Source organism: Myxocyprinus asiaticus, chromosome 31 (genome assembly GCF_019703515.2).
Source record: "Myxocyprinus asiaticus isolate MX2 ecotype Aquarium Trade chromosome 31, UBuf_Myxa_2, whole genome shotgun sequence".
NCBI classification, from domain to species: Eukaryota; Metazoa; Chordata; class Actinopteri; order Cypriniformes; family Catostomidae; genus Myxocyprinus; species Myxocyprinus asiaticus.
In genome coordinates, this window is record NC_059374.1 from 30,495,251 (window position 1) to 30,639,429 (window position 144,179).

At 38.2% G+C, this 144,179-nt stretch overlaps 2 protein-coding genes across 4 annotated transcripts; both read left to right on the plus strand.

The window, feature by feature from the left end:
* Nucleotides 1–22,868: 22,868 nt before the first annotated feature.
* Nucleotides 22,869–83,055, plus strand: nrip1a (nuclear receptor interacting protein 1a). 2 transcript variants are annotated; one of them, XM_051664852.1, is made up of 2 exons: nucleotides 22,869–23,107; nucleotides 77,569–83,055. In XM_051664852.1, the coding sequence occupies exon 2, from the start codon at nucleotides 77,917–77,919 to the stop codon at nucleotides 81,142–81,144; it is 3,228 nt and encodes a 1,075-aa protein (XP_051520812.1). In that variant the 5' UTR covers nucleotides 22,869–23,107; nucleotides 77,569–77,916; the 3' UTR covers nucleotides 81,145–83,055. The 2 variants fall into 2 exon arrangements, with proteins under 2 accessions (XP_051520812.1, XP_051520814.1); XM_051664854.1 differs by lacking the exon at nucleotides 22,869–23,107 and adding an exon at nucleotides 58,026–58,137.
* A 7,065-nt stretch (nucleotides 83,056–90,120) lies between these two features.
* zgc:153372 (uncharacterized protein LOC767695 homolog) lies at nucleotides 90,121–100,205 on the plus strand. 2 transcript variants are annotated; one of them, XM_051664862.1, is made up of 11 exons: nucleotides 90,121–90,225; nucleotides 90,500–90,550; nucleotides 93,883–94,013; nucleotides 94,124–94,274; nucleotides 94,567–94,703; nucleotides 94,836–94,905; nucleotides 95,010–95,091; nucleotides 96,259–96,390; nucleotides 96,645–96,787; nucleotides 96,964–97,086; nucleotides 97,234–100,204. In XM_051664862.1, the coding sequence occupies exons 2-11, from the start codon at nucleotides 90,521–90,523 to the stop codon at nucleotides 97,309–97,311; spliced, it is 1,077 nt and encodes a 358-aa protein (XP_051520822.1). In that variant the 5' UTR covers nucleotides 90,121–90,225; nucleotides 90,500–90,520; the 3' UTR covers nucleotides 97,312–100,204. The 2 variants fall into 2 exon arrangements, with proteins under 2 accessions (XP_051520822.1, XP_051520821.1); XM_051664861.1 differs by lacking the exon at nucleotides 90,121–90,225 and having other exon boundaries at nucleotides 90,233–90,550; nucleotides 97,234–100,205.
* The last annotated feature ends 43,974 nt before the right edge of the window (nucleotides 100,206–144,179 follow it).

Here is a 144,179-nt window from a genome sequence, read left to right on the forward strand (position 1 = left end):
AATTACACTTCAGTGCTCTGCGCATGCGTCAAGCACTAAGCACACAAGTCCACTTCCACACTAATCAGTTTTAGTTTGAGATTTCAATTTTCAGTTTATTAACGTCATCATTTTGTAAAGAATGTGGTACTAGAGAGTGTTTCCGAAGGTGTCCTCCAACAGACTTCAGTGTTGCAGTCTGAACTTACACAGGCTATTATTCTTTTTGAAAGAAATCCCACCACATTTCCATAGAAGTGCTGTTGCAGCAGTACATTGATTCAGTAGAACAATGTGGCATCCGATCCGATGTTGTGTTTTACCTACTTAATATGTCTTGTTTCTGCACAAGTATGTGTGTGTGCCTACAGTGCTACTAGTAGGGGCGGACTGGCCGTCGGGAGCAACGGGCGTATTCCCGGTGGGCCGCTGGGTAATGTGGGCCGGCCCATTGCTGGGCAAGTACCGGCCCATCCTACAGGCGATTTAGGCAACCGCTCTGGGCTCCAACATGCCCACGTGGACCTCATTACAGAGTGAATATTCATAAAACATTGTAAGGTAAGGTCAATACAATGGCATTTAACTTGATAACTGCATTGACTTTTATTTTGACATTACTTACACAAAATGACAAATAACTGCAAATTACAACAAATACAATAACAGCAGCATATATAGAATCTGCAAACAGTAAAGCTATGAGCAGTACATGGTCATTTGCATAATCTATTCATACCGCAAAGCATTAGTGGGAGCTGAAGTGGACTTGCTGAATAATACTCAAGCCTGATAAAAATGCAGAAAATAAGTCATGAAAAATATTACTTTGTAGCTATTTGAGTCTTTGAGGCTTACTTTGTTTAAAGGATAGCAGAAACAGCGCTTGTCAAAGCATAGAGCTTTTCAGTTTTTTCAAGAATAATCTGGGGAAGGAATTAAAACACTGCAGATATAAAAACGCAACAAACTCACATAGTGTGAAAATATGAGCAATTAATCTGCAAAGATCTACACTTTAAGATGTCTGATTATTTTGTTTTATATATATTTATGTTTATTTGTATTTACATATGTACATGTTCTGGCTAACTTTGCTTTCATTGATTTTTTTTAAAACATTTACGCATACATTAAATTTTAAGCATTGCCATCATCCTGCTTTCTTCATCTAACTATTTTAAACAACATTTTATGATCTTGTATAGCTATACACTATATACAGTACATATATATTATTATTATACTTGTTTCCACAACCTCATATTAACTAAGACAATATTATTTGCACTTCTAGAAAAAAGTTGAAAGGTGATTAAGGTCTTTAAAAACTTTGAAGAAATGCTGACTTGTCACAGCACCTAAAATACACATTTTCCCTTGCACTTTCATGTACATTTTAATCTAACATCTGTATCTTGGCAAAGTTTTTGGACATGTTATTTGTCTGAGCTATATTTTTAGTGCTTTCTTTTCTCCACTTTTTCTGCCCAATTCCCAATGCGCTCTAAGGCCTCGTGGTGGCGTAGTGACTCACCTCAATCTGGGTGGTGGAGGACGACTCTCAGTTTCCTCCGCGTCTGAGACCCTCAACCCATGCATCTTATCACGTGGCTTGTTGAGCGCATTACCGAGGAGACAGCGCGTGTGGAGGCTTCATGCTATTTTTTACACACAACTCACCACGCACCCCACCGAGAGCGGACCACATTATAGCGACCATGAGGAGGTTACCCCATGTGACTCTACCCTCCCTAGTAACCAGGCCAGTTTGGTTGCTTAGGAGACCTGGCTGGAGTCACTCAGCACACCCTGGATTCGAATTCGTGACTCCAGGGGTGGTAGTCAGTGTCTTTACTGGCTGAGCTACCCAGGCCCCCATTTTTAGTGCTTTCTTTTAAAAATCCACTCATCACATTTACAGTGGTTTTATATGTTTTAAAGTTATGACAATTGTTGCACTGTGGGGCCCATTATCATGACTAGCAGTCACTGGAAATGTCTCTTTTTTTTTTTAACACAAAAATTTGAAATTGAGCTGGAAAATCTAATCAATGAGCAGGTGTGTTATGGTGTGGTGTGTTGTGGGCCACGTTTGGTGGGATGCTCTAGGCCAGAAAGTCCAGGGCCATTTTTTAGTCCCAGTCTGCCCCTGGCTACTAGTATAAGGAAGTGCAGCCGGTGTTGAAGAGTAAAGGGTGATCATGGCGTTTGAGCTTGAAGCCACTGATGCATGAAATGGAACTCAGACAAGCAGTCTGCTTAAGCCTGTCCCCATGTCCTCCTCCAGATACCTACATCACTCCATTGATTTTGCAGCAAGTGATGGAAGTGGGGGTAGGGGTAAGGTTGCCCTTGAGTTTTCAAGTCCTGTAATTCAGACACAGACAAGGCTACATTGCTGAAATCAGTACAGAATCAAAAATGCTCTAATCAAAACTTTTAAAGGGATAGTTTACTCAGAAATGAAAAATCACGTGGTTCTAAACATGTATGTCTTTCTGAGAAAGACAAAAGGAGAGGCATTACTTTTAAAATAAGATTTAAAAATACCTAATTTTTATACTATTAATTAAACCAGAAGCGGTCACACTTCATATTAGGTGTCTTTAACTACTATATACTTACATTAAAATACATACAATACAATATAATTATTGTGTAACTATATGTTGTTCTGCAAAATGCTCACAAGATTCACATTTGCTGCTACTTAGGTTGAGGAGGTATGGGTAGATTTAGGGTTAGGTGTAGGATTAGGGGTTGGTTAAACAGTGTAATAACTACATATGTAATTAAATGCAGGTTCTTTAAATAGAAGTAAAATGCAACAACACGTATTTACATAATGAGTACATTGTATCAAATGCAGAAGTACATAGTAGTTAAAGACACCTAATAAAAAGTGGGTCCTCATAAGCCGCTTTCATTTTTCACACATGCCTGTTTGCATGAACAAAAAGGACTTGATTCATGGATGTGTTCTGTAATTGCTTGTTACTCAAAATAATGCAAAAACGATTCTGTGCGTATAAAATGACTGTCACAAAATAGGTGCAAGAGGCTAAAGCCCTAGGGATTCTGGGATCTCTCGTCTGACCTGCAGAAGCAAAGTAGCAAGTTAATGAACCCCCATTACAACAAATTACAGATGGACCTGGAATGCTAATCAGGTCTTAATTGCAAACCCACTTCCAATGTAAAATGCACACCTCTGCAAATGGCAGATGTTTGATCCTGATCAATACCAGGCATGCAACTATCAATTGCAAAATCAATACCGTTGTATTTGGTATTCTGTCTTGTTGCAAATAAGGGCCCTAACAGAGCGGCCATGGATAACGAGCTTGACCACTCAGACCTTGATCTTTATCTATCAATGGGTCAATCCCAGAGTCTCCAGTGACCTGAGGCTGGTGTGGTTCTTCGACATTGTCATTTAGATGTCAATTTATGTAATTTATGCAACGCATGGGGGCGCCATATTAAGAGGGGTGCTGGCTGGATACCAAGGAGGTGCAGTTTTTGAGAAATGTAAGCAAATCAGTTCTTTTGGACATTTCACTAATATTTAGCATCGGGAACTCCAATTCATTTTAGTGAGTCAGTTTGTTCGTTTTTTGTAAATGAGCTAGTTCACATAATTGATTCACTAATACTTGAGCCCCGCACAGCCTTTGTCTTCTTTTTTGAAGCAAAATATTCAGTTAACTGCTGCTGTTTGTCACTCTATTTTGACTCAGTTATATAAAATAGGGTGATTTCTAGTTTTATTAGTTAATATTTAATAGAAATGTATATGTTAAATTAAATATTACCTTCTCACCCAAATTAAAGGGATAGTTCACCCAAAAAAGAAAATTCACTCATCATTTACTCACCCTCATGCCATTCCAGATGTGTGTTTTTTTCTTCTTCTGCAGAACACAAAGATTTTTAGAAGAATGTTTCAGCTCTGTAGGTCCTTACAATGCAAGTGAATAGGTACCAAAATGTTGAAGCTCCAAAAAGCACATAAAGGCATTGTAAAAGTAATCCATAAGACTCCAGTAGTTAAATCCATGTCTTCAGAAGCAATAGGTGTGGGTGAGAAACCGATTAATATTCAAGTCCTTTTTTACTATAAATTCTCCTCCCTACCCAGTAGGTGGTGATATGCATGAAAAATGGGAATTGCCAAAAGCAATAGAAGAAGAATGTGATAGTGGGGATTGATTGTAAAAAAGTACTTAAATGTTGATTTGTTTTGATGTGCTTTTTGGACCTTCACAATTTTGATACCCGTTCAGTTGTATTGTGAGGACCTACAGAGTTGAAATATTCTTCTAAAAATCTTTGTGTTCAGTAGAAGAAAGAAAGTCATACACATCTGGGATGGCAAGAGGGTGAGTAAATGATAAGATCATTTTTATTTTTGGGTGAACTATCCATTTAAATAATATCATGTGATTCTGAATGCTGTCAAACATCAGAAGTGAACCTTCTTTTGTCATATCTCACATAAGCCTATCTATTAAATGACTTTCAATGCACCAATTTGTTTTTGGCAGATGAATGTCCTTTTTGGCAAGAGATTGCATCAGTCCATGTTTTAGCCAGTAAATGCCATCTTTGATTGACAGAAAAGTATGAGCCAAGAGCACATGCCTGGACGAATGATGTCCAGTAAATGGTGAAACAACATTGATTGCAGTTTGATTTGCTAAAGGATGCATCTTACAGAGGATTTCACATAAGTGCTCTGACACCACTATGTTTAGAAGGTATGTTTTCTAACCGCTACATGATAGAATGGCCTTTTTGCTGGAATACTTTATGTTTGCAACATCTGACCCCTGAACTTCATCATGGTACATCCGGCTTTAAAACAAGCATCTCAAATCTGGTCACGAATATACACCCATAGTTCAGTATAAAGCAGTGATTTGACATAAGGATGGCTTAAAGTGATAGTAAACCCCAAAATGAAAATTTGGTTATCATTTACTCACCCTCATGTCATTCCAAACACATATGACTTCCTTTCTTCTGTGGAACACCAAAGGAGAAGTTTTGCAAGCTGCTCTCTTCCATATAATGGAAGAGGGTGGGGACCAGACTAATGTTTAACCCTCGTGCGACTTTCGGGACAATTTTGTCTTTTTCATTTTTGTTTTTTCAATCATTTTGGCTGCGTTAATGCCAATGGCATACATTTTACCAAAGGAGTGTATTTTTGGGGGAATTTTTATATTTCAACCTCAGTTCCTGTAATACATCTATAATACACTGTGTACACAAAATAGTTACACTCAGGACCTTAAGGACAAAAATGTCCCCATTGAAACCTATTAAAATTGCAATATTTGATCCCAGTGCCATTAAAGAATAAAATCATGAATTCTATGATATTATGCTTTCATTCCAGAGCCCTGGCTTCAAAATTGTACGTTTTAATATTTTCCACCAAATGGCGCCATTTATCTCATGTTTAGCCTATGGAGCAAATACGTGCTTTTTTCCTGTTTTCTGTTTGCTGTATTATAGAGCACTACAGGCCATTTGAATAAATGATGCTGTTAAAATTGTGTGGGTGTGTTGGTATGGATGTCAGAGTGTGTTTTGGATGTGTGTATTGAGAAGTGTGTGTGTGTGTGTGTGTGTGTGTGTGTGTGTAAAAAACAACAGTAGCATTATGCAAACATACTGGCATTTTTAAAATCCTGAAAATGAATGAATATTTGATAGTTATGATCAGGACTGATGTTGGTTAAAAAATCTAAGTCAGTGAAAGTGGAAAATAATATTAATATATAATATTTTTATGGCAGTTTTTTGACGCAGACATTTTTGTCCTCTAAGGTACTGAGTGTGAGTTTGTTTTTTTATTTTTAATCTGACACTGCACAAAAAATAATAATGCATTAATATCAGTGTTGTTGCTAATCATTGACATCCCAGACTGTGATAATCCCCCTCCAAAAATTTCCCCTTAGCATTTAGTATATGGAAAATAATTATTTTTTTGTGGGGGGGTTTTCATAAAAAAACTACAGTGGCATTATATAAACAAACTGGCATTTAAAGGGTTATAATCCTGAAAATGAATTAATATTTGGTAGTTATGATCAGGACTGATGTTGGTTAAAAAAATTAACTAATTGAAAGTAGAAAATAATATTAATATATAATATTATCATGGCAGTTTTTTTATGCTGACATTTTTGTCCTCTAAGGACCTCTGAGTAACTTTTTTTTTTTTGTATTGATGCACATGGTTTAAATTGTTTGCTTACCAAAAATTCATAAGGGTGAGGAGAAAACTGAATCTTTAATTGTAGGGTGAACTAACCCTTTAAGTTATTCACTGAAAATCTTGCTTAACAGATGTGGTCACCATTCACTTTCATTGTATGGACAAGAGCATCTTAGACATTCTGCTATGAATAACTCTCTTTGTGTTCCATGGAGGAAAGAAAGTCCTATGGCTTTGGAACAACATGAAGGTGAATAAATGATGACAGAATGTTCTTTTTTGGGTGAACTATCCCTTTCCTACTTGCTTACATGTGCAGTATTTCTATGAATGCCTTAATATCTAAAACTCAAAGTTGGAGACTTGTGAAAGGAATTAAAATAGGAAAAAAGTGAACAAGCTTTCACAAGGCTTCTGTCACCTTGAGCGCAAAGTTATTTTCAGAGAATAATAACGAAGGGCGTTGTAGATAAGGAGCTCTGTGGACAAGGACAAGTGAAAATCATGCCGCTCAAATGCGGCACAATTGCAGAGGCCTTTTTGAGGGATCACTGGTGGTTTAAATTGCAAAGATGAGCGTCAAAATGGATGAGGCGTCTTCAGCCCTCTCACGCTCTCGCCTTTGCGATTTGCAGTAATTACTCATTGAATGGGCGACATCAAGAAGCTGCTGACGCCATCTCGTTTTTCAGCAATAACAGACCACTCTGCGTCACAATCACTCAGTCACCTGGAAATACATGTCCCTCACGGCACAACAAGGCATACTAGCAAAAGGAGGTTTTCACGTGATTCTGGTGTATTGATCAATGCAGAGGAAAAATGGAACATAATACGACATGACCTCTGTTGACATTATAATGTTGTATTATTATGTAATAGTAAGGAAAGTGATGACAGCTTAAAAAAGGCGCTGCATGAGTATAATAGCTGACCCATGTACATATTACATAGACAAAGATAAGAGGATAGAAACCCTGTTAGGGGAAGAGAGACAAAGAGAGTGAGAGAGACGTGTGGGAGTAAAGCAGCAAAAAAGAGAGGGAGAGGGAGAGAGCGTGGTCTGATAATGGAGGGCAGGGGAAGGTTGCTGACCTGCAGATCATTCTAGGGGTTGTGTTACAGAGGCAGGACAAGGTCAGCCTCCTTAGTTTACCACTGTGGTTTCATCATCTGTGTTTTATTTAGTATCACAAACAAATTCAAAGAGACCCTTAAATAGACATTACCACGCATCCGTCCCAAATGTCATAATTTCTTTGCTCTGTGATAAAGAGGCAAAGCAGGTGACCCATAAGCTGGTTAGACAGCCTGACCATCTGACAAGTGCCTCAAATTCGTCTAAAACCAGCAATCAGACCAGCCAGATCACACTAGGAGACCAAAAAACCCCAGCATTTTGTATTTATTTTTTAGCACTGACACTTTCGCTTTTTTTTTTCTCCTGAGCAAAAGACCCCAGTAATCTCACATGTTCCTCCTCTAGAGTTTCAGAAGAAATCTCAACAGTGACACAAACTATGTTTAAAGCTGAAGTGTGTACTGTCTGTGGCACTAGTGTAATGAAAAGGAATTACAAAGTGAAAGGAATTACAAAAATATTTACCTTTTTCAAACAGATTCAAGAAAACACCCCCTGTCTTCCACTGGTCACACAAACAGATAGATCTGCCCCAAACTCACACCACTGGTTGAGCTAATATTGCTGTGTTGGGCTTGATGGGCGGCTCAAACAAACAGAGGAATTTTTTTATATGAGGAATGTTTTTGAATGCTTCATTATTATAATGGTTTGTTTTTTTGTTTTTTGGAGAAACATCTGAAGCTACATTACTTAAATGAGTATTCCGGGTTCAATACAAGTTCGACAGCATTTGTGTTATAATGTTGATTACCACAAAAATGTATTTCAACCCATCCCTCATTTTCTTTAAAAAAAATTTTAAAAAAATTATTTTTTTTAAATCTGAGTTACAGAGGCATTTACAATGAAAGTCAATGGGGCCAATCCATAAACATTAAAATACTCACTATTTCAAAAGTATAGCCACAAAATGTGAATAAATATGCATGTAATCATTATTTTAATGTGATAAAATCACTTCCTAACCTTTTCTGTGTAAAGTTATATCCAATTTCACAACTTCATTGCCATGACGACTTAACCCCATAAACACTAAAACCCTAAAACGACTGTAATAACGACGGTTTAAACAACTTTGCAGCTCAAATAATACATGAGTTTTAACAGAAGAATTAATGTAAGTGCTTTTATAGACTTCTTCACACTTCTGCCTTTAAACCCTCCAGAAATTGGCCCCATTCACTTCCATTGTAAGTGCCAAGTAAGTACAAGCAAGTACAACCCCCCCCCCATCCATGACCATTCCATGATCAATGGAAACATGTAAATGCTTCACGCTGCAAGTGTTGCTCTGTGCATGGCAAGTTTTCGTGGTAAATCCAAAGAGACAAACTATAATATTTCACTTGTATAACACAGTGACTTTTTCTCGAGTTGTTACCTAGATACAGTGGTAAACAGCAGTCGCTTGTACTCACGTTGATGATGTAATCCGACTGCGGTTCAGCCCCAAAAAATATGATGTGAACAGAAACCAGTGCGGGCAGCCGTATGGGGAGTAAACGAATTCTGGTTCGGTCCAAGCAATTGAACCAAGTGTGAAAGCACCCTAAGTGCCTCACTGTAACCTTGATGTTTGCTCAAATTATTATTATTATTATTATTTTTATTTATTTATTTTTATTAATCAACATTATGCCACAAATGCTGTTGATTGTGCTCAACTTAACTTTTTAATGTTAACATTAATAAATACACTGTGAACTAACATTAAGTAACAATGAACAATTGTATTTTTAACTAACATTATCAAAGATTAATAAATGCTGTAAAAAAATATATATATTGTTCATTGTTAGTTCATGTTACCTAATGCATTAACCAATGTTAACGAATGGAACATTATTGTAAAGTGTTACCAACATATTAGAAAAAATATCCATTCATAACTTAATTACAGAAGCTGTTTCATTTATGGCATATCACAATAAGAATGTAATATGTTTACATGTATTTATTTATTATCTCTCAGTCATAAATAAACATTATGACCAAACTGCTGACCAAAAGCCTTGTGTAATTACAGCTGGGCACCTTCTAATTTCATCTCTATTGGATTAGAAATCCTGATGACAATCTTATAGTTTTCATAATTGGAATCAGCTGGACTCAAGACATATACTTCCATTATTTCCTGCTCATAAAGCAACTTTATGAAGCTTGTCCATTTCACTCAATACCATTTTCGCTCTCATATGGTCATGCACACATACACAAACTTCCCAGGTGCACACAAGTCACAAACCACCTATTTCCCACAAAACATATTGTTCTTACACTGAGTCATCAGAAGCAGTATTGACCTTAACACTGAGACTCACAGACAGTTGAATATTCAGCCCTGTGTTTCATTGTTCAACGTGTCAGCAGTGCCTTGATAGCAGTGGGCAGAGGGTCACAGGCTGTTAACCTTTAGTCCTGCAATATTGAGTAATGGGATTTTTGTTATGAATGGCGGGCCTGTCACGTATGCCAGTGCACAGGAGTGCTCTGTGCCCCAGACTATCTCCCGCTGTTCTAGTAATGAGTAATCAGGCCAACAGCATGTCAATAGCTTGGCGTGAACTGGACTAACCCTTCCTGCATTCTCTCTCTGGCAATACAGCGGCAGAGCTGGTAAGCGAGTTGACCCCCCCCCCCAAACATGGGCCACTCTGTGTGTACATCTGTCTTTCCCAGCTCATTTAAACAGGAGACCACAATGATGTAAGGTCAAATGTACATTTCAGAAAACATTTTTTAAGTAAGCCATGAGGGGCTGTGCGTTACAGTGATTTTACTACACAAAGTGGTGTTTTAAAAACTCCCTTTCAGTGGTTGAAATACGGTGGCAATAGAGCCCAAAATTCTGGTTCCAGAAGTAAAAATCAATTTAAAAAAAAAATTATGCTGCTAATAAGGCAGAAACACATCATCACAGTCTGTGAAAAATGTCTATTGCGTTTTGTTTTTTTTGTTTTTTTTTAGGAAGTCCTCTTTAGCCAATCACATTGACCTTTTAATCCACCAATCATAATACGCCTTGCTGAACTCAAAAAGCAGTTGTGTAGTTTTTTGCACTTCAGACAAAGCCAAAAAACCCAGAACTGATTTTTTTTATCACCTTTCAAGTATATAGAAGCCTAAAGAAGACAGGCGTGTTATGATTGGTGGATTAAAAGCTGAATGTTATTGGCTAAAGAGGACTTCCTAAAATAAATGCAATTTGTGAATCGAAGCAGGAAAGTCTGCAGGAAAGTCTCAAAAAAGCCACACACAAATCCAAAGCGATCCACACATGTGGCGATTTGCAAATGCAGATTCAACGATCCATAAATAGATGTATCAACATTCACAAATGTTTTGATGCAAATTAATTCAAGAACTCGATATATACGTATTTGTAAAAACTATTATTTATTTATTTATTTAAGTGAGAAGTACTTGTGTGGGAAATTGGGGAAATTTTTGTGCCCTCACTTGTATATGTATGAATTGTATTTTGGATATATGAATCAGATTTTATGAATGTGAATTGTGCTGTGCATTTATGAATTGTATTTTGTAAATATATTCTTTTTTTGATCATTCTGGCTCCATAGTCTCCCTACACTTCCAAACTACTTATATTTTATAAATATCTGAATATTTTGAGAAAAACGTAAAATATATTGAATCTATATATAGACCAATCCCATTGTTTACAAACACTGCAGCGCATGCGCAGTAAGTGGTGGCAGAAAAGTAGGCAAACTGTTGTGTTAGATTTTACAGATTAGACAGCTAGCGCTAGCTATAAATATCATTATAAGATAATATAGAACAAAATTAGACTAGGTTTGGTTACACTATTGCCAGTAACACAGCTAGTTATAATCATCGATTAAAAGTAAGTATGACACAAAACCATAATAAATACAGAAATATTCGTAGCCATACTATTATTATAATGATTTGAGTTAATAACATACCTGTAATAAAATGTTCGCTGAAAATGTTGAGTTGGAAATGATCTCCTCAGTCCAGTCAGCTCTGTTGACGGAATCCCAAAAAAGTGATGCTCTCGGTTTTTGTTGTTGCGATTTTTTTATTTTATTTTTGTGCTAGCTGCGCAACAGCAGAGTGAGTAGAACATCTGGATTCATGAAAGAACATCTCTGCATGCTTTCACTCAATGCCACTGATAATACTGCTGCAACAAGCACTCATTATAAAACAAAAACTAAACTCCAGCACTGGATAGGCACTTATTATTACACACATGAACAAAATGGAAACTCCTGCTCAAGAACTGGAGATGTTTCAGCTGCCTTATGTACCTAACAAAAGCTATTTCAAAAGGTGGTGGGGACACGACCTACCCGTCCCGCCCGGAAATGACGCCGATGGAGGACTGTTAGTCAGCTAACTACAGGTTTGTTTTACTATTCGTGCCGGTGCGATACCGGTCTTTTTGCCACAACTTCCAACTGTGGCGTTGGTGGTGACATTGCTAAAGTATTGGTCTATACTCAACAACTTCAGGTGTATAGTTCTATATTTTCCCATAATTTTGCTTTGTTTTGTTTTGATTACATCATTGGCAATGCACTGAGATTGCAGTTCATTCTCTCATGAAAAACGTTAAGTACATTTTACATTTTGCTTTAAATCAAAGTTTGAAATGTTGTGATTCACATTGGAGATGGTTGGTTTGGTCCATGACTTAAAAGTCTTTTAAGAAGTACTTTATGAAATTCCCATGGAAAAAATACTTCCCGAACCAAGTGGGTGGACACGGTTGTGCTCTATGGTACTATGATTAAAGGCACCAATACTCAATAAAGAGTTAATATATATATATATATATATATATAAATAATTATTGGAATAAAAAAAATCTTCCACCAAGTAATATAGTTCATAATCCTAACTGTAGTCAATGTAGCAACTTGCTGCATTAATAAAGAATGTGCTGCTACAGGAGTCAGAACTATCTATTTTATCCGTTTTATGGCAGACACTTTTATCCAAAGCAACCTACAATGCATTAAGGTACATTTTATAAGTCTATGCATTCCTGGGAACCAAACCCATGATCTTGGTCTTGTCCACCACTATGTTCTACCAGATGAGCTACAGGAACACTACCTGAGAACTAAAATTAAATGATAATGAGGAAAGTCTGATCCCCTGTTTGTTATGAAGGACAGAGGGTATAAAGTCCTATAAAACAGCGTGAGGAAGCAAAAACAGCATTGCTGTGTCGATTCCACCAAGGTGCCCTTCTCGTCCTCTGTGGTAGTCCTCTCCCTCCTCTTCCTCCTTTGATTTTTTGGCTCACTGAAAGAGAAAATGATGTAAGAGAAGACTGCATTGGCCACAGCTGGATAATTCTTCTCTTTGCCCTAATTAAAGATCCTTTCTGTAATTATGCTGGTTGCTTTGGAGTGGGAAGGGCCTGGGCGAGATCCAGTTTATTAACCAGGGACTCAGCAATCTGAGAAAGGGATCAGAAAATCCAGGGCGATGAAACTTCTAAAATACATAATCAAGAACTCCTTCTGTTGTGTTAGGAAGTTTGACAAATAACACATTAGTATTGAGCTTGTATTCTGTCACATCTTGTGACAAAGTAAAAAGATGCTTTGCATCTTAGACATTTGGGACTAATGAACGTTACATTACTTGCGTAGACATTACTCAAACTAGAAAAATATTACATAAGAGTTATATAGAAATACAGTAATGGGTGATTGTCTTGAAACCTGTCAGGAAAACATCCTGGGGTGTGTTTCCCAAAAGCATCGTTAGCCAACCATGGTCACAAATTCCATAGTAACCCATAGTTCAACGATTTGCTGTTTCCCAAAACCTACAGCTCTCCATCTGTGGTTAATCATTTGATTTCAATGAGGCTGCTATATCTTTTATTCAGTATATTCCATTAAGACTTTGACCACGTTTAATGCACTTAAGAGAACTGCTTATTCTGAAGTTTTGCAGAAAGTGGCGTTCTTTTGAAAGAAACATCATGTAAACATGAATGCAGCTTTTTTAGAGATTAAAGGCTGTTAAGAGAATGTGATTACACACATGGCTTTTGTAGGAGAACACGGCTTATGTGTCCTTTTTAATGCATAAGTGAAGTTCTAATATGCTTTTGAAGAGCTTGCATGTGCGCATGTGCTCAAGTGCGCCAGGGGAACTCAAGTGCGCCTGAAGTGTGATGTAAAGGGAAACTCCAATATTGCAGTGCAATTTATCTGTTGTATTTACATAGTGCACGCAGCTTTCGTGTCTTTAGCAGCTTTCGCACATTAAACAGATTTCTGGAGTGCGTGTAAATGAGCTATTATGATTCAATATCCACTGAAGTTATTACTCCACCCCCTGCGTAATTACACTAATGACAGCTCTATATTGTTGAACCAACGTGTTTCGACCGATGGATGCGCGACATAGTTACTACGGTTTCAGGAAACTATCGTCAATAGATAGTTAATTTCTAGAATGATGCATCGTACTATGGTGGGTAAGCAGTGAGTTACGTAGCAGTACGTGAAAAGCACCCCTGGTCCAATTTAATTCTAAAATAAAAATAAATAAGAAATTATATTTTGCATATGGATAACGAAGCCTATTTTCACACACATGCACATTTTACCCCCCAGTTCACATTACCATTATTTAAATTGTAAAGTATTATAGTATCATAGTTGTACTCCATTGGTAATGCCTTTCATTTTTGCTTATTTTCATTTTAAAAAATCATTGTACAACTACTTTTTTCACAGTAGTACAGGTAATGAGAATCATCAATGAAAACAATAGAAATAGTGAAATTAAAATGTCTAGGCGTGATAAGGTAATAATAATTGAGGGGGATAATGTGCTTTAGTGTCCAAATAATGTCACAATGAAAAAATCTTGATAGTCCTAAATGTAGGATTTATTTTCTTCATGTGAAATATAATTTATTATCTTTTTTATTACTATTGATTTGGGGTTAAATATTATCAGGACATTTTCTTGACAGGTTTAGTGAGAATCACTCAGGTGCTTTACCCTCAGCGGGCCGAACGGTTCTAACCATGATCGGTAATGGTTTCAGTAGCATTTCCACTTGAGCAAGGTTCGGCACGGTACGATTACAAACCATCCCCCGCATGGTGGAATGCCTTTAGTGACGTGGCAACTCAAGAATGGTCACTAGCCTGGATCAGGTACAAAACATTATGGTTCAGCAATGGTAACCATTCAGTCTGATGGTGGAAAAGCACCTAATGACTTCAAGATCTACAAAAGAGCTCCAAGCAAGTCCAGCTGAAAAATAGAACCAGTCCTGCTTTAAATAGGGTTATATTTCAGTGAACCCTCCGACACTGGGACCAACTTGAAGTCTTATCTCTAAGAATAGATAGCCTTACTCAAAAGCACAATGCATTGACTCAGAATAGTCCTTGCGATTACAGGCCAAGGCCCCAGTAAATGAGTTCAAGCCCAGGCCCTTGAGACAATGCACGTAACGGCCTTGTGCTCCAATTCCAGACAGTCCTTGATGTTTTTCCTTTTTTTTTTTGAGAGGCCTTCACATGCTATCTGATATTCTAATGAGGGACAGGCATAGCAAAGTGCTCCACCCCAACCACCCGTGGAACGAGCCAGGAGGATTAGTCCAAGAGCGCAAAGTAGGTCAACAAGATGTGAAAACAAAGCATGTGAGGAGAATGAATGGCACGCCACAAAAGAGCGAGCAGGTCTGACACATCACCGCAGCGCTTTGGCGGGGCTCCACACCCCCTCAGCACACATCCACCGCAACACATGTGGATCAGTGCCTGACCTGCTTCTCAGCTCCCCGACTGAGTAAGCGAGTGATAGATGGACAATTCTAACATGTTTTTGAAAGAATATAGGACATACAGAAAAAGAAACACAATAAAAAATAATAACAAAAAGAACGAGCTAACTGTGTTCGTAATCTCAGAAACACAAAGCTTAACTGATTCGCATCTCGTATCGTTGACTAGCCAAATGACTGATTTTCACTTGGCTTAAATCCACTAGTTTTAGGGCATTTCAATTTTTAAATGCTAAGAGAAAAATATTTAACTGAGCTGAAAACATTCAATGCTTTGATTTCCTTTAATATTGTTCAGAGAGCTGACTATAGACTGAGTGAAAGGGTGGGAGTTAATAGCTAGATCTGGGATGTTCACCAGTGACATTTACCCAATGTTAAATCACACAAAATGCTGAGATGACCCTCCACCTGATGACATAGCAGCCCTCACCCTCCAGTCCTATTCAACACAAAGCCTCAATCGGTTGGCTTTCCTCTACCATGTACCCTAAATGGAGGTATTGCACAATGAGAAATGAGATACTTGTCCCATTCAGTGTGATCTGCGGATTATAATGTGAGATCCTTCACGTGGAGGAGACAGTCGCCTAAGGCAAAATAAAATGTGGGACCTCAGCACATTGATAAGAGGTATGCTCATGTAGAGATTAACATAAGCAATTTGTCATGGAAAAGTTCAGCTTTTGATAGGGGTTGCCCCATTCAAATGTTGGATTATTACATGCCTTCCTTGGCATAAAGGAGAAATATTAACCATTTTATGAAGCCAAGATTTAAGGCAGATTTATTCAAATGGCATTTTATTGCTAGGAGGAGTCAAAGTATCTTTTCAAAGCGGAATGTAAATTAATGTATTCAAAATCAACATTTTGAAAAATGCATTTCGGATTTCATTGTTTGACTCCGCAGTTAATGTTCCAATGTGATGTTGTTAGTATTCATAAGTATTCGTACATAAAGTGTGGCTCTAGAACACATACATTTTGGCCTCATAGAATCACATTGCTATAGCTACATTTTTAAAAAAAATTAGTTTTACGGGGCTCAGTCTACATATCACAACAGTATCCTAGTGAAATAAATAGCAGAGGTGCTACAACAACAATGACTTCTATTTTGTTTCACACAAATCACGAAGCGCCGGATTAACACTTCAAAAACTATTATTTTTCACTCTGTTACTCACACAATGCTATCTTATAACATCAAAACAATTTTACTGTAGCGCATGATTTGTAAGGCGATATATTTAACATTTGCATTATTACCAACTACATTTTCAAGCTTATTCCAGCGTGATAACATGCTGTAAAAAGTCATTTGTAATGTATTGCATCAGATTACTCAAGGTCAGTAAATATTTTGTATTACATATTTCTTAAACACATATTTTTTCATTTGTTTTGACTATAAACAAGTTAATAACAAGTGAAAAAAATCTGCAAGTTCAAAAAGACAAAATGCACTTATTTTAAAAATAAATTATCTGAAAAATGCCTAAATGCAGTGTTGCCTCTAAAACAAGATGAAGCATATTTGTACAGGGAAACAATACAAAAATGTCCAAGGTGTTAAAATGAGAAATATTTTAAAAATCTAATTTAAAACACTTGTGTCAAGTTCTCAGAAATGTAATCTTTGTGTCCAATTTGGTTTCATACATTTTTGAAAAAACTTTACAGCATTTTCTACAATGATATTGAAAACTTTTAAATTGTCATGTTGTGTAACCATCAAGTAAAAAGTATTATAATAATACTTTCTTTTCACCTTGAATACATGACAACTTCATCGTTCATTTCCAAAAAGTATATATATATATATATATATATATATATATATATATATATATATAAAAGTAAAGTAAAAGTAAATATATAAATACACAAAAGTGTTTTATGGGAGAAATCCTGAAAATTTTTGAGTTAAAAACATGTATATGTTGTAACTGTGTGCTCGTCATAGCAATATCTTACATTCTGTTCTCTCTTCTTTTTTATTTTAAAGAATGACAAAAGATTTCCTTGAACTGTTCTCTTGGCCATTTTTGAAAGTGCTTGAAACTTTTGAAAACTTGCCTTACCTACCGTAGCGTAACTTTCATGTGAACACTAGGAAGGACAAATCAGCCCATCGCTAAACTCCGACATACCTGCCAGTGTTTTCAGAACCAGCGTCTTTTCGCCATGGAGAAAGAGCTTGCATGCTCAAGGTTGCCAGATAATTTGACTAAAGCATCACCATGACAGAATATTTCCAAACTGTACAAGTGTCAATATTTGATTGGGGGATTTCAACTATAGAAATCTGGCAACCTTACACATGTCAAAATCTAATTCTGACTGGCAAATCACCGTTATTTAAAATCTGTTATTTATCAAATGTAGAAAATTTAATATTTTACTTGCACGATTAGTTCTAAGTAATACATGTCACAATTAATCGAAGGGGATGGAAGGGGGGGGGGGTTTACAAGGAGGATGCTTTTTGATATGTCATGCAACAAGAGGGATGCCATCCCCCCACATCCCCCCTCAACTCAGCCTTGTGTCTAACTAGTCGTACAAAAATTTACGTTTTACATTCAAAATACCTACGAATACGAATGAGATCACCGAGTAGTCAGTGCATTTCATAAACTATAAAGCAGGTTATGCAGAGCACATACATCCCTAAACCTTTAGAGTCCCCAAAGCTAGGTCAGTGATTTCCCATGCTTTAGCTTTCAAATAAAAAGGGAACAAGGCCAATGAGAATTGAAAATTCCCTTGGGAAAATTTGGGAAAATCTACACGGGTAAGATTTGAACTGTGGTTTTGCCACACATGGCTGCACAATGTGCACACAGTGAGGCCTTTCCTTTGCAAAACACCAAGTCTACCACCCCCGCTCTCCTTTCTGCCACACAAACGCAGAGAGCCACAATGAGTCACAACGTAGCACATAATACACTCATGGGGTTATTTCCTTTTTCTCTAAGTTCTTTCTCCTCCACTTCCCTCTCATTAGGTCTCTTGAGATCCCTTATAACTTTGACCTCAATGCCAGCAAAACATCGTCCCAGTAAGCAGAAAACCTCTTCCATATCTAGCAGTTTTCTTATCATGTATCTGTGACGTCTTTTAAAATCGGGTAAACAACTGTTTATGGTCCTCTAATATGAATAATAAATTATTTATATTAACTATTATTTGACAACAAGTTCTCTTTTGCACAAAGAAGACTTTAATAATTCCTTATCCATTTAGACATTTTGATAGTAATTTTGCCTTTTATTTTCAGTGCCTCTTCTTTGTACACTGAAGCTGTGTTATATCTTAAGCGGCCATAATAGCAACCTTACTTTCTCCGAAATGTAGTGCAGTGTATGTGGGCTGCATGCATAAACAGCAGTTATTGATCTACGTTGCTCAGGGAAATAACGAGGTTTACATTATGATACAAGGCCTAAATCCACAGTGTCTCACCTCAAACAAGCATGCGTCCAAAAAGCTCCAGTGCTTCCCTTGGACACTGCATAGGAAGACAGTCAAACAAGCTAAAAGCCACTGATAAACTATTATGTGCCATCAACCAATCAGTCAGGATATTGACATACTCTAAACGAAAACAAATAATTGGCACATTAATGGACAGGAAATGCTAAAGTGTATATGAACAGTAACCGCAGGCCAAACCAAGCAATTATTTCCTTTGGGCAAAATGAATGCTTTGCCAAATGGTTTAAATGGAACACCCTCTCATTTTAAAAAGGAACAAATAAAAAGATAAATGCACCATGTAAAGATTACAGAGCACTTTGGTCTTAAAGGAATATTCCATGTTTAATACAGGTTAAGCTCAATCGACAGCATTTGTGGCATAATGTTGATTACCACAAAAAAATATTTTGTCTCATCCTTTTCTTTATAAAAAACAAAAGTCTGGCTTCCAGTGAGGCACTTACAATGGAAGTGAATGGGGCCAATCTGTAAACATTACATTACTCACTATTTCAAAAGAATAGCCACAAGACATAAACAATATGCGTGTTAACATGACTTTAGTGTGATAAAATCACTTACTAACCTTTTCTGTGTAAAGCCAATTTTACAACTTCATTGCCATGACAATATAATGTCAACAAACCCTAAAATGACTGTAAAAATGATGATTTAAACAACTTTACAGCTCAAATAATACATGAGTTTTAACAGAAGAATTAATGTAAGTGCTTTTATAAAATTATAAGCTACACATTTCTGCCTTTAAACTTGAGGTAGAGCGATATGTCTGTTTTACCGATTAATCAGTGCCGTTAGTTGCTTTTTTGAAACTATTGTTTATTGGCAAAAATCTATGCCGATAGTTTTATTTTTTAATTCCTAATTTTTACAGTTCATCATCAATAAACCCCATCTGGTGAAATATACAAAACTCTTCATCTGGTGAATATATTGGCTATAAAAATATTCATTTGGTGTATACTTACATATAGAGCATTGTAATGGAGCCAAGTCTCTGTTATTTCAAAATATGAGTCCCCATGTGTTTCAGGCTTGTTTATAGTTAAAAGTCCCATGCTATAAACCCAGTTTTTGGGGGGAATTTGGTTTGTACAATAAACTGCTTTTGGGATTTTATTTATTTTGGACTCCTGTAGCCGCAATGTCTGTTCCCTTCATAGTAAGGAAAGACTACGATTTTTTTTTTTATCATTCAATAAATCGATTATAAAAAACTGTCGGCCGATCACCTTAGTTATTGGTATCTGCAAAATCCACTACCAGTTGACCTCTACTTTAAACCATCCAAAATTTGACCCCATTCACTTCCATTGTAAGTGCCTCACTGTAACTTGGATTTTTGCTTTTTTTTAAGAAAAGGATGGACGAGTCGAAATAATTTTTTGCGGTAATCAACATTATGTCACAAATGCTGTCGACTGAGCTTAACTTGTATTGGACACGGAATATTCCTTTAACCTTTAATAGTTCATTTAAAGGCATAGTATAACTTAGTGTAACAGGCAACTAGGCTATAGGCTTCTGAATATGCTAAATTATTTGTTTACAGTTAAAAATGATATGCGCTAAACCTTTGTACATATTGCTAGAGGAGATATACATTGTCATATGAACTGCATCACAAACAAATGTTTTTATAACACTTTGAGATAAAGTGACAAAACATCCTCATCAGCAATTCAACACAATCCTGGTTGCTGGTTGATGTAAGTTATCACATAGCAGTGTTGCCCTATGTTAATGACACATTATTAACGTGACAGATTTATTTTGTCAGTTGCTGTCATATGTTTATTTTTAAGTAGTTTTTGCTGCTCGCTTAGACAGCATTCGCCTTACTCTCATTTCACAGTGCCTGCTTTCAGTGACTGTGTCAATTTTGTGCTAAACCGTAATTTTCCTCTCTACGTTGGCTTTTTGGCAAGACCTGTAGCCTTTGTATTCCAGTCCAAAGGGGAGATGGCAGTTTGCGCTTCTCACATATCCTTGTTTACACCTGCCTGACCAGGGAGCCTTTGCTCTTCCTGGTCATTGAAAGTTCAAGGGAAATCAGTGGAATCAGAGGTCATTGTCTCCTGGCAGACCTAAAGTTTCCCTTTGTGACCATCACATGCTGGGGCCAAAGTCCCTTTGTTTTGGACTCTGCTGTCTGGTCTAGGATCAATGTTTGAACTTCTTTCTAGAGTCACACAGAAGAATGTTTTATATTTAATCCCAAGATTATACTTTAAAGGACGTATACTAATTTTACTTTGATTTCACTATGATAAAAATCTCAGATCTGGTAGATTTATTTATTTAAATATACACTAATTTAAATTTATTTATTTAAATATGCATTGACCATCTCTTAATGGGATAGTTCACCCCAATTGTTTTTACTAATCCTCTTGTTGTTCCAACCCAAATTACTTTCTTTCTTCCGTGGTTGTAACCATTCACTTTCACTGAATGGAAAAAAGATGCAATGAAAATAAATGGTGACTGAAGTTTATTCTGCCTAACATCTCTGTTTATGTTCTGCAGAAGAAAAAAAGTCATACAGGTTTGAAAATGATGACAGAATTGTCATTTTTGGGTGATACCTTTAAACTATTTTTCCCTAAACTAATGTGCATAACCATTACTTCAACAATATCTAGTCAGAGCCTTCAAAATGTGAAGTGTGTTTACATCACACATGAGCAAAAAAAATTTGTGATACATGTGACTGTCTTGGGACGGAGAGAGAGAGTATCTAGTAAGAAGATCTAGTAAGCTGGGATGTTAACATCTCTTTGTGTGCAAGAGAAAGCTGTGAAAAACTTGATGGCTGATACTGTGTCCCATCAGGATATAGCCCATCTGCAACCTCAGTGGGGCTTGTTTTCTTCAGCCAGAATTGTTGGTTGGTCATATGGGGTCCCAAGAGGTGTGAACTTGGTGTAAAAACTGTGACTTCTCAAGGCATAGAAAAGCTGAACTAAGCAGGCTGTGATATTTAACCCTTTTATCATTGAATGCGAGCATTCATGTTCACAACCAAAGCAAGCAAAATCATATCTTTGATTTTTCTAAATACAACAAGAGGAATGAAAAATGAGATAACATTTGATAACATAATAACATTTGTCATTAGAATAGCCATAACAAAACAACAACAACTAAATATCTGCATAAATTAAACCCGACAAAAAAAAGATTAAATTATCACATTTGATGTTTATATATATATATATATATATATATATATATAAATATATATATATATCTATCTATCTATCTATCTATCTATCTATCTATCTATATATATATATATATATATATATATATATATATATATATATATATATATATATATATAATTATATAGACTTTTGTTTCATGCAAATGACAGGAAAGAAAAAGCTCTTTTAAAAAGATCACATGTCTGAGTTACAGTAGGCTATAATACTGAAAGTATAATCCGAGGGTCATGTGTGTACCTCCCCTACGATGGTTACATGTGATCATACAATTCATGATCTAATTTAAAGCGCAGGGTTAGAGAGAGGACAAATAGTTAAACTGTGACTTTAAGGGAGGCGTTCGTTAGCACTGGGAAGTCCGATCTTAGCGAATCGGTTCGTTTGGACGATTCACTTCATTAAACCAGATTAAATGATTCACCAATTCATTTGAGTAATCACACAAAAGTCTCCCTAAAAGTTCCCACAAGGCATTTTACATTTACGTTTTTAATAGTAAAATGCAATTTAAGTATAACACGGTTGTTAACAGTTTATTTCTGATTAAATGTTTCATACAAACCACAGTTTTACCTCTAAACCTTACATAAATTGACCACGGTTACTATAATTTCTTCTAAAATAATTGTAACTACAAAAAAATGTGGTAGCTTGATGTCAGTCACTACTATCAGCAAAATAAATAATATAAACAAAATGACAAAACGATTCTAAAAGTTTGCCGTGTTTGAATGAGATTGCTTATTCATTTGTTTTGGTTTCAGGTGAAGTAATACATTTAGTTACTATGGTTTATAGGTGAAAACTGTCGTTGCCGACAAACATTTTTGTACGGGTACTGTGAGGTGATTCATAAACGCGTTGCGAGTCGGTTCTAGTGAATCATTAAAAGAACAATTCGTTCAGGATTCGGATCTCACTAGCGTCCATGCTGAGGGTAGGAGGAGTGAAAATGGCATTGCAGAGTGCCGGGGATACCTTGAATAAACAATTCAGTAAAACGACTGACTGCAGGACTCAAGAGCAGTAGAAAACCGCACATACGGGGAATAGACGATATTAGCCCCATTTATGTTTACGTTTTTTATATCTGATTTGTACTTAAAGAGAAATATCGCACGCATGTTTCCGACAGTTCCTTAAATGCAGCATCATTTTCAACGGGAATCTCGTCTTTCGCCATCTGAACAGGTAGTGTGAAAATACGTTTTCCGTTATATTTACTGCTTTATCGTATCAATGCTTTCGCAGCGGAGGTTGAATTTGCAATGCACTGTATTGTAGTAAAATGGTTTGTGTGTATATAAAATAAGCAGGGGATATATGTCACACGCTGATGGGGTGGTGGGAGCTGACGTTTCCATTTTGTGTCTTCATTTATTCCCTTGAATGTTTACATGCAGGCATGCACATATGATCCGCGAGGTTGTTTTATCAAATTGCTAAGAGTGTAAACGAAGGCGCGTCACAGCAGTAGAGCAAATGACAAATACTTCTTTCCTAAATAACCATCCTATATGAGATTTGCATTTATAGAAGATGCTTGCAAGCACTACACGTGAAATATTTTATAATAAAAGAGAGCTGTATGTTAAGAATAGCCTTGAACAGTAAAGCTCTACAGATACATTATTAGTGTAATTGTCATTAGAAGATGACTTGGGCACCATGCTTACCTCATAGTTTATGTTTAATCTAAAAAGACACTTCAAGTGCTTGTTTGAGATCCTTAAAGTGACTGAGGAACAAGCCATTATCTCATCTGCTGTAAATATTTCTTCTGAAATTCAATGTTTGTGCTTTTTGAAAAGATGCTGCTGTTTAGTTCTAAAGTGATTGAGTGCCCAAGAAGGATCTCAAGCATTTATGAGATGTCTAAGAACAAGACTGGTCAGATTCATTTAAAAAAAAAATGTATTTTTTTTTCCTTTTTTTTTTTTTTTTTTTTTTTTTTTAGCATTTTTCAAATGTGGATAGACTTCCTGCTGCAGTCATGTTGGATTATTAAATATAATACATTTATGCCTTGGGCTTTTGCTACGTTATTTAATTTCAGCATGGTGTTGTGTCTAACAACAGGATGGTCAAGTGACTCATGGTTATGTTAGAATAAGTATTCCTTATGACACTAGGAGTATTGAATAAGCATGCTGTGTGTCATAAGCCCTTTAGCTACACCAAATATTGTGATATAGTGTATTATTGTCCGTGGGGACACTGTTAGACTTTTTAAGTGTATAATGCACTGAAAGTGGTCTGTTGTATTTGTGTTAAGATTAATGTTAGTGTTAAGCATGTCTGAATCAAATCCACTGAGCAGGTTCTCTCCTTACATCGGTCTTGACTCTTTGTTCTGGGCTTGAAAGTCCTAAATGTTTGCATTTCGGGAAGAACAGCTTACTTAAGATCAAGATGACATGTAACCTACATATCTGCCAACCCACCCCCATTACTTTAATACCTAGCCTACTTTATCATTAGATTTTTTTCCATGTAACATATGCTCTGTTTGCCTTCTCAAAGAGCTGTGAAATACGTTTAAACAATGTTCTCAGTGAAGTCTAGATTAGTCAAATAAGTGGATATCTTGGATGTTGGTAAAAGCCAGTTAATAATAATATTTGTGCAATAAAGTTCAAGCTGTTTATAAATAAATGAGTCCTTGTAACATTTTATATTGTTAACATTCCTGTTTGTGAAGTCATACATAGATCGTTAAAGGAATAGTTCACCGTCAGCCATGCTGTTCCAGACCTGTATGACTTTATTTCTTCTGTGGAACACAAAAGAGGAACTTTGGAAGTATGTACTGGTCCTTTTTTCCATGCAGTTAAAATGAATGGGGACTTGAGGTTACATGCTTCAAAAAGGATGCAAAAGCAACAAAATAAAAGTAGTCCATATTGCTCATGAGCAATATTCCAAATCTCAATATAGGCCTATATGATAGCTTTTGGTGAGAAACAGATGGGAATTTAAGTCGTTATTCACTGAAAATCTTGACATCCGCCCTAGCTCTCCTTTAGTGCATTCATGAGAGTTGTGACAAGTAGCTATGTCCGATTATTAGCCTACTTTAAAGTCATTTTAACAATTCCTTTACAGTCATGAATAGACTACTCAAAGACATGGGTTTCTAGAATAGTAGTAAATGTTCATTTTTGGCTTATTTAAAGAGATAGTTCACCCAAAAATGTTGTGTTGTTTGTATAGCCCTATTCGGATGGCAATTATTTTACATGGAGACGTGAGGTAATTCCAGAATTTACAGGGGGTAATCAGTGATTTTATTGCCGTCTGAATCCGAAATGTTGGTGTTTTTCTCCCACCTCCCACGAGACAATTCCGGCCAAATTACCTACTGTTTTTTGACATATGCCAAGGTCGTGTGGTAATTTAATTACCATCTGAATCCACATCTCTGAGTTTATAATCCAAAAGCCGTTTTGAAAATCCTTTTTGGCCACTGCTACTGTAAGTGCCGTATGTTTGTGCTGCGCATGGTAACAGCTCTGGTAATGGACAGTTGGAGGATTGTGTAACAGAAATTGTTTAAATAATTCACTATAATAAAATTACGTAGCTGCTCCACCACAGTGAGTGGGAACTCTTAAGTAGAAGGGAAAGAAAAACGAGAGCCAGATCACTTAAACTTTTGAAATGGTCCATTATTATGGCAGCAATGTAATAAAATTTGAATACATCACATTTTAATGTAGAAACGTTTACTAAATACATTTATACATAGGGGTTGCATGACTACTCGTTTATACGGGTTGAGTAGTCCCAGAAAAGTTACTGGGTTAATGTCTATCTTATTTAAAAGGTTTAATTTCTACCTCAACTTTTTAAACACTGACAGATAATTCCAGATGATGTCCATCATTTTGAAAGATAAAACTTAAGGAAATTTTTACCATAGCTCCTCAAATTTCATTTTATCTAGCTTGACTGTCCTTAATATGTGGGCTTCTATATCTCCTTGCGTACGCTTGAGAGAGCGTGCAAGCGGCGCAACTGAGCTGATGCAGGTGACGAAACATGCATACCCCCATTGACAGATTTATGTGGCTGCGCTGATAAACAATCCTGTCCCTACAGTTTCTTGATTTGTTTCTTCGCAAGAATTTTGGCATGCTCTGTATGTGAAAATGTACACTGTACACGCGCTTTGCAGCACGGTTCCCTCATGCTTTAAAATTTTTATTTTCACTTTAGCGTAATTCCAAACATATTTAAATGCAAATACAGAGGACACTGTTTGTGGATCGATGAAGTTTCCATATAACAAGCGCAACTGCAATCATGTGATCGACAAAGAGTCTTGCTCGTCCCCCGTGATTTAATTGTCATCTGAACGCATGAGTTTTATCACAGAGGAGCCATGAAAATTTACTTTTACAGACGTCACCCTGAGAAACAATTGCTGTCCGAATAGAGCTTAAGAAATGAGATGTTATGCAGAATGTTACCCTCTGTCACCGTTTACTTTTATCAAAAAAGATGCAGTGAATGGTGACTGAGGCTAACTAAATTTTGTGGTGAACTATTTCTTTAAGTTTTTGTTACTCTGGCTTTGATAAAAGGTGCCTGTGGTCTTTGTATTTGGTCGACCTTCTAAATGAATCTTTCAAAGTCCTACATAGTGGTTTGCCAACTCATGCTTTGCTTTTCTGAACAATATTATGATGGTGGTAATTCCAGATATGGGTGGTGGCTAAAAATTACTATCCAAGTCTAAAGTAACCTCATAACACCGGGATATTGTGGACAGAAGAGTGGATGAGAACATTCCTCTGCATTAAATGGCCATTGTCAACTCTACTACTTCCTTCAAAATAAAAGTTTCACCAAAATAAAAGCCCACATAGCTATGCTGTAATAAGAAGATATTACATAAATATTGTACTGCTTTATAATAATAATAAAAGTTGTTGATGTTAATATTATACATAAATATATTTCCTTAATAATTTCATAACGTAACTTATTATTGGGTTCCAAAAAAGTGGGCTGAGACCCTATAACGAAGTGGACAAAAACAGGTACACAGTGAACATATACAATGTGAAGATGATGTAATCTGTTTTTTTTCTCTCTCTATGTTTCACTGTATTTTTTATTTAGTCTAGTTCTTTTTAAAAAGGCCTCAAGTGTGAACACCCTTTCTTGAACAGTATTTTTATTGACAGTAGAGCATGTTTGCCCATGACTCAATTTTGGTCAAAGCAAAAACGTACACATTTTTTTTTAACAATGTTAATAATAATATTACAGTTCAAATTGCAATTGCAATATTTTTCAAAATAATCACAATTATAATCTAATGGCGGTTCATCATATTAAATTGAATTTAGCATAGGTAACTGGGCTTTGACCGTGTCCAGTTGGCATAGAGGGACACAAATACTCTTGTCATTTTGCACAGGAAGGGACAGTAAATGCCATCTGAACATGTGGAAAGAAATCTAGAATGAGGAAATGGATGGATGGAGCAAAAAGGTGAAATGTTTGTGTGTATGAGCATGTGACATGTTGGGGGGGGGGGGTTCATTGTTCATGCAGTAATAACAGGTTCATCTACTAGACAGGAGGTCACCACGCCCCTCAATCCTAACCCGTAATTGATTGACCATAATGGAGATTGAAGTACATTATTCATAGTTTGCAAGGAAAAAAAATTACAGCCAGCCCACTCTGAGATCGGGGTCAGATAGATCACAAAGAGAGGTGAACACACAAGCTGAAGAGACAACTTGTAAAGATCTTGTAAACATCATGGATCAATGGAAGGATGCCAGCAGAGATCCAGCACTGCACCAGCTTTTAAGAATAAGACATTTACAGTGCCTCTTAAATTGGCTCATGTTTTAGTCCATTGGGGTAAAAAAAGACAAATGCAAGCAAAGTGTAATAGCGTAAGCGAAAGTGAAGGGCAAAAGGAAAAGAAGCATCTTAAATCATGTCTCTGTGTGCCAGCTCATCTGTCAACAGTGCACCACACAAATTATTTTTCCATCTGTAGAATAGAAATGTCAGCGAGTGATGTGTATCAGTGATGTTTTTATAGTGTAGGCCAATATTAGGTATACGATTTATGATGCATATGCAAGTATCCTTAACTTCAAATGCAAGAAGTCTGAAACCAAACTGAAAGGGTTGGCAGTCTACACGGCATGTTGTAAGTTTTCAAATTATTATACATTATTATATTACTTTATATGCATTGATACAATAGCTTGGTCCATAATGTACAGTGTTTTACAGATACGCTGTGGTGGGTCATGTAAAAATTTTGACACGGTCATGTAATTTTGATGAGACCAGGCTAGCTAATGTCATTGTCACCTGTAGAATGGGAACCCACAACTTTCCAAAAAGTGTTTTGGTTACTGTGTAGGGTAAACCAGTATTTCGATTACTGGCTTATTCTGCAAATGGGTAGTTAATGTGAATACTTCTGGGAAGTTGACATGTTATACCACAGCTGAAACTATTTTATACAGCATTTTACTCTTTCTTTTTTAATTATTATGCATGCTGCTTTTATGACTTGATATTAATTTAGACTACATGTAATATTTGCTATTTTGAAAATTAATTTATCCCACTGCATTGCCAGTTAAAATGAACTAATGACTCAAGTGATGACTTAAGACCTAAGAAACACTTTCCCTTATACATTTAAATGAATTTTATCCTACAATTATGTCCATGGACACATCAGCTACCCAAATATTTTCCAGAAATATTCTGCAAGACCACTTTTTTTTAAATTATTAGTTTTAAGGTCACTTTTAAATGTGGACAGCAGGTTGATTAAGTCTAGCTGATCATTTCAAACACATATTGGCCAGCCTCCTGTCTCAATGCCTCTAGACAGCTTTAATGGCTGTAGGGATAAAGGTTCTCACAGGTCACTGTGTGGCAGGATCAGCATAATTAAAGGCTTGAGAGGACACAGTAGGGGCGATAGTTAAATTGGACTTAAGACTGTTATTCAATGGTGTCTTAATTTAACTACCCTCAGTTATATGAAGCAAAGCCCACTGAGAAAAGAGGCTAACTCGAATGTCAGTCATTCCTCACCGATCCCAAGACTTTTGAAGGTTACAGGGCTGTCTGTGGCTGGGCTGATGGATTGATGTATGTCCCGTCGAGCAGAGAATTCAGAGTCCAAGGCCGCCGCAGTGCTGTCCTATTAGGGGGGATTGTCCTTCGCAACTTCTTAGCCGCCTGTGCTTTCTGGAGCCTACAGAGCTCAGGCAAGGGCAGTGTGTCTGCTACAATAAGCCGAGCTGTGGAGTACTTCACCCTCACATAATTATATGGCTCTAATGCAAGCGTCTTTCAGTGTTCATCCACTCATGCTGGCAACCGCAAAAGAGTGGCGTAGTCGGTGGGAGTCAGTGGACATATCCCTACTTCATTACAACTTGCTCTTTGGAGGGCTTTTTTAGAAATTAAATTGCTTCAGCAATTAACTAAAAGGGGATTTTTAAAATTTATGAATGACTGAGAAGATTGATATATGGCAAGGGGGACAGCAGCATCTGCAGTGGATGTGAGGCAGATGTAATGGATTTATTGCCACGTATAGATGAACACCAAAAAAGGTTAGGTACAAGAATCGCCATAACCACGTTTTAGGACCATAGCAGGCAGGTGTTGAGACTCGATGGCATTATCTTTGTTGTTGAGACTTGTGTCTAACTGTTTGTGTCAGGTGCTTTGAAAGTAAAAGGCTTTGAAAAAGCAGTGTGGCACCATTCCGACACGTGTGATTTCACAGGCTGCATTTTCGTGTACTCAGTTCGATAAGATAAAAGGACATGCTAGCTAGATGTCATTAGGAAAATCTGCTGCAACAGTTTCCTGCTGAGACAATGGCACCTCTATGGTGGGCAGATCAGGAAAATAATGCACAACACGAACTTGGACCTTCTATGTTTTTTTAAAGAGTTCATTAAATAGAACTCATTACCTGTTCACAATTTTGAATTAAAATATTGTATATTATGGTCTACTTGTATATACACCGATCGGCCACTACATTAAAACCACCTGCCTAATATTGTGTAGGTCCCCCTCAGGCCACCAAAACAGCACCAACCCTCATCTCAGAGTAGCATTCTGAGATGCTATTCTTCTCACCACAATTGTACAGAGCGGTTATCTGAGTTACCGTAGACTTTGTCAGTTTGAACTAATCTGGCCATTTTCTGTTGACCTCTCTCATCAACAAGGCATTTCCAATCACAGAACTGCCGCTCACTGGATGTTTTTTGTTTTTGGGACCATGCTGAGTAAATTCTAGAGACTGTTGTGCGTGAAAATCCCAGGAGATCAGCAGTTACAGAAATACTCAAACCAGCCCATCTGGCACCAACAATCATGCCACGGTCCAAATCACTGAGATCACATTTTTTACACATTCTGATGGTTGATGTGAACATTAACTGAAGCACCTAACCTGTATCTGCATGATTTTATGCACTGCACTGCTGCCACGCGATTGGCTGATTAGATAAAAGCATGGATGATTGTTGGTGCCAGACCAACAGTCTCTAGAATTTACTCCGAATTGTGCCAAAATAAAAAAACATACAGTGAGGGGCAGTTCGGTGGACGGAAATACCATGTTGACAAGAGAGGACAACAGAGAATGGCCAGAATGGTTCGAACTGACAAAGTCTACGGTAACTCAGATAACCGCTCTGTACAATTGTGGTGACAAGAATTGCATCTCAGAATGCTATTCTGAGATGCGGGTTGGTGCTGTTTTGGTGGCACGAGGGGCACCTGCACAATATTAGGCAGGTGGTTTTAATGTTGTGGCTGATTAGTGTAGAGTATTGGCCTTTTAAGGGTTTGAATCATCAGAGACCTTTTAAAGGAACTAATTTCTGCTTAATGGTTACTGTACTCTTGACCATTACTCTCACTTTTACCGAATGGGCCGCCACAGCTTGCAAATGAACTTCTAATGGCCGAAGGCAACAAGAGTGAGAAAGAACACTATGTTCTGCTTGTCTGAATAGGTTTATCAAAGACATTTGCTTGTATGCTAATTTTAAGTCAAATACCATAGCTGTTATTACTAACATTGGTTGCAAACAGATAGAAAGTACCTTTATCGAAAAACTGACAATATATTTACATGCAGTTCAATTTCAGTCTGACTAAAATAATAATAATTTATCTTTTTAAAATGTCATGAAAACTCTTGTTTTCAATTTAAATCGCACCCATTTTTGCTTAGTCGGACTAACAGAACTAGATAGCCTAATGCGGTTTTAGCTTGACTTCATCCAGCATGTGTACACCTTACGACTTTAAATGCCCATAATAATGCGTTACAGACTTGACAGTTAGGGGCATTATAATGCACATAATCTGTGACATTTTTCAGAATTACTGCATCTATGCCTACATTTGGGAAGCGACCATTTTGACAAACTGCGATTTGTTTTGTAATATTATAAACATTTAACGTCTGACTTTTCCGCTGCTCGGCGTGTGCCGCACACCCGTTAGAGCGGTGCAACCTCACGCTAACTGAAGCGGCAAATGCAAAGTAAAATGCAGCCTTTTGCAGTTTAGTAATTGCGCAAGGAAATACAACCAATCACTTTCAAATCATTTTAAATATTTTTTTAAACTGATTTTTTTTTATTTTTTATAGGATAAACATTTTCTAATGTCTGGACTCTTATCTGCAGGGGTTGATGATTATACATACAAATGGTTTGATATAGGCTACTGGTAATGGGTACATTCAGTGAGAAGTTAAACTTAATATTTAGTCTGCAAATGTCACGTCCGTTATGCTGGAATTGTTCAGAGGTGATGCACGACCTCAAATATTCAATTACGCATTGTGTCCTGTATACTTGGATTGATTACAGTAGACCAGAGATATTTAGAGAAAAAAAAAACCCCACAGATAAAATACACAGACGAGAACTGTCTTTTGCCTTTTCTTACAAATGTTAAAGACAGGTTCTTGTGTTTCTAATGTGGTTTTACGCTCATCAGTAATGTTTTCAACTGGCACTGAAGTTTATTGAGACTGCTCCACAAAAACTATTTTTTAATAATAACTGACTCAAAATCATGTCTTGAAGCATTGGAAGCTACTAAAACTGATCACCCAACAATCGTGAAGAATTTAATCAAACTGTCATCTCTTGAATCAAAAAGTTTTAATATTATTTTCTGTTGGGTACCTGGACACTCAGGAAACTCCAGTAATGAACAAGCAGACAGAGCTGCTGGCGAAGCACTATCTACCGAACCAGTAAAATGCCCTATACCTTCCACAGATCTCTGAACATCAAAAACAATGGCAGTCGGAGTGGGATCAGTGTTTAAACAACAAATTATGTTAAATAAATCTTGTTTTTGGGACAAGATATGTGTTCCCTTTTAATAATCGCTGGGATCAAGTCATTTACACACGATGCCGGATAGGACATACAAGACTCACACACCAATTTCTATCAGGAGAAAATTCACTAAATCTTGTCAAAACCCACTATCCATTAAACATATTTTACTGGACTGTCATACTTCTACACATCTGAGGAACCTGTATTATTCATTTGATACTTTTGAAAAGGTTTTTAACCAAGTGAATCCAAATTTAGTTCTAAAGTTTTTAGGAAAAATGAATCTTAAACACCTTATTTAACTCTATTTTAAATAACTAAACCTGGTTCCCGCCATGAATATAGCCAAAGATGGCATGGTGTAAAAAAAAAAAGAAAGTAATGTTTTCAAGGTTTTAAGAGCCAGTCAGTTCATGGTAAAGGGCTGTTTAATGTGAGCATCTGGAAAGTCCTCTAACAGAGAGGCAGAGAGCAAGTGGTGTTGGCCAGCGAATCCACCGCATTACAGCATAAACTGGGCTAATCTGTTACCGAGCAACAGCAGACACCCCTTCATAACATGCACTGGATGTGTAGTTAATGCCGTTACCCGGGGGATATGGTTTTGTCAAGTTCAGCTCATGGCACGTTTTTTGCCGTACTCCGGTTGCCCTCCATGTTTGGACTATGGAAGGAATTTGTGTTGTTGGAACACCAGGGACAGCTGGGTAAACATTACAGTCCTGTGTTTTCAACTTGGCACTTTGATATGTTAATTCTTGGTGCGTTAGCATTGCTAGTGAGGTGTAGTCTTTTTTTTGTTTTGGTCATTTGTGCTTTTTTTTGCAATCTCTTGTTTTGTTAAAGGGTTTATGGGTGCCTTTGCTCTTTTGAACAACGTGTCACCTCATTCATCACAAAGGGGCAGCTCTTTTTCCATTTGATAGTCATCAGTAAATCAGGACCCCCCCCCCCCCTCATATTCTCTGCATACTGAAAACAGAAGCTCTACAAGACAAGTGGTGGTTATGTCTTGTTCAAAGCGTTGAAGCTAGAAGTATTATCACCCTTACATTTGACCTCAAACCTGACCTAGAGGGTCCGTGTGTTTACCACTAGGCTGAGATAATTATCATCCAGGCTGCTTTGAAAAAGCACTTTACTGTTCATTGGTGTATTTTTAGTGGGCATCTCCAATAATGGGGCCCGAAACATGATCCAGCTTGCTCTGTTGAGTGGATTAAGGGCGTTTGTGCCTTTGTGGTAATGTGTCATCTGTAGTTCAAGGTTGACATCCACTTTAGGAGTCACAGCAAGGTCAAGCAGGGTTTATTAAGCTGTTTTGTCAGGTCAGGACACATGATCTTCTCTCGACCAGTGATTTGGGTTAATTATGAACAATGAACTCATTGGAGCTGTGAAAAGAACAAGGCTTTGGGAAGGAAGTTTATGTGCCAGACTACCTGAACACATAATTTGTTGTGGGTTTTATTTGTAGTAGGTAACAGCCTGAAGTAAGTTGTCAGCCCAGGCTTTTTATTTTTTAAATTTTTTTTTTTTTTTTTTAAGAAGTGCTGGGGTGAAAATCATTATCATTATTTTGTTTGTGCAATAACGGTACATTTTATGTCTAAACATACATGTGGTCTATGGTTGTTATGACACTGTTTCACACTGGACTGCATGATGAGAGGTTAGGCATTTTAATACCCCAAACACATGGCAGAAAATTATGACCCTAAAGAGTTTTGTGACGTATCCCACCACCAAAGTATTGTCCTAAAATGTTGTTATGGAAAAGGGCTTTTCTAAAACCCTGCCATTTGAAAACTTCGAATGCATTCAAAAGAGTTAAATGGATTTAATCCTGTTTTCCCAATGCTAGTTGGGTAGACTGATGTGATTGTTCGTAGTACAGACCTCATGGTAATTTTTTTGCAGAGTGCTTTGTTCAGTTGTGGTATCAGCAGAATTGAACTGGAGTACAGAATCAGAACTGCTGTGCAGTGGCAGAATTATTTGGGCCAAAGTGCATAAAATGGAGGCCACTTGTTTGATTGTTAAATCTTGCTGATAGCAGAATCTTATTGTTTAAATACACCATCAAATCTAGATGTTTTGTTGCATTTAGTCTGTGTATGTTTGCATCTAAATGCTAGTATTCTCCTAAATGCTGACAAATCACTTTTAGCATGTTAAAATGTCAAAAGTTTCTCTTGCACTAAACAAATTTTTGTGCAATCAAATGCTCAAAAGGCCCCAATATACAAAATGCAATCAGAAGGCCCCAGTATACTTCCATAGAAGTTCTCATTCATTCTTCTTTCAGGGGTAAAAAGAAGTTCTAAACAGCTGAGCAAAGGTATACTGTTTCAGAACATTTCTGACACCACTGTGGAAGGCGTTTAGAGGAGCACTTAAATACATTTTAACAAAGGCATTTCATGATGGCGCCGCGGATGGCCGCCTCGGTGTGGAGCGCTTCTATTGTTTTGTTGTTTTTGTTTGTTTGTCCTGTGTTTAGTAATCTTTTTCCAGTCAGTTTTACCAGAGACGAACTGCTGAATATTCGACAGCATATACCAGTCAATCTTTTCCCGGATTTTGAATATTCAGACGTTTTGTTTGACATTTTAGTCAGAGGCACGGCTGTGTTGTTTAAACGTGCTATGAGATGCAGGCGAGGGAGACGAGCAGGCGCACTGGTCAAACTCCGTCGGCAGGGCTTTCGAACAACGCTGCCGAGCATTCATCTAGCGAATCTCCGCTCTCTCCCTAACAAAACGGACGAACTACATCTCACCCACACAAACAAGGACTTTTCAACCGCTGCTGCCTTGTGCTTCACAGAAACCTGGCTGAGTGAAGCCATTCCGGACAGCGCGTTACATCTGCCGGGCTTTCAACTGTACAGAGCGGATCGCATCGCGGAGTTAACGGGGAAAACGAGAGGCGGTGGAACATGCTTTTACATCAGTGAAAGTTGGTGTACAGATGTAACAACTTTAAAGAAGATGTGCTGTCCTAATTTGGAAGCGCTCTTTATTAACTGTAAGCCTTTCTACTCGCCACGGGAGTTTTCCTCATTTATCCTGGTGAGTGTGTATATCGCGCCAAACGTGTGTTTGAATGCCACACTGCAACAGCTTGCTGATCAAATCACAGACACAGAACAACAATATCCGGACTCAGTTATTATTATTCTTGGGGATTTTAACAAAGCAAACCTCACACGTGAACTGCCCAAATACAAACAGCACATTACATGCCCCACCAGAGACAGAAATATACTGGATCACTGCTGCTACACAATAAAGGATGAATATCGTTATGTCCCTAGAGCAGCGTTGGGACTATCTGATCACTGTCTGGTTCATCATCTTCCAACCTACAGACAGAAATTAAAATCTGCTAAGCCTGTATTAAGGACTGTAAAGAGATGGACCAACGAAGCAGAGCTGGAACTACAAGCCTGCTTCGATTGCACGGATTGGAGTGTTTTTGAGGCTGCAGCCACATACCTGGACGAGCTCACAGATACTGTGACAGCATATATCAGTTTCTGTGAGGATATGTGCATTCCTACTAGGACTTATTTAACATTTAAAAATGACAAACCATGGTTTACAGCTGAACTCGGGCAGCTTCGTCAGGCCAAAGAGGATGCTTACAGAGTTGGGGATAAAGCCTTGTACAATCAGGCCAGGAACACACTGAATAAGGGAATCAGAGTGGCTAAAAGTAGATACTCTGAGAAGCTGAAAAACAAGTTTTCAGCTAACGGCCCTGCATCAGTGTGGAGTGGCATGAAACAACTTAAGAATTACAGGACTCCTACCCCCAACCCTGTGGTGGACCAACAATTGGCTGATGACCTGAAGGTGTTCTACTGTAGATTTGAAAGGCCCAGTCTCACACCCCATACCCACTCTGACCTTCACTTCCCACAACCCCCCTCCTCCCCCCTCCTGCTACTCAACCTGCACTTAAGATCTGTGAAGATGATGTGAGCCGTGTCTTTCGAAAACAAAGGATAAGGAAAGCACAGGGCCCAGATGGCGTTTCACCTGCATGTCTTAGATCCTGTGCTAACCAGCTGGCCCCCATCTTCACACAGATCTTCAATCAATCACTGGAGCAGTGAAGTACCATGCTGCTTCAAATGTTCCACTATCATCCCCATCCCAAAGAAACCAAAAATCACAGGACTTAATGACTACAGACCTGTCGCCCTGAAGTCTGAGAGACTGGTGTTGGCCCACCTGAAGGGCATCACTGGACCCTTTCTAGATCCCCTTCAATTTGCTTATTGAGCAAACAGGTCTGTGGATGATGCAGTCAACATGGGATTGCATCATATCCTGCAACATCTGGACAGACCAGGGACATATGCAAGGATCCTTTTTGTGGACTTCAGTTCGGCTTTCAACACCATCATCCCAGCTATTCTCCAGACTAAATTACACCAACTGTCTGTTCCAACGTCTATATGTCAGTGGAATACCAGCTTTCTGACAGACAGGCAGCAGCTTGTGAGACGGGAAATTCACATCCAGCACCTGTACAATCAACACTGGTGCCCCCCAGGAATGTGTGCTCTCCCCACTACTCTTCTCCCTCTACACCAATGACTGCATCGCCAAGGACCCCTCTGTCAAGCTCCTGAAGTTTGCAGACGACACCACTGTCATCGGCCTCATACAAGATGACGATGAGTCTGCATACAGAAGGGAGGTTAAACAGCTGGCTGTCTGGTGCAGTCAAAACAACCTTGAGCTGAACACGCTCAAAACGGTGGAAATGATTATGGACTTTAGGAGGAACCCCCCAACACTGTCCCCCCTCACCATTCTAAACAGCACTGTGGCAGCAGTGGAGTCATTCAGGTTCCTGGGCACTACCATCTCACAGGACCTGAAGTGGGAGACCAACATTGACTCCATTGCGAAAAAGGCCCAGCAGAGGTTGTACTTCCTTCGCCAGTTGAGGAAGTTCAACCTGCCACAGGCGCTGCTGATACAGTTCTACTCAGCGGTCATTGAGTCTGTCTTCTGCACTTCAATAACTATCTAGTTTGGTCAGTTACGAAATCAGACATCAGAAGAATACAAAGGACAGTTCGGACTGCTTAGAGGATTATTGGTTGCCCCCTGCCCCCCCTTCAAGAACTATGCACTTCCAGAGTGAGGAAAAAGGCTGGTAAAATCACTCTGGACCCCACTCACCCTGCCCACTACCTTTTTGAACTGTTGCCTTCTGTTCAGAGCTCTGAGCACTAGAACCGTCAGGCACAGGAACAGTTAAAACTGCCCCTTTGAGCAATAATTAATGTGCAATACACAGCTTAGTATTCTTATATTATCCAACACATCCTACCTCTTCTGCCATTACATTCCCTTGCACTGTACATAACTGATTTGTATTTAGATTTCCACTACGTGTGTGTGTGTGTGTGTGTGTGTGTGTGTGTTCATGAATAGTGTGTGTATGTGTGTATGTATTGTCTATTCTATATATACTTTTTTCTTTTCAATATTTATCTATTTTTTATTCAATTTTAATTATTTTTTAAAAGTCTTGTTGCTGTTTTTGTATTGTTGTGTACTGGAAGCTCCTGTCACCAAAACAAATTCCTTGTATGTGTAAGCATACTTGGCAATAAAGCTGATTCTAATTCTGAAAATATGAGGACGCTCAGTAAAATGCAACTAATGTGACTTTAAAATGTGTTATCAATGACTTTATGCCTCATTCTATGAGTTGAATTCACATGAGATCAGTAAAAGAATTTGCTTTAACCACTCTGATAATTTAAATTAATATAAATGCAGTAGAACATGTTTAATTTGTCTTCTTTACATTATTAATTAATGACGCTAATGTGCTAACATGCTATATGTGGCCATAGTATGCGCCGATTATCCTCTGTTATTGTAATTTACGATGACACTGATACTATTGCAAAGATGAGCGTATAAAAGTGTTAATGTGCAGAAAAAAGACAAAAGAATGATGATAGGCTTACTTTGGGCAGATGTATAAATGGCTTTCCCTGCAGATGAGACATGAGTGAATGGGCATCTGAGAGTATTTGAGTAGATTTGATTCGTTTTGTAGGCTAATTAAACAAAAATCGCAGGACATGGTCTTGGAACATTTCTCAGTGGTTCCCAACCCTGTTCCTGGAAGCCCCCCAATTTTATACATATAATATACATTTTATATATCTCGAATATATAAAATATATATATCAGGTTCCCAACCCTGTTCCTGGAGACACCCCAATTTTATACATATATATATAATATACATTTTATATATCTCGAATATATAAAATATATATATCAGGTTCCCAACCCTGTTCCTGGAGGCCCCCCAATTTTATACATGTACATTTTGTATATCTCCCTTATCTGACACACCCAATTAACGTCTTGGAGTCTCCACTAAGGTGCTGATGAGTTGAATCAGGTGTGTTTGATTAGGGAGATATCCAAACCGTGTAGGGTTGGGAACCACTGCATGGATGATCGTACAGATGTAGGTAAATTTGCACCAGCTCGCTAATAACTCTACATGCTGGTTTTTAACTGACTAACAACACAAAAAGAATGAACAGTTGGCATCAAGGTAGGTGAAGCTCCAGGTCACACCTACCGATGATGTGGACCAATGGCAGTAAGAAGATGTTAAGCAGTCGGTTAGAAGTTTTTCTTAAAGTTCGCCCAGGCGAGATGTTACGAACCACCAAAACGAAAGCAAAATCACCGTCTTTTTGGCCAGATTATGTTCTAAATGATGTCACACCTGTTCATTCTTTGATTTCGTATGAAGTATATTTGGGCCTTTAGAATGTTTCTTCCCCATAATACCTACCAACCAACCAGCAAGTAACAAATCATGGTTTATGGCTGTGATGTAACTAAATCCTATTTGCTACTTAAAAATGCCCCACCCAAACTTCCTGTTTCATTAGAAAATAGGTAAACACCACAGAAATCAGCACTCGTCAAGTATTTTCTTTAATCTGTACATAGCAGTTCTTTGTAGGTATAAACATATACATTTTTACATTTTTAGACCGTTATCTGTGAAGGTTCTGTGTGTATTCTGTGTGATCTCACTAGCACAGTATGGCTATGTTCATACCGCTGGTGAATGTGGACCAAATCTGTTTTTTGTTTTTTTTTCACACATATGTGGCACAGATCTGTTAATTGGATGACCATGTGAACAGCCACAAGCCCACTGAATCTGACATTTTCAAATCCGATCTGGGCCACTTTCATATGTGGAAATAATACCCATTTTTTCCAATGTGCCTTAAGTGTGAACAGCCGGGTCAGATTTATTGTGATTTTTATTTCTATTTTTTTTTTTTTATCAGTCTAACTCAGCATTTGTCATTTGCGCATTTGATTTCGGGCATACATGGACCTGCTATTGTTAAAATCTTTTAATTGTGAGTCATATCTTTTCTAGTTAATGCATTTAGTTATTTTTCAAGGAAATAAAATACAATTATAGGCTCAGCAGTTGGGTTCAGTGATTCGTTAGGACTACACGTAGTATATGTGCATGAAAAGATACAGAGATAGAGATGTATGTAATAGTGCTCTTTGCTCGTGTCACTTGCACAGAAAACACAGTTTCTATATTTCTCAAATGGTCAAAATGCAAATGCATGCAAGTCAATGGAAATCTGAAATATTTATTGATTACTGTCCTTACCTTACCTTATAATGCCACTTTTTCTGCTATCCTTTTATTTTATTGTGTTTTTTTATTGTGCTATAAGTAATATTACACTCTTGAGCTTTGATGATAATTAAATTGCACCATACGAAGGCAAATTAATTTATTTAAAAATACTTTATCCATCGAGACAGTCTTTCTCCATAACTTGCTGACATATTATTACATATAGGCATTACGTGTCCTATCTGCTTAAAAAAACCCAGCTAATTATATTTTTAAATGGAATTTTATTTATTATTCATATTATAATGATGAACATGCCAGAGTTTGTTATATGCGTGCTCGAGGAGTGTTGTACGCATGCGGGTCAGTTTAGGAGCGTCGGCTGTTCAGACCAGTGTCTGATATGGGCTACATTTAAAATGTGATGTGAACATCATTACAAAAACGTCAGATTTGGGTCTCATTCAGCTGCGGTGTGAATGTAGCCTATGTGTTGCATAAGATAGGATAGCTTGTGTTTTAAGACTCCACTTGGCAAATCAATCTGTTTTCAAAGTGAATGTAAGGGGATATTCTATAATCTAAAATGACAGTTACGACCATAATACTCTTTTTAAAAATGTCGATGTGACCCTATACAAACCAGACTTCAACTTCGGTCAACTGTAGAGACACAGTTTCAGATATGGTTCAGTTGACCTCAATTTTATGCACAGCAGTCTGACAATTGTAAACTTTTATGTGCCATTTTGTAACTTATGAAACTGGTTAGCTGTTAGCGACTGACATTTGTAGCTAGATGACTCCGATTTACCCTGCCTGATTTTTCGGAGACAATATGCACTTTTTTGTGGTTTGACCTCGCTGATTAGAAGGAGATTAGAGCTGATCTGAAAACATTTGAATGGCATTAATAAATAAGGGCAATGATATAATTGGCGCTTGAGTCTGCTCATCCACCATCCACCCACTTGGTTTGTGTGGGTGGCGAGGCTTGCAAGGAGAGCTGAAGGTGATAAAACATCCAAGTTGCCTGTAAATGAGATGAAGACTAGAGCAGCACTGGGTTCAGCCATTAAAGATGTTTTATAGCAGCACTGCATACCTATCTATCAAAGGGAATTGACCTGCATTTGAGTGATCACTTCACAGGACCTGCTGTTGTCATGAAAACGTCCACATGTCCTCCGTGTAGACACCCACACCCCCACATTTCAGTTAAGGTTGAACAAGACATTTGACATTTACTTTAAAAATGTAGTTCCTTAAAAGGTGATTTTGATTGCAGCAGAATGCTTTTTGATACACAAATTTCAAGTCTTTGAGAAAATATGGTTCTTGAAAGTTGGGGTTGGCACTGAAAAGGGATGCTATCATAGTTATAAAGTCATCATTTACTCATGTTGTTACAAACCTGTATAACTTCAAAGGAGAAGTTTAGCAGAATGTCTAAGCTGCTCTCTTTCATACAATGAAAGTGGATGAGGACCAGAGGCTGTCAAGTTCCAAAAAGAACAAAAGAGCACCATAATACATTATTAAAAGAAGTAATTATGTCTTAAGTCTTCTGAAGACATACGTTAGCTTTGTGTAAGGAACAGTCCTTATTTAAGTCATTATTCTCTGAAAATCTTGCTTGACAGCTATGGTCACCATTCACTTTCGTTGTATGTAAAAGAGCTGCTTCGACATTCTGCTATTAATAAATCTTTCTGTTTTTCATCGAAGACAGAAAGCCATAGGGGTTTTTGAAAGACATGAGGGTGAGTAAATGATGTCAGAATTTTAATTTTCGGGTGAACCATTCCTTTAAAAACTGAAAGATGTTAATTTCACAAACTTTCACTTACACTTTTTCAATGGACTTGCACTTAAAGGGGCACTTCACCAAAACAAATGTTGTCATAATTTACTCACCCATGTGTTGTTCCAAACCTGTAGGACTTTCTGTTTTATGTGGAACACAGAAAGCTGAATGTTAGGGACAGCCTCAGTCACCATTCACTTTCATTTAATCCTTTTTTTTTTTTTTTTTTTCATACAATGAAAGTGAATGGTTACTGAGGTCCCTAACATTCTACCTATCTCCTTTTGTGTTCTATGGAAGAAAGTCATACAACATGATGGTAAGTAAATTATGAGATTATAATAATTTTGGGTGAACTAACGTTTCAAGAAGCAAATCACAAACAAAGTTGTCATATTTCATAATAGAGTGACATTTCTTTTTAAAGAAATCTTCCACAATGGTCACAACCGGTATTGGGCGAATGCCCTTGTTTGCCCTCTGTAACAGCGGATAGAGAAGCTTCCCTCGTGGAACAAAGCTGAAAATAAAGTTGCTGCCTCCAAAGTGCTGCAGTGGGTGGCTTTAAAATTCCCATCCACTTTCAGCTCAAGCTAACCTTGCTGAGCTCTGACATCATCCTGGAACAATGTGAGATCCATGTAGATGAATATAATTAAACAAGCGCTTATCATCCAGACGGGAAAGTTTATTGGCAGGTCAACCATGTTTGCCTCTCTCAGCTGAAGGTCGGGCCAGGGTTAGATGGGCAGTTTGCAGGCTGGAAGGTATGTGAAAGACAGAAAGCACACAATGCAGGCCAACACAAGAACATTTTCCAGTGCACAAAAAGGCTATTTTTACACAGGCTTGTTATTTACACTGAGCTCTGGTAGGCCAGGCTATAATAGTAAAATTTAGCATAGTAACCATAGTTTCCACAACAATACCACAGTTAGCCTAACTATAAACCCATAATAAATTAAATGCAAATGGCTGATAAAAATTTGAAAATATATATATATATATATATATATATATATATATATATATATATATATATATATATATATATATATATATATAATATTTACTATTATAGCCATATATATATATATAAATAATAGTCTACAATTTAATGATAAGATGTACACAAAATTGCTGAATTGAAATGCTCATTTTACACAATATTTACTCAAAATCGCAAAAGCAAATGGTTTGAAAACCGTTTTATTATCCCTTGAAAAGGCTGCCGGGTTCAAAACTGACACTAGGTGGAAGTACCATTTCTAATAATCAGCCAAGTGGGCATAGTTCTCAAAATAACCATATATCAGGCAATTAATCATGCTAATCTGTCACTAATTTTAATTTTTGATGACCATGGTAATAAGTCTTATATGCAGTAAGGTTGTATGCATAAACATTTAATGCATTAGGTGTTCGGTTAATGCATTAGGGTAATGCATCAATCATAGGGTTTCCATCCAACTATTTTTATGCGCATTTTGAAATTGCGTATAAGAAATCCTGAATGGAAACGCTTGATATGCGAATAAACGCTCTAAATTCGCTTAAAATATAATGTGCTAGGAGGAGGTGTATTTTCTAGAGTTTCGCATTAGTTAAAATGCGCATTAAGGTGATGGAAACGGTTTATTCGCAAAACGATGATGTGTTTTGACCATTCGTGCATGTGTTAAGAGTGAGCGATAGCTTGATGTGACTAGCCCCGAAAGGTCCGACCTTGGCACACAATTCTTTGAACATAGCGCTTGCCATTTGGAAGTGTTTAACCCACAGCTGGTCAATAAGGTGGGTCCTCACAATCCGCCAGAACAGTTTTGAGAGAGGTCGCTCCCAGGTATGCAGAGACTGGCGGTGTATGGGCATCGCAGCTATTTCAGCCCACATTATATCAGATATTACACTTATTCTGTGGTGTCTCGTGGATGCATTTAATCAAATGAGATACTTGCTCCAATCTTGCAAATAAAACTGTCCCCAAAGCAGGGAGAGGTCATTCAGCTGCTTCATCATGACGAGGCGACTCCCTCATGATAATGCGCATTACGTAATTGATGGAAACGCGCAACTATTCGTTTTTCCTTTAGTAGAATTTTTAGAAATGCTTATAATGCTAAACATTTTGGATGGAAACCCAGCAAATGATCAATTTAACAGCATTCATTAATCTTGGTTATTGTTCTTTTATCAATGTGCTATTGGTCATTGTTAATTCATTGATGTTAACGTATGCAACTTTTGTAGTTGTATAAATAGTAATTAATATTAGCCAAGATTAAAAAATGCTGTAAAAGCAGGGTTCCCGCGGATCCTTATGAACTGTCTTAAGTTCAGTTTTCCCAAATTTAAGGTCAGAAAAAGTCTTGCATATCTTAAATGATACATCAAAAGTCTTAATTATCATTTAAAGGGGTCTTAAATTTGGAGGCGGAAAGACAGGAATCGTGATATGACCTAATGTATCAAACTTCAAATGAATAGGATTTATTATATAACTGCATGCGCTGCCTCCTTCGAAGTGAAAATGCGGCACTGTTGTAATTTATCCAAGCAGGCAGGGGCTTGTGAGTGTTTTCAGCTGTTGCAGAGCAGTTCACAATCATTAAGCCTTATCGGAAATTAATGACAAGCTATCACTAAAGATCAAATGTTGATGATGAGGTAGTGTTGATGAATTATCACAATGTTTACTTTTAATTGTTTATAATGTAATACGCTGTAGATCATTGTAGGATTGCAATGTTTATTTCCCTAATCTATTTGAATGAGCAGCTGGAAGCAGTGAAGCACAAACATTTCAAAATAAGAGTCTCCGGTGTATTTCAGCCTTTAAAGTTAAAAGTTCCACGTTATGAATCAAATCTCCTTTCTTTCTTTTTTTTCCCTAGTTATTGGTATTTAGGTTGCACCTTAAACTGCATCTGGAATTTAATTCAATTTGGACTCTTGTAGCCTCTGTCAGGCCCTCCCCATCACAGGAAGAAAATACTAAGAACATTTAATATAGGCTACCAATTTTAAAAACTATTGGCAGTGTAATTGCTTTTCTTTCAACACATTATAGTATCAACAAAATTCAATATTTGTCGATCTCTAATTTGTCTATTTATATTATTGTACATTTTTAATGTGATATAAATGTGGAAAACATGTCTTGAGTATTTTAAACTTGTATATAGCCTACCTTGTTTTACTGATAAGTAAAGTTAAGGCCAAGTTGAATGTGTGCCCTGCCTGTTTAAGTAAGAGTCTGTGATACATGATTTATTTTGAGATTGTGCGAGTTTGTTTTGGAATGGGGATACAGTATTAATTTTATTTGTTCAGGTATTGAAAAAGGTCTTAAAAAGCCTAAAATTGGATTTTAAAACCCTGAAAATATTATTTGTTGTTAAATCATGTTAACTATTGCATGAACTAATGTTAACATATACAACCTGTAAAGTGTTACCTAATTAAAACAGGTGATGGGTAATATTGATGACTTCAGATTGAGAATTACATCAACAAGCATAATGCATAATTACATCAACCATAAACATATAGAACCCAAACGAGGTAACCTGTCACTGCTAATGCCATCGTGTTAGGTCTCAGACTTGAATTCTAGCGAGTTCCAGTGAAACCATTTGCTTAAGATAGCATGTGGCACAATATGTTACTTAATAAGGCAAGGGATTTTTAGAGTCCTTTGCCATTAGCTGCTGAAATAATCTCCTCCCTGAATGGGGAAAGGAGGCTGTGAAGTGAGTAAAAATTGAATGTCAGGCAGATTGCTGCATAGCCTTTGGATAGGAGCAGTATTTAATTAAGATCAGCCTGTCTCACATACATGCCAGCTGATAAGGGCTCGAAAGCACATCTGGCAATATGAGAGCTTGATCTCTCTTCGCTGGGGTTAATGAAGGTGGTCTCGGCTGATTATGTGATAAAACTTTGAACTTTTCTTTTGTCCAGTCAAAAAAGTGGAAGACTATATGTGACCTAGCACCATAAACTTAAGTCCTGTGAACTAAGGCCACATCCACACTATTCGTTTTCATTTGAAAATTCAGTTTTTGGTTTCCTATTGTCTTGGTTTTCCAAAATATGTGGTAATGTCGAGCGTTTATGAAATGCTTAATTGCCGGTTGAGAAAAGTGCCATTCTAGTGTGGATGAGAGGTGGAAATGTAGCAAAATGAATGCTTGGAATGGTATTTGTTCTTGTGAAAATGAAATTCATTAGAAAGAAAGTGCAAAACTTCATATTTTCCAAAATTGACTAGTCGTTGAGTTGATTGATCATTTCGGCCTGGATGAAGGAACACCACCTGCAACTTAACCCAGCCAAGACCGAACTCCTTGTCTTTCCAGCCAACCCTGCTGTTGTACACATCACCGTGCAGCTGGGTTCAACTACAGTAACGCCTTCCAAAACGGTCAGAAATCTAGGGGTAACCATCGATAACAAACTAAATTTCACAGACCACATCTCAAAGATCGCAAGATCATGTAGATTTACACTCCACAATATCAGGAAGATAAGACCCTTCCTCTCTGAACATGCCACACAACTTCTTGTTCAGTCACTTGTCGTAACTAGACTGGACTACTGTAATGCTCTCATTGCAGGCCTCCCTGCATGTGCAATTAGACCCCTGCAAATGATCCAGATTGCAGCAGCATGTCTGGTCTTTAATGAACCAAAGAGAGCGCATGTTACACCACTCCTTGTCTGTCTTCACTGGCTGCTGGTTGATGCACGTATCAAATTCAAGGCTCTGATGCTGGCATACAGAACAGTCACTGTGTCTGCTCCAGTATACCTAAAATCATTTCTGCAGAGCTACGCGCCCACTAGAAGCCTGCGGTCGGATAAGGAACGTCGCCTTGTTGTACCAACACAAAGAGGCACCAAAACATTTTCCCGGACATTCTGCTTCATCGTACCACATTGGTGGAATGACCTTCCCAACTCCATCCGTGAAGCTGACTTACTTTCTGTCTTCAAACAACGGCTAAAAACACATCTTTTCCATGAGCACTTAACCAGTCACTAAAAAAAAAAAAAAAAAATTGTTGCACTTTACTCTGTTCTGAATACTACTATTCTGATGCTAGTGAAACTTTTTAATATGGCACTTTTCGTACCACTGTCTCCTTAAGATGATTCGCTTATGTTTTCCTCTTTTGTAAGTTGTTTTGGATAAAAGCGTCTGCCAAATGAATAAATGTAAATGATTAAAGATTACAAGTTCAACATTTTTTAATTGAAAATAGCAAATATGCATGTATGAATAGTTTACAATAAGACCAGTAACATGGATTAAGAAAATAAATTGGGTAAATTTTGATTTCATGCCGACTTTAACATGACACTCTTATGGTGGAACACAAAAAAAAAAAAAAAAAAAGAAGTGATGGCCAAAGGTGTCTGTCTGAATGTGTATCACTTTAGCAGTGGTGCTTTAAAGTGAATTAATTTAAAAGCACAACTTTTCCAAGTCGGTTTTACCATGCAAACTGTCTAACAGCTAAAGAACATCACAATAATCGAAGCACCGCTAAAAATATCAAAACAAAATAAAAAATCTAAATAAACTAGTTGACCCTTGTTAATGGTCGACTGGTCAACTATCATGACCCATCCCTAAGTTCAATTATCTTTTCTATGAAACTTTTCCACAGTGTAAATTTATCACCTCTTATGGCCCATAGACTTGCCCAGGGTGTTTTATAACCCTTTTCCACCGACATGGTTCAGGTGCGGGTTCCTGGGCCGGTGCGAATTCTCGAACCATTCCATGCATTTCCACTGCAGAAAAGGCTGCCGAAAACCTGGTTCCGCACCGGCCCCAAAAGCTTGCTGGTCTCTATGCAAAAACCGATATCGTCAGGGGACGGAGGATGGGATAATGTTTCGTCATTATGGTAAAGTTTTCCCAAACAACAACAGTAGCTACCGTCTGCCGCAAGAGTACTTCTTCGCTCTATTACAACAATAAAAAAATAAAATTAAAAAAATTATCAGACATCAAAAGCGTTCAGGTAACTTGACAAAACAAGTGCTCTACTTGGGATATTTATGAAGATCCGAGATAAACTAGAGATATCACAAAGGAAAAAATACTCCACTAGAATGAAGATACAGCACGAAATAATGCACGCCTCCTTCAATCAGACAATTGACCAAATCATAAACAAATTGAAAAACGCTTAAGGGAGTACAGGGACCATAAGAAGGACATAAGCAAAAGCAAAAGTGGATTGAGCAACGATGGTTTGCACTCGGACACCGATCAGCCTGCTAACTAACCCCGGGGCATTGAATTCAGCCAGTAACGCTTGTGATAAACATTGAATTGCTGGTATCCTCTGCAGCTGATCTCAGTAAGTTGTTATTTTTGCCAACTTTGTTAGCTTTTCTTTCTCTTTTGTCATCTTATTTTGTGCATTGTTTGTTCTGTAAGGTGATTTTTGACCAGCTACTCACTAAGTTTGGAAGATCGCGGCTATCTGTGAAGTAAAATGGTGGGATTCTCAATCAGTAACATTATATGCTATAGCAAAAATCCAAATACAATCATCTGCTACACCAATGTTAATACTGATTCCACTGTAACAGTTTACAGAACTTAGCAAGTTAAGTCATAGTTCATACAAAATAATTTAATTACATTATCTGTCGTCTTTAGCGTAGATGTCATCTCTGAATATCTTGTTGAGCAATGTAATAACGATGGATTGCATTAATCGGTATATTTAAATATGTCCTCAGAAACCAGAGTAAAAGCTGTATACAAACACACTGTGAAACTACCACGTAGACAGTAACCCGTTACATCACTGTTCAACTCTCTGGTCAGTGGAAAATCGTGGCCAGTTTACGATAGGCTCCAGTTTGCCCCAGCTGTGAACCAGTGGAGCACAGGCTTGGCACGAGAACCATCGCGATTTTGGTGGAAAAGGGCTATTAGAGGAAAAGAGACTGATTAATCGGTCTTGACTTTTACCATGACCACTAATCACAGGGTCACTTTGTTTCAGTCCTTATCAGGACTCTATCATTTGTTCAGCCCATTGCCACATGAGAAATTAAGTCAAATAGCCATAGAGAGGATTCACATCTCAAGGCATATATGTTGGCCAACCTGCATATTTTACTTCTTTTCATTATCTGTTCCTGTTCTGCTGCATGTCTGTGAAAGGCAAACGTGTCCAAGCAAAACATGCTCCGTAAGCCAATCTGCATGTGTAGTATTTTCAGAGAAGATATCTGGCAACATATTTTCAGCCATACCAGGCCGGGATGATGAACAACACTGAATTTCGCCCCCTCCTGATCACCCTCCTGAGGTTAAACTCAAAACCGCTCTATGCAGAGCAAAGCACGCCCAAGTACAGGACAAGAACAGCTGGGTACCCGTGTAGCCGCGGTTTGCAGGGTGTAGTGTTTCATCTGCCGATGGGGTCAACTCCACTTCCTCGGAAGGGGGCCCGGGCCTCTAAGAAGCTGTCATCGTTGACGTTGTAAAAGTGCTGCTTGTGTCCAGTCTGTTTTTGAGGTCCCAGGAAAGCTTCCTATCTTGGGTGCACATTTACGAAGTGCTAATGCAATAGAGCTTGGATTTGTTCATGCCATGCTTTGAGGTGATGGTGTGTAATTACGTAAAATGGTGTACATTTTATGTAATTGTGTAGTGTGGCATGGCATGGTTATGGAAGGCATTCCATTTGGTATTTATCAGTGTGCTTAAAGGGATTGTTCACCCAAAATCAAATATTATTTTCCATTCAATGAAAGATTTTCAGGTTTCTAACACAAACCTATCAGAAGACTTGGAATATAGGTCAAAAGTCATATAGACTACTTTCAAAGTGCTGTTATGGTGCTTTTTGGTCCTTTTGGATCTTGACAACCTCTGGTCCCCATCCACTTATATTGTGATTCTTCACCTATGTAATCTCTTAGATGAAGAACTGCCTTCATATTACAAATCATATCTCCAGTTAGACAAACAAATAGCTGTGTGATTCAGCTGTAGCGTGCGGTTAGAGGTACACTGCTTCTATAAAATGTTTAATCACAGGAGCTGATAGTGCTGGCAGCTGTTGGAGAAAGGCAGGATATTTGAGATATCTGTCAGGGTAGCGTGGAGGGGTTTTTGTCTTGAGATGCAGTTCAAGGACGCCTGCAGGCAGCACGACCCTTGCTGTGCTTCTGATGCGACTCAAGGTCAAGCGCGCACACTCTGACATTCACTCACTACAGAAAGCGAGAGAGTCATGGAGTGTGTGTTACAGAGAGAAAGAGAGATATAGTGGGGGAAGGGAGAAGAGATGGGGTTGCAGCAAATGTCATCTTCCCCTGTGTGCTCTGAGTAAACAGTTCACTTTGCTCTGTGTGAACGCAGCCAGGGCCTCATTTGCTCAGCCGTTTTACTCATATGTCCCATTTGCCGACAACTTGAGACATGCTGTACTTTGGCTGTCTCTCGGTGGGACCGTTTGTCATGTCAGGGGGTTTTATTTGACTTTAAGTATGAGTTGTCTCAAACCCGGCTCCAAAATGAATGCACCTTTACATTCCATGCTGATTTGAGCCTTTATAGTTCTTTTATGTGATCTTTACTGAGCACTCAGAATATTAAGATGGCATACTATGTCATTCCCCGCTAAACGGATGCTATTTTAGTATACAAGAAGAGTCTTTCTTGTCAAAAGCTTGATATTGATTAACCATGTGGAAATTTGTTGATATATTAATATTTGCCCCAAACTAACACAAATCTGAATCAGAATAGGGATGGTTTACGATGGTCATCCAATATCTGATTTTTAGAATTTTTTCCCCCTTCATTTTGTTTTGTTTTGATATTTTTAAGTAGTGCTGCTATAATTAGTGTGCTGTGCTTTAGCTGTTAGTCGGTTTGCACAATAAAATGCTATATGAGAAGTTGCATCTTTAAATTAATCCTCTTTAAACAATCATATTTTTGTTGAATTGTGAATTGCATAGTTTTTGGAGGAACTACCACCATGATTGTAGCGTTTTAAAATGCAGTGTCAGGTTAAAACATGTTTTTGAGTTCCTTGCATTTTGTTCAATTTCATTGTGCATCATCTTGCTTTTTTTGAACACAGGAACGTGTCTTATGTACACACCTCGTTTTTTTTTTTTTTTTTTTGCGATTCGTGCCGTGTGAACTATTGTGTTAAGCACCTTCTATCTGTTTTTGAACACAAGAACATATCTTATGTAGATATCTCGCACTAAAATGTGAATCGTGCCATGATCATAGCACTTTGAATATGTAGTGTTAGTTTAAAAAATAGTCTAGCCCTATAATACTGGGCTTCCTTAAAGATGAAGTATGTAACTTTTTTTTATGTCAAAATATGTTCTACTATCACAGCTTATTGTACATTGACAACTATAAGCAAGCTATTCATGGGTTTACCTCCCCCAAAAGTATAAAAACTGATCCTCCCTGGCACTATTATATTTTGAGCGGCCCACTGAGCCCCACCCACCCCACACCTTTCTAGCTCAGCCTATATCTTGAGTTTGGGGCATGGCTACTTGTTCATCTGGGAGAATATGAACATCCACGGAGACATGAACACAGGAAAATAAATGTAGCTTCGCCAAAATTCGAAGACTTGCTAAAAGAGACAGAGAATGGAGTAAATCAAGACAAGAGCACCAATAACGAGATTATCACGCAAGGAGCTAATACTCCGCCGCCTCCCCCCGTCAGCAAACAGCGATCTCGCCAAGGGTAGCAAAACTGTCAGAAAAGGCGCTGTCGTTACGCTTACTAGTTATCAGAAGAACCGTCCTACCTCATGCTGTATCCCCCACAAACCCAGGCTGCCGTTCAATCCGGCGATGTTAACAAATGACCCAATTCTTCTGCCACGCTTTCTGTTCGGTACATAGTGTTCTTGTTTATTACAATGTTAAACATCACTTTTTATTTAGTGTGGCCAATTTCTTCAGAGGGAATCAGAGAGTGCGAAAGGGTGTGATGAGTTTAAGGGGTGTGGGCTAAGGTTGTTTGAAAACATTCTTTTTGTAATACCGTTTGGTGCCACAATAGCGCAGAAATGACACACTTCACCTTTAAGATTGTCTACTTGTCTTTCATGCAAACCAATGACTAGTCGGTTTTGAAAATGTCTCATTAATAAATACCATAACAGAAAAGAGGATGAGACATTAGAAGAAGAGAGCAACTGTGTAAATGTGGCTTTTAATGAGACAGGCCTGTCAAAAGTTTGCTGACTCGTTTAGCGTTGTGACTTGCACTGTTATTACCCCCCCCCCCAAATTAAGTTTTTAATCCAGCTTCATTTCTGCTAATTAAGTGAAGGTAGGACTGACAGGCCTGGCCATGTCCATCCGTCTGTGTCAGGATGACTATTACTGCTCCTGAGTTGTATTCATTACTTTTGTCTTTTTCAAGTCCTTCAAAAGTGCTTAGTATTATTTAAGTTGAACCAATCGAAAGTGTACTGTCAGCTCTTTTGGGTGGCGACCATAGTATAGAGAGCAGGCCAGGAACACAGAAGGGACAGTTGGGGGTACATAAAAAGCCCATGTGCTGCGGAGGCCTACCACTAGCTAGCTGCTCAGGGGGTAGCTGCTGCACATTTTAGATACCTGGTTACCATGATGATCTGAAAAGTATTGTTGCTTTATACCAATAACATAGAACCTTTATTTATACCTTACTATTTATGATTACCATATTTTTATATGAATGGTATTTAAAAAGCATTAAAAAAAAATGCCATGGCATTACCATGCTGTGAACATGTACAATGATTGGCAAAAAGTCTTCTTAATGGCTTAACAAACGATCTGTCCATGGCCCGCAGACATCTTTTCCCCACTGTTTACCCAGCCTAAGGCTGCAACAGAGACAGGTGTGATATGTCATGGCACCTATTTCAGTTAAATCTGACTGATAATTATGTAGGAAACACCGAATTAAGCCTTATAGCCTTGTAATTGTATTGTAGTCATTTTACGGTCTTTGGACCTTTCAACGGTCTAAAAAATATATTTTCCACATACAATTTCCACAAGCATGTACTTCAGGATTAGAATTGTCCAACTAGTTGTTGGGAGAATTCTAAATTCTTTTGTCTTTTCAATAGACATAAGTTGTATATTAGTGCATGCAGTCAATCTTTGTGATTTCACAGGAAAGCAAGTTTTTAACTTTAGCAGATGGTTGGTAGTGCATTATTCATGTCACCTCCATGACACAAAAAAGGAGAGAACGCTGCTAAAGTAACTTGTCAACACATCTGTTTTTAGTTCAACTAACCAGGTCTCAACCTGCAATCCTTGTCGAATTCCAAAACAGGACACAAAATTTTTGGTAAATCCCTGGATCTATGGAAATATGACAGATTTATTTAAATAGCAGACAGGGATTTGTGTTTTTATGTTGATGCAAATGCCAATGGATTAACTTCCCTGCTAAGAGTAACTTTACGTGATGACATGCTTTCAAATGAAACATATAGTCAATATGTTTTAAATGATGTTTTAAATGAACTGTGTGAATGGGAAATACTTAAACATTAGTATTACCTTGATTCACATAAAATTACTGTTTACAAGCAATGGGTTAAGCAGGTCGACTTGTTGTCTAACAATGAACTAATAGTGAGGTCTAGTTTTATCTAGATTTTTTCCATATTTAAAAGATATCTATTGATATATAACAAGATATTTTTAGTGGCTGTTTTTGAATTAGCATACTGTGCTTTAGCTGTTAAACAATTTGCATGGTAAAACCCTCTCGGTAAAGTTGCAACTTCAAATTAATCCCTTTAATTTGCTATAGCCAGACATATGCAGAGAAATGTCTTTGACACCTGTGTCGTATCTCGCGTTTTTTTTTTTTAAGCGTCCATTTTTTAAAAAATAGTCCAAATTTTAAAAAAAATGCATGCTGCATTCTGTTCCATTTAATTGTGCTCCCTCTAGTTGGTTTTTGTAAGCAAGAACGCATCTTGTATAACTGTCCCCCAGAAAACGACTGGTCAACTAGTCAGATTTTGCACATCTTGTTACCCATTGATAAGACAAAAGTTTCAAGTTTAGGTGTTGCACTGTTTAAAGCAGTTAACAATAGACTCTTGTCTTGGAGACCGGTCACATCCTTAAAAAACTCTCGCCCCTTTCTCTGGACTCATGCATTTGGCTCTGATGACTGCAGAGACTTTACTGTGTTAATAACTTCTCTCTCATCTAGGGAAAAGGCAAGGGACCCAGGCACTGTCTTCTTTTTAATGTGCTGGCTTTTCTTCAATCATTTAATTAAGAAAAGGAGCGATTATTCTGCCTCGAGTCAGCTACTTCTCCCTTCCAGCGCCTCATTCATCTCTGATTAAACTTGTAGCATTCAGTAACTGTACTTGCCTGCTCTTTCTGGGGCATGAGAAACAAGAGATTGTGACAGTAGAGAAAAGAGGAACTCGAGGTCTTTGAGCAAGTTGAGGAAAAATACAAGATATGAATGTCTCCTGGTCTCCTTAGCTTAGCTGTGCTTGCAGCTGAGTTATGACTTTTTGGGTTTAACTTTTGTGTCAGATGATGTGGCCGGCAGCATAACCTCTATCTGATGGTTTTGTCACATTCTATAGATATTGTAGGCAAAGTAGACATCATATTTAATTTGACATGACGTTTGTGAGGAACGGAAAAACTGTGTTGTACTATTGGGTACCCAGGTTTTAATTGTTAACTTTGAAAATACGCCTTTCCAAAAATTTCTAGTGGGCAAGAAATTGCAGAAAACATTGGTTATGAAATTTAGATCTAACCATAAAGCTGAAGTTTTGTGCCACTAGCATCAACAGGAAATGGAAAGACAATGACCCCCATCTTCCATAGGTCAATTAGACAGCTTTACAGAAAATCATGTTGTAATGTCTTAAATGCCTTAAAGTCCCCATTGAATTGTAAGGAATTTAACGATTCCGGTTCTAATTCAAATTCCTCTTAAAGGAATGTTCCGGGTTCAATACAAGTTAAGCTCAATTGTAAGCATTTGTGGCATAATGTTGATTACCACAATAATTAATTTAGACTTGTTCCTCCTTTTCTTTAAAAAAAAGCTAAAATCGAGGTTACAGTGAGGCACTTACAATGGAAGTGAATGGGGGGTGAGTTTCAAATTTATAACCACATGACATAAAGGATATGTGTGAAAACATGATATTCGTGTTATAAAATCATTTACAAACCTTTTCTTTGTTATAGCCAATTTTACAACTTTGTTACCATGACAATGTAATGTCAACAAACCCTAAAACGACTGTAAAAATGACAATTTAAACAACTTTGCAGCTCAAATAATATGCAAGTTTTAAGAGAAGAATGAATGTAAGTGCTTTTATAAAATTATAAGCTTCACATTTCTTTTTAAACACACTAAAAATTTGCACCATTTACTTCCATTGTAAGTGCCTCACTGTAACCTAAATGTTTGCTTTTTTTAAAGAAAAAGGAACGAGTCTAAAATAATTTTGTGGTAATCAACATTATGCCACAAATGCTGTTGATTTAGCTTAACTTGTATTGAACCCGGAACATTCCTTTTAACGATTCAGGTTCCTTAACAGTTCCTTTGGAGGCGAGGGCATGGTCGAACGTTCTTCTGGGGAGAGAGGAAGCGGTAAGGGTTTTCACCTGAGATGAATTGCTGGTAATTGCTGTTTCTATGTTTGCGGTGAGAGACGGGGGAAATAAAAAGGGGGCCAGACCTCAGAGTGTGAGAGAGAGAACCCAGCTGACAAGTCATGTGTGCTGGCCACTGCCATTCCCAGAGCGTTTGAGTGTTTATATGTAATTATTTATTGAGTGTCTTTACACTGTTAAGCGAACGTGTTTTGTGTTATTAATAAATGTACCTTTAAGTTGGATTCAATGTCTCCAGCTTCCTCATTCCTCGAACGTGTTATACTAGTGCCGAAACCCGAGAGTAGAGGAAGAAGGATACGCTGTCATGGAGTCGTCGCCGCTGGAGGAAGTCTTCCGGTCCCTTGCCAGCATCTACCAGGGCCAACACCAGGCCCTCATGGAGCTTTGGAGAGAGCAGCAACAGTGCTTTGTGGTGCTCCTTCGGGCCCAGGAGGAGGACCGGCAGGTGCTGCAAAGGAGGGGGCGGCCTCCCCGTTCCCGGCAGCAGCGCATCCCCACATGTTTCTCATCAAGGTGGGGCCTCAAGATGATCCGGAGGCCTACCGGGAGCTATTTGAGCACACAGCCGAAGCTCTGAAGTGGCCGCAGGATCAGTGGGCGGTCCATCTTCTGCCATTGCTGACTGGGGAAGCCCAGATCGCGGCACAAAAACTTCCGGTCGCCAACCTCCTGGACTACTTGGTGCTGAAGAAGTCCATCTTGCAACGGGTCGGCCACAGCCCAGAAGAACACTGCCAGCATTTCCGCTTCTTAAAGCTGAGCGAAGTTGGCTGCCCGTTTGCTGGCGGTGGGTGTTGGCCAAGAAGGAATGCGGCTGCTCCACGTCAGGCTGGGGAAGGGGAGGTGTCATCCTCCCCCGCCCTTAGGGAATTCCTGGTAGGGGATTTCCCGCTAGAGCAGTCGTGAGACGAAACCCTGGAGCACGCATTTGACCAATTGAAAGTGATTGATGGTCAATGTCTCCAGCCGAGCATCGCACTCACATATCCATATTTTTCAGTTATAAAAGATTGGTTGTATAGAGTGACACAGGACACTCAGACAAATTAAAATACAACCCAGTTGTTGATACCAAAGAGCTATTGGGAAATGTTATTCCAGGCGGCTCATCATAATCCAATGGCAGGCAGAAAACACTAAGCCATCTCATGGCCCATTTATATTGGCCGGGCATTCACAGGGATGTTTGCCGGTGGTGTGCGGCATGCCGTGAATGTCAGCTGGTGAATCCGCCGGCTGCTCCAAAAGCACCATTGCGCCACCTTCCATTGATCGAGGTTCCTTTCGAACGAATTGGCATGGACCTCGTTGAGCCATTAGAATGGACAGCACATGGGCTTCGTTTTGTGTTAGTCCTGGTAGATTACGCAACATGATATCCAGAAGCAGTGCCACTGCGCAGCATTTTAGCATGTAGTGTTGCAGAGGCACTCTTCAAAATTATCTCCCGAGTGGGGATTCCGAAATAAATCCTCACTGATCAGGGCATGGCTTTTATGTCACATAAAATATGACAGATATAATCTGTGTGGATTATAGAAAAATTCATGCGGTGTCAAAATTTGATGCATATCCAATGCCTCATGTTGATGAACTGCTCTATCGGTTGGGCACAGCTCGCTTTTATTCGATATTGGATTTAAAAAAGAGATATTGGCAGATCCCCTTAACGGCGATGTCCCGTGCAAAAAACGGCCTTCTCCACACCGTTTGGCTTACACCAATTTGTGACCCTTCCATTCGATTTGTTTGGGGCCCCGGCTATGTTTCAGTGTCTTATGGACATGGTCCTCAGAACGCACGCTGCGTATGCCGCTCTGGAGGCCGTTCTGAGGTGGCTGCGACGAGCGGGGCTCACAGCAAACTCTAAGACGTGCGCAATTGGGCGGGTGGAGGTATGGTATCAGGGGTTCCACTTGGGTCATGGTCAGGTGCGGCCTCAAATTGATAAAACCGCAGCGATTGCGACCTGACGAGACCTAAGACCAAAAAGGAAGTGAGACAGTTCCTGGGGCTGGCTGGCCATTATCGAAGGTTTGTGCCTAATTATTTGGACGTCACCAGCCCCCGCTGACTGATCTCACTAAAAAGGGAGCTCCAGACCCGGTCCAGTTAACTGAGCCATGCCAACAAGCATTCACGCAGGTAAAAGCTGCACTTTTTGGTGGGCCACTTCTACATTCCCCTGACTTCTCTCTCCCTTTTGTTTTGCAGATGGACGCATCGGACAGGGGGCTGGGTGCTGTACTGTCCCAAGTGGTGGAGGTTGAGGAGCGCCTTGTGTTGTACATTAGTCGGAAGCTCTCTATGAGAGAGACTAAATACAGCACCATAGAGAAGGAGTGCTTGGCTATCAAGTGGGTGGTCCTCACTCTCCGCTACTATTTGTTTGGACAAGCATTCACCCTCTGTTCGGACCATGCCCCCCTCCAATGGCTCCAGTGGATTCGCTGTCTCCCACTTCCTCATTCCTTGAATGTGTTACAGTTCCATTAACGTTTATTTTATTACTTTTGAGGAAGAATTATTTGGAAATAAGAAATTCAATTCCTCTTATATTTACTGCCCCCAGCAGCCTGTTGCACGTTCGGAAACCGTTCATGGAACGGAAAGCCATGAAAACTCATACGGTACGGAGTTATATATTTGGCTTCTTTTTAAATCATAATGGTAACAGAAATCACCCAAATGGCCCTGATCAAAAGTTTACATACCCTTGAATGTTTGGCCTTGTTACAGACACACAAGGTGACACACACAGGTTTAAATGGCAATTAAATGTTAATTTCCCTTTGGCTTTTTAAATTGCAATTAGTGTTCGTGTATAAATAGTCAATGAGTTTGTTAGCTCTCACGTGGATGCACTAAGCAGGCTAGATACTGAGCCATGGGGAGCAGAAAAGAACTGTCGGAACTTTATAAAGATGGAAAAGGATATAAAAAGATATCCAAAACCTTGAAAATGCCAGTCAGTACTGTTCAATCACTTACTAAGAACTGGAAAATTCGGGGATCTCTTGATACCAAGCCAAGGTCAGGTAGACCAAGAAAGATTTCAGCCTCAACCAGAAGAATTGTTCGGGATACAAAGAAAAACCCACAGGTAACCTCAGGAGAAATACAGGCTGCTCTGGAAAAAGACGGTGTGGATGATTCAAGGAGCACAATACGACGATACTTGAACAAAAATTAGCTGCATGGTTGAATTGCCAGAAAGAAGCCTTTACTGCGCCAGTGCCACAAAAAAGCCCGGTTACAATATGCCCGACAACACCTTGACATGCCTCACAGCTTCTGGCACACTGTAATTTGGAGTGACGAGACCAAAATAGAGCTTTATGGTCACAACCATAAGCGCTATGTTTGGAGAGGGGTCAACAAGACCTATAGTGAAAAGAATACCATCCCCACTGTGAAGCATGGTGGTGGCTCACTGATGTTTTGGGGGTGTGTGAGCTCTAAAGGCACGGGGAATCTTGTGATAATTGATGGCAAGATGAATGCAGCATGTTATCAGAAAATACTGGCAGAAAATTTGCATTCTTCTGCACGAAAGCTGTGCATGGGACGCTCTTGGACATTCCAGCACGACAATGACCCTAAGCACAAAGCCAAGTTGACCCTCCAATGGTTACAGCAGAAAAAGGTGAAGGTTCTGGATTGGCCATCACAGTCTCCTGACCTTAATATTATCGAGCCACTCTGGGGAGATCTCAAACGTGCGGTTCATGCAAGACGACCAAAGACTTTGCATGACCTGGAGGCATTTTACCAAGACGAATGGGCAGCTATACCACCTGCAAGAATTTGGGGCCTCATAGACAAGTATTAGAAAAGACTGCATGCTGTCATCGATGCTAAAGGGGGCAATACACAGTATTAAGAACTAAGGATATGCAGACTTGTGAACAGGGGTCATTTAATTTTTTTCTTTGTTGCCATGTTTTGTTTTATGATTGTGCCATTCTGTTATAACCTACAGTTGAATATGAATCCCATAAGAAATAAAATAAATGTGTTTTGCTTGCTCACTCATATTTTTTTTAAAAAATGGTACATATATTACCAATTCTCCAAGGGTATGCAAACTTTTGAGCACAACTGTGTGTGTGTGTGTGTGTGTGTGTGTATATATATATATATATATATATATATATATATATATATATATATATATATATATACAGGTGCATCTCAATAAATTAGAATGTCGTGGAAAAGTTCATTTATTTCAGTAATTCAACTCAAATTGTGAAACTCGTGTATTAAATAAATTCAATGCACACAGACTGAAGTAGTTTAAGTCTTTGGTTCTTTTAATTGTGATGATTTTGGCTCACATTTAACAAAAACCCACCAATTCACTATCTCAAAAAATTAGAATACATCATAAGACCAATAAAAAAACATTTTTAGTGAATTGTTGGCCTTCTGGAAAGTATGTTCATTTACTGTATATGTACTCAATACTTGCTAGGGGCTCTTTTTGCTTTAATTACTGCCTCAATTCGGCGTGGCATGGAGGTGATCAGTTTGTGGCACTGCTGAGGTGGTATGGAAGCCCAGGTTTCTTTGACAGTGGCCTTCAGCTCATCTGCATTTTTTGGTCTCTTGTTTCTCATTTTCCTCTTGACAATACCCCATAGATTCTCTATGGGGTTCAGGTCTGGTGAGTTTGCTGGCCAGTCAAGCACACCAACACCATGGTCATTTAACCAACTTTTGGTGCTTTTGGCAGTGTGGGCAGGTGCCAAATCCTGCTGGAAAATGAAATCAGCATCTTTAAAAAGCTGGTCAGCAGAAGGAAGCATGAAGTGCTCCAAAATTTCTTGGTAAACGGGTGCAGTGACTTTGGTTTTCAAAAAACACAATGGACCAACACCAGCAGATGACATTGCACCCCAAATCATCACAGACTGTGGAAACTTAACACTGGACTTCAAGCAACTTGGGCTATGAGCTTCTCCACCCTTCCTCCAGACTCTAGGACCTTGGTTTCCAAATGAAATTCAAAACTTGCTCTCATCTGAAAAGAGGACTTTGGAACACTGGGCAACAGTCCAGTTCTTCTTCTCCTTAGCCCAGGTAAGATGCCTCTGACGTTGTCTGTGGTTCAGGAGTGGCTTAACAAGAGGAATACGACAACTGTAGTGTCTGTGTGTGGTGACTCTTGATGCCTTGACCCCAGCCTCAGTCCATTCCTTGTGAAGTTCACCCAAATTCTTGAATCGATTTTGCTTGACAATCATAAGGCTGCGGTTCTCTTGGTTGGTTGTGCATCTTTTTCTTCCACATTTTTTCCTTCCACTCAACTTTCTGTTAACATGCTTGGATACAGCACTCTGTGAACAGCCAGCTTCTTTGGCAATGAATGTTTGTGGCTTACCCTCCTTGTGAAGGGTGTCAGTGATTGCCTTCTGGACAATTGTCAGATCAGCAGTCTTCCCCATGATTGTGTAGCCTAGTGAACCAAACTGAGAGACCATTTTGAAGGCTCAGGAAACCTTTGCAGGTGTTTTGAGTTGATTAGCTGATTGGCATGTCACCATATTCTAATTTTTTGAGATAGTGAATTGGTGGGTTTTTGTTAAATGTGAGCCAAAATCATCACAATTAAAAGAACCAAAGACTTACTACTTCAGTCTGTGTGCATTGAATTTATTTAATACACGAGTTTCACAATTTGAGTTGAATTACTGAAATAAATGAACTTTTCCACGACATTCTAATTTATTGAGATGCACCTGTATATATACATACATACATACACTACCAGTCAAAAGTTTTGAAACACTTACTCATTCTTTATAATTTTTTTCAAATTTTAGAATAATAGTAAAGTCATCAAAACTGTGGAATAACATAAATGGAACTATGAGAATTATGTTGTGACTAAACAAAATCCAAAATAAATCAAAACTGTGTTATATTTTAGCATCTTCAAAGTAGTCACCCTTTGCCTAGAATTTGCAGACATGTACTGTTGACATTCTCAACCAACTTCTTGAGGTATCACCCTGGGATGCTTTTTAAACAGTACTGAAGGAGTTGCCATCTATGTTGGGTACTTATTGGCTGATTTTCTTTATTATTTGGTCCAAGTCATCAATTTCAAAAACTTTTATTTTTTTTAATTACATTTTCATTTTATAATGAAATAGATTAATATGGTGGCACAATTATATTTTTGTCTACAAAACTAATTTCAAACATTTAAGCATATGCCTTCAGATCAAAAGATTTTTAAGATCATGAGAAACATTTCAGTCAAGTGTTTCAAAACTTTTGACGGGTTGTGTGTGTGTGTGTGTGTGTGTGTGTGTGTGTGTGTGTATATATATATATATATATATATACCGATCAGCCACATCATTAAAACCACCTGCCTAATATTGTGTTGGTCCCCTACCTGCCGCCAATACAGCGCCAACCCACATCTCAGAATAGCATTCTGAGATGCTGTTCTTCTCACCACAGTTGTACAGAGCGGTTATCTGAGTTACCGTAGACTTTGTCATTCTCTGTTGACCTCTCTCATCAAGGCGTTTCCATCCGCAGAACTGCCACTCACTGGATGTTTTTTTTGTTTTGTTTTTGGCACCATTCTGAGTAAATTCTAGAAACTGTTGTGTGTGAAAATCCCAGCAGTTACAAAAATACTCAAACCAGCCCGTCTGGCACCAACAATCATCCATGCCATTATCTAATCTGCCAATCGTGTGGCAGCAGTGCAGTGCATAAAATCAATCAGATTCGGGTCAGGAGCTTCAGTTAATGTTCACATCAACCATCAGAATGGGAATAAAATGTGATCTCAATGATTTGGACCATGGCATGGTTTGAGTTTCTGTAACTGCTGATCTCCTGGGATTTTCACACACAACAGTCTCTAGATTTACTCAGAATGGTGCCAAAACATCGAGTGAGTGGCAGTTCGGTAGACGGAAATGCCTTGTTGATGAGAGAGGTCAACAGAGAATGCCCAGACTGGTTTGAACTGACAGAGTCTATGGTAACTCAGATCACCGCTCTGTACAATTGTGGTGAGAAGAATAGAATTTCAGAATGCTATTCTGAGATGCAGGTTGCCGCTGTTTTGGCAGCACGAGGGGGACCTACACAATATTAGGCAGGTGGTTTTATTGTTGTGGTTTTAATACATATATCCCGTTTCTCGGTTCCCAACCCTACAAATAGCTTACTTTTAGTTGTATCTATTATGCTATGATAGGAGAAAGTGTATCTCTGGACTGTTGCGAACTGTGTCTATGTAGCATTAACTACGGAAATGTAAGCAGCTGAAAGATATATGGGGATGCATTTCCAACTCAACACTATTACCAGTTGAGGTGCTATAATTTGAGTAAAGTTCCTCAGCCCAATGTGACAGCGGTTGTAAACATATAGACCCCACGAGAGGAATTCCACTGGGAGACAAAGTAAGGGTTAGAGTGCCTCGCTCCCCTCTCCCTCTGCTCTAGGGTGGAAATGGTTAACATATCATATAACATATTAACATTGGCACCCACAGCTGCTAGTCCTCTCCACAAACAGGAGGAGATGATTTTTTCCCCAGCCTTCCCCCCTCTCTCTTTCTCCGCTTTCTCACTCTCTTTCTGCAGCCTCTGCTTTGTGTGACAGCTGCCTAATTGGGCATTCTCCCCTCGTAGTGAGGCTGCCTCCTCCGGCCTCAATTGCTGACGAATGGCAGCGGATTACATATGAGGACAGGGTGACCTGTTCGACCTTCCCGCAGCAGGGAGAGCAGAGGGAGGAGCCTGACAGTCTCAGGCCCAGATCCTCAGGTCACAGAAGAGTGAGGTCGTGAGAAGGTGGAGATATGCCAGGTGGCCAATGACAGAGTGTCACATGACAGTATTTTAATGTCAGTGTGTCAAGGGTAGACTAGTGGCATTGTATCCTCCAAAAAAAAAAAAAAGGGATACACACATGCAGTTGATGGTGTGTTAATCCCCAGCTCTTTTATTTGTCTCCAACCAGTCAAAAACATAAAAATGAGAGGCAGATGAGTCAGAAGACTCAAATGAGAGGTTCTGATTTCTAGTCTTCAGTGTGTTTCAGTGTGTCGCTCTATTTACATGTGAACTCTGATGCTCATGCACATAATGGTGTCCTGGGTGGGGTATTTAATTATATACTCTAGGCCAGGGATGGGCAACTATGAAGGGGGCGAGGGCCAAAAATGTTTCTCCATTCTACCATGGGGCCAGATTACAAATCCGCACTCTTAACAATGTTCACCCCTTTACTCAATTTTCTCATTATTGTGGGTAATCTATGCACAACTAATGCAATCTCTTTTAAAGATTTTGTTACCTATATTACAATTTTTATTTAACAATATTTATAAAAACGAATATAATTATTTTGTAACTTGCATTTTTATTAAAACATGCCGTTCACATGTACAAAGTCATGTTCAATTGACAAGCAATATACTTCAGACTTAAGATTTTCAAGAAAATGTATCTAATTTGCATTGTCTACATTTGCAACAGACAAACACAAATGAACAGACAACATTTTCAACCCTACCTCATAAAACAGCTTACAGGTATTAGTTAAAATCTAAATATTATCATCAATAACAATACTGGATACAAGAACATAAAATTTCAGCACCACAACATGCATGGACCGAACAGTCTCGTGCGTCAGAGAACATTCTCTCTATTCGCAAGACTTTTCAACAATCAGTCAGGCATCTCAATCGCAAATTTCTTCAAAGTTTCTTCCTTTTTATAACAACTTTTTCATTTTTCACAAGCACGAGCAAAACAGCATTAGATGTCTTTGGTGATTCCTGCACTATCACGGATTTCGTAAAAACCTTTGATGCCTTTTACCCTTGTATTTGATTTACCCTTTACATCTGTGAGGAGAGCAGCTCTGGTGTATGTATCTCTCATACTGTACGCCTCTTTGATCACTTGTTCAATGATTCGCAAATACACCATTTGATCAATGGTGTTTGCGAATCAAATTGAAATCTTTAATGACAGATTTCGTATCCAGGCAAACAAAAGACATGGGTTCCACCTGCGTACATTAACAATTGAGCGCACAATGTTGCTGACAAGCTGAGGTAAAATTTTGCTCAATTTACCTTATAAATGATGAGCAAGTGTAAGATGTTGCATGCTAGAATCCTAGAGTGATCAGCACGTCTGCTAAGAACAAGCAACCTCTTCTGGTCAATAGTTGTAATAACATCATAAACTGAATGCAATCTTTACATAATCCCTTTTTCAAAGAAATAAAATCAATCCTCCGTCTTGTCCGACGGGCCGTATTCAACGATACAGAGGGCCGTATACGGCCCGCTGGCCGCCAGTTGCCCATCCCTGCTCTAGGCATTGCATTTGCCATATTTATGGCTAATGCTTTTTTTTTATTGGATTTATGTGTATTAGCCAATTATAGTGTTTTTGTGTATCAGTCTGATTTAGTCAATATTGGAAGCAGATAATATCTAGGCTTATTTTTTCCAAATTCAAACAGTATAGTCTTTTTTTCTATGTCACGTTTCAAAAGTATTAAGCAGTTATTATAATATTTTCTATGCTAGGTTCCAAAAGAACTAAATATTTATTATAATGTTTTGATGGCTGATTTGACTAGTTTTTTATTATTCTACATATACAAATTAGGTCTGTAAATTGATTAAAATCTTTTTACTAATTAACCACGATTAACCATGGTAAATGGTACATTAAAACAAACATTAAAATATAATCAAATATATTTACTAATACATTGCCTCAAAGAACTTAGGAAACTTAAGAAATAGGTTATTCATTATTTATTTTAATTATTTAAATATGTACATCTTAAAATGTTCCATTTTTAGCGGATAGAGTTAATTAGGCAAATTTTTATAGGTATAAATCTTTGATACAATTGTATGTTTACCTGCCTTAAAATCAGTGAACATGCTGTGATAAAAAGTTTGGCAAAATCTTTTGCTTTTTTTCAGTTTACTTTTTTAATAATAGGATCAAATGGGCAGATTCAATTTATATCAAGCTTTATTGGCAAGATAAATGTGTAAATTGCCAATGCATTATAAGACACTATGCATACAGACATTTAAATGAATTGAATGCTGAAGTTTCATTTGCTAAAGTTTAAAATTTCAAAACCATCTTTTTTTTTTTTTTTTTTTTTTTGGCTGCTGTTCAGTCTTGCGCACACACTGGGTATCTCTTGTGCGGTTTCGCTTTTGACACTGGTTCAGTGAGTAAGCATTTTCGTGCGATGTGAAGAGATACAGCATCTTCCATGTATATCTCCTACACCTGGCTTACCACTTATAGCTGAAATCTCCATTCTCCATACATTTAATCTGCTCCCGTGTTTATTCACTTCACACAAACACCAACACCTCCTGCAACCCCCCTCCTCCCCCCTCCTGCTACTCAACCTGCACTTAAGATCTGTGAAGATGATGTGAGCCGGGTCTTTCGGAAACAAAAGACAAGGAAAGCTTCAGGCCCAGATGGCGTCTCACCAGTGTGTCTTTGATCCTGTGCTAACCAGCTGGCCCCCATCTTCACACAGATCTTCAATTGATCACTGGAGCAGTGTGTGAAGTCCCATGCTGCTTCAAATGCTCAGTCATTATTCCTGTCCCAAAGAAACCAAAAATCACAGGACTTAATGACTACAGACCTGTCGCCCTGACGTCTGTGGTCATGAAATCATTTGAGAGACTGGTGTTGGCCCACCTGAAGAACATCTCTGGACCCTTTCTAGATCCCCTTCAATTTGCTTATCGAGCAAACAGGTCTGTGGAGGATGCAGTCAACATGGGATTGCATCATATCCTGCAACATCTGGACAGACCAGGGACATATGCATGGATCCTTTTTGTGGACTTAATTTCGGCTTTCAACACCATCATCCCAGCTATACTCCAGAATAAATTACACCAACTCTCTGTTCCCATGTCTATCTGTCAGTGGATTACCAGCTTTCTGACAGACAGGCAGCAGCTTGTGAGACAAGGGAAACTCACTTTCAGCACCTGTACAATCAGCACTGGTGCCCCCCAGGGATGTGTGCTCTCCCCACTACACTTCTCCCTCTACACCAATGACTGCATCGCCAAGGACCCCTCTGTCAAGCTCCTGAAGTTTGCAGATGACACCACTGTCATCGGCCTCATCCGAGATGACGATGAGTCTGCATACACAAGGGAGGTTGAACGGCTGGCTGTCTGGTGCAGTCAAAACAACCTTGAGCTGAACTCGCTCAAAACGGTGGAGATGATTGTGGACTTTAGGAGGAACACCCCAACACTGACCCCCCCCTCACCATTCTAAACAGCACTGTGGCAGCAGTGGAGTCATTCAGGTTCCTGGGCACTACCGTCTCACAGGACCTGAAGTAGGAGACACACATTGACTCCATTGTGAAAAAGGCCCAGCAGAGGTTGTACTTCCTTCGCCAGCTGAGGAAGTTCAACCTGCCACAGGTGCTGCTGATACAGTTCTACTCAGCAGTCATTGAGTCTGTCCTCTGCACTTCAATAACTGTCTGGTTTGGTTCAGCTACGAAATCAGATATCAGAAGACTACAAAGGACAGTTCGGACTGCTGAGAGGATTATTGGTTGCCCCCTTCAAGAACTATACACTTCCAGAGTGAGGAAAAAGGCTGGTAAAATCACTCTGGACCCCACTCACCCTGCCCATTACGTTTTTGAACTGTTGCCTTCTGGCCAACGCTTCAGAGCTCTGAGCGCCAGAACCATCAGGCACAGGAACAGTTTTTCCCTCAGGCTATCCATCTCATGAACAGTTAAATTGCCCCATTGAGCAATAACTATGTGCAGTACACAGTTTAGTCTTTTTTTATATTTATCCAACACATCCAACCTCTTCTGCCATTTCATTCCTCTGGGGGAAAAAAAAAAAAAAAAAAAAAATTTGCACTATACATAACAGATTTGTATTTTGCACTGTACATAACAGATTTGTATTAGATTTGCACTAGGTATGTATGTGTGTGTCTATGTGTGTATGTACGTATGTGTATAATTATTGTATGATTTTTATTATTATCTATGTCTTGCTGCTGTTTTTGTATTGTTGTACACTGGAAGCTCCTGTCACCAAGACAAATTCCTTGTATGTGTAAGCATACTTGGCAATAAAGCTGATTTTGATTATGCCCGGGACATGCGTAATGAATAAGCACACACTGCTCCACACAATCAGTTTCTGTGCTAGGATGTGAGTTTAGTCGAGCGTGTACCTCCTGGAAATGTATATATGGCAAAATTAGCCACAGAAAGTGGGGAAAAACATTAGTGAACTTGCAGGAAGTGAAAAAAAAAAACAAAAAAAAAAACGGATACTGCATTAATTGCGTAATTTTTTTTAAATGCGTTAAACAGTCAACTGTTAATCGCAGAAATTAGCACGTTAAATTTCCCAAAAAACAACTTTGGCTATAAAAAACAACCTGGTCTCATAAAAGCACGTTGCTATATCTATGGTTACTATACATTGATACTATACCTAAAAAATACGTTTTAGTAGCTCGTTGTATGTATTGCGGCAGTTTGCTTGTGACATGAACACTAGAGGCGCTACAACAACAATGACTTTTGATTCACTTTCACACAAATCATTAGTAAAATGGCAGATTATCCATTCATCATAAACACTTTACACCCTGTTCCTCACACAGTGCTGTCTTATTACATCTAAACACTACTATAGCGCACAACTTGTAAGGTGCTACATTTTAACTTCCGCATTACAGTACATAACCAACTACATTTACAAGCTTGTTCAAGTGCAATAAACCCCTTTTACCTTGGAACTGCCGCAATATGTGTGATGACCACATAATATAATTTTGCAAAAAATTTGCCACAGTCAAGCAATTGTCATGAGATCAGGCTGAAGAAAACAGTTTATATTTATAATACGGGCCATCGTATTGGTTATTGACCAAAACATTAAAACTATTATTGGCTCTTGATATTTGCCAAAATATCTATATCAGTGCATCCCTTTAGTATTATGTTACACGGTGAATTGTAATTTGCATGATTTTTTTATATATATATTTCTTAATGCCAGCACCTTAGAATATCACAGCATATGTGCAGCAAACTAATGGCCCAAATGAGTCCTTATCTCTCCACATCATTTGCTGCACAAACCGGCTAGCTGTTGGACTTCCTTCTCTGCTAATAAGGAAGGGAATAAAAAAATAAATTCTATCACTAAACCATGCAAGACAAGTACAAGCATTAAAGGTCTTGCCTGCTAAAGCATCTCTGCTTGGTTTAGCTTTATTAGCCGTAGTCATGGAGCCGCAACCAGTCTCTGCTCCAGTTCACACGCAAACACAAAATAGGGCTGGAAGATATATTGAAAATTCATGATATATTCACAGTAATATTGCTGGCGACATAAAATTAAGCAATATCATGAATATTGCAATGATTTTATTGTGCTGTGTAGTTTGGCCATCAAGTTTCTAAGTGTAATTTAAACTAGTTTTGCAACCTATCCCCATCTTTTGAATATGACTTTAGGATATGAGAGCATTAAGTTTTAATAGCGTCTCTGATTTCAACTTCTAAAGCAAAAATGGCATTAGAGTTGGTAAGTTCAATTCATGCCATAAAATCAGTTCAAACTATCCATTTTAATGAATTTATGCAAATCTCTGATTCCTTAATTCTTTGTGTCATCACTAAAAAATTATTACAGAAGTCTCAAAATGGCATTTTCTATGCAGAACATTATTATACAGTATATAATAAAATGTTTTAGTGAAAATACTATACTGTGCAAAAGTCTTAGGCACATAAGATGTTTCACAAAAACATTTGCTTAAGATGGTTATTTATATCTTCAGCTTTAGTGTGTAAATAGGAAATATACATTTTAAACTCCCAAACATTCCATTTGCAGATAGAATAGAACAGAAGAACAGGGAGCCCTGCAACACATGGCCCCCACACAGCCCCCCACTGAACATCGATTCAGTCTGGGATTACATGAAGTGATTGAGACAGCCTAAATAGATAGATGAACTGTGGTGAATTCTCCAAGGAGCTTGGAACATCCTGTCAACAATCAAGAACATCCTCAACATAAAATGTTTTTACTAGTGCCTACTTTTGCACAGTACTATATATTTTGGTAAATATTGCCGTTTATTACCATGTATTATTATATTGGTGCAAATGAATGAATATGATTAAATATCATTCGTCCTTGTGTTCATTAAATGAGCAAACTGAGTGGAGAACTGAATGCCTAGATAATTTTAACTACATTTTTACTTCGATTTATTTCTTACATTAAACATTTAAAATCTACTTTGCAGCAATTGCTGTTTGGTTGAAATGATGGTTCCTCTGATTAAAAAAAAATAATAATTTTAAAGCCATTTCAGATTTACATAAACATTGAGATTTATATCAAATATCGTCAAAAGTTTGAAAGTATTGAGAGATTCTCTACACACTAACACCCACGCACCCACGTTAAAACTAAAAGCAACTGTGTTGCAACAGAGTGGAACATCTTCTAAAGAAGAAAACGCAGACTGTCGGAGGGACTGTGAGATCGCCTGCGCCGTGTTCTTGTCACACTGCCAGGATGCAATATCACTCAGCTGAGGTAGAAAGCCATCATTTGTAAAATATGATGAATTATCCCTATTCGGCAGAGAGTGGGCCATCTGTGGGCGTGAGGCTTTCTGTGTGTATGCTAAAGTACATGAGGGTGTATAAAGAGGCTACACTTGTGTGTGCGTGTCTGTTTTGTGTGACTGAGTGCTAAGGGCATGGATGTGGCACACATAAGAGTGTGAGAGAGTGGGAGAGTGTGTGGGTGGGAAAAAAAGACCGTGAGAGAGACAAGCCACGGGGTAACTACATGTTTAATGGCGACCTTGTTGTGCACACACTCTGCCTAGTGGACAAGCTGCCCCTCCTTCACTGGTCAGTGCTAGGGCACTGAATGGTCAACCCTGAAGAACATGAAAATAGAGACATAGACACAGTTTGTGGTGATGTGGCCAAGCGACGTCTTTGGAGAGCGAGGCCGGGAGAGGAAGAACGTTAAGGATTGACACCTGTGGAAATTTACACTCCACAGTCGTCGCTCGGCCACACCCACATCACCACACAATATTATATTTATTTTATTTTTTTCAGAAAAAACTAAAACCTGTTCATTAACCGAAATAAAAATGACATCAAAGTAAATTTAGTTTTTGATAAACAGTAACTTATGAAATGTTCTGTCCCATGGACCACAAAAGGAGAAGTTAAGCAGAATGTCAGGGACTGAAAGACTCAGTCACCATTAACTGATATTGTGTTTATTTCCATTCAGTTAATGTGAAACACTGAGAATAACTTCAGCCTAATATCTCCTTTTGTGTTTCACGAAAGTAAGTTATGTGGGTTTTGGAAAGATATGAGGATTAGTAAATGATGACAGAATCTATCCTTTTAAACATGCAAATCCACCATAGCATAGTGGCAACACTAGACGGCCCAGAGAAATGTAATGGCATTAAACATATTTAAATTATATCAGTTAACACATTAACTTTGGTTGCTCTTAAATACTTTTATTTAAATAATAAAATAAATAAATTTAAAAAAACATACAAATATATACTGTAAATTAAAAATAAAATCCATATATTTAAACATACTTATATACTTATATAAACAATTGTACTGTAGACAAACTGTAGAAAATGTTGAAAACACTAAAACGAAAGCTGTAGTTTTAGAGTAAAAACTAATGAAAACTGACCTGAATGGAAAGGACAAATTAAAAATAGAAATGAAAAACTAAATTGAAAACTAAAATAACCCTGGACTGAGACAGAAAGAGAGAGAGGAGAGGGGTAGGATGCTGTTGAGGTGTATTAGTATTCAGACAGAGCCTTACAGCCTGCAGAGCAAATTAATTACTACACTGTACCTGTTCTTGGCATCACAGCTTGTAAGATTGTGTACTGTATATCAGTGAAGGCAGTGGCAGAAATATCTCTTGCCATCCTGCCGTAACGCTTGTGAATTGAGCTTTCTGAAGTTGCAGAATCATTCAAAGTATTTTGTAGAGAGCACACAAGTCTAAGTCTATGCCCTTTTCCTCATGTTGAATGGAAAGCACCTTATGTAAAAAAACATTGGAAAAGTCACATGGAGCATGAAGTGGCTATTCCACATATTGCTAGTAGAGTGAATCTCACAAAACCTGTCAAGAATGTGTCCAGGTCATATTTTGCCTAAATATCACAGAAAGAAAAAATGCTATTAAATATTATTTAATTCTAATTATTTAAATGTATTTAATATTAAATAAAGAAACAAATAATTTTTTGCTATTAGAAAATTAAGTCTATTTTTAGGACAATAAGATTTTTCCCATTGTGACATTATTTTGTATTATATTTTATAACAATTTAATGAGAATCACAACTGAGAATAATGGAAATGATAAAAGACGCAAAATAAAACATCCGGACACTTTCCACATAATAAGAATTTTGGGGAATTGTGCTTAATTGGCATAAAAAAACATCCTAAAAATAGGCTTCATTTTCTTCTATGCAAAATATAGCCTAATCTGGGGATGAAAGGTGATCCGAATATGTTTTCGTGAGATTCATGCAGTAGCTAGTAATGACATCACATCCTTGAAAAGTGCTGTCTGTTTTGGAGGAGGACATTGCTTGGCTATTTCTAAAGACACGTAATAGATGATGTTATGCCCATGATGCACATGCTGACCCTTTATTTGACTCTTAAGGCACCCGTGTAGAATTGCTTTCACCTGTTATAGATGGTTACACTTAAAACGTATGTAGTGTATGTTTATTTTATTATTTATAAAAGTGCTCCTTGGTCTCCCCTCATTATGACATTGGCATGACTTGTAGACCACTGATACATTGCACTTTAGTCCCTACCATGTGACTACTTCTGTTTATTTTGAAATTGTCATGTGCACTTGTATTTGGCTAGCCAAAGAACAGTTGCACTTTGCAATACTGGCAATAGATGTGCTGTAAGTGGTCTGTGTTGTTTACATAATGACTGGCACAAACTACTATACTGATAAACATGATCTCTAGAGTTAGGGCAAAGTGTAATTTACTTTTAAAGAGCCATGGGCTCTTGCTGTATCATTATTAGTTTCCATCTGCTTCTTTCTCACAAGTTCTTCTATGCAAAATAATATTTCTACGTAAACCTACAAAAAATAGATCACAGCACTTGGGTCCAAGTTCACAAGGCTCAATCTCACATAGCCCAAAACTTCCACTTAAGTACTTGAAGTGTTTTGTGGTATCATTAAGGTCTAGCCTTTTTCTTGGGAGCAGACTGATTCCCATGCTCATGTTCCCCTCTTAATTTTCAACCCTGGAAACTGAGGCATTTACCAGAGTCAATTAAGAGTACAAAAATTGTGTTTGTTCCATTTTCATGGTTGTGGGCAGGAATACATTTTGTTTCTGGAATACAGCTTTATCACTTGCCATATTACCTCCAGTATGTGTATTTTTATATTTGCTTTTTTTGTTGAAAGAGAACTGATGACAAAGATGCATGTTATTCTTAGAGGTGGGTCTTTATGGTTGACTAATTGACCAGTCATCCAGCAACTGACTAAGCAAATGGTGAGGTCGATTAGTTGATCTAGTTGAGTATATATTTTTCTTTAAATATGTATGTGTTTGATATTTTTTGCAGTGATGCTTTAATTGGCGTGCTGTCATGGTGCAGTGCCTTACAGTTTGCACAGCAAAACCCTCTCTGAAAAGTTTTTTTAATGAATCCCCTTTTTAAAGCACCACTGCTACACATGCAGGTGGATATAATTTTGTCAAGACTTGTGCTGTTTTGCATGTCGTAACATGAAAAAATTGTCAATTTTAAAAACCTGTCTCAAAAAAATGTTTAACACTAGAATGCATCTTATATTAATGTCCCCTAAAAATATGTCTAATTGGGGTCAGGTAAACCACAAACCAATCTATTTATACAGGGCTTCCTTAAGACTAATTAGTTGAGTAGTCATTCTGGCAACTTGCCAATTTTTATTTTTTAAATATGTAGTTTTGCACATCCCTAAAAAAATGCATGTTATTCTGTAGTTAAAGATGAACCAACCTGTTCTTCTCTAAGTACTCCAGTTAGCATAACACTGCCATCATAAATCTACATGCCTTAGGTCAAGACCATTACTTGTGGCAGCACTCTAGAATTATGTTCGGAGTCTTGTGATGGTAGATGCAGGAACCACTGTATATTTGTGTTCGCTTGGGAAAGGGTTCCTTCTGCTTGGCTTAAACACTGCTATCTCGCCGTGCTTGCCCATGTGAAAGTGCAGCTCATCTGAAGGTTACTATAATGTAGGTCAGGCTCATGCTTTTACCAGGAGTCAGAGATTTCACTTGGCTAAGCCCTAACTAAGGGGTGTGCCCCAGCTGGGAAACGTCAATGCGTGATGCCCGTAATGCTCGTTTGGAAGTAGGTCACGGTGACCTAGTTTGAGTGGTGCGTGGCCCTGATTGACTGAGTCACCCAATGCTATCTTAGGAATGTGTTGTTGTTGCAGTTGCATGGGGTTGTGTGCCTCTGTTGTAACTAGAGGACAATAACAAGTTAGCAGTAATTGTGTTGATGTTGGGCACAACCATCTGCTAGGTTTCTTTTTATTCCAAGACAACATCAGCAAAGCAACTGCCAGACGTCGAGTTTAAATGCATATCGCAAGGCCAGGTTTGTTGCCTTTTTATTAGGACCTAATGCTTTGTATGGATGCCAGCTGTTGCATCAACTCAGATGGCCCCGACGGAGCAAGTGACCTTGACTTCAAATGGGGCATGCAGTAGGTTTTGGAATTAATCTTCTACTTGCAGTTTAGAAATGAAGGCTCCACTCCAGATATCTATTCCTCCCCATTTCTATCAGGCCACTCATTTTACACTGATTTTTCTCCTTGTGATGACAAAAATAGAATAGAATAGAAGAGCATGAAGAGACTCATGTATATAACCAGGTTTTTTGTGAAAAGATACTGTAATCACTGCTTATAAAGTTGTTCAGAAGTTTGCTACTGTCATAATATATGGGCCATTTCTCATCTTTACAGAGCTTTGATAACAAATTGCTACCAAATTTGTTTTTAAAGATTTCTTTATTGGTTTTGTTTAAACATGAGTTACTAGATATATCCTTCGCGACAAGTTAAAGAGTTGTTTTGTTTGTTTAACAGGGTTGGATGAGTGTCAGTATCGTGTTTCCTCTTCACTGGATAAGGCCAACATACTACGGTAGCCTATTGACAGAAGTATAGGATGAAGTGTTGTTGTTTGCTCAAATCAATTACTCTTCCCCACTATTTGACATATTAGATAATATGCTTTGCCAGGGAGAGACAGAACTTCAATTTTAACAGATCATATCTGATTGACCTCCCAACCAAATATTTGATAATACTTGCCATTAAATCCATGAAATGAAACTATTCCAATTATATCCCACACACATTACACTATCCATGCAAACAGCTGACCAAGCTATCAAAGATTATTACATTGGTCTCTGGAATACTTGATTCTATTTGGTCAATGGCTCCATCTAGCAGATTGATATTTCTGAGTAACAATCACACATCCAGGGATGATGACGTTAATGATGCTGTCTGTTCCACACACATGCACACTCTTTAAAACACTTATCAGAACGCCGCTTATGTGTTTACACATAAGCCACGTTCTCCAGGAGAAGCGTGAATGTGTGAAACCACTTTCTCTTAATCCCTTAAGCGGCATAAAGAAAAATGGCATCTTTCAGCAAAAACCCTGTTCGCTGAAGTGCATGTAAACGGGGTCTTTTGTCTTCTCACTTGCACAAAATAATAAAATATTAGAAATGCATTCAATTGAAATGGCTTACTGTTCTGTGAGAATATTAATGTTTGGAAGTCTGTTCTATGATCATTTGTCACTAGCAGTAGATCTACTCTTCAGGACTTTAAGAGATTATATCTAGGTAAGAGGTATCGAAGTTGTGTAGTATTTTAAGAGTTTCTCAGGCCTGTCACTCTGACACCCCCATGACCGATATTTTGATAAGGTCATTACATACCCTCCACCCCCTGTCATCCCCAGCAAAGTAGAACAACCAGAGGTGCCAATTATCAGAAGAACAAATCAACCGTAGCCATTGACCTTTACTTAGTTTGACCACAGAGCACTGACAAAGTCAGCGTTGCGTGTATACCATGATTAAGTAATTATAGCTCCATTTCAAATAGACTTAAAGCTGAAGTGTGTATTTATGTTAAAATACTTTCTCTTATCCCATCTTAATATGCTGACAACTATAAGTCAGCCATTTTTAAGTTGACACTGTGGCACTTCCCAACCAGTCTGACACTGCAACACTGGCTTATAACGTGAGTTTGGGATGGAACTGCATTTTTCCTTTTTGCAGTTCTGTTTGGTGACACTAGTCGCACAGAAATTACACACTTCAGATAAAATGTTCCAATGAAATGGGGGCTTTCACATAGAGGGGCATACAGTATGTGACTTTCACTGTGCCTTGGTGAGGTGAAAAAAAGGGTTGTGTGGCAAGTACAGCATTTAGAAAGGTGGATGCATACATAATAAATGTGTCATTCTGCAGGACCAATGGCACTGTGTGATCCAGAGGTGGTATATTTTGAGATAATGTAGTGAGAGCAACAGTGGTAACATGGCAGTGAAGGACTAAGGCTGAAGCATGTGGGTGTACTATCTCCAGGCCGTGACACAGAGAGTAGTTAGGGAGAGAGAGAGTGTGAGAGAGAGTGAGAGTTAAAGTACAGGGCACAGGTGTCGGATCTCAGGACACTTGATCTATTTCTTTAAAACTATAAACCATGAATCTATGCCTGTCAGTTCAATCAGCATGTTTGCTGCATATCATAATGTTGGCTATTTAGTTATATATGGTAACAAATACTAGTTTATTTAAAAAAAAATAATAATAATAAGGGCAAGGATCAGTAGGGACCTGACGATACAATATTTTATCAATATCTGGGTCACGATACAATAATATTGAGATTCTTTAATTAGTGTATTTCTATTTAAAATTGTGAAGTATTTTACTCACTTTTTTCTCATTCAGCTTCATTGGATTTTGGTGTTTTCCTTCCTGCTTTACCTGATCTTTAGAGTCATAGAACTACCGTAGTGCTCGGGCACATTATTATGCCTTCCCATTTAGTATAGATTATATGGAAAGACAGTTCCCAAATACCTATTAGCCATCTGTAAATGTCTAACAGTGAGTAAAGCTCTGAACTGGCAGTTCTGTAAGAATGCCTGGGCAAGAATTTTGTCAAAACATTTAATCCTCTTCAGGATACTGTTCTTTATTATTTTTTTTTACCTAATATTTGTCAAATCAATAAAAATTCTTCAAAGCTTTGTGTATTCAGTCCAAATGAGATTATGCAGGTTAATTCTTACTGCTTTTCAGTCCAGAGAGTAAAAAAAAAAAAAAAAAAAGTTATATTGAAACTCTGTGGCTTGACTTGGCAATCCCAGAATTCCCCGGCATGATTATTGCAGCTATGGTGGGACAAGAGAAACCTTTTCGAATTCCTTTCATTATATGAACAGGGTCAATCTTTTCATCAATCGTCTTGACCTTTTTGAATGTGAATTGACACTGTCAAAACATTTTGGACACATGCAAAAGCAGACCCACATTTTGTGGGCTAGTTACAGATGAAGCTTGCTAGCTTATGGAGCATTTTCATTTATCATAAACAACCTGCTGCATAAAGTTTGGCTGTAAGTCTTTTAAAATGTATCACATGAATGCCATCTTTATACATTTAAAACTGATTAGCATATGAAATGTTATATTTTTAGTGTTTTACATGCTAAAGGTTAGTTGTGTTGCTGTTAGCATACACAAATGTGTTGTATGTATGAGCATGTTGACAAATTGTTTTAACACCACATTTCTCTCTTTTGCAGGACTACCACCAATTGACCCTGTGGATAGAATTACTGGATGTGAACAGTTGTTTTACTCACAGCACTGGAACTCTGGAGTGTACATCCAGCGTCATGGAATCCCATGAGGCTGACTGCATAATGATCCTGTACATTTCTTAACAGTGGCAAGAATGATTATAAACAGCAGTCGTGCTTAGTTCTTGCCTCTTGCATGGGGGATGGCTTGTGGAGCTACATTAGGCCTTTCTCTTATCTGAAAACACAGTTTTCTGAGCTAAAAACTGTAAAGTCTCTTGGCAGAAAGTAACAGAAAACATTTCCCCTTAATTGTGGTGGCCAACCATACAAGGGACTATAGTATTGAACATGACTCATGGGGAAGAGCCTGGCCCTGAAACACACCAGGATTCTGCTGTATTAACATATTTGGAAGGCTTACTCATGCATCAGGTAGCAGGAGGACAGGGTGCTGCAGCAACACAAAGTGGCAGCCAGGAGCAGAGGAATAAGGAGGGGACAGGGCATGCACAGGCTAACTATGGCACTCAAAAGGAAAAGAACCAAAAAAATTCTCACTGCGGAGCCTCGCAGCACCTTAAAAAGGCCCGTCTACTCAACTCAGAGGCCTGGACAGAGAATGAGATTCAACAGAGATCAGCACCCCCTGTTCCACTCAATGGGCAAAATGAAGACCACCACGGTGGTCAGAATGGCTCCTCGCAGAATAAAGGAGAGAGTACACTTCTAGCCAGTTTGCTCCAGTCTTTCAGTTCTCGACTTCAAAATGTGACCCTGTCGCAGCAGATTATCCAAGGCTTGAGGCCACAAGATGCCGCTTGCCAGGTAAGCAAGCCTGCACAAGAGGAGAGGGCAAATGGGCCTTGCCACAGACCTGCCTCGAGCCACCTCAAAGGGCTAGTGAGCAAGAACAAAATTAAGAATCACAGCAACAGTGTGCCTTATCAACGTAGACGGTCAAGCCAGGAAAGTTTTTCGGAATCTCCCAAGGCACGGAAGAGGAGTACTCCTTCCCCATCCCCAGAATCTTTTTCTTGTACTGAGCGCCTAAAAGCTGTAGCAAACCTGGTAAATATCAGATCAAGCCCTGCTCCATCACCCAAACCAAGTGTTGTCTGTAGTCAACTGGCTCTCTTGCTCTCCAGCGAGGCTCACTTGCAGCAGTACTCACGAGAGCATGCCCTAAAAGCCCAACTATCTGGACGAGCAGCCAGTGAAAGACTTTCAGCCATGGCCACACAGCAGACACAAGATAAGAAACAGTCTACCACTTCCAGCCAGACTCATGGACTAAGCCTCTTACACACCCAGAATGGGATACCTTCACAAATGTCAACAAGCTCCAGCAGACAGAGTCCAAGCCTAACTTCAGGGCAAAAAAGGCCAGAAGGTTCCATGCAGACAGGACATCACTTCAGAGAGCGACGACCTTTTGAGAAACAAGGCAGACCATCACAGAATTGCAGCAGTCTCCTTCTTCAGCTTCTCAACAGCCACAACACATCACAGCGAATTCATGGGCAAGGTCACTTGAAAGATGATCTCAACACCTTTGGCCCTCTGGGCTCTCCTCTTTTTTCAGACAGCGAGCACTCGAACCCTGACAGTAGTCTCACAAAAGACAGCAGTGATGCTGAGAGCACTTACTCTAGTTGCTCTCCTATTGACCTGTCTCTGAAGAACAGAACACATGTACAGACACCAGTATCTACTTCATCCTCACCTGCATTGGACAGGGTCCCAGAGTCTTCGTTGAACAGGTGGACGCCTGATAGTCCACCTGTCAAAGTTCCCACAGATCACAGGGAGGTGGACGCCTGTTCAGAGATGAAACCTCATCACAAGATCACTCTTTTACAGTTACTTTTGGATCACAAAAATAATGAAAGCGTAAACAAAGGTCTAGATAATCCAGATTTGCTGCGAGCTGTAATCCCCAAGGTCACTAGTGCATCCACAAGTAGCCAGAGTGTTTTCAGTACAACTAGGTGTAAGGACACAAGTGAACTTGGCTCAAACTGTGGATTGAATTGTAGAAGCCCCAAACCCTTGCCAATGTTCTCCCAAAGCCGGGACTCGAATAGCAGTGCATCTCCATATACCCTTTATGGGTCTCCCCATTCACAGTCTGTGCCCTTGGATCTTTGTAAAGCTAAACCACCAACAAGTGATATAAGAGTTAAAGAACCAGCTTTTAGTGCTAGTAAATTGTTACAGGATTTAGCTCAGTGTGGAAAACAAACCCCAACCATTTCTCCTCCCGTGAAGGCACCTTTACCCCCTATCAAACTCATGACGCAAGAGCTGAAAGTTAACCATCCTCCAACTTTACTGGGGAGACTCACTGCACCTATTCAGAGAAATAACAACCCGTTGTGGGAAGAGGCCAAGGCAAAAACTTCAACTTTGCCTGAGGCAACACAGCATGTCGCTGAGATTGAGAATCTGCTTGAGAGACGCACAGTTCTACAGCTTCTTCTAGGGAATGCTCCTCCGAAAGAAAAGGTTAGCAGTAAACGAAAACGAGAATATGGAAAGAACAATTCTATGGAAAAACAGATAAATCAGGCAATAGACCAAGGTACAGCAAACGGTCCTTCAGTGGACATTTCATTCAAAACTGAGCCAGTAGAAGGAGGTCAAATGATTGACTATAAAAAAATGTCAAAGCAATGCCAGAATGTAATGATAAAGCCTAGAAAAAGCACCAGTTATCTTGCTCATGAAGACATCAAGCAAGAACCATTGTCCCCAGAGGCTGTCTACAGAGATGGTCTTCTTTGTCATCTCCTAAAACAGCGGCCTTACAAAACCGTTCAGTCAAACAAGTTAGAGGACATAAACAAGGGTTGTATAAAGGAAGAATTGGTGGAAAAACAGGGACCAACAATCCCAAAGAAGCAGAAGTTTTCGGTAGAATTAGAAGATCATAACACATCAAGTCAACAGGGCAGGGATTTAGACCATTCTGATAGTGTAAACGACAAAAGTGGTTCTGCCGCTGGAGGCCTAGAGACCCAAGAGGCCAGTGACCCTTCTAGTCCCCCAGAGGCAGACGGTCCACCAGCTAGATTTCCACCATTTGAGTCTAATGAAAACAGAGGTTTCAATGTTCTAAAGCAGCTGCTGCTTTCAGACAACTGCTTAAAGGATTTGTCTCAGCCATGGGGTACATTCAGTTCATTGACACATACTGTGCTGAATGGGAATACAATCAAGCAGCCATGTATTGATGGTGAGCTTCAAAACTTTCACCAAAGTTTGAGGCCCAGCAATGCATCTTCTAAGAGAGCAAGTGGTTACAGACCTAAATCTCCCCAGGAGACAAAAACTGATAATGCCACAATAAAGGACTTGAAGGGCTCTACAAGGATGGTTAATGGAGACGATCAAACACAAAAATATGAGTCAGACTCACCTCGGTTTACCAAGACTAACCCTATTTTGTACTATATGCTCCAGAGGAGCAATGCACATCTGGTTAAAGAGGGGGAGGAGCTGGAAGCAGGCTCAAGACAAATGCAGACAAAGGTAAAAAATGAGTCATCAAGTGATACTGAGTCCTTTGAACTTTAAAACTGATCACAATTCACAGAATTACAATGGAACACCTAGTTGTGACTCCCCACGGCTAAACGGGTCATTGAAGAAATGCTAGTTTTGAGACTGAACCAGAATCTGTGCTACATATTCACACTTGCAACTTTGTTTAAAATTGGGCCATCTAGCATTTTTCCATGTTAATTACATTTCATTTAGTTCACAAAGAGACCATGTAACCAAAGTTTATTTAAATCACGCTACTACCCAAGTTAAAACCATCAAAATAAATACATGTTTTCTATGAAAGGTGTGTGTGTAACAGAATTGCCCTTGTGTATTTGTAACAATATCAGTTCTCAATCCATTTTCCACACATGGTTAGACTTTTGGCCACAGGCAGTAAGTTATGATGCACTGATGCACATGATGTATAAGCAGATTGTGCCTCAGCCTTTGTGAGTGAATATCTTCTCATTTAGAATGGAAAAATGGAGAGAGAGAAATAAAAGTGTATTCTTTTGTCTATGCCAGGAAGTCTTTAAATGTCATAGCCTTTATACAAACATTCAAATCAATGAAATCTGTTGCCTTTTATAAAAAAAAAAAAAAAGAGAGATGTATCTCTTTTTGGCTCTGTGTTGTTCAGATAAACTGACAGCAACTTTAAAGCTGTATATTCATGAACATATTTGGGTAAGATGGAATATGAATCCATCAGTATTAAAACATGGTATCTTCATATCGGTATGGTATGTGAAGTGTGTATACTTTATTATTGATGTCCTCTTTCATTTCTGTCTCTCGCTCGCTCGCTCCCTCTCTCTCTGAAAATTTTTTTGTTGTGTGCTTTATTGTTTATTCTGCTTCTTAGCATTTACCTGTGTCAAGACAGTGATCAATTTCTACAATACACTAGAAGATGATGAATGGAAAATCAAAAAAAGCTACAACAAATGACTGCTCTCTTTTTCATATGTTTTGTATACATGTATTTTAAGAACTGGTCTTGGTATTAGCATGTGTCATAAGATGTTTGTTCTATTATGCAAGAGATTGTTGCATCAACTTAAGACAAATCAACCCAATCACAGCTGTCCGTCTCAGCAGTCTGTTATTGTAATGGAAGAATTGATCTACTAAAGGGAGTGTTGTGTTAAGGCCATTCCCACGAAAATGTTTGCTGATATATTTACAGTCTTACGTTTGACATATTGACATGTTATTTTTCATCAATCTTAAAAGACTCGTTATAAACTATATGTACATAGCATAATCTTTGTGAAAGACAGTTATTTTGTATGAATGAAAAGAAAAGCATTTTAGTTTTGAAATTTCTTAAAGAGACTTCAAAGTAAATGCCATGTGAATATGTATATATTTTAGAGGGTGATTTTTTTTTTTTGTCCTTCTTTTGCATGTGTATCCTGATGAAACTATGATAATCTGTTCTGCAACATCTTGTGTTATGTCAGATATTTAAAAGTACACTGCTGCCTGTTGCATGCAAATGCATGAGAAGGTTCCTATGTATTACTGGACATGGGGAAAGTCAAAGTCTTAATCATATATATATATATTTTGCCATGGAGCCCAATACATAAAATGTGATCTGTATGTTTGTCATGAGAAATGGACTGCTGGTCAAACTGTCTGAACTTTTACAACAAATGTGCATATGAAGATATTTATTTTGTTTTTACTCAATTTTATTTTGTAAATGGTGAAAACAGGTTAGAATTCATGTTCTGTACTCTACAGTACACTGATGCTTCAACGACTTAAATTGGTTTTAAAATATTGTGTTTATGCAGGTTAAGTAATATGAGTATTATTGTGTTTCATTATTTTGAAAAAATATAAATATATTTCATTTGGGTGTTTACTTGCACAGATTTTGAATAAAGTTCTGAAATGCACAATCAGAATAAACCTGTTGTTTATGTCTCACTCAGGGATTTCGGGAATCTTCAAAGTATTTTGTTGTTGATTTTACCTACAGTGTATCCACATTGTTATTCTGGCAATTCAATCTAATTGAATCCTTCTAAAAGAAAGTTTTAGGAATTTAAAAGAAACAGAATAATGCTAAATGAATAAGAAATAAATAAGGTTTTGCACCATTTCTTGGTCGCTAATCAAATAAGCAAATTTGTGAGATTGAGTTATTTAAATGTCAGATTTCTTTGCTTCCGCTGAAGCACACAAGATGCTCTTTGGAACATTCTCAAATTATGCTGGGATAACATGGGATTATCAGGTTTCACAAAAAAAACTTGTGGAGTCCATGCCATCTAGAGTGCATGCTGTCATTAAAGCAAAAAGGACATAGTAAATACTTAGAAATCCTAAAATTCCTATTAACTTTACAATTCAAATTCATATAAATTTTTGAAATGCTTATCATTTTCAAAGTGAACTCCTATTGACCCAAGCATAGTACTTAAAATGAGTTATGTTAGCATAACACCTCTCGCAGGGTATATAACCCATGCTTAAATGAGCTTACATTCGTCAAATGGAAGTAGGAAGATGTGTTAGAGCATGTTGGAAGTACATGAAAACCTTGTCTTTGGTTGACTAAACCTTGCAGCTGACCTAAATTTTATCTGTTGGGCCCTGAGTCATGACCTTAATTCCTGCTGGTTGTGGTGACATTGATGTGAGAGGAAGTGATAGGGCAGAGATGACCTCGTGCATCACTGGGGCCAACTTCAAGGCAGATCAGTGGTCTGTAAAAAGGTATCCTGGAAGAAAGGGACACTCTGCAACAAAGAGCAAACCGCCTCAGGCCAACAGGGTTGCTTTTTCACAGGAAATGGAGGAGAAAAGTCCAAATCTCTCACCTTCTGCTCACTCAAATATTCATACATTTAGTCAAAAGTTTTTTCTAAGATCAAAATGTACATGCATACACACTCAGTGACAGACAGCTGAGTATGAGGGTTTTTAACACTCAAAGCTGGGAAAAGCACGCAATGCTGTTTTTGAATATATTTCTTTTATGTTTTTCTCCAAAACTAGGTCATATAATACAGGCCTACACCTCCTTAATGTGTCTGAGTCAAAGTGAGGGGGGTAAGGGGGCTGAAGTGTTAGCTGATGGGATTAAATTTAAAGCAAAAGCAGGTTTTTGAGTCGTACAAGAGCGTGATCTGAAATGTATTTAGAATAAAAAAAATAAAAAAAGATCAATTACAATATTTTTTTACAAAAAATGGTTTAATATTCTTGTAGATCGCCTTTTATATTTTTGCTGTTTCATTTGTTTTGTAATTGTTAACGGTTATTTGCTCACAAGCCTATAATAAGCTGTTTAATAGCAGGTTCCATTGTGGGGCATGTTCACAAGGGTCACAAAAGGTCAACGTCTGTTCAATGAACTGTATGTTTTTTTTTTTTTTTCTTGGGCAATACTAGTGGAATTGTTTGAAAGCTTTTTTGTAGCTAAGACTAAGATATGTGCCAATGTAGAAATTCACTTAAAAAAAAAAAAAACTACCATGAGAAATATATTCGTTGGAGTAAAAATTGTGACAAATAGGCACAGACTTTCTACCTCAACCTGAACAACTAGAAGATACTGTCAGAAGGGTCTGTAAAACAATGGCATCACTGATTAAATGGAGGACACTCTTCCCATTCCTGCTGAGTTTCTTTCACAGATCCTCTCCCTCGTAATTGGACAAGAGCTTGCGTGCATTTTTGATGGATCAAAGAAACTTGCACAGTTGGCATGAATTCGCTGATGTGGAACAATACATATAAAGTGTGCTCTGCTTGGTGGATGATAGCTAATGACCCTTGTGCTTAAGCGGGAAATTCTAAATCATACCACAGATTTATGGCTCTCTGAGCTCCTCACTTTGAATACAGCTTCCTGGCACGCTCGAGCGTGCCTCCCATCCCCAAAGTCTCCACCTAAAAAGTCACTAACCTTAAAGGGACAGTTCACCCAAAAATGACAAATCTGTCATCATTTACTCAGCCTCATGTTGTTCTAAATCCATATGAATTTCTTTCTTCTGTGGAACACAAAAGGAGATGTTAGGCAGAATGTTAGCCTCAGTCACCATCAGTGTTGGGTAAGTTACTCAAAAATAGTAATCAACTACAAATTACTAATTACTTATCTAAAATTACTGATTACTTAATGGAAAAGTAATCACATTACAAATGACTTTTTTAGTTAATTTATAAAAACAATTCACAGAAAAGTTTTTGTTTTTCTGCTCAATGGGCCTCATTCATGAAACTTTTGTAAATATGTGAGTAAATTCAGAGTAATTTGCATGTAAAATGGAAAAATTCACAAACGCTTCGTACTCCCCAGATTTGTTAGTAAAACATGCGTATGTAAGTGAATTCCAAACCTTCGTAAAGAGGGGGCGTGTGCATGTTCATTCACAATTATCATAATCCACGCCCATGAGAACGCCATATAAGGAAGGTGCCAGACTAGCTAGTAAATGCTGTTTACACCTATGCGGAACAGTTATGAAATGATTTTCATCACTGAAATGCTTCCACAATGTAAAATTTTGATTTAGCAAGTACAATAGTGTCTCAAATTAAGTGAGGACTTAAATGTCATCGCATGTTTTTGCTGTCATATGACACTCTTTTGTGAATTAAACAGTTCAAGAAGTCAATAAAAAGGGTTTGACATGAGTGTAAAAAAATTTCAGTTCACGTCAGCAGGAGGATGTTCACAACCATTAAACTTCTCTGGTTCAGTTTGCAATGCATCGCCAGCATCATTTGTGAAACTTCTTAAGTAAATCATGATGGTAACAGTGATGTACTTGCAACTGGAAGAATCTTAAGAGAAATTAATAGAATGCCTGAAAAGATCTTTGATCGAAACGCTGTATGATACTACAGATTTGCAAGCTATACGACAGTGTGCGGGCTTTTCCTATTTTTCCCAGTTGTTTTGTGTATGCTTCTGCCCGTGATGTGTTACTTTATTGGTTTAACAGCAATAGTATTGACCATACATAATCAACTGAATGCGATTTACCGATGCCTTTAAATTATGAAACCTAAAATATAGAGCTCATATATATATATATATATATATATATATATATATAAAATACATTTAAAAAAAAAAACTGTCCAACCAGTCATGTTAGAGGGCATTAATTTTTTTGAGAACATCAAATGCAAACTGCATCTTTCCATGAACCTTTCACCCCATGTCAAGCACTACTGCTGGAAAAACGATACAGTACTTTGAAAAAATAAATGCAAGCAGAAAGCAATGCTTTTTTTTTCTTCTTGTTCTTTATTTTCTTTTTTATTTCTTTATCTTTTTTTTTTTTTTTTTACTTTTTAACTTTTTTTAAGGTTAATTTCACTCAATTAATTATGTTAATTTTTTCATTACTTATTTAATTTAATCAAAATGTAGCCATGGCATTTTGCCTGAAAGAACATGACACCTTCAGATGTCTTATGCACGATTTACACGTGGTCAGTTTTGTTCGTATCAACTAACGTTTAGAAAATACAAAACATTTCATGAATCAGATAATTTACATCAGTGCGGCTTTACGAATGATGAAAAATTAATTCTGCTCGTGTTTCATGATTGAGGCCCAATGATTTCAAAATAATGTCTATATTTCCTCCTTCAGTGTCGTCCCATCAGCTGTCACAGAAACACAATCATATGTAGGCCTACATATGAACGTTTTAAATGGTTTCTAAATAATATTATGGAAATGTTACCCAAGTGATTTACTTAACTGTAATCTGATTACAGTAATTTAAAATATAATGCACTGCACTAATTTTTTACTACAAATGTAATTAAATAACAGTTAATAATTACTTTGTAATCAGATTACACCTAACACTGGTCATCATTCACTTTCATTTTTGGAAAAAAAGATGCAATTAAAGTTAATGGTTACTGAGGCTAACATTATGTCAGAAATCTCCTTTTGTGTTTCACAGAAGAAAGTATATCATTAGGGTTTGGAACAACCTAAACTTGAGTAAATAGTGACAAAATTTTCATTTTGTTGGGTGAACATCCCTTTAAGCACAAGACTTCACAGCATGTGTTTATGAATCTAGAAGTGAAAGTGTTCTCATTTTTTAATTCCTCTTTGTCTACCACATTGGCTAGTTCTGCTGCCTTGTTGCTACCACATAATAATCTACAAATTTAGCAATGAAAAATATTTCATTTCCTTGCTGATGTTCTTTTATCATGTGGCTTATTTTAAAATTCATAACAAGGAAAAAGTGTATGAGAGAGATAGATCATGCATATTCCATGTTTGATCAAACAAAAATGCATAAAAGAGATTTCATGTGACCCAGTTATGCCAATGGAAATGACATGAATATTTACAGTATATCACATTAGATATGCCAGATTGCAACAAAGAGAAAGAGAGAAAGAGATACTGCTGAGAAGAATAGCTTTGTGTAACGTCACATATTTTATATCCAAGCAACATTAATCTAAAGATTTTGTTTTCAGTATCTATTAATTTCACAGACATCACACTGTACAGTCAATCTGAATGTCCACAGTGAGTCAACACAGCAGGATCTGATACAATCTCGGTATACATTGTTCTTGCACTGAAAGGAAAATAGCTAACCTTGAATGTGTTGCAATAGCTTGCTTTAACTAGGCAGTCAGAGGGGTTCAAAAGGGCAGCAAAGGTTAAATGAGACCTCTGAGATCGTATGCGTATGTGCGTGTACACAAAGTCGAACAGTAGGGTTTTGTTTGCCGAGGAGAAGGCTGTCTGTGTGACACTGCACACATTCCCCTGCTCTGACTTCCACTTTATTTGATCTTTCAAAGATTACCCTTTCCTTCAACTTCTCATAACCTTTAGTCTGGCAGTGAACCCTTCCCAGCGTAGATGTTTTTCAGGCTTGAACGTACAATAACCTCTTGCTTGCCTTGACTTCAGAAAAAAAGGAACAGAAATTAAACAAATAAGTCTGGAACCAAGACTGAGGTCAAGTTTTGGAGCTTGACAACTATTCGTTTGTCAGAGAACACAGAAGGGGGTGGAAATGCCGCACAGAGAACATTGGCTTTGATGTCTTGTCTGCGGTAGCGCGGTCATGGACTTAGAATAAAGTACAAAGGGTCACTGATTTAAAAAGCAGTGCTTTGATAAACAGTCAGGTTTAGTTGTTAACATTGTAATCAAATCGGATAGGATGCATGTTTAATAGGCCTGAAATTGTCTATCTTTACAGTGGGGTTCAAGTTCGAGTCAAACATTTCGAGACCACATTGAGAATCTGGAATTCAAAATGGAATTTAAACCTTGATATGACATTAATTTGGAAAAAATGTAAAATAAAGAAACTATTTGATAAAAAAAATTGCATAAGAAGTATTTAAAATTCTACTCTGTTTTGGTCACTAAAAAAATCTAAGCAAATTTGTGACCATCTTAACTCCTACAAAAGGTAAGATTTTCTTTGCTTCCATTTGAAGCACATAAGATGCTCCTTGGAACGTTCTCAAATCATGCTGGGATAACATGGACAATCAGATTTTGCACTTTGTGGAGTCAATGCCAACTCGAGTGCATGCTATCATTACAGCAAACGGGGGACATTTTTCAGTAAAAATTCTATTAGATTGCAAAAAATGCCAAACAGAAGCATTTTCAATAGTGGTCACAGACTTTTGGACCCCACTGTTCACTATATATTGTATTTTCCTTTACTTGTGTATTTTTTACATACCAGTTATAGAGTAATAACATTTATTTAATTTCAAATACTATGAAAACCTGTATCTAATAGAACTTTTAAATCAACACCTTGAAATTAAATGGAGACCCATCTTTCTGACAGAGAATGTCTCGACTTGGACAATAAAGGCCTTTTAGACTCGTCCCACAGATATTTGCTTACAAGTGGGTGAAACCAGACATACTTGGACCACCCTTTAATCAGAGTACAGGCTGTTGTTTGGTAAAAGACTCAGGACACTGAGGGCAGAGTGAGGTCACAGCTGACTGATTCTGCTTAATGTCAAGCAGGACACTGTGGGAAGAGTTTTCCAGTTCCATGCACACACGGGAGAGTAACAATGTCTGTATTCATCCCAGCATATCAGTCCTCTTCTTCACACTACTGTCTCTTAACTGTGCAAAGACATACGCATACTACCAACCCTATGTTGCTAAACTCAATACTTTACACAGAATTTCTGGAAAGTGATTCAGAGAGATGTTTTCATTTCCCTAGACACTAAATTTAACATTATCATTGCTGACTTGCTCTGTTAGAAGTTCACAGTCTGACTCTAAAGGTGAAATATTACAGAATTTGCCTAGATGATATTTTAAGGGAGCAGCTGATAGACACAGCATGCAAGAATGTAGCCAAATATTCAGGGTGGTGGAGGACAAGGGCCGTAGCAAGGAATTCTGGGCCCCCTGACTGTATGTTGTTTTGAGCCCCCCTGTACCTTTGGGCCCCTAAAATCGTTACCACCTTTCACCCCACTTGCTACGGCCCTGTGGAGGTCCAAATGTAAAAGTTTAAGAATCAGTCACTGAAAAACCTATTTTGATCAACCACTATTCTAAATATTATTGCTATAATGATCTAAATACAACTATTTTACTGCAGTTTTGAAGGTATCCCTGAAAGCAAATGTTAGAAAATAACTTTTTAATGAAAAATAAACAAATGTCATATAAAATTATTATTAGTGTAAATATTAAATTAACTAGGGCACAGTGCACCCTGGTTCAGTCTTCCCAACTCTAGGTGAACAACACTAACAGATTGCAATGTTTATAATTTCGACACTAATTCTAAAATGTTTGTAGACTTAAACAGCCGAAGAACTGAGCATGAAGTAGTTGAAACATAACTTAAAATCACACCACGTGATCACCATAACTCGGTCTGTGCCATAAGACTTGTAAGACTTTCTATGGCCAGTGCAAAAAGGTTTACTGAAAATATGTGCGCGGTGCGTCCTCTGGTGGTTAATCATGGTAAAACATTGCTTCGATCATTTCTGCAGGACCCGTTTGAAGCAGTTGCCATTTTGGAATAAACTCGACAAAAACAAAACTAAATCACTTTATACCCAACCTTGCCAGTTCAGTGAGTAGTCTACATAATTGATGACGACTATTTTATGTAAAAGTACTGTATAAGGTGTAGTGTTTTTTTAACTCGATTTTAACCCTTTTATACATTGAAAAACCATATCGTAATTACACTGTCCAATAAACCATAATTCATTTGAAATTAGATCATTTATTTCCCAAACTCAAGCTCACATGGGCTTATAAAGCAAGAACAAAAACTGCTTGTAGTCTAGTCTGCATTTATGAAGTACGTGACCAAGTTTCTTCGGACTTTGGCTGTTCAACAGGGTAAACCACACGCGTCAAACATGTCTTCAGCGGTACATGAGAACGTTAAAGTAAGTAGTTACAACACTCTTTAACCCTTCTGTTATGTTTAAAAAAAATTAAAATTGACCCGTATTGAGTTGAAAATGTGAAATGTGAAAATTGGCAAAGGCTTACCTACATGTTTTCACACTTAATAAAGGCTTCTATGGTAGCATTTGAACTGGAATGACCTATTTGTGATTTGTGGAACTACATATGTACAATAGATATACAGTAAGGATTTACAGTACTTAAAATAATCGGATACTCATATTAGAGTCTGAAGTAAAAACAATCATGGTTTATATCATGCAACATTACATCCATAGAAATATCGCAAAACATATATTATTGTACAGCAAATACATTGTCAGCATTGTCAAATCAACATTGTGCAGTTGAACATCTACGTGTGTGTGTGTATGTGGGCGGGTTTGGGTGGTTTAGGAGGAAAACATTTTTTAGGTTACAAACTGGTAATCACAAGGGTATTATGCTATAAATGTGGTTTATGAGGACATTTATAGTGTCCCCATATTTCAAATCGCTTAAAAAATGTACAAATTTAAAAATGCAGAAAGCTTTTTTTGAGGGTTAGGTTTAGGGGTAGGGTTAGGTTAGGGGATAGAATCTATAGTTCATACAGTATAAAAATCATTATGTCTATGGAGAGTCCTCATAAGGATAGATGCACTAACATGTGTGTGCGTGCGTGCTCACTACACACCGTTTTGGCAGTATGTGCAGGTCTGTGTATAATATCTGCAAATACTAACCCTATAAAGCTGTGCGGATCATATTTCATAAACGATTTTCTAAAAACTCTACATCAACATGATAAATATTTTGCTGAAACCCTGTGGTGTGCAATGTATTAGATGTATTAGATGTCTACTCCCAGTGAAAGTTTCTGTACTCCTGGACGTAAAAGACCTTGAGAAATGGTCACCTAAAATGATCGCCTTCATATGTCTTTTTTTGGTGAAATCTTTGCTGATTTTGATAAAGTGAAAGTAACAATAATGTCTGTTATCTCTTTGAGAGAGAGAGAGAGAGAGGGAGAGAGAGAGGGAGGGAGGGAGGGAGAGGCAAATTTAGGCAAGGACACTTGCCTAAAGTGTCTTTGAGGTCTGCACCGGAGGTGCTAAAGCCCTATTGTTTTTGGAATGTTTTTTCACAATTATTATTATTATTATTATTAGCGCATTCACCCATTTTTTAGGCATTCATCATGCTTGAAAACTCAAGAAACTTGGCACACACTTAAGACCTGTGTAAAATCAAAAAGTTATGTAGTGTTTAGGCTTGGGAGTGGTCGAGGAGTTCTACAGCGCCTCCAAACGCAGGCAATGGTTGGGATGAAGTTGCTCAGATGTGCACAAGATTTGGTATGGTTACTGCTCTCATCATGTTAGACAAAGTTCACTTGGTTGTATTTGACTCCGCCCAACAGGAAGTCAGCCATATTGGATGGAATGTGAGATTTTCAAATTTTCCCGCTGTGTTTTGAGGGACTTAGAATGACTTTTAAGGGCAAATTTACCCAAATAGACATTCCTGTAACAATTTGGTGTAAAATCTTTGATAGTATTATTATGCCTATTGCTCTGTACGGATGTGAGGTTTGGGGTCCACTCTGTCTGGCAGATTACCCTAGATGGGACAAACACCCCATAGAATCCCTTCATGCAGATTTCTGTAGAAACATTCTAAAAGTTCAGTGAAGAACACCTACTAATGCATGCCGGGCCGAACTAGGCAGATACCCCCTAATTATACATATTGAAAAACAATCCCTCAAATTTTGGACACACCTATATTCAAGTTCTCCTAACACACTGCGACATGAAGCCCTTAAAACCCAAGAGTTGAAGCTTAAAACCAGTCCCCTTTGTCAGCTCAAACTCACAAACCCACTAACAACTAACAAACACCAGTTTCAGACCAGCACTGCTGAACAAAACCAAATCAGAATAAACCAAATCATAAAGGAAAGCAAAAATCCATATTTGCACCATTTGGAAAATGAAAGTAAAAACCAAAGCAAATTGGAATGTTATCGGACCCTAAACAGAAAGTATAATCTGGCAGAATATATCTACACTGTAAGAGATCCAAAACAGAGACAGATCCTCTCCAAATACAGGCTCAGTGATCACAGTGTGGCCATAGAAAAAGGCAGACAGACAAACATGACTTCCAAAGGAAGAACAAGTCTGTGCTCACAGTGACACTGGTGAAGTCGAGACAGAGACACACTTTCTCCTTCACTGTGAGGAAGGTGAGAGAGAAACACTTTGACAAACTCTCAAACCTCATGCCACAGTTTTCCAGTTCAGCAGAAACAGATCAAATGCAGGTGTTACTGGGGGAGGACAATCATGCATCAGTTGTAGTAAAATTTTTGAGCTGCACACCCTCAGAAACCAATTACTGCCTTAATGTACTTCAGTTACAGTATTTTTTTTTTTTTAATGTTTATAATGTCTTTTTAAATGCTTATTTTATTTTATATTGTATAGTGTATATTTCTATTATAATTTTATTATTTTTTTTATTCATTATGTGGCATCTTATTTTAATTCTATTTTTATTGTTATTTGTTACTGTTTTATTATTATTATTATTTGTCTTATTATCTGTTTTGTGTATTAATGCTTTGGCAATATTGTATGTAAACACAATCATGCTAATAAAGTACTTAAAATTGAAATTGAAATTGGGAGAGAGAGAGAGAGAGAGAGGGAGGGAGGGAGGGAGGGAGAGAGAGAGAGAGAGAGAGAGAGAGAGAGAGAGAGAGAGAGAGAGAGAGAGAGAGAGAGAGCTTCACAGCTGCATTGAAAACCAGCAGTATTTACCCCCCGAGTTAGATTTGACCTGAACATAATAGGTGTAGGCAAAAACTTTGACATTCCATAAATATGAACAAATATTATAAAAACCTAAAACCTTTTTTTTTTTTTTTTTACATATTTATTTTGTCAGTGTTGCGGATAACCTAAAAGCATTTAAGATTAAGTTGAGTTTTTCACTGTTTTTAACCTTAAAAGGGTCAAAAATGACCCTAACATAACAGGGGCAGCAACGTGACAAACAAGAGTGCTCCCATTTTAATCAAGCAACGTTACCTGTTTTACGGTGCTTTTCTATGTAAATAAGTGCTAGATGAACGTCTTTGACCATTGCACCGCATCTCATTTTCTTGACGCCGTGTCATGTTAAAAATAACTTTTTTGTAAAAAGTTTTAGAAATGTGTCTTGAGACACATGATTTCTGTTGTGGTCGTTGCGCTGCCCGTTTCTTTGTTTGTCCATCACAAAATTGCTTTGCAGTTCAGTTCAGTCTTGTAATTTCTTGTAGAATTATTATGGCTCTCGTCTGGAAACGTCAGATGACCTGCAGACCAATGCTGCATGTGTCATGCCCTCTAGACCGCTACCTAAGAGCGCATGTGAAGCCCTAAAACAAGTCCACCCAGATGTTTGTAAAAGGTAAATGTCATGAAGATTGTGTCACAGACATCAGTTTAGTCTTATTCGTTTCATTAACACATTTTTTTGAAGGGATACATTAAATTAAGTGTATACAACCTATTCTGCAGGTATTTTGGTTGTGGTCTGGTGGTACCGGAGAAGTTGGAAGGATGTAATGTTCTTGATCTGGGCAGTGGATCAGGCAGAGACTGCTATGTCCTCAGCAAACTGGTGGGGGAGAGGGGTCATGTCATTGGATTGGATATGACAGACGAGATGGTACTTCATCGTAGTTCCAACATTTTAACCAAGCTTGAGAGTAAACATTTCAGTTTTTGCATGCCAGAGCATATTAGCCAGAACAAAGTTGTGCAATCATATTTGTCTAACTAGTAGATTAAAAGTAAAATATATGCTAGTAAGAAGATGTCATACAGTATTTTACATTAAAACATTACAAATGTGGCAACACCTAATTATAATCAGTTAAATCAACTTAAAAGTGCAACAAACCTTTGTAAATTTAAACTACATCACATGTCAATAACCTCCTTATGTGCTCCATAATTAGATAGTTGCCTCACAAAAATATGTCCAGTACCATCAGGAGAAGTTTGGATACTCAAAACCAAACACCGTGTTTGTGAAAGGATACATGGAGCAGCTCAGTGATGCAGGAATACAGGACAACTCATTGGATGTAGTTGTGTATGTTATTCAGATGTTCTCTTCTGAGGTCATTTTATATGTTTCCCATAATAGATACTAGATTTGTAGACCACTAATCTGTCTGTGCAAAAACCTTTGTTGGAGTAAAAAGGCCAATATTTTATTTTCTAGGTCAAATTGTGTAATATGTCTGTGCCCAGATAAGAGAACTGTGATAAGCGAAGCTTACAGAGTTCTAAAGGTAAGATATTTCTGCAACATAGCAACTGATCATTTTTCTCCCATAATTGTATTATTTACACATCGAAAACCTTTGCGAAGTCTTGCATTTTGCATATCTCATAGGAGGGTGGGGAGTTGTACTATAGTGACATGTATGCAAACAAAGTAGTTCCAGACTCTTTCAAGGAAGATCCAGTTCTGTGGGGTAAACATTGATATATTTCTTTATATACAAAGATCCAGACATAATTTTTTTTATTCTAACATTCCTTCATTTGTTACATTTTAAAACTTTAGAACCACACTGCATTCCTTTATGGTGTTGATAAGCCTGCTTTTCTGAAAAAATGGCAACAAAATTTCATCAAAATAATGCATTGCATACAGGGTTGGGAGGGTTACTTTTGAAATGTATTCCACTACAGATTACAGAATACATGCTGTAAAATGTAATTTGTAATGTATTCCATTAGATTACTCAAGGTCAGTAATGTAATCTAAATACTTTAGATTACTTCTTCAGCACTTATAGATTTTTTACTTGTTTTGAATATAAAAAATCTTCCAGTGCATTAAGACAAAATACACATACTAAAAATACATTCTCTGAAAAACCTAAATATCTTATGCAGTGTTGCTTCTAAAACAAGATAAAGCAAATTGATCGTTTTAAGGATTTTTAGATATTTTTACAGAAACACAATTAAAAATCATATGATTTTTGCACTAATATCAAAGGTTTAACTAGAGAAAATAAATTATGATCTAACGTGAATTTTCTTGATTAAAAAATATGATCGTGCCTGGTAACAGGTGCATGAAAAATGGCTAGAAATAGCATTTTAGCTTAGCATAAAGCTAAATGTTCATGTGACAATTTACACAATTTACAGAATATAAGGTTTATTTCTATTTCTGTTGCTCCAAACTTACTTCAAACTTACTTTGCTGTCTGCTCTTATGAATGTTACACATCTTAAGAAAGTGTTTCACTGCTGTTCAGACACTCTTTGGATGGCATCATTTATATGGATTAATAATTTCCAACTGAATAGACTAAATATTAAATGAAAAGAATTAGAATCAAATGCAAAGTAATCTCTTCAGTAATCAAAATATTTTTTGAATGTAACTGTATTCTGATAACTGTAGTGGAATACAGTTACTAATAGTTTGTATTTTAAATATGTAATCCTGTTACGTGTATTCCGTTACTTCCCAACCCTGATTGTATTACTGGTCAATGTTGTCTTTGAAATTTCTAAATTATGAATACATATGAAATGTCACATCCATGCAAGCATGCATTAGGTTTGGGCTTAACTAAGGATGATATAAGAAGTGGTACCAATCGAATACATGTTCATATCAGGTGAGGGAATGGCTGGCGCCCTCTACTGGCAAGACCTCATCTCTCTGATGAAGGACAAAGGCTTCAGCACTCCCCATCTGGTTGCAGGCAGTCACATTGTGGTTCACAACCCAGAACTTCAAAGAAAGACAGGTAACCTATTTATTTCTCTTTTGAAGGATTGAAACCATCCAATGGAAAAAACATATAACCACTGTATAGATGTTTGCTTTGTTGTTGTAGCTTGGTCATTTGCAATCTCATTTCTCTCTAATTTTGTGTATGGTAAAAGTATTATGTATTTGAGCTGAACTACATTTCTTTGTGTTCCATATACTGTATATATACTATATTTGATGAGGCAGATGTAACATAGCTGTGCTTTGACCAACGATGTTTCGCTATAGGTGATGTTAAATATGCCTCTGGAACCTATCGAATTTTTAAACTGCCTCAACACTTCATCAAGACCAAAGCAATGGTCACATATAAAGGCACAGTGCCTGACTGCGCTGACTGTTTTGAGTTTGATGCCTCTCATTCCTTCAAGGTACATTACGTTAGCTCCAAACTTAAAATATCTGCTTGTTCATAAAAATTCTTAATATATTTGATAGTTGCCATTTTGTAACTTTTTTTGTGAGTTTTGGTGAATCACTTTCTGCTTGCTTTAAAATAGTTATGACAATTCTCCGTAGTCATTTCTGCTGATTGTGTGATGTGCAGACAAATGTTCCAGTGGAGGTGGATGCAGACATGGCCGCCATTCTTCAGAACACCCGTTTCTCTGCTGATTTCAGTGTCACAATATTAGATGCTCCAGACCCAAATCAGAGCAGCTCTCCGCAGGTAAATCCACAATGTTGTACATAGAGTCAATCTTTTGTCATTTTTGTTATATACAGATTGCTTTACAAGTTGTGATTGTCTTTACAACTACATAGAAAAAGACTTAATAAGGAATTGCTCTTACTTATAGTTTTCACTTTTTCCCAGTTCTGCCACCTTAGCCCGTTCCTTCTTGCGGATAGACTGGGCTCCTCTGTGAAACAGTGCTCGAAAACAGGACACTGAGGTAATTGTGGAAGGTCCAGTGAATCATGTGATGGCCAGATCAATTGAGAAGAACTTGGGCAGTGAGAATATTGAGTGTCTGTAACAAAAAGATCTTCTTCCATACGGTTTCTTCAGATTTTATAAGTAATTTAATTAAACAGCAGCTTTAAAGGGATAGTTCACCCCAAAATAAAAATTCTCTCATGATTGACTCACCCTCATGCCTTTCCAGACTCTTCTGCAGAACACAAACGAAGATTTTTAGAAGAATATTTTAGCTCTGTTTGTCCTTACAATGCAAATAAATGGTGACCAGACATTTGAAGCTTCAAAAAACACATAATGGCACAATAAAAGTAATCCATATGACTCCAGTGGCTAAATCTGTCTTCAGAAGCGATTAGAACTGCACGATTCTGGATAAACTGAGAATCAAATTTTTTTTTTTTTGTTGCTTAGAACAAAGATCACAATTCTGAAGAAAAAGGCTTATTTCAGTGATATACAAAACCTGGACATAAGGGTATTATACAAAGTAACATTTAATTTACTAGAGGTTCTGACAATATGTTCTCTGCTTCAATCTATGCAAAAAATACAATAAAGTTGTTAATCAAATATATAAATTTTAAATGTCCTAAGTCCACAAGGGGGCACAACAAATATATTATAAACCAAACAGCACATTTTGATTATAAAAAAAAAACATCCTGTTAAAAACTGCATAATAAATAAAAAAAAACAATTTAACCTGTTTCTCACATGCTAAGTAAAAAGCAAATCGAGCAGAAAAAAGCTTCATTAACAGTTCTGTGTTAACTTGATATTGCACTTGTAAGCAAATATGCAATAAAACACTGTTATTAAAATAAATAAATAAATAAATTAACAATTTAAATTAAAACAATGAGGCTTTCAGTGTTTCTCTTGAAAACTTGCTTCAAGCTTGTAAAGGAATTATTCAAGGGCCAGTAATTAAACAGAAAACAGAGTAACTGTGTGATTATTAGATCTACATTAATACTGATCTGATGCGGTAAGAATGCCTGAATGCCTATAACAGACATCATGCAGCTTATATACATTTAGACATCGCACAAATCTAACATTTTGAAAAATGTGTCCTGTTTGCTAATAAATTAACGGCTGTGTTTGCTTTAATATCTCGTCAAGACAGCACAGATTTAATCCTGTCTGTTTACACTGGTAATTCATTAACAGCTGTGTTTACATTAATATCAGTGCAGAGTCTCGTGCAGGAGCACTGCATTCATCACAAGACACAAGCGCATGGGCAGACGCTGACTACCACCCCTGGAGTCACGAGTTCGAATCCTAAGCAACCAAATTGGCCCGGTTGCTAGGGAGGGTAGAGTCACATGGGGTAACCTCCTCGTGGTCGCAATTAGTGGTTCTCGCTCACAATGGGGTGTGTGATAAGTTGTGGATGGATCGAGGAGAGTAGCATGAGCCTCCATATGCTGTGAGTGATAAGATGCGCGGATTGACTGTCTCAGAAGCGGAGGCAACAGAGACTTGTCCTCCGCCACCCGGATTGAGGTGAGTAACCGCGCCACCACGAGGACCTACTAAGTATTGAGAATTGGGCATTCCAAATTGAGAGAAAAAGGGATAAATAAAAAAATAATAATAAATAAATAAAAAATCTAGATTAAAGTGAGGCACTTACAATGGAAGTGAATGGGCTCAATCTGTAAATGTTAAAAAGCTCACTATTTTAAAAGTATAGCCACAAGACATAAACAATATGTGTGTTAACATAATTTTAATTTGATAAAATTGCATACTAACCTATTCTGTGTAAAGTTAGAGCAATTTAACAACTTTGTTGCTATGACAATGTGATGTCAACAAAACTTAAAACCCTAAAATGACTGTAAAAATGACAATTTAAACAACTTTACAGCTCAAATAATACACAAGTTTTAATAGAAGAATTAATGTAAGTGCTTTTATAAAATAATAAGCTTCACATTTCTGCCTTTAAGCCCCCCTAAATTGGCCTCATTCACTTCCATTGTAAGTGCCACACTGCAACTTTTATTTATGCTTTTGTTTAAAGAAAAGGACGGACGAGTTTTTTATTTTTTACAGAAAATAATTTTTTTGTGTTAATCAACATTGTGCTACAAATGCTGTCGATTGAGCTAAACTTGTAATGAACCCGAAATATTCCTTTAAAATTTTAATATACTGTACGGTACTGCATATTGAGATTTAAATGGCACAGTCACACAGTTTATCATCACTGTGTTAAATTAGTCTCTCAGCAGCTCAAATTCGAAATAATCATAAATGCATCATAGATAATCATTAACTTAGCTCCATGCCTCTTTATTTAATTCCCAACATTTTGTTACATTAATTATGTAGTTATTCACCATTTTTCTTCCATTCTATGGCTTAACTAAAAATACTGTTTATAAATGCAATTAAAATGCATCATTATTACAATTTAAATGTTCAGGGATGTTAAATGTTTATTAAACATGTAAAATTTTAATTTACAATGTAATAGCACAATTTCATATTTTGTAATGGTTTAATTAAAATAAATATGATTTAAAATAAATGTCCTGCATTGACAATTTTTTACCAGTCTGAACAATTATTTAAACAATTGTTTTCCCAAACCACTCCACTCTAAACCACAGGTCTTTTTACAGTTGACAGTCATATATACATTTAGATGTGAGATGACATCGAGACTATTTCTATGTGGGGAAAGGAATTAACTTCACTTTTTGATTTCTCTTATTCCTAAAAGCCATGTGATGCCCTTTAATAGCAAGCTGTTTGATGATGACCACTGACGAGTTTCTTGATGTCATTCCCAGTAATTTTGTTGAGAAAGTATTTGCCAGTAACAGCAGTTTCTTCATTCTATTATTACTGTGCCCCTTTGCACATTACAGACTGCTAATAATAACAGTGCTTTACACCATCTTAAAGACTTGAGTCATTTTTCATGAAAAAGATGTGGGATCACAGTACTCTTAATCAATATTATATATATCAAAAAGTGCTTCATTTTATTTAATCAAATACTTTCAATGTGTCACTTGGTTTAACATGCAAAAAGAAATCATTGATATTTAATGTGTTTGACTCTAGGTGGCAGCACATTCCTCAAAATGTGTTTTCCTCCACTCTAGCTTAGTTATTTAAGTGCATTTTATGGTTTTTGCGGTGCAGAACCAATATGAGTAGACAATGAAAACTACATAAAGCAGTAATAATTACCCAAGTTCAGTGATTTGAAAAAGCAAATTAACCGCACAGAAATACCGCCCAGGAGATCAATGCACATTTTCTTAATTTCATTTATAGTAATTTACTTAAAAGTGTAGTTCACCCAAAAATGACATTTCTGTCATTTACTCATCCTCATGTTGTTTCAAAACTCTTTTTCATGGAACACAAAAGCAGATGTTTGGTAAATGTTAGCCTAGTCACCATTCACTGTCATTACATCTATATTTTATGAAATTAAAGTGAATGTTGACTGAGGCTTACATCCCACCTAACATTTCTTTTTGTGTTTCACAGAGGAAAGAAAAAGTCATACAGTACAATGATGACAGAATTTATGCAAAAACAAAATAGATGAAAAATTGTATGATACAAATTCCTCTGGATAGGTTTGATCCATCAAACGTGCGTTATAAATCAGACTGCAGTATTTAGAACAGTGCACATGACAAATGTAACTGCACAGGTTTATTTCATTTGGATTCAAGGTATAGATTAAGTCTCAGTCATGTATCTCTCGAATGTGCTTATATTGGACTTCCCCTCTATCTGAAACTGGCATTAAAAAGCTCCCAGAATTCTACTCTGGGCTCTAAGAGGGAGTGCTGTGATATTTAAAGTTGTGCAGAGGAAGCAGGTGTGGTGTAAATGTAAACACAGCACTGAGGAACGGCGCTTATTGTCCTCATTTCACCTCTCCCAAAGTGCTGGGCTTCTACCGTATGCCCAGAATGTATCCCATTACTCTCAGCCACTTAATGCTTGACAATATCCAGAGCTAAAAAGCCTCTACTGTCAAGAGACACTGTGAATGGAAGAGTAAGATTCAGTGTTAAATACCACACACTGATTCCAGCATGGCGCACATTTTCTGAGCTTGTTCGTGTATTGGATTACAATGACGTAAGCTTTGTGTTGTACAAGCGAATTGATAATAGGCACCGTGCCTTGACGTGTCGTCAAAGGTGAGTCTCACATTTATAACCAACTTCCTGGACACAGATTAATGCCAGTGATAAACTGACCAGGATTTCCAAATGAAAATCTGCTTTGACAGTTTAAAGTTCAACCTACAGTAGTCTCATAGAATGAACATTACTATTACTACATTTTTGCAAACTGACTTTTACGTGCCACGTTCTACGTTTTACTGCAGTTTCCTGGTGAAATTAACACTAGAGGCGCTACAACAACTGTGCGTTTTATTCACTTTTATTCACAATGCCATTACATTACTGGGTTTAATTTTAGTTGATGTGTAATTTATTGAGAGATTATTGAATGGGACTTTTACGAGAGCGGAAGTTCACACAGCTGTGCGCACTGTCAGAGACTGTCAATCAAGTCATCAATGCTGCAGCATCAAACTCTTAAAAGTGAAACACTTTTTTCGCTCCGCACAGTGAAAAAACAATAGTTTCATCATGCAGTGCCTTCATTTAACACCAAGACAAGCTGATATTTCAAGATAAAAATCACAGCTTCAATTTAAGGCAGCATGTCGAGGTAAGTTTTGGCTCTAATGCTAACACAGGCTTTTCTGTGTAAAGTTATGGTCATTTTCAGGGTGATTCTGTAACTGGGCTCTTATGACATCAGTTTTTAAGTGTACGTTTTTAAATCAGTGCAGCAATATATCAGTGTGCTTTGTCCCTCATTTTATGAGCAGTATTAACGCATTTACTGGAAACTATTGCAGCTTCTTTGGCTGGATTAACTGTATAAATCCATGTAAACATCCAAGTTAAGTGTAAATGCCTTTTGCTCTGCTGTTCACGTGATTGACAACTGGAGCGCGAACAGACAGCATTTCTGCGAGTGCACAGCGAGGGGCGCACGTGTGAGAGATGTGCGTTCACTCATTCACTGTTTCCTATATAGTGAATGGCAGTGAGTGCACTATATCTCAGCAGTGAGTAAACAAAATGAGTGAGTGAATTTGGACACTGACGTATACATAGAGTGTCGGAGCTCTGTGGCTGTCACAGAAATATCACATATGAACTTTTACAATGCTTGAGCCTTGTTATTCTTATTAATATATTAATACAATAAATCTTCATTCTGTTTGTCATTTTTAATAAATACTGTGTGTTAATATAAAGAGTAAACACATTTATCAAATAAAGAGTACATTTTAAAATGTATCTGTATGTTTTGCCTCTCTATATGTTATGTTATTTTAATCAAGTAATGATTTGTCAAAAAGTAATTTAATACATTCAGCATGAAATAAAACATTGCAGGAGTGAAGGAAGCAGTAAACTCCCAGCTCGTACGCCTTCCCCGTGGTGGATTGTGGGCAATTAACCATTGTTGAGTGTACATCAAATGTACACTCGAAATTAGAATGCATTGTTGGTAAGAATGAGAGAATAAAAGTAGGGAACGTGTGGCTCACTCAGAATTCAGACACTTCTACAAAATGGCAGACACTCGAAATAGTGCACTTTATAGTGGACAGGGGGTGGTTTCAGACACAATGAGTGTTCCACGACCGGAGTTGTTGCCCTACGCACTAGGCTGCGTACTCTGCATTTAGAGAGTGGCGGTACTGCTGTGCAGAACTAATGATCTAAACTTTCGACACTGAAAACTGTAACTACACTGAAATAATAATCCACACAGGACTTTAAAAGCTATGAAATAGGGAAAGTAGGCATTAATAAAGCATGATCTTGCTTTGGTTTATATTTCAGCATTACATATAATGTTCTTGTAGGACATTTTCACGTTTTCACCGTAATAATTACTAGAAATGTTTCCAAACCTCTCTTCTTATTGACAAATTCATCCAGGTCTGACAAGAGCCCTTAAAGGGATAGTTCACCCAAAAATTAATGTGTATGACTTTCTTTCATCTGCTGAACTCAAATGAAGATTTTTAGAAGAATTTCTCAGCTCTGTAGGTCCATATAATGAGTGAATGAGTGGCAACATTTTAGAGCAAAACAAAATCACATAAGTCAGCATAAAAGTAATCCATAAGACTCCAGTGGTTAAATCAGTATCTTCAGAAGCGATGTGATATGAGAATGTGTGGATGAGAAACAGAGAAACAGATCACTTTCACATTCTTCTTCTTGTGTTTTTGGTGATTCTAATTATTCTCTGCATATCGCCCCCTGCTAGGCAGGGAGAAGAATGTCTTGCAAAAAAATGATAAATATTTATCTGTTTCTCACCCACACCTATCATATCACTTCTGAAGATCTTGATTTAAATACTGGAGTCTTATGGATTACTTTTATGCTGCCTTTATGTGCTTTTTGGAGCATCAACATTTTGGCCTACAGAGCTAAAATATTCTTCTAAAAATCTTAATTTGTGTTCTGCAGAAGAAAGGAAGTCATCCATATCTGGGATGGCATGAGGGTGAGTAAATGATGGGAGAATTGTAATTTTTGGGTGAACTATCCCTTTAAAGTGATAGCTCAGACATAATTTAATATTTTGTCATCATTTCCCTACCCTCATGTTGTTCCAAACCCGTGTGACCCTTTGTTTTATGTGGAACACAAAATATGTTAAACAGAATGTTAGGGACTGACAGTCTCGGTCACCATTCATTTTCAAAATATGGAGAAAAAAAAAAACATTCACTGAAAGTAAATAGTGACTCGGGCAAACATTCTGTCTAATATCTCCTTATTGTGTTGCATGGAAGAAAGTCATACGGGTTTGGAACAACATGATGGTGAATGATGACAGAATTCCCATTAATAATAATAATAATAATTCTGTAATACATGTTAAATGCGTATTATGTAATGGAATATAGGGGAGTTATCGTCTATTATGTCATTTGTGAAAGTAACAAGTTACTCACTACTTGAGTACTCTTTTAATTGGATACTTTTTACTCTTAATTATTTATGTTAGTACTTTTACTTCTACTTGAGAATTTCTTTTTTCTTTTTTTTTTTTTTAAGTAATTGTACTTTTACTTGAGTACAGTTTTAGGCTACTTTACCCACCTCTGGGTTTAGGTTAAAGTTTTAGGTTAGGGAGGTACGTTTTACTCATTAAAACCTCCATCTAATATTCACCTTAAAATCCTTGTCTGATTATGACACCATTTCACTTATTTTTGGCGCCCCCTGATGGACATTTTACTGGGAAAATGCAGCCAAACGTGTAATAAGGCATGTAATTACGTGGTTCCTTACACATATTGCGGCAGTTCCAAAGTGAAATGTCCATTGTGTGGCGTTAAAAGTGATTTAAATATTCTCCCGAATGGATGAGGCTTTTAAGGTTCATGGTCTATTGAGTTTAAATCAACAAAACCCTCGCTATCCTGAACATTAAACCCATACTTAACCGATGATGTCATAAAATGCAATTGTGACATAAAACCCTAATTTTGTGGTGCATCTATGACACTTTTGGCTTACGTGTCGACTTGTATGGCCTTCAGGATTCGTGCCTCAGTCCTTGCGCTCGAATAAGTTTGTAAATGTAGTTGGTTATGTATCGACTTAAGAATGCAAGAATGCAAATTCGAATATTAAAAGTGAATATTAATGTCATAAGATAGCATTGTGTGAGTAACAGGGCGAAAAGTGTTCATGAACTGAAAATCTGCTGTTGTACTTGTGATTTGAAAGTGAATAAAAGTAGTTGCTTTAGCTCCTCTAGTGTTCATTTCATCAGGAAACTTCCGCAATACCTACATTGAGCCATGTAAAAATCATTTTGCACATAAACTTGTTTCTATGAGACCAGGATGGCTTATCAAAGTGTTACGTCCCTGGACGTATTTAAGTGTATTCTTTTATCTTTTTGTTTTCACTGTTCATTTGTTTAAATACATCATGGATGTATGGCTTTGGCTTTGTTGCAATTGTGGAGGTTTGCTTTGTTTTTGTTCCTGCTTTGTCTCTCCTTCTCTCTCTTCCATGCAGGTTGCTCAACATCCAGGTGTCTACAATAATGATTGCCAATCACTCCTCTGTCAAGATTGGCTGGTGTGGAGAGTGAAGCGGGGTAAAGCCCAGGCAGATCTCCACTGCAAGGAGCTTCCCTTCCCTCGTTCCAGATGCCTGTTGGTGCTTTTGCATTTTGTAGCTGATCAAGGTTGTAGTTAAAAGTTGTTGTTGCAAGTCATTGTTGTAAGTAACCTGTTACTCTTGTAAATTGAGGGGTGACCTCATTCACTTAATTTTTTACAGTTCTTATTTGTTTTTGTAAATGTTGTAAATTGTAATTAATATATGGAAGTAGTAGGAAGGTGGGTGCCATTTTTATTTAACCTTTTGTGTTTTCTCCTGTTTTTAGTTATAAAGGAAGACAGGAAAGTTTTCTGTTGTTTGTTTGTATTTTCTTTGATACTGTATGTAATTTACTTCCCCCTTCAGAGAAGATCCTTTCTGTTTATTTTTGCCTTGCCCCCTCCTGAAGCCTTTTGATACTTCCTTTTTCTGTTTCTTTTACTAAATAAAAGTATATTGTTTGGTTTTTAAAGTAGTTTTTGAGTGCTGGGATGGGAGAAGGGAACACCAACCTATTTGTTACTCCTCCCCAACCCTAGACTGGGGTGGGATGTAACGAAAGATACAAATACAGTTTTTAAAAGTAGCATTCAAAATTTACTAGGCTAAAAAAAAATCCAAGGGGGCTGAATAGGCATGATACTTCTGCTTCAAGCGCAACACGACCAGAGCAACACTAAATCCTACAGGAGCTCAACAATGTTGCGGAATGGGTGTGGGGACTCGGTGAAGAGGAAAAATAGACCTGTGCTCTTGACCTGCCCTCAGACTTGCTCCCACAGAGCCTGACCTGCAAAGAAGGCAGAGGGATATCTTACCCATGCTGCTTGACTAGCCAACCAAGATCAAACGCTCTCATGGCTCCCCTCCCCTCTTGTCCCAGCCAGGAGCTGATTGAAGTGATTCATGACCAGGTCATGACCCCTGCGTGCAAGGCACTGGCTGAGGAGAGACAATCAGTTTTTCTTAGCTGGTTTTGCAGACTTGGACTGAACCCTATCATTATCAGGGCATTTCACCTTTCCTGGCTATAAATTATGCCGTTTCCTTTTTCACTCACCTGCTTTTCCTTTTTGTTTTAAGATCTATTGTGGGCCGATTTAAATCTCAGTCTTGAAGTCAACATGAAACAGCTTTCGCAACCCTTTTTACTTACGAAATATTACCTATTTCCGAGTGAAATAGGATATTCAATAAGAAAAAAAGAGTAGGACATGACTTGATTTTACCCATTGGGTATTGATTATATTGTGAAAAGTCGTCTCTATATGAAATGTGTTTGGAGGGGAGTGATTGAAAATATAAGGTGGAGCAAGTTAGAATATTTTGTTGAAAGATTACGAAGACAATAATTATTATTTTTATTTTTTTGCCTTTTAGAATAACATGCACAAATGAAATATTCATAATAAAACAAGGATTATGTATTAAGAAAGTAAATATGGTCAATACTGGTTTCATTTTGACTTGAAGTGTGGCAATTTGGGGATTGTTTGTAGTACTACATCACAATGGCCAACATCATGCAAACATAGCTTCCTACTGTGAAATTTTAATGCTAGAATGCTGATGCTAGAAAAATATTAATAAGAATTCTTTAATTTATTCCAAAATTATTCATAAAACTCCCAACATTTAACTATACATTCAAGTTCATGATAATGATGTAGACCCAACAACTGTTTTTATACGTTCACAAATATATCTAGATAAAGGTTTCACACTAATAAATGCTTTGATGTACTGATTTTGCTTTGATCCCTTTAGACCCATTGATAAGCAAATATTTTTGTTCTTCACTATCTGCCTTTTGTGACATTGTTCACTTCACAGAAGCCTCTTTATTTCTTTAATGTCCTTTCGTGTAGTCGGTCTACTGCGAGTACACGTATTGATTCTCGTTATACTTCCCAGCATGAGGCAGCGTAGACCTTGTTCAATGTCGCTTTCTGTTTTAATTCAAAGGTTATTAATACGGTATCAGGCAAGGAGATTAGCCCCACGGTTATTGGGGGAGGGCTTTGTGCAATCACAATGTCCATTCTCTCGGGCCCTGTCAAATTTATCAGGTTCAAGGGCAACAATAGGCACTAGAATATCAGTTAACAGATCCATGAAAGCCTTTGTCTTTGCCGCCGAGAGATCTAAATTGTCCTGTGTTGTTAAGCTAAAAGCTTATTCAAAAAAATGCTGAAGCCCTTGCCTTTGATCTCTCGACCAAAAAATTATGGAGAAATGAAGGAGAAACAACAATAGTGTTTGATTTGAAGGATTTTATTATTCCCATTTGATCATGCGATTTGCTGAGTAGTTTGATATATTCCATTTCCATGTGTTGGTTAATAAGGGAAATCCCACGTTTTTAAGACAAACTGAACAAAGAGTGGAAAGATGGGGTGTTTCCTTTTCCTGTTGTGAGTTTTTTTATGGTCAAGGACCCTGCAGACAGAATGTCTTGGTTAAACATGACTGCCTCCAAATACAACCATAACAGTCTTTAATCACCAAATAATCTTTTATTATTCCACCGTCTAGACATTCCGAGATGACAAGATAATTAAATATCCGATTTACAAGGGCTCTATAATATTGATGTAGTCATTTCTTCATCCGCTGTTGATAAAGATAAAGAAATGGGAGGTAACCTGGGACTTTTTATATGGCAGGATGTCAGTAGGGTTTTTTGTAATTATTTGAGAGTGTTAAATCTCACCCTCTGAGTCTATGTCACACTGCTCATTATCACAGGGGTCATTTCCAATGCAAGGTTGCAAGATAATTGGGGTGGTGGGGCGCTTTATAGCAAAATAGCACCTCCATAGAGATGCAGCAATTAACCCACACTTGATTCTCTCACACAGACAGGCTGTTTACTGTCACAAAACATCCAATCGATTTCATTGCCTTGGCAATATGATGGGCCTGCCTGCCAAAGAAGCAGTTTTGTTGCTGAGATTCTCATGAATGGGTTTTGCACGAACTACCTTTGTTTAGTTTTATAGTCTTTGTGTTCTAGGAAAATGTGACCATTTAAAGAACATGACAGTTTTATTACAAGTACTCAAAGTACATAATAATGCTTTGAAATACTTTGAAATAGGGTCGTTCAAACCCTAGAACTGCTGTTTTATTAGAATATTGTTAAAAAGCAGTTTCTTGATTCTTTTTAGACTAAAGCAATAAAGCTATGCATTTTTTAAAAATAACGTCATCAATATTTGTCAACAATGTCGATCCTTTTTAAAAGTTCTGAGATGCTGTTCTGTTAATGGTTTTAGAAATATATTGAAATTATCTCACTATAGAAATTTAGTGGGGGGTTTTAATTTGGTAACCTACAGAAAAGGTTACAGATTTGTTTTTATAAAGCAAATAACTAAGATAAAAGCACAGTGGAAAGTTTATATTTTATCTTGGGACTAGTAAAGGACTGAGAAGGCAAGTGACAATTTGTCACAGTATTTTTGCATAAATTTTTGCCTGTGTTTGTGATCATTTTACAATGGAGTAGCTCACTGCAAATACTATGATGTGAACTGCACCTCATGAAATATTACCCCATTGCAATACTAGAACACATGCAAATGGAAAGGCCTCTGACAAAAAAAAAAAGAAAAAGGACAACTGATTGCAAAATTATGGATGGTAGGAAAGAATGGATCACATTTTTTCAACATTATGTTATTAACCATAATCATACAAAACAGCATATAAAAATCCTGTACATCATGATGTTCATTTTCCATGTGCATATGGTGGGTGGGACCAAATTTATCACTAGGCAGTGCCTCTAGAATGACATGAAAGTATGATTGTGTCACAATGAGGGTAGAGCACTCCAAGATTTATATTTCAGCATTTCACCCTCCTAACATAAACATTTCCAGGCTATAGATTTAAATTCTTTGTAAATTCTGATAGTGTGCTTGAAGTTTAAAACTTTTTATGTGTGCAGAATAAAAATGGGTTTGTGAAATTCTCCAGTTGGTGCACAGCAGAGGAAAACTAGCTGCTTTTAAATCTTTTACAAAAGTGCCAGATTTGTCAGACATGAGCTTAGGTGGAAAAATAGATCACTCAAAAACGTTCTGTGTGGTCATACTAAACCACTGGGCCTGGGCCTCATAGATGGGTAAAACACTATCCCTACTTGTCATTTGTGCTGTGCTGGCTTGAGTCCAAATGGACACGTAATAGACCCTATTCTAGGCTCTCAGCACTGTGGTCTAGATCCCTGGAGTCTGATTAGTCTCAAGAATAATTCTTGAAAAGGGCACAGCAAAGACAAGGTTGACTCTAATTTAAGTGCTAAGCAGCACTGGAGCAAGTGTGTGGTCTGGAACAAACTTGAGCAGTTTGTTGATAGCGCTGTAAAACCCTCTTGAGTTCTGCATATCTTGAGGTAGAAGTGCATTGCTAGAAATAGTGTTATTTTCGAGAGAGAGGGAGACAAGCTTAGTTCATGTCTAGTGATTGCCTTAAGACTGTCTGAGGAAGACAAAGGCCAGAGGAAGTGTACCCTAGTCATATGAGCATTAAGTTTGTTTGTGGTCAAACACTGATTTTCTGTTCATTGAGTGAGTGTGAAACTAGACGGAAAATGTCTGCATGAGTTCACAACCTACCTCGAGGGACGGTAACTTTCACTGCTACAGTTGGTCATGGAAAATTATCCTTCTCTTTTTTGACATCCAAAACATACACTTGAATAATAGTAAATAAAGTAGAGCAATGATTCCCAACCGGGGGTATGCAAACGCAGAATTTAACAAAATGTATGGCTTAATATAAAAATAATAAGGATTAGGAATAGATTCTTCATTTGAACAATCCCGATATCGATCTTTTAGCACCCAGATCTTTTCACTGCATGTCGAGAGTAAAAGTTTGGTTTGACTCATTCTGTGTAATGTGTCCAAAGACAAGATGCACACAATCCATTAGTCACTGAATAAAACCCTTTCTGTTCTTTACAGTTTGTTGATCAAAAACAACAACAACAAAAAAAGAAACATAGCACGGACTTAGTAAAGTAAGTGTGCATGTCTTCTCTCGTTAACATGGTAGTCTTAAAGAGACAGTACCATTTTAGCTCTTGTTCTACAGACTACATAGTGTAAATACTTGTAAATAGTACAAATGTAAGCAATAAACTTGTGATAAAACATACAGTATGTATGGAATATAATATATGCAACTTCAAGGACATAATATTTATTGATGGAATACATGGAGTTCAAATTATGAAAAACTATTGATAAAATAAAATTTGTAAAATTACTATTTTGTAATGTACCAAGTTAGAAGGTCCCCTGTATAATTAACAGCAAGCTCTGAGAGAGAATTTCTTTCATACAGTTTGTAAGCAAAATGGACATTGCAACTGAAATGTCATGGATCCGGCATTTGTGCCAGCTCATACTTTTGTTTGTTCTTTCTCTCCCTCGTGTCTCGCAGGTGGAACGGCATGCGTGATCAGTGTTTCCATGGGAAGACACTGATCACGGCAATGATTTACTCACTCGTTCCACCTGCTTCACTCTGATTGAACTCTCTACTTATTCCTTGTGTCTCCCCACTTTCTTTGCCAGTTTATTGTTCGATGTCATGCTTAACTGTTCTCTCTTGTGTAGTTGGAGCGTGCTCTTGTATCTGTTAGTTGCCTGTCTGTAGAGGTGTGGTTACCTGCCTGTTTGCGCTCGCTCACCAAGAGGATTCCTCGGTATCTGCCCACGTCTCGGGAGAATTGTCTGGGCTTTGCTTTGCACCATACCAGCTTCAACAGACTCTCTTCGGATTGCTCCAGACTACCACAACGCACACACTTGTCCTACAAACACACTCGTCACTAGCCCATAGCGGCTCGTTGGATCTGCATCAGCAACTGGCGCCGGGAGCGCCTTTCATTTAATTTAATTCCTTTGATAATAAACCCTATTGAACTGTCATCTTTGCTTTTGGGTACTTTGTCCTCCCCCACCCCCTCCGTGACTAAATAAACTGGCCACCATGGACCCAGCAGAGGAGATGACTCTTCGCTCCACCCTCTCTCAACAAGGAGCTCTGCTTGGATGACACCAAGATCAAATCTCAGCCTCTAACCATGCCTTAGAAGTTATGGCTTCGCAGCTCGATGGTCCAGCAGCTCCACCCTCCCTCTGATCCCAGTCCCATGCAGGACACACCCCCTGCTCCTCCGGCAGCTTCTCACACCCCATGGCGGCTAGAGGCATGCGCCTTCCTCCCAGCACCAATTTCAGGTGAGGGGTCTGTTAGAGCTTTCCTTTCACGATGTTCACTGTTCTTCTCCTTGCAGCCCTCCACGTATTCCTCAGACATGATGAAGATTGCGTGTCTCATCATACTCCTCTCCGGGAGGGCAGGAGAATGGGGAACGGCTATGTGGGATAACCGGCATCCGTGCTGCTCTTCATATGAATCTTTCTCCTCTGAACTTTGACGAGTGTTTGACCGGGCAGCTCAAGGTCGGGAAGCTGGGAGGATTTTATCAGGACTGTCCCAGGGTAATCTATAAGTAGCCGATTATGCAATAGAATTCGGTACCCTGGCCACCTCCAGTGATTGGAATGGTCACACTATGTGGGACTTGTTCTTGCGTGGTCTTTTGGACACTATCCAGGATGAAATTTAGGTGGATGTGTACAATAACCCTCTAACTACTGACTTTTGGTGTTGCGTAAGGAAAGGCAGTGACGTCTTCAAAAGGGTTTATGCTTCGCCTGAGGCCATTCGGGCCACCTCGTCGCCTCCTGCCCGTTAAAAGACAATGCTCGTCAGTAGTTAGGGGGTTACTGGCAAACACAACATCCTTGGACAAAGCCTCCAGACACCGCACACTCCTCCCGGCCCGGCTGCTGATTGGAACAGACTGTCATGTTATCTCGGCCCTGGTGGATTCTGGCAACGAAGGGAATTTCATGGGCACAGACTTGGCTTCCAAATGGCGGCTCCCCAGATTCCTATTGGATGAGCCCATCATGGCCCACATGCTTAGTGGCACACCCCTGTCAGTCATCACCCATTCCACTAAGCCCATCACCTTGACCTCCAGTAACCATAATGAACAGTTGTCCTTCTATCTCATCCGATCCTCATCAACCCCAGTAGTGCTTGGACATCACTGGTTGGTAACGCACAACCCCCACATAGATTGGGCAACCAACACTGTACTTGGATGGAGCTCTTTTTGTTCCTCAGATTGTCTTAACTCTGCTGTCTCCCCTGTCCAGTCTTGTGTTTCGTTGCAGGATGAGCTGCCAATATGTCAGGAGTGTCACTGGCATACCATGACTTGAGGGCGGTATTCAGCAGTGCCGCGACCCTGCCTCCTAATCGCCCATACAACTTTGGTATTGAATTGCTTCCTGGCACTTCCTCTCCTCGAGGACGGTTGTATTCACTCTCGGCTCCCAAGCGGGAGGCCATGAACAGGTATAATAATGATTCTTTGGCAGCCGTTCTCATTTGCCCTTCCTCATCGCCCGCAGGGGTGGGGTTCATCTTTGTGGAGAAGAAAGATGGCTCGTTTAAGCCCTGCATAGATTATCGAGGGCTGAATGACATCACCATAAAAAAAGTTATCCTTTGCCGTTTATGTCCTCAACCTTCGAACTCATGCAGGGGGCATTCGTCTTTACGAAGTTAGACCAACACAATGCTATCAGGAAGGGGGATGAGTGGAAGACGGCATTTAACACTCATAGGGGGCACTTTTAATATTTGGTCATGCTTTTTGGATTTGTCAACACCCCTGCCGTCTTCCAGGGGCTCGTGAATGATGTGCTTAGAGACATGGTCAATAATTTGTTCTTTGTTTATCTTGATGATATTCTGATCTTCTCCCAGAATATGCAGGACCATGTGTGGCACATCAGGCAAGTGCTTCAGTGGCTGTTAGAGAATCGGCTGTTTGTCAAGGCGGAGAAGTGCACATTTCATGCACAGTCGGTTCCGTTCTTGGGGTTCATCATTTCATCCGAGGGAGTACGTATGGACCTGTTACCTGTCTGTAGAGGTGCGGTTACCTGCCTGTTTGCTGTCGCTCACCAGTTCAGTGCCCAGTTCATGTGGAGGAGGATTCCTCGGTATCTGCCCGCGTCTCGGGAGAATCGTCTGGGCTTTGCTTCGCACCTGGGAGTGAGGTTTAGGGGGGTGAGTGTAACGGTAGCCAGCTAGTTGGTAGCTGTGTAGTGTGTAAAAAACCTCACTCCCCGAGCCTCAAGAGGTGCACTAGCGACTGTCACTAGAGGCTTTAGCCTTTAGCCTCCTCGTAGCCTTCCATGCTGAAGACCCCAGTTAAAATCTCACTCGGAGCAGGTGGAGCACTACCGGTTACACCATGTATCTCGCAATGTTATTATCGTAAACGAAAACGAATTGTAAAAAAACATTTTCATAAACTGAAATAAAAATAAAACATAACATAAACTAAAATAAAAATTAATGGCTCTGAAACTAACTAAAATAAAATAAAAATACTCTTAAATAAGATTTCGTTTTTGTTTTTGCTGCGGTATGTTTTTAAACACTTAAAACCGCCATTACCATAACACGAAGATGCCACTAGACGGCCTGACCACATTTCATCAACAACAGAGCGAGAATCACAGAGAGGCAAAGCAGGTAGATAAAAGTCTTTTAACTCGTTCCGTTTTACCCTGTCAATCTGTGATTTGTTTTACATTTAATTTGGAACTGGTAAAGAGTTTGATTTGAAGTACAGTATAGGGCTCGACATAAACGCTTGTCCGGGACAAGTGGATTTTTGAAGGGGCACATGAGAGAGAAAAGTAACCTGAATGTCAATAACGAAAAAATAACCGACTACTGTATATTTGAGATATAGCCAAGGCCTTATTACAAAGTTAATATTCTATGAAAATAATCCAGAGCGTGTAATTTTATAATTCGCTAGCGGTCTAATAATAGCTGCGCGCTTTCACTGACAGGCGGCTTTGTGCGCTTTCATACGCGTGTGCTCCAAAAATGCTCGCCGTACGCGCCTGAACGATCAAATACATTTAAAAATTCTGCCAAAATGCCCATCTTGTTGAGGTATTCATTTAAACACAGATAATGATGTCTAAATGAAACGTAAACAGTGGGGGGAAAGCAGATTTTTATCGAAATATCGGACTTGTAAGTTTTAATGTAACCTAACAGACCTGCTGCTGTCTCTGTGTGTTAATATCAAACAACCTTAACAAGAAAACCACTCACTGTTCTTGGCTGGATAACTTTATTACCAGACCAGAAGTAGCTTTACTTAGCATTTCATTCTGAATATTTACTTGAATACTTTATACTGCTGTTAAAAACATTTAAAGCTGTTAACCAAACTCTTAATTTTGTATTTTTTGTTCTATTAATTTTAATTTATTTCTATTCATTGCTAGTACAATTCTTACATTACAGATTAGTTAGTGTCATTATTTGTTGTGAAAAGCTGGTATGGAGAATTTCACTAACAACTACAGAATTATTTGTTTTGTGACAATGCATATATTGTGCATGGTAGATGTAGCTGCAAATTGCAATAACATGAAAAAGTAGATCTCATTGTGTGAGCTGTAGATGATGGAGATGGAGGATTTTCTTTATTTGACTACCATATGTAACATAATTAAATTACCATATGACAATAGCCTCCTCCCCTACCCAGCGCAGTTTACATTTCTGTCGCAGAGAATGGAGTTGACTGCATAAGTTGATGATTCAGCAGGGCCGTTTCTATGGATATGGGGGCCCTAAGCTAAATTTTACTAGGAAGGCACCCACATTTAATTTAGTATTTAATATTTATAATTTAGTATTTAATATAAATACTAAAACTAAAATAAAACTATATATACTGAAAAACTAAACTAAAACTAACAAATAACTAACAAACTAAACTAAAACTAACAAAGAGATAACAAACAAAATGAAAACTAAACTAAATTGGAGTGAAAAATTTGAAAATGAAATAGAAATAAAAATAAAAAACAATTATAACCTTGGTATCTTGCTGCTTTTAAAAGACACGGTGTCAAGTTACAACTCTGAAAGGGAGAAGCAATTATTTTTCATTCAGCTGCTGCCTGTTGCTTTGAGCACAATCATGTCATGGACGCATTCTTTCGCCCATCTGCGCTATTTTTAATTGTTGGTGTATGTAAACATAGGATGTCTTTGACGATGGATGTTATGGACAATGGACATCTTTGACCGTTTCGGTGTGTTTCCATCGATGTGCACCTCAGTGTGCCTTCAGTATGTGTGTGTGTAATTTCACCGTTCTTTGGACTATGATGTGTTTGTTTTTTCGGCTCATGCTAGCATGGATTGCTTGTGAACAGTCAAAATACGATTCAAGCTTTGCAAAGGAACTGTTATTGAAGGATGGGGCAGTTAAAAACACTTCAAAAACATAAGTAAACCATTTCATTCATGAATATTTCAAATGTCATTACTGTTTGATAGTTTATGGTGCTGAATGTTAACAGTTGTGCTTGAGATGAACACTTTAATATATTCAGATGCAATGTGTTGGATGTGCATTATGTGTAAACCCTGCAATTTTGTTTTAAAATGTTCTTCCAACGGAGTTTGCTGAATTTGAGGGGCCGCATGCTATTAGCCAATCATAACAGTGGCTGTTTACGTTGAAGTTTTAAGGAGGCGCTTAGGCCAGAACCGAGCATTTCAGACAGAGGGCCAAAAACGATCATACGAACACTTTCATAACATTATCATTGGACCTCAGGGAAGATAAAATGATAAAAATAGCACTTCATCACTCCTTTAAGCTCAATCAATAGCATTCATTTAAAAAAAGCAAAAATCGCAGTAACATTAAGGCACTTACAATGGAAGTGAATGGGGCCAGCCAATAAATGTTAGCACACACTGTTTCAAAGGTATAGTCACAAAACATAAACATTATACATGTTAACATGAATTCAGTGTTATAAAATTGCTTGCTAACCTTATCTGTGTAAAGTTATATCCAATATTACAACTTCGTTATCATGACGACGTAACACCGTAAAACCCTGTAATCTGGTAAATGCCGTAACGCTGGTAATCCCTGATTTTATCACACTTAAATCATGTTAACACATATAGTGTTTACATCTTGTGGCTATACTTTTGAAACGGTGTGTATTTTAACATTTATGGACTGGCCCCATTCACTTCCATTGTAACTGGCTTACTGTAACCACACGCTTTTCTTTTATAAACAAAGCAAAATTTGAATTTAATTTTTTGTGGTAATCAAAATTATGCCACAAACAAATGCTGTCGATTGGGTTTAACTTGTTTTGAACCTGGAACATTCTTTTTAACTATGTATTTTGTTACCAGCCAACCAGGAAGTAACATTTTATTTACTCACAAAAGCCAAGTTTTACTCACATTTGGCACTTCCTGAATGTAAATTTTTTAACTTTAGGGTCTTGTCTGAGTGGGCCTCTTGAAGCATGGTCTTTGCATTCCAGTGCTTAGACAAGGGCCAGCGGCTCCTATGAGAGAGGGAGAGGGAGGAAGTTTCTACAGGGAAGGGATTATGTGCAGTTTCCTCACTCACAGAGCTTCGCCTCCTCCCCCTCCTACCCTCTCGCTCTCGGTGCTTTATAAACTATGTCGGAAGAGTGCTGAAAACTTAAACCTGCTCCTCAGGTACACGACCCTGCAGACAGGATTATACACTCCTTGCTTCTGTTGTATCTTTTTCTGCTCTTCACTTTCCAACCCTTTTTTTGAGTCATGTGGTGAGCAAATAACCAATCTCATTGGAGAATGGACCGAGGAAACATTACAGCAGCACAATGCTGAAGCCGGTTTTCTGCCTGACAGGCACTTAAAGCGATTCCACTCATGGATGAGGTTGAGGGGGTGCCGGATGGAGAGGGGAGGGGGTAATAGATTGTGGTGCCCTGGAAGGGGGAAGGTTGTTTCATTTCTGTATTTCCAAGTTTCAGTGTGGTCTAGACAGCAGTAAATGGAATAGACTGTTATAAAGTAGGATGCTGTACTCTTGTTTATGATACTCAGAAGCTAAACCATGGTAAGTGTGATCTTCCTTCTCTATAATAAGTGCATTTCAGCTGTTATATGATTGTGCACACATGAATGGACAGATTTTTGGGAATCACCTTTTTTTTTCTAACAACAATGATTTTTTTTCCACTGTGCTTTTATTGACTGTTTAAACAAGCTACGTGTACCTTATTAGCTGAAGTTGAAATTGGGGCAAAAAGCCAGCTTTGTGCTTGAATTCCTGACAAGTCTGTGGCCTGCTCTGGATTTCTAGTCCTTTACATTTTGTGTGAAGTGAAAACAAGAGGGTAAAATTTTTAGCAGTTTCTGATTCCATATTCTCTTTTGAGGTTTTACAATCAGGTATGTAATCAGTAGTTCTCAAGAGTAATATATGTCATAATTAATAATAAACTCAATTAAATAGAATTACATTTTATTTATAATATTTTTGGTGCTAAATGTCAATTATTTTATTAAACTTCTTGAACCGGTTTACTCTTATTACTTTTATGATCATTTATAAGGTCTCACAGTCTTTAGCTGCACATGTGCTTAGTCCAGTTTCTCTTTGCTGACAGCAAACACCATTCACTTAGGTGTGCTTTTTGTCACTCCATGGATTTATTGAGTCCTATATGCAATATAATTGTGTAGTCTACCTAAAAATCCAGTTTCAAGTTTCATATGAATGGAAAAACTGCAAAAACACTTGTATTTGTTGTGGTGACAACAATACCTTGGTCCATCTATAGTGCTTTGATCAGCCATTTTTGAAGTTGACTGTAAAAGGATATGGTTACATACCGTGATGAGGATTGACATTGCTGTGGGCGTGAAAAATCTGTTTTACAGATTATGCTTTTAGCGAGAGTTAGGTTGGAGACTAAAAACAACCGTTCTGAGAATACTTTTTAAAGACCTGTGTTTATCGAGTTGGCAAGATGGCCCAATTAGCCAGGTTCAGGTTCCTGGTTTGAGGTGCCATGCATGGTAGGAGGTCAAGTGTAGATCAAGGAAATTGGAATCTGAGTTCACAGAAGATTAAGACAGATTAGAAACATCTTGTTCAAATTCCTCTTGTGATTGTGGAATTTCTTGAATAATGCAAGTTACATTGCTGAATGCATTTGTACAGAATGTATTCCAAGATCTTTTTGGAAGTCATGGTTAAATATTAGGTTTTTATTTACTCTAGGTATTCCAGTAATATATACACTAGTATTCAGGGACTTGTAGTTGTATAGATAAAGAGTTTTTTTTATTTTATTTAGGAGAGCTGTATTTGACAGGTGAGAAGAGAGAACAGAGTTCAGATATTTTTTAATTCTTGTTGACTATGGTTTGTTATATTCAATATTTACTGAAAAGAAAAGTACAGTTAATTTACTCTCAATTTCAATTCTTTGGGTTGAATATGAGGAAATCCTGATGTCTGCTGGAAAGAAGAGACTTTCCTTGTGAGTTTATCTATCAGTAATCACTTATTACATGCCATAGAAAAAGGTTGATTCACTCAAAATGAACATTCCTGGAATATTTCAACATCAAAACAAGTTCAAAATTAATTAATGGCATGATACTTTGTGATGATTATTTTATGCACATCTTGCTGGCCAATACCAATACTTACATACCAATGAAATTACACTCTGACTTTTGTCTTTTCTACTTTTGAACAGCAGAAATGTTAGAACACGTTTCTACTAATGTTCTTTTCTTCTTTACAAGTCTGTTGTACAAACACCTGCAACGAATACAAAGATTTTGCCAAAATCATAGGACACTTGTTTGGGGAAATGGCAAGACAAAAGAAGCACTATGGGTGTATAATTGTTCACTGATAGCCACAGGAAATTTTCTTGGATGTTTTGCACAGAGAGGGAGATTCAAGGTAGAGTCAGATTCAGCAAATTACTTTATGCTCGTCACCATTAGAGTGTTACAGTGTGTTTCTTCTTCTTCTTCTTCCTTTTTTTTTTTTTTTTTTTGCAGCAAAGAACAGTTTGATGTGGTTTATTTTGTGCAGTATTCTTGCTGCAAAAACAACCAATTTTGTCAATATTGTTTTGTTCTGTCTATATATATTCAATGTCTATGGATGAATAAGAGAAATTCAAGGAAATTTAATTATAAAATGTAATTAAAAAAGTGAAAAAAAAAAAAAAAACCTCATTAAAAATAAAATAAAAACTTAAAGGATGAAATAAATGCCTTTTATTCTAGATAAATGTCCGTTGAATTTTAGTAGATATCTTAGTGTAAAGTTTTATATTATTTGGTCTACTTTTGACTGGCATTGCTTTGTAGTTTATAAACCTCTTCATTGTGCCTCTAGGGAATTTTCATGTTTTACTCATATGGAAAATATAATTGCATAATTAGTCATTAGACAATTGATAACTATTGGAACCAAGACAACTATAATTACTCTTGAATTATGTAACCCTACCAAAGACAGTTTATTGTATTTAAAATAGAATGTGTAAAATGTTTTTTCCATTGATAAAGCCAAGAATTTGCACACAGCAAGCTAATTTCAAAATATATAAATGAACACTGAATGGTTTAAATGTAATAATACTGTATATATTACAATTCAAATGTTTCCTGTAATGTAATATAAATGTAAATGTTTCTAGATATGGTTTATAAGATCATTGTTTTATAGTCTTTATAATATTTTGAGGGGGGCTTTCTTGTGATATTATCATGTGGACACACATCCTCTTTTGTATGCTCAATTACTGCCCAAGGGTTAAAAGTCACAGAATTAAGAGGAGGTATTTGCAATGCCAGCTCTTCCAAACTATGCACTTCCAGAACTACTTGGAGAAAAAAAAATGCTAGAAAACAGCTAGAGTTTCAGTTAAATAAGCCTCCTCCAGGCTGGGGCTCATTCAGCACTGTAATCCTTGTATAGATCTTCCAAATGACAAAGCCCTGATGTCATGCTCTCCTTCTGCGTGTGTGTCAAACTGGCAAGACATAACCTCGCTTCACAGCAAGATCTGTCCACAAGTCCAAAAACACTGACGAGTGAGGACATCCATGTCCACAAAGAAACAACTTAATTATGAAAAGAGCGCTCTATGAATAACAGATGCATACAACCACAAAGCAGGATTAAGAAGAAAAAGAGCCCTCCAGATACAAGTTAGACATGATAAGATGAGTTATTAAAAAGGAAGATTAAGAGATTTGAGATCCAATAAACTGTAGATTTATATGATATAATCATGATTTGTTTAGTGTTTTAAAATTATATATATATCAATATTCAGTTACCATATAGATCAGTTGTTTACAACAGTTTGTGAACTTGTTTAATCTCTGACTAAACAAATATATTGAAAATAATTTGAATTATAAAATGCAAAATGTTCAAACATATTTTTTGATGGTGATATTATTATTATTATTATTGATTACATTTTGGGGTCATGTTTTATTTTACAATGTTAATGTTACTGTGTATACATGTATGTAATTACAGTAACTACATGTATTTGTGTTGTAATTTTGCAGAGCTGATTGTACATACATATTTATATATAGTCATGTGTAATATGTGTAACTCAGACACTGTAAAAAGTGTAAACCTTTTCTTTTTTTTCAATCTTTTCCTACATCAACAGGTTAACATTCATGTAAAGTTCAAGGTTGTAGATTTTATTACAATTACTTCGTGATTCGGATCACATTAAATGAAACATTTAAACTCACTGGTACAAATATGCAAAATAAGAGACTGTGGGGGCAGCTTGATTTGTTGAGCTCCATTATCTTGTCCAATCACCATCTATCCCTCTAATTATTGGAAAGCACACTTCTATGACATCACACAAAGAGGGAAGTCTTACACACTGCCGTTGTCAACTCTGATGACTGAGGCTGATCTGTGTGGAGGATGGGAGGGAATTTGGGTGTCTGTTAAAATGGATGGGGCATCAGAGGGCATGGGAAAGTGTGGCGGGGTCACTGGACACGTGTGTTGTACCCAAAGAAAAGTCAATCAACTGGCCAGCCTTTCAAGATGTATCCTGCTCCATGTCCAGAAATCCCAAACTGTGATTGGTTTTATACAATTTATTTCACCAAACTAAAAATCGTGAGAAAATAAATAAAAAAGGCTATAAACATTTTTCAATTACAAATTATATTATCAGCATTACACACTCAAAAAGTAAAGTCATTACCATTACTTCATAGAATTTGAGAAAGTTTTTATAAGCAATTTAATTTATTTCATTTAAATTAAGCCAGTGTCATTCAGTCAACATAATTTAGTTGGATTGGTTCAACTTAATTTAATTAATCATTAGTATATGCCAGGTGAGCAAGTGTAAGGACAGTGAAACTGTTGCACTGTCAATTTGATAGCAACTGGTTATAGAGCTAAGCAGCACTCAAAGCAAAAATCACTTGAAAGTAAACATCTATCCTAAACCTAAGCATAAGCACCACTCTTCACCACAATGGTAACCCCTAAAACTCCAGCAACTCTGTTTAAATACCAATATAACAGAAAATTTAACACATTTCCTATTCTCATCTTGCTCAAAAATGCATAAAATAACACTTAATTTCAACATTTATTCACCCCATCCAGTCCCATGCTGGGAAATGGCAATCCACTGCCCAGTTTCATCAATGCTACAAAACGTATTAATGTAGTCCAAACACAAATGGATTAAGTAAACTTAAATTTTACAAATGTAATTGGATAGAACGCAATGAAATCAAGTTGTGGCAAAATGTTATAGAATTGTGTGGCTTTAGTTCATTTTAATTAAATAAACTGAACAGCCTGCAAAAATCCTTTTGTTACTGCAATCTGAGTGAAAAGTTTAACTGAAAAAAAAGTCATCAAGCCATTTTTATTTGTATAGTGCTTTTCACAACACATAATTTCAAAGCAGCTTTACAGAAAATTATGCTTTAACAGAAAAGGCTGTAATATAGTAATGTATTCGAGTCATAATAGTGTGGTTTAATAATAAAAAATAAAAAAAAACATGACTGTAAATTGCGCCTTAAAATAAATAACAGAAAATAATTAGATTTATATTTAGAACCCCAGTGAGCAAGCTTAAGGCGAAGGATGGTCAATGAAGAAAAATAACCTTGGGGGAAACCAGGCTCACTGTGGGGGCCCTTTCCCCTCTGGCTAAACAGCATGAGTATAATGCAAATATTAGTTATTTATGTTTAGTACAAGTCAAGATTTAAAATGAGTAAACTAAGTAAGTGTTTTGGGCAAATGTTGAAACAAAAAGCTTTTGTATTAACTGTAAGATTAATGACTAATGTCTCCGAATTTACATTTACAGATGAAGGCTGCAAATAATTTATTATCTATGTATTCAATTTTAAGAGTTTAGTCCATCCTTTGACCAATGTGATGCAGGCAGAGGTCAGTAAGGAGCACTGCAGTTTGACTGTAAGCTTGTGGCAGATTAATTTCCTGTGGAGTCCATCGTAAGTCCAAGATTCAGGCAGCGTCCAGTGAAGTATCCCATGTCTGACGGTTAGTGCTGGCATCAGATCATCCTCTGTGAGGTCCATCATAGTAGACTGAAGTGATATCTGGCTGGTACAGGCTGCAGTTAGTCGTCATCACTCAGCAACATGTAGCAGTGGGAGTCGGACATCAGGCAGGACCGGAGACAGACATCAGTCAGGACCTGAGCTGGATCTGGCAGGCTCTGGTAACCTCAGGATATGTATCCCGAGGTAAAGGCAGGGAAACAAATAGAATAATATTAGAATAGATGCCATTCACTTTAAAACATGAGTATAGTATATGAGAAGTGTTTCCGGTTCTGGCAGACCTAACTAATGCAGCATAACTATGAGTTCATAGATAAATTATGTGTATGCCTGGCTGAAAAGAAGAGTCTTTAGTCTAGACTTAAACTGAGAGAGTGTGTCTGAGTCCCAAACCATCTTTGGAAGACTATTCCATAGTTTAGGAGCCAAATAGGAAAAGGATCTACCTCTTTTTGTGGATTTTGATATTCTAGGTATTATTAACAGGCCAGAATTGTGTGATCTTAGTGAACGTGATGGAATAAAACATGGTAGTAGGTCACATAAGTTCTGTGCAGCAAAGCCATTCAAAGCTTTGTAAGTAGTTAGAAGTATTTTAAAATGAATACAAAATTTAACAGGTAGCCAATGTACCGACGCTAAGATTGGGCTGATATGATCATATTTCTTGTAGGGCTGTCAAAAAAATAAACATTCGAATGCAAAAACCGTGCATTCGAATTTTAGGTGTGTCAGGAGGCACTCGAGACATGATGATGATGACGTAGCTAACGCGGTTTGTTTTTGTTAGCCTATCCAGTTCAACCCATTAGATGCGCACGGCTGCGTTGTTAATTTGAAAAATGGCTGAAAAAGAGAGTGAGGACTCAAGAGTCGGAGAGGATCTTACTTACACCTAAACATCTTAAAAGTGCTGTGTGGCGCTTCTTCGGTTTCTGGAGTATCGAAGGCGAAATTGTTGACAAAACCAACGTCATTTGTAAGTTGTGTAAGAAACCGCTGCTATATCACTCCACAACATATAACTTGAGAACACACGTGCAGTCTTCTCATCCTGAAGAGTTTTCTTGATAATGTCATGATGAGGGGCCAGCATTAAAACGGTCCAGGGTATTACTGGCACATCGGTCAGAGCTGAGCGTGTGTTTTCATCAGCTGGAAACATTGTCAACAAAAAACGTTCAGTGCTTGCTGCAGATCATGTTGACTGTCTGGTGTTTTTGACAAACAATATGTAGATGTATGAGTGAGTGGATAGTTTCGGAATGACAGTTTGCCATTTTGTCTTAACATAATACTTTACGTTGTCTGTTGAAGCGTGTTTTCTTATATTACTGATGCACTTCCACTTCCACTTCCGGTAAAAAGTTTTGAAACACTTTACTGAAATGTTTCTCATGATCTTAAAAATCTTTTGATCTGAAGGCGTATGCTTAAATGTTTGAAATTAGTTTTGTAGACAAAAATATAATTGTGCCACCATATTAATTTATTTAATTATAAAACTAAAATGTAATAAAAAAAAATAAAATAAAAAAAAACGTTTTTGAAATTGATGACTTGGACAAAATAATAAAGAAAAGCAGCCAATAAGTGCCCAGCATATAGATGGGAACTCCTTCAGTACTGTTTAAAAAGCATCCCAGGGTGATACCTCAAGAAGATGGTTGAGAAAATGTCAGGAGTACATGTCTGCAAATTCTAGGCAAAGGGTGACTACTTTGAAGATGCTAAAATATAACACAGTTTTGATATATTTTGGATTTTGTTTAGTCACAACATAATTCCCATAGTTCCATTTACATTATTCCATAGTTTTAATGACTTTACTATTATTCTAAAATATGAAAAAAATAATATATATATATATATATATATATATATATATATATATATATATATATATATAAAATAAAGAATGAGTGTGTTTCAAAACTTTTGACCGGTAGTGTATATGCACTTTTGTTACCTCAATTTCCTTGCGTACACATTTAGGAAATTATATTTGATTTATGAACGGTTGTTTAAAACATTATGCACTTTAAACAAAGTCATGTCATTTCATTTAAATAAAAAATGCGACGCTTGATTTGGTTTATATTTGCTCATTGCGCTCGCTTGCTCCCTCTTGTGGGCTTAGGAGGCAATACAGTACTTTTTTCCTCTAATATAAAGTAATGTCTTTAGAATTCGAATATAATTCAAATATTACTATTATTTAAGTAAGAAGTTCGAATTTAGTTTTTCAGCCATTTTGACAGCCCTAATTTCTTGGTTCTAGTCAGCACTCTAGCTGCTGTATTTTGAACTAACTGAAGTTTATTTATGGAATCTGCAGGACATCCTCCCAGTAATGCATTACAATAATCTAGTCTTGAGGTCATGAACGCATGAATTAGTTTTTTGGCATTAGAAACAGAGTGCATGTGTCGTAACTTAGCAATATTTCTGAGATGGAAGAATGCTGTTCAACAAACATTGGAAATGTGGTTTTCAAAAGACAGATTACTATCAAATATAACACCTAAGTTCTTCGCTGTAGAAGACGATATGACAGTACATCCATCGAGAGTCAAATTATATTTTAACGTCTTATTTTTAGAGGTTTTTGGTCCAGTAATTAGTACCTCAGTTTTGTCGGAATTGAGCAGAAGGAAATTTCTAGCCATCAAATTTTTTATATCATTGATACACTCTGCTAACTTGGAGAAATGTGAAATTTCATCGGGTTTTGAGGAAATATAAAGTTGGGTATCATCTGCATAGCAGTGTAAACTAATTCCACTGTTCCTGATAATGTCTCCTAGGGGAAGTATATATAAGGAGAAAAGGAGAGGCCCTAAAACTGATCCATGTGGCACTCCATACTTAGCTTTAATTTGATCTGACAATTCCTGGTTTACACAGACAAAGTGGTAGTGGTCAGATAAATAGGACCTAAACCAATCTAATGCCTGTCCACAAATGCCAACATAATTCTCAAGCCTATGCAAGAGAATTTCGTGATCTATGGTGTCGAAGGCTGCACTAAGATCTAAAAGCACTAGAAGAGAAATGCAGCCGCGATCAGATGATAAGAGCAAGTAATTTGAAACTCTGATAAGTGCAGTCTCTGTACTATGATGGGGCCTAAATCCTGACTGAAATTCTTCATATATACCATATCTTTTGTAAAAATGAACATAGTGGGGAGGACACTACCTTTTCTAGTATTTTTGACATAAATGGGAGATTTGAGATCGGTCTATAATTAGCCAACTCTCCAGGATCAAGCTGTGGTTTCATGATAAATGGTTTAATAACTGCTATCTTAAATTTTCTTGGGACATGCCCTAAGGATAATGAGGAGTTAATAATATTAAGAAGAGGTTCTGATATTACAGGAAACACCTCTTTTAATAGCTTGATTGGAATTGAATCTAACATACATGTTGTTGATTTTTATGATTTGATAAGTTTGTTTAGCTCTTCCTGTCCTATGACAGCAATGGTTTGAAGTTGCTCATGGAGAATAATATGAGACAATGTCTTCAGAGGTGCTATTGCAGATGGTTGCATAATTCCAATTTGGTTTACTGAGTATTTGAGACAAATCTGGAAGGTTATTAGTGAAGGTTATTAGTCAAAAGAATAATTCTACCTGATCGATAACGTGGCGTAGATTGAGTGACCTTTGCTAAGCGCATCATACAAGAGACGAGGTAATGATCTTAGATGTCATCACTCTGCAGCAGAATTGCTATATTATCAACATAAATTCCATATGACAGAATTAAATCTAGCGTATGATTATGGCGATAAGTTGATCCTGTCCTAACAGAGTTGAGAATATCGATAAATGCTAATCCCAATGTATCATTTTCTTAATGTGAATGTTGAAGTCACCAATGATTAAAGCTCTATCCGCAGTAACTACTAGATCTGACAAAAAATCTGCAAATTCTCTAAGGAAATCAGAATATGGCCCTTGTGGTCTATATACTGTAGCAAGAACAAAAGACATCAGAGATTTTTATTTGTATCTGATGATGTCACATTAAGCATTATCAATTTAAAGAATTTAACTTATATCCTGACCTCTGAGTAACACCAAAAACATCACTGTAAATTGTAGCAACACCCCACCTCGACCTTTCAGGTGAGGCTCATGTTTATAACAATAACCTTGGGGAGTAGACTCATTTAAACAAGACATTGTGTCGATGTAGTGACACTAGGGGTCACTCTTGGGACCTCTGAAAAAAGGCCAATGGGAATTGGCAAGTGGAATTTGCATGCCACTCCCCCTGACATATGAGTATAAAAGGAGCTGGTATGCAACCACTTATTCAGGTTTTGTGCTGAGGAGCCGAGACAAGGTCCCGGCCATTTCAGCGGGTAGTTCAGCATTGTGGCAAGAGGGACACAATGTTTTGTTCCCTCCATCAGGGAACGGAGGTTACAAAAGTAACCAGGACTTTCCCTATCTGTCACTCACTCGATGTTGTGTCGATGTAGTGACACTAGGGGTCCCTATACAAAATGCCACGACCACTGAACTGTGTTACGTGGACTAGCGGTGCGAGACAGGCAGACCTCTGTGTGCCTTGTAGCCAGTGCACCAGGCCGTCACGTAACCTCCCCCAACGCTCTTATGAGCGTTGAACGGTCCTTCAGGAACAAGCCGACTGCCCAACAAATAGGGACAGGCTAGCCCAGCCGTGGCCTCTTTTCCTCTTTTTTCTCCCCAAAAAGAGTGGAATTTGTTAACCGATTGGGCCATAAATGTCTACATCGGGGGGGGGGGGGGGTGTCACTCTCAAGGGGAAGACACAGCAGAGACCACACCCCACCCAGAGAAGGGGGGGGGGTATTTTGAGTGGAAATACATCACATGGTCTTACCGAGTCTTGTCAGAAGTATGTCATGTGGAGAAGTCACCTATTAGGTCCTACCCGAGGGGGGAGGAGTTTCTACAAGCATGGTGACTGGGGGTAGAGGGGCCTCTGCCCAAGGAAGACGCAGTTTACTGACAGGGAAATTATTTAGTGGAAGATATATCACATGGGTTCACCTATGGGGAACCAGCGCATGCGGAGCACCTACCCCAGTACAGGGCTTAGTACATACCGCAAACTCGTCTGCCACAGGGCTATGGAGGAAAATCATCCAGGGATCACAACTTGTGAACACGACTGGGAGTCAAAGGTGCACGTCTTCACCTCATGGGAGGGGAAAGGCACTATACGCAAGCGGTACACCCGGCCATCTGTCCCAGAACTTACCTGTTCAGACCTGACAACACACGGGACGAAACCGGCTCAACCCGGAGATTATATAACCTCGCAAAGGTGTTGGGTGTCACCCAGCCCGCTGCTCTGCAGATGTCTGCCAAAGAGGCGCCACTGGTCAGGGCCCAGGAGGCTGCTACACTCCTAGTAGAGTGGGCTCGTAGTGCCACGGGGTGCGGCATGTCCTGAGCGTGATATGCCATCACGATGGCGTCAACGACCCAGTGGGCGATCCTCTGTTTGGAGACAGCACTTCCTTTCCGCTGTCCACCAAAGCAGACAAAGAGCTGCTCAGAGCTTCTAAAGCACTGCGTGCGATCCAAATAGATGCGTAAAGCACGCACCAGACACAGCAATGCCAAAGCTGGGTCTGCCTCCTTCTGGGGCAGTGCTTGCAGGTTCACCACCTAATCCCTAAACGGGGTTGTGGGAACCTTGGGCACATAGCCTGGTCGGGGTCTCAGGATCACGTGAGAGTAGCCCGGACCGAACTCCAGGCATGTTTCGCAGACAGAGAACGCCTGTAGATCCCCTACCCTCTTGATGGAAGTGAGCGCAGTCAGGAGGGCAGTCTTCAAAGTGAGTGCCTTAAGCTCAGCTGACTCCAGGGGCTCGAAGGGGGCTCCCCGTAGACCCCGAAGGACTACAGAGAGGTCCCATGAGGGGATGAGACACGGTCTGGAGGGATTCAACCTCCTAGCGCCTCTCAGGAACCTGATGATCAGGTCATGCTTCCCTAAGGACTTACCGTCCACTGTGTCATGGTGTGCTGCTATAGCGGCTACATACACCTTCAAGTTGGAGGGGGACAGTCGCCCCTCCAGCCTCTCCTGCAGGAAGGAAAGCACTGATCCGACTGCTCATCTCTGGGGGTCTTCGCATTGGGAAGAACACCACTTAGTGAACAGACGCCACTTCAAAGCATACAGGCGCCTCGTAGAGGGAGCCCTAGCCTGAGTGATTGTTTCTACTACTGCAGGTGGTAGGCCAATTAGGTATTCCACATCCTGTCCAAGGGCCAGACGTGGAGATTCCAGAGGTCTGGTCACGGGTGCCAGATGGTGCCCCATCCCTGAGAAAGAAGGTCCTTCCTCAGGGGAATTCGCCAGGGGGGGGCTGTTGCGAGGAGCGTGAGGTCCGAGAACCACGTCTGGGTGGGCCAGTAGGGTGCTACTAGGATGATCTGCTTCTCGTCCTCCCTGACCTTGTACAGGGACTGTGCAAGTAGGCTCACTGGGGGAAATGCGTATTTGCATAGTCCAGGGGGCCAGCTGTGTGCCAGCATGTCTATACCGAGGGGTGCCTTGGTCAGGGCGTACCAAAGCGCGCAGTGGGAGGATTCCCGGGAAGCAAACCGGTCTACCTGTGTTCGACCGAATTGACTCTAGATCAGCTGGACCACCTGAGGGTGGAGTCTCCACTCTCCCCCGAGCGTAACCTGTTGTGACAGCGCGTCCGCTGCGGTGTTGAGGTCGCCTGGGATGTGAGTGGCTCGTAGCAACTTGAGGCACTGCTGACTCCAGAGGAGGAGACGGTGGGAGAGTTGTGACATGCAATGGGAGCGTAGACCGCCTTGACGGTTGATGTACGCTACTGTCGCTGTGTTGTCCATCTGGACCAACACGTGCTTGCCCTGGATCAACGGCTGGAACCTCCGCAGGGTGAGCAGTACTGCCAACAACTCAAGGCAGTTGATGTGCCAATGCAGCCGCGGGCCAGGCCAGGAGCCGGCGGCTGTGTGCCCATTGCATACAGCACCCCAGCCTGTCTTGGAGGCATCTGTCATAACCACGACGTGCCTGGAGACCTGCTCTAGGGGAATCCCTGCCCGTAGAAATGCTAGGTCGTTCCAAGGGCTGAAGAGGCGGCGACAGATTGGCGTGACGACCACGCGATGTGTCCCGTGGTGCCATGCCCATCTCGGGACTCGAGTCTGAAGCCAGTGCCGAAGCGGTCTCTTATGCATAAACCCGAGCGGTGTGGCAACCGCAGAGGATGCCGTATGCCCCAGGAGCCTCTGAAAAAGTTTTAGTGGAACCGCTGTCTTCTGGCTGAACACCTTCAGACAGTTCAGCACCGACTGTGCGCACTCATTCGTGAGGCGCGCCATCATCGAGACTGAGTCCAACTCCAAGCCGAGAAAAGAGATGCTCTAAACCGGGGAGAGCTTGCTCTTTTCCCGGTTGACCTGAAGCCCTAGACGGCTGAGATGCCTGAGCACCAGGGCCCTGTGTGCGCACAGTAACTCTCGAGAGTGAGCTAGGATCAGCCAGCCATCGAGGTAGTTGAGTATGCGGACACCTACTTCCATTAGCGGTGCAAGGGCTGCCTCTGCGACCTTCGTGAAGATGCGAGGGGACAAGGACAGGCCGAAGGGGAGGACCTTGTACTGGTACACACGGCCCTCGAAAGCAAACCGCAGGAAGGGTCTGTGTCGAGGTAAAACCGAGACATGGAAGTACGGGTCCTTCAGGTCTACCGCCGCGAACAAATCTTGATGCCAGACGCTCACTAAAATGCGTTTTTGCATCAGCATCTTGAACGGGAGTCTGTGCAAGGCCCGGTTCAGAACTCGCAGGTCCAAGATTGGCCGCAACCCACCGCCTTTCTTCGGTACGATGAAGGACTGTAAAACCCTTTCTTCATCTCGGCTGGAAGGACAGGCTCTATCCTGCCCTTGCACAGAAGGGTCACAATCTCTGCATGCAAGGTAGCGACGCTCTCGCCCTTCACTGAGGTGAAGCGGATGCTGCTGAACCTGGGTGGGCGCCTGGCGAACTGAATCACGTAGCTGGGTCGGCCATCGTGACAGGTTGGAAAGCGCAAGCCATGCGTCCAAACTCCGGGCGAGGGGAACCAAAGGGATAATCACGTCGGACGTACCGGCGGGTGGGGCCTCGTGGCGGGGCGGAGCCTGAGGCGCCACATCGCGGGGGCTTAAGCCCGTGGCCGTGCTGAGTCCAGGGACATCGAAGCACTTATCTGGCTCCTGATACCCACCATAAGATTGGTCGAGGAGGGGGGAGGAGGAACATCGTCCCCGTAGTCCGTCGGAGCCAACCCGGTGTGGCCGTGTTTTTGCCACAGCTGGGCGTGCAGGGGTGGGGAGTCCGCCGATGGAGCGCCAAACCTGCGAAAATGGGACGGTGGATGGCGGTCGTGACGACGGCCGTGCGCACCTGACATGTGACCCAGAGAACAAGGAAACCACTCTTTTGTTGAAGTTTTGGGTACTGCAGCCTCTTGGGCATGCGGCAAAAAATGAAACAAAAGATTCTCCTCCCGGCCATCCACTGGGGGATGGAGTGGTCTGTCTACCAGCTCCGTAGAAGCGGATCTCCTTGTCCCTGGGTCGCCCATCTCAGGGACACTTCGAAGCCTTCCTAGGGTTCTTGGCGGCCAGACATGAGACGGGTGGTGTCTGCTTCCTGCGGTGGGATCCACGCCGGGGCCGGGCCGCGGGGGCAGGCTGCAGCAGAGCCGGTGCTGTTGCTGCAGGAGGACGCCCTTGGCAGTGAGCAGACGGGGTGCGGGGTCTTGAGCCGTGCCGGGGCAGGATGTGTTGAATGGCCTCCGTCTGCTGCTTCACCGACGAGAACTGCTGGGCAAAGTCCTCGACGGTGTCGCCAAATAGGCCAACTTGGGAGATGGGGGCATCAAGGAACCGTGCCTTGTCGGCCTCTCTCACCTCGACCAGGTTGAGCCAAAGGTGGTGCTCCTGGACCACCAGGGTGGACATCGCCTGCCTTCGTCGCCCGGAGAGTGAGGTCGGTCACCGAGTGCAGTTCCTTCATCAATCCTGGGTCAGAACTACCCTCGTGCAGCGCCTTGGCTTGGTGAACTTGCAGGAGAGCCATGGCGTGCAGGGCGGAGGCTTGTCCAGTGGCGCCGTAGGCCTTAGCCATCAGGGACGATGTAAACCTACAGGCCCTGGATGGGAGCTTTGCCTTATCCACCTGAGGGATCACCGAATACACCTTGGCCGCCCCACCATCGAGGGTAGTGAAAGCGGGGGAGCCTAAAGATTGGGATCGGGCAGTAAAAGGTGCCCCCCACGATCTTGTCAGCTCCTCATGCACTTCCAGGAAGAAAGGGACCGGGGCGCGGCGCGGCCATGAGCGGTGCTCTGGGCCCAGGAACCAATCATCAAGCTGCGAGAGTTCAGGGGAGAGTGGAGGGTTCCACTCTAGCCCTACGCTCGCGGCTGCCTGGGAAAGCATGTCCGTCATCTCCACGTCGGCCTGAGACTGGGACCACACCCGAAGGAGGGAGCCCAGCCGAGGCGTCCGCATCAGAGTGAACGAGCCCGCTCTCCGATGCTGCGCTCGATAACTCATCGTCACAGATTATGTGATCTCTGTGATGTCTCAAGGCAGCTAGCAGACGTTTGGATTAGCCAGTTTGTCTGCTTCCTGACCTGGGCCCCAGATAGTCAAACAATATTACTATTAAGACTGTGAGCCAAATTACTAGAGAGGAGAGCGGCACCTTCCCTGGAGGGATGGAGTCTGTCTCTCTTTAGCAGGTCAAAACTACCCCAAAAACTCATCCAATTGTCTGTAAATCCTATATAATAATAATAATAATAATAATAATTATTATTATTATTATTATTATTATAAATCTTGTCACCACAATGAGCAGGGAGGGGACCAGAACATATTACATTGTCTGACATCATTTTTGCAAGTTCACACACCTCTTTAACCTCATCTTTAGTGATCTCTGACTGGCGAAGCTGGACATTGTTAGTGCCGACATGAATAACAATATTAGATAATCTACATTTAGCATTAGCCAGCACTTGTAAATTTGATTTTATGTCAGAAGCTCTGGTACCCGAAATGCATTTTGCTATGGTGGCTGGAGTCTTTATTTCCATGTTCCTTACAATAGAATCACCTATAACCAGTGATTCTGTGGAAGGACTAAGAATATACATTTCAGTATTTCTCAGTATTTGGTATGTCCCCCTTTAGCTTTAATGACAGCATGCGCTGAACTCGTCAAAATTTTTAAGTTTGTGCAAATCCTGATGATCCATGTTATCCAGCCTGATTTGAGAATGTTCCAAAGAGCATCATGTGTGTGTCAATGAATTCAAGGAAATCTGACCTTTTGTGAAAGGAGTTAACATGGTCAATGTCTCGGATTAGCTTATTTCTTTAGTGACGTACTGCAAAATCTTCAGTTTCTTATTTCTGTTTTTTTTCCAGGTTTAAATAAGATTTTGAATCTCAGATTTTAAAATTAGGCTCAGACATTTGAACCCCACTGTATGGTATTTGTGAGAAACCTCTGCTTACATGATATCTGTGTAACCACTATACTCTATCCTCCTTGTCAGATCCTCTAATTACAAAACAAAGCGTGAAATTTTAGATGCTTATTTGTCAAATGTATTGATTATTTAGGCATGAGTAATTTCCCGTTTCATATTGTCTCTAAATATATGCTCCCCATTGGTGTTTCAAAAAGGCGAAGGTTAGGCTAAAGAAAATTTTGTCAATAATGATGACATATGCTCGTGATGGGTTTAACTGGACTGTTTCAGCCCCAAGGGAACAGAAGGGATGAGGCCATTTTAAAACCAAGGTTGCTTTGCTTGACTTACCCTGCTGGAGTGATCTCCCCCTCACATGACTGCAATTTTATTAACAATTCATATGGAAATCAGGGGCAGGGAAGGATCAGATTCTCACATAAACTTGACGTGGCCATGAATGTGTCTCTGTGTTTGGCGTGACCCTGCTGTGGTATAAGACACTGCCTGCTAGGGCCTGAGGGGCGGACACAAAGAAAGAAATGAAAAGCAAGCACATTCCTCCACCGTATACAAAGACAGCAGGAGAAAGGGAGAGGGAGAGAGAGAAAAAAACAGAATGAACCCCATCTCTCTCTCTCTCTCTCTCTCTCTCTCTCTCCCTCCTTCCCTCCTTCCCTCCCTCTCTCTTTTTTCCTCCCAGTGTGATGCCAGGCTTTTCTCCCAGTCATGCCTTCAGGTCATTCCTCCTCTGCTCAAAACTCTCTCAAGATCAATAATCATACAGTTGTCTCCGAAAAGTCACATTGCAAATCTGGAATCTTTTCATTTAAACCTGGAAACAAAGTTGTAGGATTAAAAATAATTAAATAAACAAAGAAAAGCTATGGCATTAAATTAAGAATAAATTAAGTTTCTGTACTATTTTAAGGACACTAATCAAATGTGCACAAATGTGCGACATTGACCATTTTAATGCCTTTGTACAAAAGGTCAAATTTCCTTGCTTTCATTGAAACACACAAGATGCTCTTTGGAACATTCTCAAATCATTCTGGATAACATGGATCATCAGGTTTTGTCCATGTCAGCTCAAGTGCATGCTGTCATTAAAGCCAAAGGGAGATACACAAATACAAAGACATTCTAAAATGTGTGTACTTTTTTAATTTTTCAAAATCAGTCAAATTGTTTGTCTAATAATAAAATTTGTAATGAAACATTTTATAATAAATTTTAATACTTTTGGACCCCATAGTATGCTAGAATCTGTCAAATATATTAAATATGTTAAATACTGTACATTGTTTAAAACATTTTAATGCTAGATTCATGCTAGAATGTAGTTTATTTGTTCACTTCTGTATGCTCTATTTGCATTTGTTATTATTCAATCGCAGGACTCGTTTTATAGATATCTTGGACAAATGTTTATTTTTAGGAGAGCTGAGCAGCCATAATATCTCATCGCTCTTGCTGTATTCTGATTATCTGCTTGTGTCACACTGACACTGCTGTGGTTTGATTATTTACCATGTGGACAGTGAAGTCTTATTGTCTCTTTCAACCTGTTTAAAACCAATTAGGTTTGAGTGTCTGGTCAGGGTGCTTGCTGCAGCCCTGTCATTCATGAGCAGGACTCCTGCCTTGGGTGCACGGGTGGTGGTGACCATCATCCTTTGTGTATTGACTCATTTAAGCCACACTTCACAACAAGCTGCATCTTGTCATGTAAATAGAGGGTATTTAACAGTTTTCAGGCAATTAAACAGATAAAGGTTTTCTTTAGCCCGGATAATGCAGATGGGGATCTTTTTGTGCTGTTTACTGAGGGTGACTATCTATTTGATTTCTTGTTTGTTTTAAGAGCAGCAGGGTGCTTGAGGTAAATTACAAAAACTAACATATGGAGCAGGTGTGTGAGTAATTGTGTCCAGTTAAAAGGGATAGTTCATCCATAAATGAAAATTATGTCATTTTTTTTTTTTTTTTTTTTGTTAACTATCCCTTTAATTTATTTATTTCTATAGAAATTAGAGATTTGTAAGTATCTGTAAGAGCAAAAATGGGATTCTGGGTGTTTTTATTTTTTATTTTTTTATTTGTGAGTGTGTGAGAAAAAAAGATTAGTGAGAGATAGAGAGACTCTTAAAATAATAGCTCTATTAAAATGTATTATGAGGACTGCAAAGCAGCAGGATTGCTGGCCGGGCAGGTTATCAATTGTTAGTGGTGACCAGAACGTGAATGTGCTGTAGACAATGTCATGCGGCTGGGCCAAACTTTCAGCCTAATCTACTGGTGTGACTATAAATAATGCATAGAGTAAGCTCAACAGAAAATCACAGCTGTTCTTGGCTTCATTGTCTATTGTGAGTCATACGTTCAAGCAAGCGAAGGGGACATTTTGACGGCTGTCTCAAAGTCAAAACACTAAAATGGACATCACAATCGACATGACCGTTTAATGCATACCACAAATCCTAAATTATGTAATTTCACTATGGGGCAAGTCATTAGCTGGAACACATTGTCTGTTGATGAACGCTGGCCAATGATTGTTATCTGTTTACTGCATTAGCAATGTACTTTCTTTTAGAACATATTCAAATTATAAAATGTGTGTATAGTATTTGTGTAAAAACAAATCAAATGCTGTGCAGAACTAATTAAAATTACTTTGAAGGGCACAGAATTTTAATTGTATAAAAAAGATGTATTTTTTCCTTCAGAAAAATAATCCCATTTTCTAATTAATGAGTCTATTTTGAATGCAAATCTAAACTGTAAAGATAAAAAAAGCATTTTTTAATGGAAATGGCATATGTACAACAATATTCCTACATCTCTTCTATAAGTAAGTATAAGTCATATGTAAAAATAAGTAAGCAATGGAGTTAAAATAATTAAATATTCATAAATAAATCCTACATACTCAAAAACACAGAAAAACATGCTTAAAATGTAAAAAAAAAAAAAAAAAAAAAAAAAAAGGTTTTGCTTCTAAGCAGCTGAGCTAAGCAGCACAAAGACTGGAAATAATTTACCAGTTACTCTTTTAATGTTAGTGCATTTTAATGGCCTGTATTTTTATAACAATAGCCAATAAAATGGAATCAGACAGTGTGTAATTTCCAGACTGAAGTGAGACCTTGAGCTTCCATTTTCTGTGACCTCACCGCCAGCTACTGACATGGCGTGTGTGGTACGCTGTGTGGGGCTCCATCCAATCAAATTTCTCCAAAAATCGCTGTTCAACACCCTTAACCCCTTTTGGTTTGGTGCATTCTCAGTCTTTCACCAGAACTTAATTGAGCAAGCCAAGGAAGAGAAATTCATATTCACAACACTCAGTGGAACGTCTAGTGGTTAATAAGATACAAAGCTATTTAATGTTCATGAAACAGCAAGGACATAACAAATTTACATATAAATAGCCATACTTAAACTTCTAGATTATATGTAAATATATATTTAATGTATTTATAAATATATGGGAAGAATGGGAAATTTCAGAAATACAAAAGCACAGAAATGTCAGTTGCCAAATGCCTTTTAGTTCTGCATAAAACATGCAAAACTATGTTTCATGAATGTTGAAATATTTTAAAATATAGTATTAGAACACACTTATTACTCATATTTTTATTAAACTTTTATAATTTAATATATAGATTCATTTTATTTTTTGCATTTTTTATATTTACTATTTTGTATTCTGTTTTATTCTCAACAATTTTTTAAAGATACTTTTAAAACACTAGGCAATACTGAGAACATAATAAAAAATAGACATAAAGGAGAAATAATTTTCATTTGTGTCTGTTTTAATGTTTGAAATATTATTTTCTTAGACATATAATTAACTTTATAATATAATTACTTTAAAATTTGTGTGCTTTTTCATATGTGTGTTATCTTTAGACAGCCAGTTCAAACATAATATTTTTTAGTTTATATCAAATACAGTATGTAAATTTACATATTCATATATAGTGACAATTCAAAATATAACTCATTTTAACAGAATAAATGAATAAACAATGTTTTTACTCGCAGTAATATTACATCACTAAATTAATGTAAAGGTTCTTACCTTTTCTTATCCCCAAATCAGAAACATAACAATTCTCTAGTAAAATAATGATTTCTGTATTTTAAAAGTCTGATGTAATTTCAATTATATCTGACACAAGGGAAAATGCACTCAGGAAATCTAATCACAATGTGTAACCTGTGAAAAGCTCAATAATAATATACAATAATATAATAATCCCATGATAACTGGAAACATCATAGTGGCCAGAGACAAAGAGAAATTTAAAAACTCAGCTTTAATGGCAGCATATTCGAAATACATGTTTTAGGTAGACAGTCAACATAATTTTACATCAACTGATTTAACTAAATGTATAAAAAATTGTGCATGTGATTGTACCAAATCCAAGATATGAGAATAAAATTCTCATGTGCATCATGGCACACTAATAAATTATGTGACAATAGCCTTATTTTTCTTTTTTTTTTTCAAAGCAACTGCTCCCTTTTAATGTAGACATCTTTTTAAGATGCAATGAAAACATAACTAATAAAAGTAAAGCAATGCTTAAAACTCCCTCTGTTGTTTGTCCTCATCCTGGTTGAGTAAAAAAAATAAAAAAAATATGCAGTGTGCAAAATCCACGGGTAACACAATGCTAAAATCACATCAGGATCAATAACAAACACAAATAGCATTGATCTAAAGTATCGCAACATGCTTATCCAGATGTCCCAGATGATCAAATAAGAGAAGCGTGAAGACAAAACACAGAGCGAATGGGAGAGAGAAAGCAGAAAGAAAAAGAAGAAACAAATTTAGAAAGAAAATATTAAGAGAAAACTTGGATGCAGAAAGAGCAAAAGAGTGAGAGAGAGGGAGGGTTAGAAAGAGAGTGAGAGTGGTGGCTAAGTACAAGAGAGAAAAAGAGAGAGAGTTGGCCCACAACGCAAGCTTGATTAGAAAAAATGCTTACTAAGCTATCCGTTTCACAGATGCACAGACTCGATATTCAGTCGATCAATGAGGCACAAAGGCAAAATCGGCCGGAGCTCCTTTTCAAATTCACATCTCCGATGCGGTGGTGCTACACGTAGGGAACAAGGGTTACCTCAAGGCTGTTCCATGGACCATGCAAACAAGTCTAGACTGGTGACCTGCTGAATCGCTTCCTTTGAGGGCCAGGCAAGTTCGGTCAGGAAGAAGAAAGCCAGGCGTGCCCTCTTTTCAATGAGGGAGCAAGGAGGTAAGCAGGGCAAAGCAAGTAGGCATCTGCTTCCATGGTTACTAGCTAAGTATGAGGATTCTGCTATTCAAGTGGCTCCGTTCTCATGCTCTCAGTCAGCCAGTGTCACACATTTAGAGGGAAGGAGAGCCACAGCACCAGGCGCACTTCTTTTAATACTCGAATGATACGTGAGCTGCTCACATGCTAGAGAAAAAAACAATGAAGTATAAAAGGACTGTATGTCACATGACTGCGTAACATAGCTTGGTTATTATTTAATTATTTACTTTAAAAGCAAAGTGTTATTTTATGCTATTGCTTCAGTGGGTGCAACTGATAAAAAAGGACTTGTGATCAACCAAACAAAAAATCTTTGAGAGGAGCACCAATGTTAGTTGTCGCAACTGCAGGGATATGTAGCAGTTAATGTATTGCTAATTTACTCTACAACGCTTGCTTCCATTGAAAAATTGTTGCCAAACAGCCAATACTTATAAAAGCCATTTCTTGAACATTTTGTTTAGCCGTTTTTGCTCAAATAGGGTGTTATCAGTTCAGACGATGAATTCTTTCAAAAATGTTACTGTCGATTATTCAATTTTGTTAACACTGTAAAGTGGCAACCAGCATTTGTTACCCTAAGAGCTATTTCTACCTGATCTAACCCTTAAAATTTGTTTTGCTGGTGTAACCTAATTTATTCAGGTTGATTCAGTGATGTTGAATAATATTTTTGACTTGAATAAAACCAGGTAATTTAGATGTTAACATATTTTAACATACAGTATTTTTTTTTCTTCTGTGTAATGTCATTTATCTCAGATATTATTTTGTCATTTTAATTGGTCAGTAATCTATTTAAATTATTTTTTAAGAAAGTATGATTATGAAATTTTGATTATTGTTATATTCTTTACAAACAAGAACAAAGATCATGGTAAAAACCATGCTTACCTCTTTCCTTAAAATTCACTTGGTCTGTCATAAGACTATGCTGTTTTTTTTTTTTTTTTTTTTTTAATGAGAGAGACCAAATGAAAGAGAGAATGAGAGATTATTTGGTATTCCAACATTATCAGCGATAATAAATTTTCAAATGATACATTTAAACTTTTGAATCAAAATATTTGTATTGCTGGCCAAATGTTTTGATTAAATCGGTTTTGGAATGCTGGACTGGTCCCAGCAGCTGACACTTGCTCCAGCATACACACTCTGAAACATAGACAGATGGCTGGGACAGAGGGCAGGGGCAGAGCAAAAAGAGATTTAGTGAGGGATCGTGGGAAAGTCTTGAGCTCAGTTCACCTGCTTAGAGGGAGGCAAGTGCAAGAATATGTTTGCTAACCAGTGACCCATGATTAAATGGAAGGCTAAAAGTGTCCCATCGTTATAAGCGATGAACTTAAGTGATTTTATGATGAAGACATTTTTTAAAGAGTATGTTAGATTAGTAAAATGTAGATTAGTAAAATGCTTTAGCTTAGAGCATTTCAGTTTAATTTAATACAGGTTTCAATATATACAGTGGTTAAAATAAATAATTATGAGAAGAAAAAATACAATTATAAATATTTTGGCCAATGTTTTCCAATTTTTTTTTAATCTTTGGTTTAGGTTTGGTTAGATTAGGATGCCTTGAGGGTATCTTGTGGCTCTGAACAGGCACTGGTATTAATATTTTCGAGTAAGTGAAGTTTATGTACTATGAACAAAATTCCATCTCAACCAAGGATCATCAACTATTTTTGCCATGGCTGCTTTTTTAGCGATACACCCTCTGTTTAAAACATTAGCTTAGGTCAGAGCAAGAAAGTGTTAAAAAGAAAATTTCGACCCTGAACAGTGTTGAAATAGTTAATATTATAATTAGTTTTGAAAAACGTCAAGATAACTAACCCTTAAAATGGCAAGAACAAAAAGACACCTCAGGAAATTAATTAATTGCTATTTTCTAAAGCATTAGGTCCCAAATAATAATTCTATTTAGCAAAGTATTGCTTTTATTTTCAATTTTATAACTTGTTTAAATCATGAAAATAACATTGAAATATAGAAACATTTACTTTGAGGTCAGTGCTGCCATGTTACTTTAAAATGAAAATTATGAGTCACATGGCATCAGTATTTGCAAGTACCCTATTTTCAATCATTTTCTCACAAATGTGGACCAATCACCCATCCCCAGCCTCTCAAATTTGTGTCCCAGGATCCAAAAACTTTTTTAAAATTACCATACTTTTAGTGCACTTGTGTTCGAACTAATTGAGTTCCCCAAAGTTAAACAGGACAAGAGGGATCAATCACTCCAGGCACTTACCCTACCAGGGTGGAGAAATTGAGAAGACTTTTGAGGGAAGTTAGGAAGTGCTACTGGTGTCTTATCCTCTTTACGTCTATTGTTCTTAACAAAGGGCAGTCACAGTAACTCCTGGGGTGGATGGCACTCCACTGAATAGCCACTTTGGTGGAATTTAACGGGTTAACTGTACACAAAAGGGGTTGAGGCCAAGTAACACAGCAGGGGTAGAACATTGGAAACACCAGGAATCCACATGCTCCACTTCCTTAACAGTTGGCCTTAATTTAACTCTGGCTTTTGCATATTTTCCATACATTTTGGGTTCCCCCCCACCCACACACACACATCACATTGTGTGGATGCTGCTAGTTTGGTTCTGTGAGAGATGCAAGTTATTTAAAAAAAAAAAAAAAAAAAAAAAAAAAAACCTTAGTAGTTTTGAGCATACTGAAGTATTGTACTTGAGCTGAAAAATGATTTAGACAAGGCTTACTTTTCTGCTTTACTCTGATTAGGTTACACCAAATATTTAATATTGCAGTCTGGCTCTTTATTCTACTGGCTCTGATTGTGATTGTGAGTTTCTTTGGTTTACTTTCCATAAAACTAGATAATAAACATTTATTCCCTGTCTCCCTGGATTCATTTCAGTCCTGGTGTCTGCTTCAGAGGGAGTGAAGGAAGGGAATGAAGCTAAAGTCTGACCTGGAATTGACATCATTTTAAGGGGTTTGTTGTTCTGGATATTAGTTATTAGAGAGATTAAGAACTCATATATTCACACTTTTGAACTCCATTAATAGGTATTTTAAAGGGATGTTGTTCCACGATTATGTTGTTCCAAACCTGCATGAATTACTTTCTTTCGTGGAAAACAAAAGGGATGAATATTAAGGACTGCAGCATCCACTTCCTTTTGTGTTCCACGGATTGTTTTTGTGTAAGCTATCTCTTGAAAAACAGTTAAAGCTATGTATCATTACTCTGAACCCATAAACCTATTTTTTCATTGCATTTTCATTTTCATTGTTAGTTTAAGTTATTCATCTGATTTTTTCTTTCTGCTTAATGATAAATTACAGTATACATTAAATTACAAAGAAATATAAGTTGCTATTTAATACATGCAAGCAAATGCAATTTAATTTAAGCAAGGCATGCATGTGTTCCTGCACTTCACAGATTTGAGCCAACATTAAGTAATATTTTGATCCATGTTTCCCCATGTAATTCATGATCTCAATGCACTTTAATTTAAGAATCTTCTTTGTTTGCAACAAGCATTGATCGCATTATGTCATATGAAGAAAATTTATTCTCTTCTCGATGATTTACCGCAATTATGAATATTAAAGTAGGACTGAGTAGTATCACACAATCGAATCGTGCAGGAGTGAAATCCAAGTCTCTGTTTCATGTGGCTCCTTGTTTTGATTTCATCCCTGAGGAATCGTTCGCCTCATTTGACCCTGGCTTTCATTATGATGCATTTCTACTCTCTTTCCATTAGCTGTGCTGTTGAGAGATACCACTTTGCATTGCCTTTGCCTGCCAGAGACTGTGATGTGCACATATTCCTAGATGCTAAACAATGTAAATATGTGGGAATTTTAACACAGCCATCAAATGAATTTGGTTATGACTGATTAGGCAACAATATACAGTAGCTGAATAGAGCAAGTATAGAGATATCATACAATATACAGTACAATACATTCAGAGTCAAAACAAAAGGCAATTCACTCAGCTCACAATGTAATTTGTATTCATTTTTTAATTTCTAGATTTTTGGGGGGTAGAAAAAAAAAACCTATTACTGTAAATAATGCTGACAAAAAGATCAAAAAAAATTTTTTATTTATTTTTTATTGCAAAATAAAACACAATAAAATTGGAAATACAATGAAATGCACAAGACTTGCATCTCAATAACGTTTTGTATATCCCATGATGATGATTCAAGAGAAGGGGAAAAAAAAATGTAGACAAACCAATAAACCATCATTTCAAGGCAGAAAACTACAGTATGTAATATAAATTACAGAAGTGTTTATATGAGTTTTGTTTAGTCTAAGTAAGAAATAATATACAGTCAGCTGGCCATTTTTGAAAAATAATTCATATAGTTAGTGGCCATTATACAAAAATATTTGACAGAGGAATGCTGCAACTGACCAGTCAGATTAAAAAGTATTCTAGGGAGCTGGTGTAATAAAGTTAGAATTTTGAATATCGGTTAAAAAAACGTAAGAAATTTCAGTGTCTTCTATTAACCGGGGTGATTTGTCACAAGCAGCCGGTATAGATCTGGTCAGTGCATGAATGTTCAGATACTATTTTTTATTCATTTATTTTAAAAGAAAAAATATTTTTATATATTTTAAAATATTTAAAATATTTTATTTAATACTTTAGTGATGCCACAAGACATTGTTTTCTCACCTCTTGTGGTGCTGTGGTAAATCCTTTTATGTGTTTGTTCCACAAGCCACATTTCTTCAAAGATCATAGAGGGTTGAGGTGCTATTGTTTATACTTCAGGATATGGTGTCTGTGTTTGTGGTCCAGGCAAATTTAAAAATATGAACCAAAGTCTCCTGAATGAATTTACAGTTTCCATTGCTGTCCGGAGTTTTCAGCGTCTTTGAAAATTGGTTTTAGCATTTTATTTCTGTCCCCATTAATGCACGCCAGTGCTGTTACGGTGGTGCCACCGGCACATTTGGTAATGTGGTCATTATTCTTTATTGCAGTCTCGCACTAAGGTGCTCCTTAGTGAGTACAGCCTACGGAAATCGTAAGATCACTGATGTTCAGAATCTGAATGGATGGACAGTTTTACTTGCTTAGATTTAGAATGCATCTAAAGGGCAGGGGATAATGTTATTGATGTTGGACCTTCACGAAAATTAACATATAGGG

Excerpts from the sequence above, each read along its gene's own strand:
- nrip1a (XM_051664852.1), top strand. The coding sequence starts at position 77,917 with ATGACTCATGGGGAAGAGCCTGGCCCTGAAACACACCAGGATTCTGCT.
- zgc:153372 (XM_051664861.1), top strand. The coding sequence starts at position 90,455 with ATGAAGTACGTGACCAAGTTTCTTCGGACTTTGGCTGTTCAACAGGGT. Across the intron at positions 94,704-94,835 it reads AACTCATTGGATGTAGTTGT|GTCAAATTGTGTAATATGTC; the intron begins GTATGTTATTCA and ends TTTATTTTCTAG. Across the intron at positions 96,391-96,644 it reads AGAACTTCAAAGAAAGACAG|GTGATGTTAAATATGCCTCT; the intron begins GTAACCTATTTA and ends GTTTCGCTATAG.